The sequence below is a fragment of the Chironomus tepperi genome, unplaced genomic scaffold (assembly GCF_022539635.2).
Source record: "Chironomus tepperi strain 1889 unplaced genomic scaffold, CSIRO-AGI_Ctep_v1 contig_309, whole genome shotgun sequence".
Taxonomy (NCBI): domain Eukaryota; kingdom Metazoa; phylum Arthropoda; class Insecta; order Diptera; family Chironomidae; genus Chironomus; species Chironomus tepperi.
The window spans coordinates 3,647,279-3,777,923 of NW_027226431.1; the positions used below are offsets into that span (position 1 = coordinate 3,647,279).

Here is a 130,645-nt window from a genome sequence, read left to right on the forward strand (position 1 = left end):
TATTTTCTAGCACAAACTGTTGACCCAAACTTAATTACATTTCAAAATCATTTCTCTTTATTCTTGAATATTTCATGCCCATACACATTTTTTTATTTATTTCCACGTATTTTTCTTTCTCATTCTCCACTCTCTTCTTTTTGGAATATGTCCTAAGCAGCAGCCACATGTATCGTACATAAACTGTATACAGTTTCAAATCAGATACCACTCACTGAAAATGCAACACGTGAATAATGTTTATGAAGTAGGAGAAGAAAAAAAAGCTGATTCATTGAAATCGATTAAGAGGCACCAATAAATGCTGCGCGCAAGAACACACGAAAAAATGTGCCTGTTTTTCAGTGCAATTATTGGGATGCTTTGAATTTGTTGGTTCTGAATTGTCTGTTTGTCTGATTGTGTAGTAAACAGTTAGTTTAAAAAGCTGAATTTCTATTTGATCCGATTAAAAGAGTCACGTACTTGTCTCATTGGACTTGGAAATAGACAGTGGTAATTGAAGTCCCAAGTACCGCGCACCCGTACATAACCTCACGAGGTTCGTGGCAATCTCAAAAACACTTAGCGTCATCAAAAGACCAGTCCTCAAGGATTGCCATTGAAGTTTGATTCTTGGGATTAGATTAGACAGAATATGATTCGAACTGATTCTGAGAGATTTCCGATTCCAGTCGAATGAAAGTTTTTTGCTAGCACTTTCCAGGAAGGTATCCGTATCACCAGGAGTATGACTCCAAACTCGAGGTAGACCAAAAAGCTCATTGGATTGCTGTGTGAGAAACGATGCAAAAGTGCTGGGAATTAGAAACTGGCAGAAGTTATCTAAAGACAGATCCAGCTTTCGACGAATTCTAAATGCGACAGTGGGTCCCCGTGCGCCTTCGCCAAGCAAGTAAGTATGATTCCAAACTCATATCAGATTTCAGGAAATCCTGCCTCAGGTCTAAATCATACTGTCTGGTATCGGTTGTTCCCTATTTCTACATAATGTGCTCTCCGAAATCCAGGAGTCTCGCCAAATTCCATCTTAATATGCATCGAAAATCCATAGTATATACAAAACTTAAGGATATTTGTTCCCTAATCTCCTATCCAAACAATCTAACACAAGAGCATCAATAATGCGCCACAAACCCAAAACAAATAAAACTTTAAAAAAATCTCCTTGCTTATTTACTTTTATTTTCCACTAAAAAGTTATTTAGATGGAGTCTGTATGTTATGTTGTGTGTAGAGTGAGTAAGCGAGTAAGAGCGTAAACATAAAAGAAAGCAACAACATAAGAATGAATATAAAGTACTGTTAGACCGTATATAAAGAAAAATCATTAGGCATTATAATTTTTGTTGTTACACACAACCTTTCATTCTAATATTGTATGAAATTCTCTAGCCTGTTACCTGTGGCTGACTATTGATGCTGCTTACAACTTTTGCAATGGGTTTTTGAGACTATTTGTACACATATTTATTTCTTAAAATATTCCCTCATTTATTGATTTCTCACAGAAGATTCTTTTAGCCTTAAATTCTACTTAGTCTATGCTGTATGCTTGCCTTTATATATGCTGATGGTGAATAAAATAGATTACTATCACGAGTACATACTTATAACTGTAAGACTAGCTATGCTGATTAATTTTGTTAAAAAGCCACAATGAATATGAGAGATCTTTAAGAATCCATAGCTATATATGCAGTCAGTGGTTACATTAAGTCAGTTTATAGGCCATTTTTTATCAATTTTACCTCGTTTTTCTTAACTTGCTTTCTTGTCTGTTTGTTTGTTTGTTTGTTTGTCTTGTTCAAATCTTGCGATCGATTTTTCGACCACTTTTACTGCTCCAATCAGCTGAATTTTTTTATGGATGTGTATTCTCGATGACAATGAAATATTCAAGCATTTGTGAATTCCATTGCTTAGTTATGCTGTAATTGATTAATTTTTAAAACAAGCTTACGTATTACGTACATTTCACTTACGTAATTTTTACGTAGTCCTGAAAAATTTTATTTTTCTAAACTTCCAAGCCTGTCATGAGTTCAAGTCTCAAATTTTCCAACTTTTTTTGACGTACTTTTTCAATTCTTTTTCATACTGTTTTGATAATTTATAATGTTTTAACATAGAATTTTCCATTTTCACACTTTTCTAAGCTATTTTCCAAAACAATTTAATATTTTTCATCACGCATTTTCACATAAAATTTTACGTTTTTTTCCTCATGATGAAAAGTATCGAAAAAACTATCCCTTTATTATTAGAAATTAAATTTAAATTAAAGCTAATATATATATCTTGATAATAATATTATTTATAATAATAATATCAAATCAATACTTTTTATTAATATTACGAATTTAACCATATGGTTATTAATAGTAATATGTCGTAGTGGCGTAATGGTTAGAGTACAGGGTTTATTAAATTAGAGGTCATGAGTTCAAACCTAGGCATGAGTAGACTTTTTTTTTGCGTTTTCTTTTTTTTTGATAATTTTGTGTTCGTTCATAAAATTCAATGTGATGATTCTGTACAGGATTCCATGCGGCCTATCGGTCTAGCTTAGTTCTTCAAACGTATGCCAAGCGAAGCTTGGCTTTTCGGTCTAGCTTAGGTCTTCAAACTTATGCCAAGCGAAGCTTGGCCTATCGGTCTAGCTTAAGTCTTCAAACTTATAGCTTGGCCTATCGGTCTAGCTTAGGTCTTCAAACTTATGCCAAGCGAAGCTTGCCTATCGGTCTAAGGACTTCAAATTATGCCAAGCGAAGCTTATAATCGGTCTAGCTTAGTCTTCAAACTTATGCCAAGCGAAGCTTGGCCTATCGGTCTAGCTTAGTTCTTCAAACTTATGCCAAGCGAAGCTTGGCCTATCGGTCTAGCTTAAGTCTTCAAACTTATGCCAAGCGAAGCTTGGCCTATCGGTCTAGCTTAGTTCTTCAAACTTATGCCAAGCGAAGCTTGGCCTATCGGTCTAGCTTAAGTCTTCAAACTTATGCCAAGCGAAGCTTGGCCTATCGGTCTAGCTTAGTTCTTCAAACTTTTGCCTAAGCTTGGCCTATCGGTCTAGCTTAAGTCTTCAAACTTATGCCAAGCGAAGCTTGGCCTATCGGTCTAGCTTAGGTCTTCAAACTTATGCCAAGCGAAGCTTGGCCTATCGGTCTAGCTTAAGTCTTCAAACTTATGCCAAGCGAAGCTTGGCCTATCGGTCTAGCTTAGTTCTTAAACTTATGCCAAGCGAAGCTTGGCCTATCATTCTAGCTTAAGTTTCAAACTTATGCCAAGCGAATTGGCCTATCGGTCTAGCTTAGTTCTTCAAACTTATGCCAAGCGAAGCTTGGCTTTTCGGTCTAGCTTAGGTCTTAGTCTATCGGTCTAGCTAGTTCTTCAAACTTATGCCAAGCGAAGCTTGGCCTATCCTTTAATACTTATGCCAAGCGAAGCTTGGCCTATCGGTCTAGCTTAGGTCTTCAAACTTATGCCTATCGATATAGCTTAAACCTTCAAACATGTTCCAAGATTACCAAAATATTAACTTTAATAATCATTTGACTAAAAAGTTGAAAATAAAATACTTTATAAAAAAAAACTTTTTAAAAAATCCTCGTTTTTCGCGTGGACTAAAAAGTAAAAAATAAATGTTATTTTGTGTTGTAGAGAAATCGGTTTGAAAGTTGAGACGACAGATGAATCATAAACTAGTACCTTGATCTTATCGTATAGTTCTACAACTTAAAACGAGGGCGCTTGTTAACAGAAATTAATCAAAGCTTTGCGCTTGTTAACAGAAATTAATCAAAGCTTTGCGCCCTCGTTTTAAGTTGTAGAACTATACGATAAGATCAAGGTACTAGTTTATGATTCATCTGTCGTCTCAACTTTCAAACCGATTTCTCTACAACACAAAATAAAATTTATTTTTTACTTTTTAGTCCACGCGAAAAACGAGGATTTTTTAAAAAGTTTTTTTTTATAAAGTATTTTTCATATTAACTGATTAAAGACGTTCTTGTTTGGCTTAAAGGCAGTTATTATTATTGCTACTGCAATTTAAAAGGTGGGTAATTGACTAAATTACTGCATCGCAGACTTAACAGCAATGCCAGACATTGTGTTTTTTTTTCTGCTGTTGCCTTTTTGTTTTTGTGTCTTAAATGGAAACATTAAGGTGATAAATTATCATTCCGTCTTAATGTAATGGAACGCTATTAATAATGAAAATTTGCCAATGGATTGTTTATTAGGCATCAATTGTTGTTTGTCTTTATTTATTGTAATTTAATCGCGATTATGTGATTTTTTTTCTCTGTTTCTTTCTCTTTATCGTCGTTCTTTTGAGGAAAAGTATTGTAAATAATCGTGTGATTGCTTTCGTACTTTAATTTTTGCTTGCATTGTGGTTTTCTTTAGGGATTCTTGGGTTTGGATATGAGTATTTATTTAATTTTTGTCAAAAAATTCGAAAATTATCTCAGCTCGAAGTTGACTTGAATTGTGTATAGTGTCCAGTCGAATTTTCTATACTAAATTAGAATCAATATCGAGCTCTGAGATCAATTTTGAACTTTTTAATGTAATTTTTAAATTTTTTGAATGGATCGAGTCGACTTTTCCTTACAAAATCCTAGTCAATATCGAGCTCTTATTTCTATCTAATACTAGTATGCCATCCATTCAAGTATGACTGGCAGAAATTTATAAACCACGACAGTTGAGTTTCTATGGGTATTAAATGGGACTAGGGTTATGAAACTTCAAATTTACAAAAATACCTAAGCAAATAGGGGGCGGAGCTTAAACTGGAATGACAGACAGAATGACAAATGCTGATAATTATTTATATTACTAGAATAATCCCCCACCAAGCATGGTATGAAGAATTTAATTTAACAATTAGTCGGGCTTCTATGAAAAATGGGCGTAGCTTAGAGCGAAATGACAGACAGAAGGACAAATAAAAACCCAATTCCTTTGCTGATGCAAGAATGGAAGCCATGTGAAAATTTTGAAGATGGGGGCTACGGACGCTATCGAATAAATTAGTATCCAATACTAGTTTAGGTGTAAATTTTATGCATTAATTGATATGCAAGGATAAAAACGATTATTTGCACAAGGATAAATATCTGTGATAAGCCGGGCTAGCTCAGTCGGTAGAGCGTGAGACTCTTAATCTCAATGTCGTGGGTTCGAGCCCCACGTCTGGCGTTATATCTTTTACATTATTCAACTTTTTAAAAAAAATTTTTTGGCAGAAATAATAAAATTTTTAGCGCATTTTCTAATGTCGAAGGTTAATTGAATTAACTTTTTTCAACGAGATTATTTTTTCAAAATTTTTTGAGTCTCAAAATTTGCTAAAACGTTTAGAATTTTGATTAAAAATAGTTCAAAATTTTTGTTCAATAGTTCAAAAATAGTTCAAAAATAGTTCAAAATTCAAGACTTTCGTTAAAATGTTAAAAAATGTCGTTAAAAATTGAAGATTTTTCATGAAAAAGTTCAAATTTTTCGTTAAAAAGTTCAAAAAATTAAAATTTCTGTTCGTTAAAAATTTAAAATTGATGCTAAATTTTCGTTAAAAGGCTTAAAACTTTCGGTAAAAATTTGAAATTTCCGTTAAAAATTTCAAAAAGTCCGTTGAAAAAATGAAAATTTTATTGAATTTCTCCTAATCAATTACAATTAACAATTCAAAGATTGCATGCAATTGAAATAAATCTTCAAAATTTAAATGAAACATCATCACCTCCTCCTACCCTTATTCCTAAAGCAAGTCAACAGTCATTTCTACTAATTATCCAAAATCTCACGAGAATTATAAACCTTTAAAGTCTCTATTTTTCCTCTTTAAGCAGTCGTGAGTCAAGAGACAGACTCGTCTCGTTCCTTCTCTTTTCCCTTTTCTTATAAATTAATTTACAAAAATTACCTCTTCATTATCGTTGAATTTAATTGTAAAGAAGGCGATAAAAAAAGCTTCACGAAAGTTTAAAACTTCGCTAAAAAAGGAGGCTTAACAGTCCCAATTATGGCATAATTGCAGCGCATATTTTCTGTTGCTTAAATTGATCGATGAATATTCAATTTGCGAATATATATAAAAAAAAATTATTAGGTAGAAAATATGATAATGATGCTCTATTGTTAGCTTAAAGCAGCATAGGGGCGTATTTAACAGCATTTTTTTTCTACAATAATTTACTAGTGTTAAACATGCGATTAGATTCTCCTATGAATTACATACAGAGCTTATTGATTTTGAGTTGTTTATTAATATTTACAGTTTAGTCTTCAAGGTTCTATCCAATCCACATCAAATTGGTTAAATGCTCAAGGTTAAATATTAATTAAAGATGTTAATCCATATCAGGATCATTATGTGGATTATCTGATGAAGATTATCGGAATTGAACTTCTCATGAAGGAGATTTGCAAGATTATCTTAAACATTGAGAATCGGCAATGAATAATTGGATATTCATGGAACCGAGCAATACATTGTAGTCGTCATGGTAACGTGATGACGTTGTATTGACATGTTTAAAGACGTGGGAGCTACAGTGGGACGTTATCTTGATGATTGTTTGACTGGAAAAATTGAGATTTGATACAGTGGGCGGCAAGTAAATATATTCGAATGACACTAGATTGGAAATTGATTCTAAGAAACTTTAAACTGTTTAGATCATTGTTATTTAGAGTGGCGCAAGCGGGGGTGTATTCAGGGGGTGTTTTGAAGTCAATCGCGCCACCACCGTCCTAATTGGAAATATTGTTCATTTTTCTAGGATTTTTCAGTTCTGTCTCCAAGAATTCTGTCTACGTTCAGGCATTTCATGACTAACAATTGATTGACGTGACGGGGTGCGCCAGTAGACCTACAGTCTAAAGAGGGGTAGAAAATCTATTCATTATCATCCACAAATGCATCTAATTGTGAATTCTTTCTTAAACCATCTTGAGTAACGGTCTTAAATTCAGGGCAATACCATGGCTTCAAAGTGCCCCGGGGTAAAATGCTTGCCAAGCTCCTAAATCAATTGTAGGAAACCCTTTTATTCACCTTGGCAGACCTTGGTGTTAAGCCAAATCGAAATCGCTGATGACATTTCATGGCAGTTCCTATCACTTTTGGAGTTACACAGTTTGGCAACCATTGTCTTAATTGATCAGGAATTAGAAGGCAACCAAATCAAGGATTTGTCTTGATTTACTAGTGTTGCATAATAATCTGATTCTCATCAAAAGCCAAATTCCATCTTCTTGCGAAATACAAGTCATAATGAACTACTCGGATGCCTATACCCCATTGTTTTGCTTATTTCATCACATGTTTTGGTTATTTCTCTCCATAAGAAGAAACAAAACAATAAAAATAAAAAAAATCCAATAAAAAATTGCTCCAAAATAAATCAAAGAATTTAAAATGTCAGTTTAAATTAGACATTACTAATTCAACCTGAATAACCAAGAAATATCAATTTGAAATGCGAAAATTGTGAAGATTCAATCAGCCATAATGGCTTATAAATTTTTTGCAAAAAAAAAATCCATTTTCTAAGAGAAAAATTGCCGTTAATTAAATAAAATCAATTGAATTAACAAGATGAAAAGCGAAAGTATGGAAAATATTGCAAAAGTGCTTGTTTCTACAGAGTGATTCAGCAAATTCAGCGCATTCAGCACATTCAGCGTATTTACGCGTCTTCACCTTCCCTTCAGCCATCAGTAATTGACGAAATAAACTTGGATCGATTTGCATTTCCAACAAAACAGAATTTAACGATTTTTTAAAATTTGAAATTTCTAACGGTTACTAAAAATTCAAATTTATTTAAAGCAACGCTTTAAAAATGTTTTTCTCATGTTTATACAATGAAAAATCATTAATTAACGTGGATAGAGATGATTTTGTGCTTCCAGACCAATCAATAATCAAAAATATCGATGTTACTAAGCTAATGTTTTAAACAAGAGCTTTCTACGAGGTCTGGTTGCCGAAAACTCGATCCTTATGTAGTTAGTCAGCCAGCTAGCCAACCATCAAGCTAGCCAGTCAATCAGCAAATCAGCCAGTCAATCCAAGCTAGCCAGCCTGTCAGTAAGTCTGTCAGTCAACTAGCCAGCCTGTCAGTAAGTCTGTCAGTCAACTAGCCAAACAAAGTGTGTTGTTGAGCGCCCCTTTTTTCAAAAAATGCGCATAAAAACGAAGAATTGAAATTGAAATAAAAATTAAAAAGAGTTGAAACACTCTCGCCAAATTAGATGAGAAACGGGAAGTGATACAATTAAACTTTTACTTTGCCTTCGAATCGCGATGCTTCGCCAAATTATGTTATTATTGTATTATGTCATGTCTATTGTAATAATTATTAATTATACACCTATACACGGAACATTATCGCTCATTATTCTTGTAAATTAAATCACTTCATCAGTATGGAATAAAATTATAATGTTGCTGTTAATCATTGATGCTATTTAAGCTTAAAAAGGAACGAAGAAAGAGTTTTTATTTTTGGTCATCGATGACTGAATACAAGCCCCAAAAGAAAGTTGTGTTTATTTTTCATCACTTTTATCTCTTTCAATTACAGCTAATTAGCTTCTCTTTCAATGTTTAAAAAATTTATGGAGATAATGATGTTGTTAATACTTAGCTTCTAAAGCAGAATGGCATTAAAAAAAAATAAACAAACAAGAAAAAGTGTCAAAAATTTACTTTATCTTGAAAATCCACAGCATACTTGGGAAAACAAAATAAATAATAAGAAGTCACACAAAAAACATTGTTGTTCTTTGGCTGCTATTGATGCTTATGTAGCTGCTGCTTTGTAAACGATTATTTGGGGAATGGGGGCTATGATGTGTTCGTACTTTGGCGTGTAGTCAAGACATCTTTGTTAGTCAATACAATTTTGCTAGCACCAGAAGAGGCCGTCTCCAATTGGCATTCATAATGTTCTTCATTTGTCTAGTTCTGGTTAATTAATCAATAATCAGGATTTTCTTACTTAAATAAGGATAATCCTATAGATTTTTGGTGAGTCGAAGTGGCTCGGTGGTGGAATGGTTTAGTACTTCGGTACTAAATTATTGTACTACCGACCAAGCGGTCAGGGGTTCGAGACTCGCCGGGAGAAACTTTTTCACTCGTCCTTTTTCGAATCATATTCAGTGGAAAATCGCCTTATTTTAAGGCTAAAGGCAGGCAATAAGTTGATGATAGCGTCATCAAGGGAATGGTTCTGATCCCCCACTATACATTGTGTAGGTGGTCTAGTGATTGCAGTGGTCTGGCACACAATCACATTTTAAACAATCATTAGCATCGAAATGCCCTAGCACAGCTCTAAATTGCGATGACGCTTATCATTGAACGTAATATACCCACATGCGCCTTACTCCAATCCCATCCAATCAATCTCCTTACTTCCATTTATTCTCTTCTTCTGTTTAAAAATTGAATTATTCAGCGGAGAGAAATTCTTTCTCCCTCAATAACATTGTTAGTGACCTTAACAACAGCAGAGGTTGTTTAAATATTTTATCAACGCTTGACGGCATTCCAGAAAAATAAGAAAAATGCTTATGCTCTCTTCACAACTGCCTTTTTGCTGATCTTTGATAGTCAGTAGTACAATGCCAAAAAAAAAATAATAATAATTTGCTTCTATAATGCAGAAAAAGTTTGTGTAGGAAGGTTGATATGACGCATTTTGGAATGGAAAAGTAGTTTAATGGAAGCTGCATGACATGGAAATTGATGCACAGCATACCCGAATGACACAATTCGGGAATATTATTTTGTCATAGAAAAGTGTTGCTAAAGCTATGTGCTGACGCAATTTTTAAAAGATAGGACAACAATGTCAATAGAAATTGATCATGCCGTTAATACAAGTTTATCGATCGTAGTTCAATACCAAGATAGGACAACACTGTCATAGAAATTGATCAATATCCGATTAACACAAGTTTTTCATTGCAGTCACATAGCATTTAAATGGTGGCATCATGACATCCAAGTGGCAATTTTGACCAGTTAACATGAGAATACCACTTGGACGGCATAAAGTAGCCACTTAGACTCCATATAACAGCAACATGAACACCATGTGGCAACCACTTCGACGCCACATGACAGCTACATGGACGACGTATGGAAGCCACTTCGACAACATATGACAATCGCTTCGATGTCACATGACAGCTACTTCGACGACATGTGGCAGCCACTTTGACACCATATGACAATCGCTTCGATGTCACATGACAACTACTTCGACGACGTGTGGCAGCCACTTTGACACCATATGACAGTCGTTTGAATGTCATGAATAATTTGGATAATCGGAATATTAATCAATACTAGCCAACACAGTACAGTCGAAGGACTTTCACGTCTTGTCGTCACATGCGTCGACGAAATGGTTGCCCCTGTTAATCCACTGTGCTGACTCAGGTTAGAAGCTGTCAAAAGAATTATACTTAAATGTCTATTCAGCTGGATAAAGTGTCTCGCGATGCGAAAAACTCCCGTTTCATCCATGTTTAATTCGACCTCATTTTACAACAAATTCCACAGAATTATATCAACTAACTTTGATATTAATATTACATCCATGACACTTATCAACCAAAGTGAAAATAATAGCACTTTTGTTCTGTGGATGTTGTGCAATAAAAAATGCTTCGTAGAATATGAAAAAATATGTGCATGAATGTAATAAAAACAAAAAAAATTGTCAACTTGGAGAATGAGTTTATCTGGTCTATGCCTGACTATATATCTGAAATAAAAAAGAGTGGCTGGAATAAAATCTTCATCTCTCTTTTGAGACATAACAAGCACAATGAGAATTTATTTTTCCGATGGTTATGCCTGAGTTGCTGTGCAGGATATTTATCTTAATAAGCATTATCAGTGGAATTAAAGAGAAATTCATTTGGTGCTTCCTATTGAAACTTATTTTTTGTTTTTTTTTATTTCCATTTCTATTAAGACAATTAAATAACGTTTACAAAATACGCCTTAAAATTACTACAAATATTGTGTGATGACAAATATAATAAAATTTTTCATGAAAATATTTTTTTTTTTTTCAATTAAGAAGATTCATAGTGGAAAATTCCTTTTGTTGACTTTTTGTTTCATTTTTTGGGAAAACCTCTTATGTGAAGAGATTTATTTTTCCATAGTAAACATTAACGGAAATATCAATTCAGGGGTTGTGGATGAAAATTTTGATTTTTTTGAATTTAAATTCTTCATTTTTTGAGTTTTTAGAAAATATGAATTTTCAAATTTGAATTTCTTTTCAATTTGACTTTTAATTCAATTTGAATTTCTATTCAAATTTGAAATTCATATCTAAATCTTGAATCTCGAAATTCAGATTTTGAATTCTAAAATTTGAATATCAGTTGTATTTTCAAATTCAAAATAGAATTTTTAATCTCACATTTTTAACATTGAATTTTTAAATTCAAGTTTTTTTAAAAGTTTAAATTCAAAATTAAAACTTGAATTTCGTATTTTCAATTTTAAATTTGATTTTGTTTCTTGTTTAAATTTGAATTTTGGTGAAATTTCAAAAGTTTTTGGTCTTGAACATTTGGTTTTGAATTCTTAATTTTAGATTTTCAAATTTAACTTTTTGTTAAAATTGAAGATTTAAAATTTAAACATGAATCTTGAATTTTTGATTTTGAATTTTAAAAAATTTAAATATCTGTTATAATTTAAAATTCAAAGTTAATTGTTTTTTCTGTCGATTTTGAGTTTCAAATTTGAATTTCTGTCGTAAATTTGAATCTTGAATCACGATTTTTCAAAATCTAAATTTCAGACAAATTTTAATATAAAGCTTTTTTTACTTTTAATTTTTTCAAATTTTTAATTTCTTTAAGTTTTGTGTTTCAAGTTTGACTTCTGAGTTCGAATTTCTTATTTGAAATTTTATTCAATTTTATCAAAATTTTAGTTTGAAAAATTAATTTGAAGGTTTTAATTCAAATTCTAAACTCAATTTGATATTCTTTAAACTCTTTGAATGAATAGATATTGAATATTTTGAAGTTTATTGGAGGTGTTATTATTCTCTCAGAAAATCCTAGAAAATTAAGGAATTTTGTCCAAAAAGAACAAAACCTCTAACTTTTCCCCTTCTTGAATGCGATTCAGAAATCATTTAAAAATCGTCATTTTCCATAAAAAATTTGATTTTCAAATTTTTGAAAAACAACAATTTTATTTTTTTTGTCACCCCTGTGCAAAGCGTCAACTTGAGAAATTATTCACTATGAATGACTTTTTAAATGCACACCGACAAAATTTTATTTTTTCCATTTTGTTTACTTTCCATTTAACAAAAATTTCACTTTGTAAATTTTTGAATAATTCAATATAAAAAAAAAGATCAAAAAAGGTTTGCTTTTTTTTTGCAGAAAAAAATGAACATTGCGAAAATGTTTAAAATTGTAAAAATTGTGATTTTTGAGTATACATTTTGTTTTAATGTAAAAAGTTATACGAGTAAAGCGAAATATGATGATAATGATGATGATGATTTTATTAGGTTTGAAATGGGAGATGTAAATGCACTTTTTTCACATGTAAAGTAACGCCTCTTTCTAATTTTTTTGTGGAATGTCCAAAAAAAAGCGCCTTTCCATTCATTCAGTGTTATTATCCATTTATCAAAGTTCCGTACTCATTTCACCTAATGTTTTGATCTGTAAAAAGGGAGGGGGGAATTATGTATTCATTAAAATTTCATTAGTACTGTGTTAATTTCAAAAAGCGACATTAAATAAAATAAACACACATGAATATGTTTATTAAGTATATTAAAATAGGTATTTTTTTCTCTCTCAATTAGCTAAGTGAGTTAATCCACTCAGTTCACTTGATTGTGCGTATGAAATGATAATGGAAATAAATTAAAACTGGTAAAAAATATCTCCGAGTGACGGGAGATCAAAGCATATGTTTGCCGACAACCATCAGTAATAGATTAATATCTTGAAAGCCATTGAAATGTGATTTTTCAACAGCAGTGGCAATCTGATTTGTTTCGGTTAAAAATTTATGGAATTTTTTGATCTTGATTAATTTAACAGTCATTTCAAATTTGAATACATTTTTGAATGTTTTTTTAAATTTTAGAATTTTTAAATATTTTTTAAATTTGAATTTATTTAAATTTTTGAATATTTTTTACTGTTTTAGTCTTAATGATAATCAGTTCAAATTTGAATTTAATTAATTTTTTTTATCTTAATGAATTTAACGATGATTTTTAATTCAAACTTTAATTTTGATGAATTTCAAAATTGATTTTCTTTAGTTTAAATTTTTTAAGATTTTAAATTTGGCTTTAATCAATTTGAAATTGGGTTTTTAGTCAAAATAATGGATTTTTCGAATTTTGTAACGTCATTTTAAAATTTAAAATTGTATTATTTTGAAAAATTTGAAGGATTTGGAGAGTAAATTTTGTAAAAATCAAATCAATTTAAATTCAAATTTTAATTTAAACCAAATCTTAAGATTTTGAAGTTAAAATCGTAAATTTGAATTAAAATTAAATTTGATTTGAATTAATGTTCAAACAGTATCTTAAAAATTGAGGTTTTTGAACAAGTTTTACATTGTTTCAATTCAAAAATCATCATTTTTACAATTTTTGATGATAAATAAATTTTTTTGAAATTACAATTTTTTTTTGAAAAAGTGAAATTTTAATAAGAAAGTATTGAAAAATTTGTAAAATTTTAGAAATTTAAAAATATTTCAAAACTTTTGAATTTAAAAATAATTAAGACTTCAGTTTTTATTTGAAAAAAATTGAAATATTAAGGATTTTTAAGGTTTTAAAGTTCGTATCTGATCCTGAATTTCATCTACTTCTCTTTTAAACATTTAAACAAAAAATTCAAATTTTTGTCAAATACAAATTCTTTCAAATTTTAAAAATTTCAAATTTCCAGCCGTCATTCAATAAAAATCAAGTCAAAAAAATCCACGATTAAACCAGCATGATTGTCATTTATTTCCAAAACTCCCGCTAATTATGAATAATGAATGAATTTTGTACTTCTATATTTACACTATATAAAATGATAATTAAAAAATAATGGTGAAAAATAATACAAAAATTATGAAATAATGAAGGAACAAATCAAACATGAAATTAGCCTAATTAAAATGATATTAAAACTCATTAAAGTCTAATTTAAATTAGTCTAATGATCCTATGGGGTGCAAAATACAACAAAAAAATATATAAATTGTGATGAAAAAACTAGTAATGAAGCGGATCACGCTTCATTGGAATATTCACACCATACGTAGATCAGAAAACTGTATCTGTGCAAGAATTAAAAACACAACTTGAACAAAATAATTGATTTATGAAATAAATGTGATAAATAATTATTACTTATAGAGTAACTAAAATTATTTAAATGAATGAACTGTTTCCGAACCATTTCTCTACTCACGGCAACATATATTCATAGATATGCAGTTTCTAGTGCTTGGGAAAATTTTCACGCCTTCACTCGCTTCGCTCCGTTCAGGTCGCAAAAATTTGTGAGCTTCGCTCAACCAAGTCCGAACTGCGTTCGATCAATTAATGTTCGAGCTTCGCTCGAACCGTCTAACTACTCACGGCAACATATATTCATAGATATGCAGTTTCTAGTGCTTGGGAAAATTTTCACGCCTTCACTCGCTTCGCTCCGTTCAGGTCGCAAAAATTTGTGAGCTTCGCTCAACCAAGTCCGAACTGCGTTCGAACAATTAATGTTCGAGCTTCGCTCGAACCGTCTAACTACTCACGGCAACATATATTCATAGATATGCAGTTTCTAGTGCTTGGGAAAATTTTCACGCCTTCACTCGCTTCGCTCCGTTCAGGTCGCAAAAATTTGTGAGCTTCGCTCAACCAAGTCCGAACTGCGTTCGAACAATTAATGTTCGAGCTTCGCTCGAACCGTCTAACTACTCACGGCAACATATATTCATAGATATGCAGTTTCTAGTGCTTGGGAAAATTTTCACGCCTTCACTCGCTTCGCTCCGTTCAGGTCGCAAAAATTTGTGAGCTTCGCTCAACCAAGTCCGAACTGCGTTCGAACAATTAATGTTCGAGCTTCGCTCGAACCGTCTAACTACTCACGGCAACATATATTCATAGATATGCAGTTTCTAGTGCTTGGGAAAATTTTCACGCCTTCACTCGCTTCGCTCCGTTCAGGTCGCAAAATTTGTGAGCTTCGCTCAACCAAGTCCGAACTGCGTTCGAACAATTAATGTTCGAGCTTCGCTCGAACCGTCTAACTACTCACGGCAACATATATTCATAGATATGCAGTTTCTAATGCTTGGGAAAATTTTCACGCCTTCACTCGCTTCGCTCCGTTCAGGTCGCAAAAATTTGTGAGCTTCTCTCAACCAAGTCCGGACTGCGTCCGAACTAGGTTACAGTTAGGGTTTTCAATACCGGTCATAGTTTTGAGCTGAGCTTCGCTCGCCCGACTTGGGTAGATTGCAGTACATTTATAGATCACTATACGAGCCGGGCTGAGCTTTGCTCGCCCGACTTGGGCAGATTACAGTACTTTTATAGATCACTATACGAGCCGGGCTGAGCTTCGCTCGCCCGACTTGGGTAGATTACAGTACTTTTATAGATCACTATACGAGCCGGGCTGAGCTTCGCTCGCCCGACTTGGGCAGATTACAGTACTTTTATAGATCACTATACGAGCCGGGCTGAGCTTCGCTCGCCCGACTTGGGCAGATTACAGTACTTTTATAGATCACTATACGAGCCGGGCTGAGCTTCGCTCGCCCGACTTGGGCAGATTACAGTACTTTTATAGATCACTATACGAGCCGGGCTGAGCTTCGCTCGCCCGACTTGGGTAGATTACAGTACTTTTATAGATCACTATACGAGCCGGGCTGAGCTTCGCTCGCCCGACTTGCGTACATTGCAGTACATTTATAGATCACTATACGAGCCGGGCTGAGCTTCGCTCGCCCGACTTGGGTAGATTGCAGTACATTTATAGATCACTATACGAGCCGGGCTGAGCTTCGCTCGCCCGACTTGGGTAGATTGCAGTACATTTATAGATCACTATACGAGCCGGGCTGAGCTTCGCTCGCCCGACTTGGGTAGATTACTGTACTTTTATAGATCACTAAACCTTAAAGTCTAGTAGGATCCTTACAACTTCCAGACACATAAAATCAAGATCCATACAACTTCTAGACCCATAAAAATAAGATCCAGTAAGGTCCAGTTCACTTCCAGGCTATCAAAATGAGATCCAGTAGGATCCATATAACTTCCAGACCCATAAAAATAAGATCCAGTAAGATCCAGTTCATTTCCACACCATTAAAATGAGATCCAGGAGGATCCATACAACTTCCAAACCCAAAAAAACAAGATCCAGTAGGATCCAGTTCACTTCCAGACCATTGAAATGAGATCCAGTAGGATCCATACAACTTCCAGATACATAAAAACAAGATCCAGTAGGATCCAGTTCACTTCCAGACCATTAAAATGAGATCCAGTAGGATCCATACAACTTCCAGATACATAAAAACAAGATCCAGTAGGATCCAGTTCACTTCCAGACCATTAAAATGAGATCCAGTAGGATCCATACAACTTCCAGATACATAAAATCAAGATCCAGTAGGATACAGTTCACTTCCAGACCATTAAAATGAGATCCAGTAGGATCCATACAACTTCCAGATACATAAAAACAAGATCCAGTAGGATCCAGTTCACTTCCAGACCATTAAAATGAGATCCAGTAGGATCCATACAACTTCCAGATACATAAAATCAAGATCCAGTAGGATACAGTTCACTTCCAGACCATTAAAATGAGATCCAGTAGGATCCATACAACTTCCAGACACATAAAAACAAGATCCAGTAAGATCCAGTTCACTTCTACACCATTATAATAAGATCCAGTAGGATCCATACAACTTCCAGATGCATAAAAGCAAGATCCAGTTCACTTCCAGACCATTAAAATGAGATCCAGTAGGATCCATACAACTTCCAGATACATAAAAACAAGATCCAGTAGGATCCAGTTCATTCTACACCATTATAATAAGATCCAGTAGGATCCATACAACTTCCAGATACATAAAAACAAGATCCAGTAGGATCCAGTTCACTTCTAGACCATTAAAATGAGATCCAGTAGGATCCATATACCTTCCAGAACATTATAATGAGATCCAGTAGGATCCATATAACTTCCAGATACATAAAAACAAGATCCAGTAGGATCCAGTTCACTTCCAGACCATTAAAATGAGATCCAGGAGGATCCATACAACTTCCAGATACATAAAAACAAGATCCAGTAGGATCCAGTTCACTTCCAGACCATTAAAATGAGATCCAGTAGGATCCATACAACTTCCAGATACATAAAAACAAGATCCAGTAGGATCCAGTTCACTTCTAGACCATTAAAATGAGATCCAGTAGGATCCATACAACTTCCAGATACATAAAAACAAGATCCATTAGGATCCAGTTCACTTCCAGACCATTAAAATGAGATCCAGTAGGATCCATACAACTTCCAGATACATAAAAACAAGATCCAGTAGGATCCAGTTCACTTCTACACCATTATAATAAGATCCAGTAGGATTCATACAACTTCCAGATGCATAAAAGCAAGATCCAGTTCACTTCCAGACCATTAAAATGAGATCCAGTAGGATCCATACAACTTCCAGATACATAAAAACAAGATCCAGTAGGATCCAGTTCACTTCCAGACCATTAAAATGAGATCCAGTTGGATCCATACAACTTCCAGATACATAAAAACAAGATCCAGTAGGATCCAGTTCACTTCTACACCATTATAATAAGATCCAGTAGGATCCATACAATCTCCAAATACATAAAAACAAGATCCAGTAGGATCCAGTTCACTTCTAGACCATTAAAATGAGATCCAGTAGGATCCATATACCTTCCAGAACATTATAATGAGATCCAGTAGGATCCATATAACTTCCAGATACATAAAAACAAGATCCAGTAGGATCCAGTTCACTTCTACACCAGTATAATAAGATCCAGTAGGATCCATACAATCTCCAAATACATAAAAACAAGATCCAGTAGGATCCAGTTCACTTCTAGACCATTAAAATGAGATCCAGTAGGATCCATATACCTTCCAGAACATTATAATGAGATCCAGTAGGATCCATATAACTTCCACATACATAAAAACAAGATCCTGTAGGATCCAGTTCACTTCTAGACCATTATAATAAGATCCAGTAGGATCCATACAACTTCCAGATACATAAAAACAAGATCCAGTAGGATCCAGTTCACTTCTAGACCATTAAAATGAGATCCAGTAGGATCCATATACCTTCCAGACCATTAAAATGAGATCCAGTAAGATTTAGTTCACTTTATTTTTTTGTTTGTTTACAAAAATGTATTTTGCAATAATCGACTATAATTTGGACCAAAAAAAGACAGTTTTTTACATCTTGTGCCTCAATGGAAGCATCTTATGGCTCCAAAAACAATACAGTTCTTGCCATACCCATTCCCTACCAGAAGCAAAAAACCCGAAGTCTTAGTATTGAGTTTGAAGAGAGATATCGTGCTGATTAACTAACTAACTAACTAACTAACTAACTAACTAACTAACTAACTAAATAACAGAAAGTGTTTTTTTGCGATTTCTCGGCACAGGAAGCACCAATCAAGATGCGGTTTTCACTGTTGGATTGGTATTTTCAGGCACAGACTTTCCACTATTGGAAATATTTGTCAATTCTGTAAGCCTGATGCAGCAAATTAAAAAAACTGAAATTTCAAAATACCAAAAGCAATATATTCACCCAAATTGAAAATTTGGTGTGAATATGAAAAAGCTATAAAAATTAAGCCACTTATATGAGATATTAATTTACAAAAATATGTATTAATTTTTATGCAATAATTCGCTCAGTTCTTTTTCTCAACAATGTCTATTTAGTCTTGTTTAAATCTCAATTTTGTGCAATGTAATTTAAAAGTAATAAAAGCTTACAAGAGGCTTATTGCTTATTATTATCGAATTATTTGTTACATTCCGGGAGGAGGGAAGTGAATTAAAAAAAAGTGAGAAAGATCTTAGCATTAACTTACCGTCGACTTTGAATTATTGGTGTTAAAATTAATTCCAGACTTGATGATTTGCTAGAGTTAGGTAGTTTATTTCTATGATCGTTAGTGCTAGATGTATTAACAGCATTATTATTTAATTTCTCGATGCTAGACAATCCATCACTACTCTGCATATACAAAATATTGTACGTATGGATATGGCAAATATGAGATTTTTTTTAAAGAATTTTAAATTTATTTTTGATGATGTTCGAGGAAGGATTAATGAAAAGAATTTATGTACAAATAATGGAACCAACAGACGTAGCCAGGGGGTGGGACCTTTGGGGGCACAGATCCCCTTTCCGAAAACTAGAAAATGGTTTATTTTGTAACGGTTTTTCTGTTTTTAAATTTTTTCGAGCTCTCCCTAAGTAAAACTTTCTGGCTACGTCCTTAATGGGACAATTCACTTATTACGTTCCAAAATAACGAACTTTTTGTCATAATTGAACCCGAATAAAGTGTTGCCACCACCACGACGTGCAAAACAGACACCTGTCACGGGTCAAAACCTTACAATTTCTTAAAAATCATTCAAATTATCAAGAAATTGTACGGTTTTTGTCTGTCACAGGTGCCTGTTTGGAAACTCTGCTTAGGACTAAGTGGTACTCAATTAACAAATTTAAATGTTTTCGCCAAGGGGCGACTACTTGGTTCTAAGTTTACTGTCGCCTCGTCACCGCGATGGCAACATCTCAATGTGTGCTGATCGGGAAATAATCGAGTTTTTTCAGAGTTTCTATTGTTTAAATTAGATTTACGCTCCTGAGCGACACAAATGTAGAGAGCTATGCCACGGAGTTTTTAAGGCTCTGCAAATCCCAAATGGAAATTGCCTATTTTTGGCTCGTCCATAAGGCTTCTTCCATATGTTAATAGTAAAAGAGGTTAAGCGGAGCCTTAAAAGCTCCTTGGTGGAGCCTTCTTCATTTGTGTCACCCAGAGCTACCTCCTCTCTTGATCGCAATAAGTGAACGTCCCCTTTAAAAGGAATAAAGGAAAAGAAGACAGCAAAAACACATTTCATGATCTTATTAATTTGTTATTACTGAAGCACCAACAGCGCACGCTTTTCATGCTTTCTGATTACAAACATCACATGATGATTTCATTCCAAAATAAATAATAAGAAGCACTTAACTCATACGAAAATGTAGCAAGCAGCAAAGCTAAAGAAAAAGAAGCAAAAATTTGCTGTTTTTTTGTTTTACTCAATGTGAATGAAGTAAAGCATATAAAGGAATTAATATAAAATAATTATGGTTATCAGAAGCAATACAAGCGGTAAATACAACTTTATAATACATTTCAATACCTTTTCTTTTTCATTTCAGACCCAATAACTTATGCAGCATATCAGCACACTAATGAAAATATAATTTTTTGGTATTTTGGTCCGAAAACATGCAGAAAAGGTATTAAGGGATTGAATGCAATTTGAACTTTGGTTAATAATTACGTAATCTGAGGAATTGAAGCATGTGGAAAGTCTGGTCCAATGGATTTCAAATTATGTACTGTGGTGCACCAACCCGAACGGCATGAGATGGTAAATTTAATGACTGGTCATTAAAATTGACCAAAATCAGTCATCACGGTTCCAATAGTTGCTCTGTCAAGGATCAGACACTAACTTAAGGATTTTAATTGCTAGAAACATTAATTCTACTTAGCCATTACCTAAATGCATAGAACAACCTGGAATTAGTCGACTATCTTTCAAGTTATAGATTTGACCATAAGACAAGCTCCCAAATATCAAGTTTCACAAATGACAAGATCATAACAGGACATAAGATCAATTAATCCTAGCCTGTTTCGGGTTCGAAATTGAGTTCAAACTACGGATTCTCAAGCTAGAAACCAAGAATTCCTTGGTTTCAGTTTCGAGATTTGTTGAGACCGAGACTTCAAAGAATTCATTTGTAGCCTCAGTCTACGTCTCGGAAACTCGTCGAAAGCAAACTTCGGGTAACAGTCTGGTTGTAGTTTAATATTTCAAATTTAATAGGAATCGAACCCTTGTCTTGATCATTAAGTAAGGACCCGATCTAAAGATCCTGCGATTTAGGTGAACAGATCTGACAAATTGCTTTATGTGATGTGAATTCATGGCCGAGCCTTAAATAATAGAGAGCATACCCAAAACATTAAAACAATTCAAATCACACAAAAAAAAGTTCCACATTTTCATTAACATCTCATAAATTCCTATCAAATTACTCGTCCAAAGCACATAGATTGCCAAAAAATTTCATCCAATTCCGCCAAGAGATCACGATAAAAATTATTAATGAATGGAGATAGCAAATTCCACTGGACACGAAAATGAAATGAAAATTAAATTGTCTTAAATAAGATTTAATGACAGTTGTAATTTTTGGATGTAGTTCAATTTATTCATGCCGTAAAAGCTCTTTAAAGTACACACAATAAAACCATATAATTAAGGTATTCATGTTGGTGAGCATACAACAAGATATATGCAATGTGACATAGAAGAGACTTTCTGTTCATAATTAAGTTAATAAAATTGTGTATCTAATTGTGTCACTTTAATGAACGGCATTACATGGAAAATTTCCGGTTGTCATCAAAATATCATTGAAATAAATTTTTAGATCTTCTAGTTTTGGGGTTGTTCGCGTGTTACGTAACGCGATTTTTTGACCGAACTTCCCACTCTGTTGCAACACTGTTGCAAGGCCCAAGGGCAATAGACAGTTGCATGACCCAAGAGCAACACAGTTGCATGACTCAAGGGCAGCACACAGTTACATGGCCCAAAGGAAAACACAGTTGCATGACTTTAGGAACATACAGTTGCATGGACCAATGTCAACACAGTTGCATGGTCCTAGAGCAACACAGTTGCATGGTCCATGAGCAACACAGTTGCATGGTCCAAGAGCAACACAGTTGCATGACCCATGAGCAACACAGTTGCATGGCCCAAGGACAACACAGTTGCATGGCCCAAGAGCAACACAGTTGCATGACCCATGAGCAACACAGTTGCATGGTCCATGAGCAACACAGTTGCATGACCCAAGAGCAACACAGTTGCATGGCCCAAGGACAACACAGTTGCATGGCCCAAAATCATTTAATACTTAAAGGTACTTAATAAGTGCACGACCCCTTTGTGTCTGTCTGTATAATTTATGAGAAATAATTTTGTGCAAAGCTATAGACTCAAAATTAAATTTTTGATGCTGATTATGAAGTTTTGTAATGTTTTGATTTTAACCATAAAAGTATTTTATATTTTTGCATGACTATTTCAATTTATATTGGGCATTTTATAGGCATGAGTAAGCATGAAATTGCAAATACATTATATTTAACTCTCTCACTTCAAAATTTTATATCATAATTTATTGCAATCAATTTATCATTGTTTATTATTACGGTTTATATGGATACAGTTAAGGCTTTTTTTTTCTCATTTTAAAGATTGCGATCTGCTCTTTTTTTTCGTACTCGAAAGGTCAACATATTTGCGTGTCTCTATTTAAAAAAAGGCTTTTTTTAGCCGACTTTGAAAGGAAATCCATTTAAATAAGTTAGTGAATGGAATTTAAGATTTTGAAGATCCTCGGACCACCGAGTAAGTATGTGAAACGCTTTTTTTTGGCAAGGTAATTAAATTTGAATTTGTTTCATGTTAGACAAGCTGTATGCTGTATATGATCTCAGATTCTCATGCATCATATTCATGTGGGAAATACATCATTGTAAGCAAATTAAATATCGATCAAAAAATAATCATAAGGGGAAAAACAATAAGATTTATAACAAACTGACCTTCTTGTCTAATGCTATAAATGGTAAGGTTAGATCGGAATAGTTCAAACGATTTTTTTTTTGTTGTGGCAATTTTTTTTCAATATTAGAAATTATTTTGGGTCTAGTTTTCATAACTTTTTGTGATTTATGGTAGAATGGTGTGGATTGGAATGTATTAGGCAGTATTAGGGTAATTTAGGTTGATTATTATCATATTTTGCTGTAAAATTTAGGTTTGTTGATTTTTGATTAATTAGCTGAACATGCTGAATATGTGAATTTTGCTTAATAGTCTGAATTTGGCCGAATGAACTGAATTAGTTGAACTAATCGTATCTAGCTGAATCAGCTGAACTTAATCTAGCTGAATCAGCTGAGTTAACCTAATCTAGCTAAATCAGCTGAACTGACCTAATCTAGCTAAATCCGGTGAACTAACATGATCTAGCTGAATGAGCTGATCTAGCTGAATTTGGCAGAATAAACTGAATTTTGTAGAACTAGCTGAACTGGGATAAATAAGCTGATATCATTTGGACTAACCCAATTCGGATGAATGAGCTAAACTGTCTCAGTACAGCTGAATCAGCTGAATTAGCAAAGTTTAGCTTAATGAACTGAATTCACTTAAATTAGCTGAATTAAGATGTATAAACTAATATCTTCTGACCAAACTTAATCTGGCTGAATAAGCTGAATTATCTAAGTAAAGCTGAATAAGCTGAATTCAGCAACCTCAAGTAAGCGTTGAACTTCATTGAAATCATTCCACAAAAAGCTTTCCAATCTAGTCGTCCAATAAATTTCAATTGTCAAAAATTCAGGATTACAATATAAATCTTATTTACGATTATACCAATTATAAAATGAAAATTCCCAGGACATTTATTTAAATTACAAATTTGTTCATTTGTAAATTCCACATGTATGATGTAGTATCTGTATAAATTGGCATCTTTATTTGTTTTCGGAAAGGAATGTTAAGCACAAAAGCTCGATTATTTATTAGGGTTCAAAAATAAAAAAAAAAATTCTTTTTTTTATCACATACATTATAATGTGTGTATGGCAATGTACAGAGAAGAAATTATGTCAAAAAGGAGGCAAAGCGCAAATAAAAAATTATTTTCCTTATGTGTGTAATATGCTGTACAGATATAAAAATTTATATAAGGAAATTAAATTGAGATTATATGAAAATTTATTGCGTAAACTTTCGTGCCATCTCGTTTCATATGTTAACGATGGTTTTAAAGACCCACACTCTCACTTAAATTATCATGAATGTCTTAAGCATACGTACTTAAAGTTATGAAACAAAAAGGAAGTTAGTTCATTGTATGGTGCATGCCACACATATAATTTCATTTACATTGAATATATTCTTGGGGAATAATCTGGAGATTTTCATTTATTTATATGCCTTGTGTACCGTTTTTCTATTATTTCGACTTTTTTTGGCATTCAGGACAAACTTCTCTCTCTATCGTTGCCAGTTCAGTAAATGAAAATGAAAATGCCAAAAAGAAAAAGTTTTTCATTTTTATAATATAAATATGTAAAAAAATATAAAAAGTTTTTGCAGCAGCAGAGTGAAAGATTTTTTATGGTTTAGTACAACATTAATATTCAGCCCACAAACAACAACAACTAAGATCTACTTGTCTACTTTTCTTACATTCATGGATGGAGATGTTTTGTGGGTTTTTGGTATGAATATAACGCTTTTTATTGTGAATGAGATGAATTAAGCGCAATTTTGTTCTGATTCAGCGGAATTTGTTTAAATTTAGAACGATTAACTTTTGATTCAGCTAACTATGCTTTGAGTTTAGCACAATTTACGCGATTTTTTTCTTAGTCAGCAAAATTTGATTAATTTCAGGACGTTTATTTTAAATTCAGCACGTTTTACCTTTGAATTCAGCACAATCTACTTTAATTCAAAGAAATTTACTTTAAATTTAACAAAACTTCTAATTCAGAGTAATATATTTCAAATTCAAGATAAATAATTTCAATTTCTGCGTACTTTGTTTATAATTCAGCATAATTTATTTTCTTCTATTCAGCGTACTATATTTCTGATTCAGCGAAATTCACTTCTGATTCACAGAACTTTATTGACGATTCAGTAAAATTAACATTAAATAAATAAATTTATCTTAAAATCAGCATAGCTTCTAATTCACTGAAATTTACATCAAATTCATCAAATCTGAATGCTAATTTAGCAAAATGTGATTTGAACTCAGCACAATTTGATTCTAATTAATCTCAATTTCCTTTTTATTTAGCAAATTTTGATAATTTAGTAAAATTTGCATTAAATTCAGCGCAATTTATTTTATAGTCCTCGATCTTTACTTCGAATTCACCTCCAATTCATCGAAATTCAGCTCAAATTTTACAAAATTCAGCTCAAATTCATCCTAATTCAGCAATTATTTGAATTCAATTAAGCACATTCAGCGACAATTTAGTTCAAAACTAGTACTTTTTAGTTCAAAACTATTCAGCGTGGTTCAAAATTCAGCACACTTAAATGAGTTGTTTCAATACTTTTTAAGATGTATGTAAACATCTCAAATCGTTAAACATCAAACAAAACAAAATCTTTAACCGTCTCTCAATAGAAGCTTTTTACAATTTCAATTTACAATAAAAATAAAAAATCTTTTGTACATCATTCAATATTTACAATACTGTTCAATTCATGCAACTGTTCTAGTCAAAATGAGCACAAGAAGTAAGTTGTATTTTACAAGAACAAAAAAAAAAACACAAAATCATGCAATAATGAAAAACTAAAGCATCTCTATGTAAACTACATATATATACAGTACAGTAAAGTCAAGTAAAAGTGAAGAATAAGAATAGATGAACATTTGCCAAGCAAGTTTTATGGACAAAAACAGTAGATTGAAAGAACGTTAAAATATAAATCAGCCAGAATGTAGTGGCAATAAATAGTAAGAACTGCAGTTAAAATAATTTCTTATTCATGCCAACTAGCTTTCATGCTACATTGATGGACGGAGGAGTATGAGGTGTGGAGGGGACATTATCAAATGAAGTAGACGGGACTTACCGACATAATTGGATTATCAAAGACTGAATTATTCCAGTCACAACGCATTAATTCATCATCATTTTTGTAAATAAGAGGACCTTGTTGACTAATAGTATTCATGTCATTGTGTGAGTACGTGGATGTCAAAGGATTACAATTATTATTATTATAATGTTTAGTCATATCTAGTCTATGCTTATTTGTATATAAAAGTTTTGAGCCAGTCTTTGATAATGACATAATTGCACTAGAACTTGTCGTTTTTGTCATTGGTGTATTATCATCATTGTTTGTTGTCGGTGATGTTGTAGCATTACCATTATTATTTTTATTATTATTAAAATTATTATTTAAAATATCTCTATGAACATCAGGTATATTTGGATGAGATTCTTTGAATGTTGTCTCATAAATTGATAAGTCAGAATGTACGGATGGCAATAATGAAGGCTTACCATGTACAAAATAATTATTTTTTGTTAAATTATTATTATTTTTCATCACACCGGCACGAGATGATGATATTGGATATCCAATATCTGATTTTGTTCCACCGCAATTTCTCTCAATACCATTACCACTTGTAAATGCATATGGAGATGTTAATGTGCCATTGATGCAACCAACACCATAGTTTATGTGATTATGATTTTCTGTATGACGATTTAAGCTTAATGAGTAATGATTGTTATTGTTATTGTGATTACTATTACTGAATTGTGCGTTGTTATTATTAAAGAAGCGATTTATAAAATGATTACTGCTATCGCAATGATTTGATTTAGCAACAAACTTTTTATTATGTACCGGTGCCGTTGATGTAGACATTGATGTTGATATCGGTGTTTTGTGTTGTGCTTGCCTCTCATTCTCATGATGTCGTGCACCTTTATTGTAAAATTTTGTGTGGAATGTATTGGTATTGCCCGATAGAACTGATGTTCCCGATGATTTGTTTGTATATTTGGCACTGTCCGATGACCTGTGGGAATGTAATATTATTATTAGGGGTTGTTCAGTTATGACGTCGATGATTCAAAGGGAAGTGAGTAGGGTTGCGGTTGTGTTGTGGTAAGTAATCTGTACGTCACGGCACACTAGTGCCACGTCACACTATTTTGTCATGTCATGTCTCACTATTGTGTCATACTAGTGTGTCGTATGATATCACACTATTATGTCATATGGTGCCACACTAATGTGTCGTATGATGTCACACTCACACTATTGTGTCATGGTGTATGTTTGTCATGGTCTCACACTATGGTGTCACACTAATGTGTCGTATGATGTCACACTAAAGTCTTATGTTGTCAGCCTAGTGTGTCGTTTGATGTCACACTAGTGTGTCGTATGATGTCTCACAAGTGTTTCGAATGATGTCAGCCGAGTGTGTCGTATGATGTCACACTAGTGTGTCGTATGACATCATTCATAAACGACCCCAAACAGAAAATCTGTAAGTCATATTTACTTAAGAAATGCATACCTTTCCGATGAATATGCATAATCTTGATCACCAAGACCGGAGTCTGTGTGCTCATGTGAAACTCTTATGCCTGCATAATCAATACGGTTGAGATTCGATGAAATTGCAAATTCTCCAATACTTAAGCTTGACATCATACGATTTAATCCATTATTTCGATCAAAGTCCTGAGATGAGCTATTTGTGCTACCAGATCGTATTGAACCATCCATCATATTCTTATCTGATGGTACTTGAGGCCTGTATAGGAAAAGTAGATTTATATTATTATTGACCAAATCAATTTTTTTTTCCATCATTATTATAAAGCATTATATCCATTACCCTCTTATTCTATCAACTCTATCCTTTCCATATGAATTTTTGTGCACTTTAAGTGAATTCGTGCTACTATTACGCTTACGATTTTGTGTATTTTGTGTTGTCTCAACGACTGTATAAGGAATCTCTTTTAATTGATCTTCCGTCATACCAGATGTATCAACAAGATCAAATTGTAAATGTCTCGTGAGTTCCGAAGACCAAATTTTATTTCTAGAATCTGTGGGAGATCTGTGAAATTGGATGAGTTAAAAAACATTGAAATTGCTTCGTGTAGGAAGAAGATAATGTAATGTAAATATAGACTGCGGTGTGTTTAATGTGGAATAATAGGAATTCCCATTAATTATGATGATAGCAATAATTTCCCATAATCAATTTCACACAAAAGCAAAAAACACACACAATAAACCAGAAAGAAACTTAAAACCAGCCTTACCTGTGTTTCCTATGTTTCTTGTTACGGCTATAAGTATCAGTGGAATTGTTTGACTTTGGTGCTGTATTGCTTTTAATTACAGATGCTTGTTGCACGGTTCCCATATTCGACTTCTCTGCCTGCTTTCTTTGCACTTCCAACCATTGTTTATTGGAGTCAACTAACTCCGGCTGATCTGTAGATTTATCATTGTAATTATAGTCTCTAGTGCTACTTCCACGTTCCGATCCCGATTCACGATTACGAGATCTATGACGTCGATGCTTACGATGAGATCTTCCCGAGCGACCTGAGCCACGAGACAATTCACTTTCATTATCAGACATTTTCTTACTACGTGAACGATGTCGTCTTCCGGTACGTGAATCATTTGATGACTGACTCTCAACTGAACTTGAACGTTGTCGATGTCCATTCGATTGAGAATTTCCGTTACGCGACGATGCTGAACGTACCGACTTTGGACTCGAATTTATGCCAAACAAACCGCGCTGTTGACTTTTTATCCATCCAGCACTTCGTGTACTACGTGGTGAATCTGGCGCTGAATGATGGCTGTACCTGCTATTCATTGTGTTACTATGATTATTGTTGTTGTTGTTATTATTATTATTATTGTTGTTTAGAGCTGCTGGTATGCTACATGTCGATCTATATACATTGTCAATTCTAAACGGAATTGGTGTGTACGTCGTCATGTTTATCGTGTAATGTGATGTGATGTAGATTGAATAAAAAGGGAAGAAAAAAAGAGAAAAAAAAAATGTTTTTATTTGTTTGAAAATTTCAAAACCACAAAATTTTCGTGTTGTCGTTGTTTCTCGAGTTGAAAGGATGAAATTGAATTGTATATTGAATAGAATTGTTTGAAGGAAGTGGAAGTAATAGGAAACGTCGGCGACAATGCGGAACGTAAGAGCATTTTGTGTTGGTTTTGATTTTGATGAATTTAAAGGGTTTTTGCCAGATTTTTGCATAAATTGGATATATTGTCATGTTAAGTATATAAAGAGTTGTCTGAAACTGATGTTATGAGCGATTTCGACTTTTAAAATTGTCAAAAAACGAATTTTTTATTTTAACGGATTTTTGATATTCAAATTTTATTCGTCAAGTTTAACGAAAATCGTAGCTTTTCACCCCTTTTATTTACATTCAGTTTCTAAGTTGTTATTCAATTAAATCTACTAATTAATGTGATTTCATCAAGTATTTCAATCTAAATCTAACTCAGTAACTTCCAGTAGAAAGCTAATTAAAATAATTACTCAACATAAACGTCTGTCTGCAAGAATCAAACTTAATACAGCTTCTCAAAACAGAAAATCCCCAAAAACATCAACAAAGGACATTATACAGACAGGCAAAATACCGATGAAATCCCACATCACATAAAAAATTCAGTTAATCCTTTCACAAAAAAAGGAACCAACAACAAAACTGCATCAACGAGCAGGAATGAGAACAATAAAAAAAGAGCTGGTTGAATAGAAGGGAAAATTCATAAGGAACTATAGGAACAAAAAAATAACTTTTACATACGTGTAAGCTGGTTGAGGTACGGAAATTGATTTAGTTTCAAACTTTCTTTTATTATCTGTCTCGAAACTTTGTTCATGATGAGTCGAGTCAAAATTTCTTCTTATTTGTCTTCTCGACGGCTTTCTCGTAAAGCATGGCGGAGCTCTATTAATATTTGAAGCATCCTTTGATGCTTTCTGTTCTGTTTTTCCACTGCAAAAAGTAATTTTTTTTTTTTTTTTGTGTTTAAATAAGTAAAACGAGACGAGAATAAAAATAAAAGAGATGAGTAAAGTAAAGTAAGTCCAAAATAAATATTTAATTTTTACCTGTAGCGGAAACGTGAACCTAATGAGAAAAATTCGCCAGTGGCATGTGCCGGTGAGACACGAACTAATCGGAAGAAGGCGTGATGCTCAACACAGCATTTCCATAAATGCTTACAAGCTACTTTTTTGGGCGTTTCGAATCCATACGTGTTCACTTCATTCTATGTTACATATAAAAATATACAAAATATTGAATAAATATGGAACAAGATGTGTAAAGCGACAGAAGAGAAGTGACAATAATGAAAATTAAAGTAAATGCAAGGTTTTTAAATTAAATGTTTGTCTACACCCTCCAAAAAGTATACAGCATAGAAAGAAGACAAAAAATTGTTCAGACAAATTAAGTGAAAGTGTGGATGTGCTCATCATTTGATTCAGTTCCACTCATTTTGTCTCGTCGCTAAAAGATAAAAACTTAAAGCTACTTACATTTTTGTCGCATACTCGTAACATGAAGTAGCGTCCTTTAAAGTAAACTTTTGCTATACGAGGCCAATAATAATGAGCTACTGTTGTCTTATTACGTAGCACAATTATGCCACTTGGTGTCAATCCCAAAAAGTATTCTACGCTATCTTCACCCTGCAATTAAAATCATATGAAAACTGTTAGTTTCAGTGTTGGATTAATAGATGACATTAGCAACTGACATGAATATGTAGCTATTACTGTCAGTTGTAATGGTTTTTGGAAATGCCAACAGTCAGTGCTGTCATTCACTGTTTTAAGATTGACTAGCTATGTTGGAGTAAAAGGCCATCAATAAATTGTCAACTATCTAGGAAGTTCTTGCAAAAAAATATTATGATTGGATGTTTACTAGCTACTGTGATTGACAATACCAACTGCTAGGATGATCAGCAACAGTTTTTGAAATGTCTTTAGTTAATTATTGGCAGACTGGTTTGAGTGACTAGAGCAGTGTTGTCTAAACTGTGAGTTGCAGCACACTGCCAGTGTGACTAGTCACACAGTGTCACTACAGTGTGACACACTGTTGTCGTCATAAATAATCGCATGACGTATATCACGCATCAAGATGTGTCATGCAGCAAATAAGTTTAGACAACACTGATACTAGACCCAAACACACTTAAGCGAATGTAGAACCAGATTTGGCAGGACTTCAAGGTGAAGGCGTCTCCACTGGAATTCGGACTCGATTGGAAATGCCTTTTTGAACTTTTATCCTCAAAGTCCTGCCAGCTCTTTGTAAAACAAGTCGAGAGAACTTGGTGATCTCGACCAAGACTAGTAAATCTCGACTTGAGTCAAGCATTTGCATCTGATTGACTTCTATCCAAGTTCCTCCCTAAACAATTCTCCAAAACTGTTGCTGATATGTGTCAGCATTTTATCACTGCCAATTATACTGACTTTTGTATTTATCCAACCCTGATGTTATAAGTATCGAAAAAATTGAGGACAACAACAGTAATAGAATTGACGTTATTTAATCGTGTCCAATGATTAAGTATAAATGGACACAATGAGAGAAGAGAGAGAAAAAAAGACATAAAAATTAAAAAAAGTTGACTTAACGGCCGGACTATAAAGCTTTAATTAGTATTTAACTTACGAAAAAAAAAAGATATACTAATATTGTCTATGAAATGTATTATTATGTACACATATATACTGACCAAGACTGGATGAAGGTCAACGCCGTACATATCAAGCCATTTGACTTTATCCAAGTAATTAAATTCCGCTTGTGCTTGTCCGACGCCTTTCAATTGTTTGTGAAGCTCGCTAATACGATATTCGAGCTCTTTTGTTTGATTTGACACAAGACGAAATTCTGATACGTATCCGTATGTATGCTTCGTTGGATCATAATCCCCGACTTCGGCTGAGAATGAATTGTAGAAAAAGAAGAGAGAATACAATATACTTGGAAGGAACATGATGTATGTTAATAGACTTACATTGAACAACATAAGCTCCTAATTGTGATGCCAAATCATATGGAACCGGCAGTCTTCCTTGCAATACATCTTGCTTCAATTGTAAATAGAATTGATATCTTGTAATCTCCTCAATAAGCTTACATGGATCGACAGCATAAAATTTAACAGAGAAATAAAGCTCATAAATATCTTTATTCTCTTTTAGTTGACGTGATAGGCGTGAATTTGCATCGAGCCAGTGCTAAACAGGAACAGAAGTAAGAGTAAAAATATATAGATATGAACTAATTGAGTTATTGGAGTCTCTCTTCACACCATACCGTTTGTCCTTCAAAATCTAAATATCTCAGGCCAAAGTAAGCAGTCTCGAGCAGATTGAGGCGATTGAAAACAACCTCGAGAAGTGATTGTCCCAATAATTCTTTCTGCAAAACAAGAAAATAAAAGGAGAGAGATAGAGATATAAAAAAAATGGAAGATTGATAACTTTAGTCTCTTCGTTCTGTACACAATTTATATTTATATTAAAATTGCTTTAAGGTGTAACTGAAATGCTGTTATTATTCAAAGATTTACAACGTCAAGCATTTTTCTCATATTTCAAACAATTGTTGATGTAAGTGTCGCAATAACATTCTTTCCATCTCACTCGACACCGAGGCTCAACTTTTGTGCGAGCACAAATAACTGAATGTCTTTTTTATTCCTTTTTTCTTTTGTTTGCTCGTAAAAAAAAGACAATAAGTGTGAGGTTTTTAAATGATGGAAATGCAATGAGGGAAGGTATTGAAGTTGGATTGAATCGGAGCGCATTTTAATTGGATTTGCTTAATAACTCTGGATGAGTGTTATGAAGAGGTTGAGTTTCACAAGGATTCTTCAGAGAGTTATAGTCAAAAAAGAACTTAAATTTCTTTAGTAAGGATTAGAATATGAATCTCTTACACAGGGGCATATTCAGAGAAGGGGGGAATTTTTAATGTCTTCCTCTTTTTGGACAAAACTCTTCAATTTGTTGAAATTGCTGTTAAAATTGTATACTTGAAAAAGAATCCCAAACAAAACGCCTCCTGATCTCATCCTCATTCCTCCTAGGGAGATGGAGAATGAGGTGTTTTCTGGCTACACCTCTCTTCTGGCCTGAATGCAGTAACACAAATCACGAATCCCATGAATATTAATACGTATAGGATTGACAGGTATATGTCTTGATAATTTTGAGAGGAAAGGGAACACTCCTTTTTGGGCAGAAGAATCCAGAGCAACACAATAGTATTTAAGGGACTGATGCGTCATAGTGTTAACACTAAAACGCAAAAATGCGTAGGATGCTTGATGGCATCATGACGACCATTATCATCTCATTTGGCATCAAAAAATTAAATTGCTGCTCGAAAATGCTAGTTAAGGAATTTTTATATATTCACCCTTCTGGATCCAATTAAGGGTTCTCAAAGTCGAGTCTAAGTCTTCGAGTCTTAGTCTTGGTCTCGGTCTCGAAAATTCGTCGAAACTGAACAAAGTGGACCAAAATCTGTTATAAATAGTGAATGGCAAGTTAATTTCCAATTGATGATTAGCTCTAACGTATTTTTGTCCTCTCAGATGAGACTTCGGAAATCTTAAATCCGAAACTGACTTAAAACTTTTCTTACTTAATCATTCAAGCCTGGTTTCATAACTGAATCATCATTAATATTGGTCAATTATTAATAAAATATTAAGTAAGAAAGTGAAATTTCATCTTATACGGTCATTAAGAACCCTTAAATCTTCTCAAGGATCATCAATTACTCCTCAACTCTGTGATTGATTTCGAAACCTCTTTAATCAACTCAATAACAATTTTAACACGCAATATCTCTAAACACTTTAATTCGAAAGAAATTAACTGTTATTTATGCACTCAGCCTGATTCAACCTCAGTGAGTTTTTTGTTCGAAAACAAGCTAAAAGGAGGAAAAAGAGATTGAAATAAAAGTTCACATAACAATAAAGAGCATGAGCAAGCGACACATTTTACTCAAGTACACCCATATTAAAATTAACAGTTCAAAGAACAGCAAAGCATCGACATCGATGTGTGTGGCGTAAAAAATAAATAAATATTCAAAACGTCATTTCTTATTATATTTAAATGAAAATATATAAAGGCATAAAAAAATATAATTATTTTATGTATATGGCAGTGGTGGGCAACCTGTGTGCCGCGGCATATTGTTGTGCCCCCAAACATGAGCGTGCTTTTGTATGGCAAGTGTTCGGTTTTGATCGATGCTTACTAGCAGAAATGCAAAAAAAGCATCTATAACAGGCAAAAACCGCACAATTTCTTGATAGTTTGTATGGTTTTTCTTACAAAACCTTTCAAATGATCAAGAATTTGTGCGGTTTTTGTCTGTTTTCTTACAAAACCGTATAAATTATCAAGTATTTGTACGGTTTTGTCTAGTTGAAATTTTTTATAATTTTTTATTCAACAACACCAAAAACAAAATCGTATACAATTATCAGGAATTTGTATGGTTTTGTCTGTTTTCTTATAAAACCATATAAATTATCAAGAAATTGCAGTGGTATGGTTTTTGTCTGTCATAGGCCTGGATTGCAACTCAGCTTACAAGGCAAACCGAAGTGTGCCGAAACTATTAAAAGGTTGCTCACCACTGCCGTATGCAAAAGACGAAGGCGTAGGACTCACCTGAATCTCATGTATGAAATCGGTTTCATCAAGGAGTATAATTCGCACAGAAATTGTCTTCGACGATCGACAAAAGCAATACATTGCTTTAGCGTTTTAACGGCGCTTTCTTACTACTATGATGTTGACTTTAATTGCTGAGGCGTCTGCTGTGAAAGAAAAAAAGAGGAAGAATAAGAACATTAAAATGGAATAAGGAAAAAAATTATGAATTATCATAATAGAATATGAAGTATAAAATTTCTAAATGCTCACGAGACGGGAAGAAAACATGATAAAAAGTAGAATAAGAACTAAATACCGATTCTATCTTTTCTATTACAAATAGAATATCCATTCAGACGCTTTTGAAAGCGACGATTAATAAGAAAATGAAAAGAACATCTTTAAGACGGTTCTAGTGCTCTTATTCTCAAACATATAAAATCTGAGACAGTTCGTTCATTTATTTGCTATTGTTTGTATCAATTGAATGAATCTTAATGCTAATCATAGCTTAAGGCTACAAAATGAGGGATATAATTTTAATGAGTTTCTGTACTGTTTGTGTTTACTGATAAAATTCTTTAGCAATGTTTGCTTTGGTACTTGGGAAATGTGAATGCTAATTTTGCAAATTCATAAATTTTATATTTTACTTCTTCTGAGAATTTATTTTTGTGTGTGGATTGAAAGATTTGCAGAAAAATTTTATTTGTTTATTTTTTGAGAAGCTGTTGGCGTTTTTGAGGATTTTTCTCCAACTGGTACTGAGTTTCAAATACTTTTGCTGAGGTTGTTCATAAATAACGTCTTGAACAGTGTTGCGGAGACTTTTTTGCGTCATGAAACACCTTGGTGGAAAGCTTCGACTAAAATGCAGACAGCATTCAGTTCATGGCAGTTCCGCAAAAAAGGATCATTTAAAAATGTGGCTACATAACCATACTAATTATCGATTGTACGGTGCGAATCCTAATGTTTAGTGAATAATGAGTCTCTGCTAGGAATTGAACTTATGTCCTCACAAAAGAATGGTTTTTAGATTCCCAATCTGTTGCTTAGCCACTTGACCACGATGGCCTAACTCGCGTATTGACAATTTCGCCTACAAATGGCTCGATTCTTAAGATTCTAAGCTCCTCCGATACAACAACGTTCACTCTAGTCGGTCAAATCAAATTTAGAATCAAACCCAAAAATTTGGAGGAAATGAAGAATTTTCAAAAATTCTAGCAAATTGAAGAATTCGGAGGATATTGGTTCTGACTGGGTTCTGACCCAAAAAACCCCTCCTTGTTATGTTCCAGAACTTCACTTTAAGATATAAACCCCCTTCCCCTCACCCCCAATATTTCAATTACATTACTTCTGCATTATCCTTTAAATAACTTAAGGTTACATTTATAAGATTGAAGTAACTGAATATTTTGATTAAAATCATGATATTAATGTCATGATATTTGTAGCCAATAACAGCAGCATTATAATAGAATTGAAAAATCTGATAAAAAACTCAAGACCAAGAAATGCTTTTCGATTTGCTATACTTTACTTTTGGGAATTGAGTATTTAGTTTCAATCATTCGCCTTGGAATTTGTTGTCTTCTTACTAGCTGTATCATGGGAAATGTCATCGATAAGAATCAGCACGCTTTAAAATCTTAAAGTGTTTCTTAAAGTTATTTTTGTGTAACTTTATGCTTGAACCGGAATAAATTAAGAAATTTCCGGAAATGTTTGAAATATGGCAGGATATTAAATTCTTTTATATCAAATTTTTAATGATTTTGAGGATCTCGTTGCTGAGAAACATGAGTCAATAATTCTGAGTAAATTATTTTTTTTCGGAATGAGTCAATCCATTGAAATTTAAATTTTATAAAAATCGAATCCAAAATCCGATACATGTCAAATTATTTGAATTTGCTGTCTTATTTTGTCGTATTTGTGTCTCACTTCTGGCACGATTTAAGATTAATTTTATTTTCAACCTATTCGTTAGTTCAATGCCTTTTGATCTTATATTTTGCAATTTTAGTTGAGTCTAGTAGAATTTCATGCAAAATCTGATTCGGTTTTAGTCGCGCACCATGCCAGAGCCACGCAGGCTGGTTGCCTTTTAAATGTCATAGTTGGCCGGTGGCTGGATCAAATTTTTGACCAATTGTCCGAAGTTTGGTCTATTCAGGTCTATTCATGTCAGGTTTGGTCTGGTCATTTCTAGAGATGTCAATACAAATACCCAAATATTCTGGATAAACCCATGACTCATGTCTGATCTTCTCTAGTCTTGTCTTTGGTTTGGTCTAGTCTTTATGTCTGGTCTGGTCATGTATGCTTTGCTCAAGTCTCAAGTCAGTGTCTGACGCAATCAGCTTTACACCACACATTTAATTTTCAGATTTCCAAATTAAACCCCAAAAAGTTACAAAACTTTTCATTTCTCAAAAATCAACCATAAAATTTCCAAATCTTCATTCCTAAAGTCCTTGCTTAGTTCAATTGTCTCGATTATCTAGCATCAACCATCAAATTTTATCCCTCAAATAAATCAAAATCTATTCAAAATGCTCGACTTTTCATTATATTCACTCCACTTTTTGACCCCCAATCATACATTGGATTCAACAAGTCTGACGGTCAAGTGTGACCACACTTCAAATAGCTCATTTTATTGCTTCTGTTTTCTTTATTTACCTATAGAAAAATGCTGTCGGTTAATGCTTTCATTTCAAAATGTTTTGATTTTCTAAGAGCATTTTTCAAGGCTTTTATTTATGAATGAAAATTTACGAAATTAATTAAAAAAGACTCACAATAGGCAATAACACTTAAACTGAATTTCAAAATTAATTGCACTTCACATAACAGCATCTTATGCATACACGAGCATGAAAATGTTCCCACAAATCTCTAATTAACAAATTAATTAATCATTCTAAGACTCAAATTTTCTATATCGAAATGAATGATTCAATAAATCCGTTATGACTTTAAGTCCTTTAAGACTTTATTAATCTAACATAATAAATCAAAATGAGATACAAGCCAACCTTTGCATGTCTTACTATTGCCTTCTCATTTTCTACTCAATAATATAATATTATTTAGCGCAGTTTTGAAAGAAAAGTGATGCTTTCTGATATCCTTTTGATCGGCTGGCCCTAACAGGAATTTACATTCCTTTATGATACAGAAGGATCACTACGGTACCTTGCTTTGTCAGTAAGGATGGGTTGATGGCTGGATGAGACACGAGATATCAACAACCAGACATCGTTATAGGCTTGGATTTGAAGTACTATTGAAGTACTTTGAGTACTCTGATCTATTGAGTTACTGGCTTATCGCTTAGTCTAGTAGCTTAAAACTATCTCTAAATGCTTTAATTAATGATTTTTCTCTGAATTTTTCAATTTCGGTGATTCCACCATGAATTTTTCCACAAAAAATGATATTTCTCTTCATTTACTCACTTTTTCACTACTTTTAATTTTATATCATGTATTTAATTACTATCGTTATATGTCATCTAGTATTTCACTTTAATTATGGAAATATTTCCATTTTTATGGCTTTTTTTTTGGAATTTGTTGTTTTTGACATCATTCAAAACCCAAATTTAGACTATTTAAACACTTTTAAAGCTTCTTTGGTTCTAATCGTTGGTTCCTTATCTAATCATCTTAGCTTATTAGGGCTCAAAACCAAGCTAAGCTAATTATTAAAAATTCTCATTGTCGAAAAAAAGTATAAGTAACGAAATTCCCAATCCGCGTCTCAAAATTAAATAATTAACAGCAAATGCTTTGGTTAATGCTGTTTATGATATTAAGTGAGTAAATAAAGATGTTTTCTGGTATTCTCAAAATTAAATGTCAGTTTGATGATTGAATTTAGAACACGGATTATTGAAGTAAAAATTTTCAAAATTCAACCAATCGGTGGAACCACCGATTTATTTTCAAAATCTTCCATAGTTTACCCTCGTCAAAAGTTTGAACTTTATTTGACCGTTAATTTTCAAATAAAATTGAGCGTTAATTTTCCTAAAAAAAAATTTGATCCGTTTTATCATATTTTTGGATCATTGTCAAAAAAATATTTTAGATTTGAATTTTTTAAAGCCGTTAGTAGTTGGATAATTGGGGAAGCCAAAGCGACTCCAAAGTTTTGAATGTCAAGTGCACACATTCTCGTGGTATTCCCTGTTATCACTAAAAACTAGGATCAAATGATATTTCTTTAAAATCAAGACCTAAAAAAGCCTACCCAAGTTCTCTTAAGAGTGGCCGTCCAATCAGGATAGGAGTCGTAAGCTATACAACCATACCTATCATCTCCGAACCCAACATATACAAAGAAAGCAACAGAATGCAATAGTTTGAATGAAAATATTGATCACTGTACAAAAATGCGCTTAAGCCCGTCAATCAATGACACGAGAATTTTCAATACATTTTAATAAAATAAATTAAAAATAAAACTCATTCTGACGTTGCTTAAGCATTAGAATGAAATGAACGCCTTCATTGATACTTTATAAAATATATTATATTATTTCATAGTTTGAATCGTACAAGAAGTTAATCAAGTCAATTGTATATTCATCAATTGTGACAAAGTCAATTTCAATGGAATATATTATTATAATTTATTAAAAATATGAAAAACTCTTTGTAACATTGTTAAGTACGGGGTTAATGTCCTCATATATCTGAATAAGAATATTAACACACCTCTTTTTGTGGTTCTTATTCTTAAACTTCTTATCTTTCCATCTCTCTTTCTACTTCTTATGAATGTAATTATTCATCAACAGGTTCACGTTCCTTTTTCCTTTATTTATTATTATTATTAATATTGATTATTGTTATTGTAATTCATCAGAATTTATTTTTTTTTTTACTACATGTGCGATTACAACACAATCGACATTCAATTTAGCATTGATGACATGGGAGGTATGCAATAATTCCTATGTACAGGCTAAAAAGGAGGATTACGTGATGAATTAATCGCAAATTGATTTCAGTTAAATTTATGCAACACGACAATGGTTGAGAATTGGAAATACTTTTTTGTTTGATGTCTAATTGCAAATTTAAATTTATTCAGCATGTGTTTTTGGGTGGATGCGTTTGACATGCACAAAAAGATGGGTGCCTTGAGGTGAATTTTTATTGCATTTTTCCAGGTGTGAAGCTTGTTCTATGGAAAAAGTTTTTAAATTTATTCAATTCGTAATGGGTTGGATGATTGCTGAGTTGCATTAGAATGGAAAATTGATAATTCAAGATAGATAGTTCTGGCTTCTAAGATGTTATTGGTTCTTTTACAGTGCTGGATAACCATTTTTGTGCCAGAATTACGAAAAAGAAACCTTTGACAGGCAAAACCGTACAAATTCGTGATAATTTGTAAGATTTTTTATTACAAAACCCTACAAATTATCAAAAATTTGTAGGGTGCCTGTTTGCCAAATCTGTTTTGTATCATAAGACACCTTGCTGATAAGCCACGATCCAAACCTCACATGGTAGTCACTGAGGTGACACACTAGTGAGCCGCGATACACAGGCTGCTCACCACTGTTCCATAACATAACCTCAAATTTTTTTTTTTTTAGGTTTTTCAACCCAATAAACCAATGGTAGGCAACCTACATGGAAGGGTACACTAATGCGCCGTTAAATTATTTTGGAAATGTCAAGAACCATGTGCCGTGTGCGGTTTCAGATGAGGATTACAACTAAAATATGCCGCGGCACGTAGATTACCTACCACAGCTTTAAACCCTTTAGAATCTCCCCTGGTAACGCTTACTAGGCAAAAAAGTATCCTAACCTCAAAAAAATACTTGACTCAAAAACCTAACCTCAAAAAAAAATCAGACCAAAAATCCTAACCTCAAAAACAAAATTCTGACAAAATTTACTCATAAGGGAATTAATAATTTAGTCCTCAACGGATTAAAATTGAATATGTAAAGACCGGAAAGGTGCACATGCACATAAGAAGATTTACACGAAAAGAATTGAGACTTAATGCGTTGATAAGTTCCCCCATGGCTCCACCATTCTCAATATGCAATATGTATATCACAGCAGATAGCATGATTTACATGTACTAATTAAGATTTATATGCTTTCATGCCGGGACAAATGTTGATGAAATTAATTTCCAATAAATATTTTTATATCCAAAATTCCCTTCAATATTGACTTTATAATTTTCTGTTAATCTGCTTTTAGAGATGCCTAATTTATTAATCACTTAAGCTCGCTGCTAGAGATGATCGTGAGATATGGAATATGTCGTCTGCTTTCGTCAAGATTTTTTTTTTTATTAGCCGTTATTATTAATGACACAGATGTGAGATGATTGAGTTTTGTACATTATTTCGGTATTTTAATGATGTTGGATGGCGCGTTATGAAAAATTATCAGCTGGAATATGTCAATAAGGTCGTAAAAGAGAAATTTTTTTAAAAGGTCTCATGCAAAGTTAAATTTTTTATCACATTTTAATGTCTAAAAATGGGACTTATGGTATGGAGGTTAGATGTAACGAGGAGGATTGTGGGTGGAATGGTAATAATATAGCGCGGCTACGTGCCAGGTAATGAATAAGAGAATTTCTATCGATTTCTATTCTATTATTGTCGATACTATTGCATAGATTTCTACCATTGGCCAATTGGTCAGTGTATCATAGATTAGTGTTGTCCAAACTTTGTGCCGCGACACACTAGCCGTCGAAATTTTTTGGAAATGCCAAGTACGACATGCTGTATACCATTTCGGTCTTGAATTACCTTGATGATTGTGTCATGGGGTAAAGTTTGTATAACACTGCTGTATACCCCTTAAGTCATTTAGCTAAGCATTTTAAGATCTCTCCACTAGATACACCAAGGGGAGTATATGTATACAAAGGCATCGAATTAGCAGCATCAGCCGAGGTGCAGATTCAGCCTGCGACGTTAACGGTCCAGGTTTGATCCTAAGGAAGTCTTCGCTGTTTCCCAGAAAGATCATCAGACTAGTGTTACACTGGTCCCCCAAGATTCGTTTAATTCTGGCCTCAGGTCGAAGTCAAGTCGCTCAGAAACCATATTTTTGACAATTTCTACGCAGTATACTTTATGGGTTTCTAGATACACAAATTGTTTGGTAAAGTGCAATTATCCTGAATCATCCAATTATGCAGATTTGACCCTCTAGCTACGCTAATTCTCAAGCTCCAGAATGCTTTCTAATCAATTACTTCCCAACTAAGTATCACAAATTCAAACGTTTTCCTCCCAGTACCACATTATTCTATCATTCTATTAATATCAAATAAAAAGCAGATAAATTCATAATCGATAAATTAAATTATAGAAAATAAAGAGTATAAAGTAGAATGTTGTTATTTATCTCCAACAACATATCATAAGTATGATGTATAATATAGATTTTAAAATTTACAACACTGTATTTTCCATAACTTGATTAACTTATAGCGGTAGATAGATGCATATATTAAGATGCAGATAGACATATGTGTGTTATAAAGAATATATATATTGTTTCTATTATCTAAGTATGCATGCTTCATTTAACTTCTTCACAATCTTCACTTCCTCCATGGCTATCGTTAAAAAAAAAAGTTTATTATAAATTAGATCATCAATATCTGTACAATCATACAGTTATGTTTTCCCATAAAAAATCTGTTTGATGCTTATAAATATTATTCGATATCATTAGCATAATTTGCGACAGGAAACAAAGATCTCATTCTGGAATTTACATAATCAGAATAAATTTCCATTACTACTGTTAAACGGATCGCACATTTGGAAAGATTTATGCTTTTTGTGTGTTTTTTAAGAATTTTTCTAATAGGAAAAGGAGCTAGTGCCCGCAGTTTGTCTGTCTGTCTGTAGGCCTATCTCCTCCTCAGGTCAAAGCTATTTTTATTTGATTTTCGAAATATAATCTGGTTAGAGGTGGTATTTGATTTTGTACAGGGAAAATGCGCTTCCGTCGGTCACGAGTGACCACGTCGATACCAGTTTGATTTGGTCTTCGGCTTAAAATCTGTGTACTATGTCTGACTAGATGTAACTTTTGATTCTGTAGAGGAATAATGCGCTTCCGTGGGTCACGAGTGACCACGTCCATACTAGATTTTTGCTCATCTGATTTCGTTTCTTATTCTTATTCTGTTTTTCGCCTTTTTTTGTTCTTCTTTAGTGACCGATATTTTATACTACGGAAAAAATCATTATTGATCTTCTTCTTTTTATTATACATGTTAAATTTTTATGTCTGTTTTGCATTTAACATCTCTTTTTTCCATTCTTTCATCTCCCCTTTTCCCAGTTTTGTTCTTTGCTGATTCCGAACAAAAAAAAAAAAAACTAATGTAAAAGTCGCCAATACTAATTTTTTATCAGATGAATGTAGCGCAGTTTGTGAATAGTGATTAATTGACATTTTTAAGTTTTGACTTTTTATGATGTTAAGTACATTTTTATGGCTTAAAATGTGAATGGACTGTTTCTTTTTACAAATCACCGACTTAGCTTTATGAATGTTAATTTCTCATTGGAATCATCTCATAAATCTTTAACTAATTTAATTAGCGTAGATTGATAGTGACCGTTATTTTAAGATATTTAAATTTTTCCCGCCAAATTTTCACGCTTGTTTGTAAACAAATTTATGAGTTGAAATAGATAAATTATTCTTTTGAATGCTTTTTAGATTGAATTGCTGTAAAATTTTGATTTAACTCTGCTTGCTCATAAATATTTTACTATTTATAGTCGTACAAATTGAGATTTGATGAAGAATTGAGTAGAAATTCACAATTAAAATCGTGAAGTGAAGAATTTTTCGCATTAATAATTAATGAAGATTTTCGATAATTGGGCTTTATATCTTGATCATAGTAAGCTGTATCAACCCAAACATGTTATTCTATGGCCAAAACGACCATCCAGACGACAATATTCTCAAAAAGAAAAATCGTGTTAAATAATTTTTATTAGCAATTCCGACTGAACGTATGTATATAGCACATATCGTGTGTATATACATAAATATCTGTTTTTCAAATCGGTATATTGGTCACGAAGGAATAAATAGTAAGCACAGCAAATCTGTCGTTCATTCAATTTTTTAAGCCTTTCTTAACTCTTTTCTCAGTCTCTTTTCATTCTGTCTTTCCCGAGAAGAAATTTATTCATTTCTATCCAAGCTTGTTCACATGTTCTTTTTTGATGACGGTTTTATATGATAGAGATGGAAAGACATTATTCAATATTGCGTTCATTATTTAATAAAGAAAAAAAAAAAGAATTTAAAGCCTATAACAGCAAATGACCACGATGAAATGAGAGATGTGAGTCAGAGAAGAGACAGAAGGCAAGTCAGGGTACATAAAAAATGTAACACAAAGAATTATATGAGTTGAATGAACTTCAAATAGCAAAATGCTCTAGGCTCTCTCGTCGACTTCACTTTTCTTTATGCTGTACGTTCATTTCATTTACAGTTCTCATCATAATTCCTTCATCTTTATTGTATCGATGTTGATTTATTTTTGAATGAGCTTAAACAATATAATATGATATGAATGGAATTATAGGGATCGATAAATATCCTATACATCGAGAATCATTGTCTTAAAGCAATTTTATATCACTCATATCCCATTCAAACTCAAATTCTAAACAAAAATTTACATCATAAAAACCGCAAATCAGTAATTTTCTCATCTCATTGTATTTAAATCCAATGTGTGCAGATAATAAACATTAATAATAAGTTATACATATCAAATCAAACATTTTTTACTGTCTGCCTTTTACTAAGCACAATTATAGCAAGAAGAAGAGCGAAAATAAGATGTTTGAGCGGCATAGGTACAAGAATTTACAAAGAAAATTATTCAATTCTTCGTCTACTGTCTTCTACGTCTATATTTGTTCATTAATAAACCTCATATTCTAGTTTCCAACACTCTCGTCTTCATTTGACGTCGTTCGTCATTTTCAATTGAATAGATGGATTATGTTCAAAGTCATGTGAAATGATGTACTCATCAGTGTTATTATAATTTCGTTAACACTCATTTTCATGGTCTCATGACTTCTTCTTTTTCATATGTATATATATAACAATGGGTGGACAACTGATATTTTTACTTAATCTAATTCAATGTAACTACATTCATCATTTCTTCTTACTTGACTGTAATCTATTTTATGACAATGTCGTGTATAGAGTGTGAAAAAAAGTAATTTTGTGAATTTTTTTTTGTCCGTAATTTCCTCTAATATCATTAAGAAGAAAATGTAAGTCAAGAGCATTAAACACGGCGCATTCCCATTAATAACATAAAGTAATTAATTATTTCATTAATGAAAAGAAAGCAAAAATCCCTCCTAATTCCCATATATATTAAGACTTTTACGACTGTTAGTTATGATAACGCAAAAAAAAGGTCAAAAAATCGCAATTTTCTGCCAACTCATTCATATGATTTAAATGTAGTTCTGACATTCATCCTTAACACATTCATTCTAGTGAAATAAATTACAGAACGAGGGTTTGTGGAACAGAAAATAGTCTTAAAAGCTTTAAATGTATGTTTTTCATGAAATGTTAACAAGTTTGTGCAGCTTACTTATCAATCAAGTTTTAAGTAAATGAATTTTGAATAGAAGAATTCAAAAACTTTCTCAATGTTCTTTTATTGCCAATAAAATTATTTTTTTTACTCAACTTTCAATCCGACAAGATTATGAAGATTTCTGTATTAAATTTGAGTTAGTTTAATAAAGTTTGAAGCTTACTTGATGTTTGAACTTAGTTTTTCCAGCTTTTTGATGAGACTTTTCAATTACTTAATTGAGATTGTGTAACTTTTGAACTTTTTAATTTTAGATTGAAATTAAAACTAAAGTTGAGCAACTGATTTGAGCAATGTTGCTGTAGACTGAGCAACAAATTGAGCAAATGATTTTTAAATGCTAAAAAGTCGTTACAAAGTAATTTTTGCAAAGATTGCTTAAATTAAGATCAAACAAAACAAAACTTAAACTAAACTTTCAAAGCCAATTGTCATTTAGTACTTCTGACTAATTTCCATTGGGATACACTCTACTTTTTTCGGAGAAATCGATCAAACAAAGAAGATACGAACAATTTCTCAATGACTCTAGGCAAAAAACTGTTGAACTAGAAAAGCTCTTAAAATAAAAGAAAAAATAGTGTTGGCAGTCAAACGTACATAAATCTACTAATCTTCCATTGTTCATTAACAACACAAGACCTCTTAAAAACAATTTTGTGAGACAAAAATTTATAACATTGTAAAACAATCACCTCATTTTTTACTACAAGTTGAGTGAAAAGAAAATATAAAGAAATCGGTCACAAATTATCTCATCACCTCATCATCACAAATGAGAGCTTCGAAATTAGAATGATTTGTAAAAACAGATATTTATGTGCTTAACAATTTTCTTCTAATGAGTGCTTTTAAGACAGTCACTTTTTTGTTTTTATTTCTTTCTAGTTGACTGTGAATTGGACGCGATGTGCAAATAGTAAAGTGTTGAAGTGGGTTAACTATGACATCAAAGAATTAAGAACAGCCTCTTTCCGAAGACTTGAGAATGAAGAAAAAACAGATGCCTGTACTTGAAGACAAAAGAGCTTATTTGATGGTAGAAGACAAGGAATTCTTTATACTTCGAATGTCATAATTTGTAATAACATTAAGACTCGTTAAGACATATTTTTTTTCTTTTTGAATTTTTATGACCCTTCAGAGAATTCAGTAAGCTAGTAAATATGATCAAGAACGTAAAGAAAGACAGCCGACTGTTTTATATTTTACAGCATAAATCTGTTGATGATAATGAGAATTTTAATGCCCTAAAGATACTCTTGTTTTATAAACGATGCTGAATACCTCAACATACATACATAAAAACAACAGAAAGTTGGTTGAAGAAAATTTTAACAAACTAAATGGATTTTCCGCATGAATTCAATTCCAACCATCATCATTATTCAAATCTGAAATTCAATCAAGCATTTTGTTGTTTTTTCCTTTCTTTCTAATCAAGCAGTGAGCAGACGAATAAACATGCAATTGGTTATTGATGATTGCCTTGTTGAGTCGGTCAATTTAATCAAATGTATATACATACTGTAATGTATACTGTGTACATGTTAATGCTATAAAAATATCCGCTGTTTAATAAAAATACTCGATAATTAATCTGCAATCAATTGAAAACAAATTGTAATTGTTTCATATAGCAGTGAAAGTTAAGCAATCTATACTGGATACAGCCTTTTACAATGTGTACATTAAATTACTTAATCACAAAAAAAAACTCGATATAGAGTATTTGCATGTTTATTAAAATGATAAAAAGAAATAAATCAGTCGAAAAATCAACACATTGCCAAAAGCATTTTTTATTGCTGTTTTATTGCAAGGTTTTATTTTTCTGGTTATAATGGTTGTTGTTAATTATTATTGTGAATTGTCCAATTGTCTATAAGCTATGAATATTGTTTTTTATATTTCGTGGAAGGACGGATTAGATTGGGTAATGGCTTAATATTAATCTCATGTGATTGAGTGCATTTGGTGTATTTTCTAGGTCAGATAACAATTTTTTTGGATTGATTGTGTTTTATAGGATAATATTAGGTTTGACTACTTACTAATGCTGAGTATATAGTCTTTTAAAGTTGATTTATACATTTTGTCTAATTAATAACTGTAAGTTCTATTCATCAAAATATGAAATCTAACTCCATAATGTGCAATCTAACCTCAAAATTGTATGACATAACCACAAAAATCTGGCAAAACCCTTAACTTCAAAATGAGCAATGTAAGTTCGCAAACTGACCTCAAAAAAAATAAACCTAAAAATAAACTATTTGGCAAATGTTTAACCTAACATTAAAATGTTAATCCTTACCTCAAAAATGGACAACATAAACTCAAAATTATAAACCTAACCTCAAAATGCACAACATAATCTCAAAATATTGAACCTAACATCAAAATAGACAACATAACCTCAAGATATTGAACCTAGCATCAAAATGGAAAACAAAACCTTAAAATATTGAACTTGACCTCAAAATGAACAACATAACCTCAAAATGTGAAACATCACTTCATAATGGGTGTTCTAATCTCAAAGGACAAAGTACACAACCTAACTCAAAGAATACACAAAATAATCTCAAAAGTATTATCCTAACCTCAAAAGTATTATCCTAACCTCAAAATTTCAATCCAATAAACATTATAATAATCCATTCAGTCTGTATATTCCATAAAAGCTACAATCCATTGTCAAGCTTGTTCAACACCTTTCACACAATCCCATTAACATGACTCGAAACAAAAAAAGTGCGTCCACAAGTCCACTTCACGAAAAGCCATTTCGCACTTGTTAATTTATTATTTACACAAAAAATATTGTTTATAAGTGTCTATGAATTGGCACTGGAGCATAGGAAAACTTGTAAGTTGTCTGAAAGGTTTTTTTATTTTTTTTTTCATTATCTGACGCCCCCGGACAACTCTCCATAACAATTCCGAATGTTATTGCATATGTCTCACTCGATGATATATTTAGCCTAGCCGTCAAAGTTGTCTTGAAATTTTTGAACAACATTTCGCTCAAATAGCGCGGCTACTGGCATGCTTCGATTTATATTAAGTCACAAAACTATCAATATCGACTTCGTTTTCTTTCACTCAACACTGTTTGATTTACACTACAAAAGGTATTTGGCGGCTTAATAAACTGTATCACGGGCGTATCCAGATCCGTAATATTTGAAAATAAAAATTACGTTACATAATTAACGGTTTTCCAACTCTCGGAGGAGGGGGGTGTCCTCAATAGACCCCAATGCCCCTCACCCGTCCCCTGGCTACGCTCCTGTACTGTATCGGCATAATTTTAGTAGCTTTTAAAGCTTTTATTTTAGAAAAACAACAAAAAATAAGCATAAAAAAGTTGAAAAATTTCTTTTGATTCATAAAAGTCACCCACGCCTCCTTTACATTTAAATATCTGTTGAAGTGTCTTATTGACTGTTGTTGGAACTGAATTGCGATGTGAGAAAAAAGTCTCTCTTTTGAATAATGGCATATAATAAAAGGCATATCAAATCACAAATGACAAAGAATCAAATTGAAATGTGAAAAGAAAAAAACAATTTTTGAATAATAATGGCATGCAGCATAGAATTTGTGTAATGAGACCCACTGACAGACTTTATTTTGAGAAATTTCTAAAGACTTCAACAACAATGAGCCATGAAGTGACAATTAAATCTGTCTTTTATGTGCAAAATACAGCATTAAAACAAGAGACATAAATCCACAGAGACTATCTCGTAAAGATCGAATGGAAGTAACCAGTTTTATGAAAATGATTGATCGACTTTTTTTATAAACTGCAAAAAAATAACAATCAGAAAACCTTCAACCTTGCATCAAGTCTATAGCTGCAAGCAATGATTCAGTTCCTAAGACAAAAAGTCAAATTTGTTCAATAGAAATTGAGGATCGTCATCGCAATTGTCATCAGATATTGTGGTCGACATTGTTGCCATTAAATGGAAACATCTTTTCATATTTAAGTATAAAAATCATCTCATAAGTACATGAAGGCACAAAATGAAAAATAAAGCATAAAATGTACATGAAATGTCTTGGGGCAATTGCTTGATCAGATCGATTGCGGCTTGTGCATGTCGAAAGAGAGAAGCGCAAAAGAATGAAAATGAAAAGAATTTGCATAATAAAAGTTCAAGATCTTTAATCTTGCCTCCCTTGTGCCTTCATCTCATTCCATCTCACTCACTCATCAGTGTATATCCGCGAATAACTAATATATCATCGAATATGTTGTTCCTATAAAGCACAATATTGCATGTGTAATGTGATGTGAGGGAAGTTAAGGCTTATTTTTATCATCTGAATACGACAACAGAGACAAGAACTGATGATAAACAAGAACGAGACATTAAAATAAGAAACTTACATGCTAAATATCCTCTTTCCCTTCCATCCTTCCTTTATTGCTTTCCCTTCAATTTACTTTAAAGAATTCTTTACAAAATAAGATAAGGAATAAGTAAGAAGCATATTGAACTGCTATGATCCGATGATGCTGATACTGTTATGATACAAACGAATCAAAGGAAAACTTTCAAGTAGTATGGGAAAGACATGAAAAGGATGGCAGGATTAAATACAAAGTAATGAAAAATCCAAAACAGAAAAATTGCATGCGAGGAACTGAATGGAATTAATTTAATGAAAAAGGGAATTAATGGAATGTATAAAGGAACAAGGAATGTCCAAAAATACTACAGAGAATTCGATTCTTCCTTGACATTTAGGTGTGAAACATGTCAGCATGTCAAGCCTGAATTATTGTTAATGACATGCAAAATACATTGTATAAAGGAACATCCGCATGTAAGTACAGCAAGTAGAAGAAGAAGAAGTTTTGTTGGAATTGCGGTTTGACCATCAATAGCTATAATAATACACGTAACATATTACATATGAGAAAGTGTAAAGAGAGAATTTAAGATTTGATTACAGACATCCAGTTCCTCGAGTTCGTGCTTTCTGTAATTATTCATAAAATGCACTCATCATCTTATTCTCTTAAAGTTGATTCTCATCTCGAGCACTAAAACAGATTACTCAATTTCCTCCACAATTATCAATGAAAACCGCATCAATTTCCGTTCCATTCTGTCGATTCTGATACTCAATGAATGCCAATTGCACAATAAATAAATAATTGAGTGAATGACTCGAGATTTTAAGTGAATCTTCACATTTTCAATCGGTTCTTTCGCTGTTAGTTAAACAAACTTGTTTTGCATGACTGCAAAACATCATGATTGTCATGAGCGGAACTGCGTTGCATTTGAAATACGTGTGTGTATGCGTTTGGACGAGAGTGAATAAAATGCCATTGGGCGATTCATGTCCAATATAAAAGCAACATTAAGGAATAAAATCGATGTCATTTAAATAATAAATTTTATGATGAGATAGTTCCTTGAATCGATCGCAGAAGTGCCTGGTTATTGACACTAAAGTACGCAAATTATTGAAAACTCAACCGACAAGAATCTGTTCTAATTTCCTTTCAACAGAAGCAATTGAACTCGCAACTCACTCTCGTTTGACAAGAATCTCACTATCAGTGCTAGTTCTTTTGCTTCTTCTACATCTTCTACGACTAAGACTGAAAATGATTGTGTTAATGACATATCATTAAATTATTTTACATCGTTCAAAGTCCGCTAGATACGCTACGGACGCAGCTATCGTCTATCCATACAATTTGCATACACACATTTCATCTTATTATTTAATCAATTTACATCATCAATATAATCTTTATAGATCTAGAGCGATTATTCATGGAAGAAGAGTGGATGTGGATGGAAGTAATTTCAGTCGGTATGTAAATGCTTCATAATTATCATCCAGCACTCAGCTCTATCTCATAATTTGAATAACGTTTTTGAAGGTTAAACAACAATTTCACTACAATTTGTGGCGATAATTAATTGAATGAATCAGTCAGTTGGAATCAAAAACTTTTATAATCACATCCAACTGTTTTTACCCCATTCACTTCCATTTATTTATTCTCGTGCCGATTATGTTTATTTATGGGTTGTATTGTTCTAATGAAAAACAGCGCGAATGGAGATGAAAATAAAGTTAACAAAAAGTACGAAGAAGTCGAGAATTTTTGTGTATTTTTTTCTTATTCCTCAATTGTTCTTGAGCTCTACTTTCGTAAAAATAATTCACAAAATATACTTTTTTTCCACTTGGTATTTCAATATATACTCAATTCAATTTATTATGCTGTTCATTCCCGCTCTTTCTACTCCATTCTTTAGTTTTTGTTAAGTACTTCAAGTATAACTTGATAAAGATAGTCATCTAGCTGGGGAAATAAGCCAGAAGATGATGTCTTAGATAAAGTCTTATGACAGCGCATTTTTTGTTGCTGCTTGCTGCCCAAAAAATTTCACCCATATTTGGTAAAGAATGAATTTTACACCCGAAAAGTGCCAAACTTCCAACTCTAAATTTGGTAAAGTAGCAAACAGCAGTAAATCTTGATCCAATTGGATTCGAACGATTGATTCCGATTGACATATTCGAATGGAAGTGAAACTTCTTTGTTGAAAAATGCACCATTTTTGGATATTCTACAGTCTTGGATTATTTTTTTAATGGGGCTGTATCAATTATTTTGACAGAATCTAAAGTGATTAATTAGATTAATGGTTAAGGTTGCCAATTTCGATTCCTTTAAAGTACGGGATGTGGGTTTTTTTGACGTTTTGGGTGCTGTTGAGTCACGGCTTTGTAATTCTATACTCAATTATCCGAACAGTACGACATAGTTTGTAAGGCAACAGTTCTTCGCTGTATTAACATCGAAATTCGGTCTAAGGATCTTGACGACCACGTGATAGCTGGTTTAGGTCACCTTTAATGGAATATTAGTTCCCGTTTAGCTGTTTGGGTAGGTAGTTAGGCAATTCTTTGTTAATCTGATGAGAATTGATTTCTCCGGTGATTATAAGGTGGTACATGGTGGGAATCAGGTACGCCACGATGTAGGCACACCATTAGTACAGCATAATGCTACACCTGATATGGCAAAGTATCATACCTGACCCGTGGCACGAAAAAATCGAACTCTTGATTAAGAATTTGTGATACAATCAACCAAACAGAAGCCAGTCTCATCTACAATCAGACAAAACTCATCCACATCCACTAATGTCCTCAAAAAACCAACTAACTAGAAGATATCGAAGCATCAAGCTAAAGATAAAGACAACGACTTCTCACTAGGAGACTTAAGAGTGAAAGAAAATGAAATCACAGTTGAATCTTTTCAGACACTTCAATTCATTTCATTTTTACCTTTGGTTATTTTACCAGTGATTGTGACTGACAGCTGAGAATAGTGAAAAAGAATTGAAATTCTATATAGTAAAGAAGTATGTCAATCATTTGTAATTTTTTTATTTTTTTTTTTTACTTCTTTCTCTCTCTACTTAATAAACTGCGGCACTTAAATCATTCGCAGTATGCTGTCAGGGCTTATCACGTTTACATCTATCCAATTTATGCACACACAGATAGACAAATAAATATGAACATGCCATCAGATGATATGAAATCATCTTATTATTATGTTTATAGGTACATAAATGTTTGCGTTTTTATGCCTCTTTTTTTTTGTTGCCTTTTCTTGTGGGAAAAATTGTGTGATTTACTACATGCATTTTCTTCCATTCTCTCTCTCCGTGTACATTAATTATATCACATGAAATCACGTAGATAGTTGATCATAAAATTATTTATGTACACAGTCGTTTCTTGTCTCATTCAAAATCAATTTTGGTAATTCAACAATTTTTATTTTTATTTTTTATTCGCAAGAGCAACGAAAAGTTACATTGGAATTGACTTTTTATGGTTGGATAAATGGTCTTAAGCGCATATTTGGGAGGTTCAAAAATTTGAATTTTAACGGTCCAACGATTTTCAAAAATTTGAATTTTAACATTTTTCAACAATTTTCAAAAATTTTAAAAAATTTAAATTTGAACAACTTTTAAAAATCTAAATTCCAACATTTTTTAAAATTTGAATTTTAACAATTTTCAAAAATTTCAATTTGAAATTTCAACAAAGAATTTTTAAAAATTTAAATTTCAATCATTTTAAAATTTAAATTTGAACAAGTTTTAAAAATCTAAATTTCAGCTATTTTAAAAAATCTAAATTTCAACAATTTTCAAAATTTAAATTTCAACCATTTTCAAAATTTAAATTTCAACAAATTTTAAAAATTCAAATTTCATCAGTTTTCAAAATTTAAATTTCAGGAATTTCTAATTTTAAATTTAAATTTGAACAATTTTTAAAAATTAAATTTTAAATTTTTAAAAATTTAAATTTTAACAATTTCTAAATATTTCAAGTTTAAACAAATTTCAAAATTTCAAATTTCAACGCTTTTGGAAATTTCAAAATTTATCTCTTGACACTCAGAATAAACTCTTAAAAGAACATATTTTGTATCTCATTGGATTTTAAAACCTTGCACTTAAAATGCATCAACATGATTACGAAATGTTTCTTCACGAAAAAAAGAAAACAACAAGCATGTACCAAAAGAGGTGAACGAAAAAGACGACAAGAATGAAGAAGAAAATTCTCCCCATTCATATGTAGCAAGATGGAGAAGTGACAAAAAAATAAAATAAATAAGCAGTAATAGAATTCGATGGGAGAATTGAAGTAAATGTGTGATTCACTGTTACATGCCACAATTCTTGCAATTCCTTATCAAGATACAGAACATAACTGAACAACACTTCTTCCCAGCTGAAAAACTCTTATTTTTTTTTCGACTCTTTTTCTTTAAAACTCCATCGTTCTTAATACGAAAACGCGCTGAGAAGAAAAGAAAAGAATTTGAAAATCAGCAAGAGGTATTTGGGAATTTCATCATGGAAAAAAATAATACAAGTCCATTTGTATCTTTGTAATCAGTGGGAATATATTCACTTGTTGGGGAATTCAAGCATTTAATTCATTGTCAAAAATCCATCAGATAAAAATGTTAACGAGAGTGCGAATAGCAATTATCAGCATAAGAAGAAGACTTTTTGGCATTTTGAATTTTTTTTTTTTGTTGAAAGTTAAATCGATATTTCTTATTTTGATTATTGGCAGTGTCTATGCTTACACCTAGGCTAACTGTTAAGGGATATGTGCTAAATTTTGACAGGTGCTCAGGTGATTTTTACACGTTTTATTGGCCTAAAGGTCATTGATATAATGAATTTTGAAGCAGATTGTGGATTTGAATTAATTTTATTGGCAGAGTCAAAGAGTTGCTGATGGCAAAAGAGCGCGAAGAAGGCCCAAGATACTCATGGAAAGAAACTATCGATAGAGCATTTAATGGCAGCGAAAGCCAACAATAGAACCAGTTTTAGCAGACTTCTAAGGGAAATTTTGGATCACAATTGATATGTACAAAATAAGTTTGCGAACCGAAAAAAACTTAAATTTTTCATTTTGTTATATTAACGAACTTTTGGAATTCAAATTTTATTCGTTAAATTTATCGACGATATTTTTTCTCCCCTTTTGTTCACAGAGGAACCAAAAATATTCAATTTATCAAATTAACGAACTTTTGAAATTCAAATTTAATTCGTTAAGTTTATCGACAATACTTTCACTCCCCTTTTGTTTACAGTTTTGTAATTTCAGCTCAAATTTGTTTCAAATAATGTATTTAATTAAATTTACTGGTTGTTGTTAACCAAAATTGGCTAAAAATGGTACAAATCCATAGATTTCCTCACAGTCAGCACTACGAATTTAAATTCAAAGAAATGAAGTGAGTTTTAATACTCCAAAGAACCGATATCTCACATTTTCACATAACTATTTGCAATATTTACAGATTAACCCCATTAGTCCACCTTTCAATACCCAATAATCGTCAATATTATACAGCATGAAGTCGCAATTATTTGTTTATCTTTAATTCCACAAAAATTATCTAATAAATCTCATGCTGATACATCTAATATATGCTACTATTTACCTATATTTGAAAAAGGTTTTCTTCTTTGAATCACTTAAGATGTTATTGGCACTTTTATTAGGTGTTGGGTAATGTCTAGGTTGGTGTAAAAACATTTGCAACAATGTCGACGACAGCTTCATTGCATTTTCAATGACAATTATTCATTCGATCAGTTAATGAAAAAGCTAATTCCAATTACCTTTCATCTATAATAAAATATTGTGCAAGTAATGCTATTAATAAGCAGATTATTAATTCCAAAAGTCAATTTTTTTTTGCAAAAAAAAAAATTATAAGCTTATATTACAAATTGAACGACATGCGCTATGATTCATGTTATTTCTAATTCAGGTATTACGAGTATTATCTAATAAAGATTTTACCCGATAAGTAGCAGCAAAAATGTCAACATCTTTTATGTCAAAATATAGAAAGGTGAACTTGCTGTGCTTTCTAATATTTATTTTGAGTCCAATGAATTTTTATTGAAGGTTCTTTTCTTACCTGACCAAATGAATTTGGACATAAAAAAAATTTCTTTTTGGAACAAGTGCTTTGAATTTGATTGCTGTCATGAGTTCTGCATTAAATGAATATTTTTATAGACTGAACGTGTCGAAAAACTTCTTTTGGAGGATTCGGTGCGTGGGATGCATCAAAAAATTGAATTTATTGAGCCCACTGGCAGACTTCATCATTTTTTGTGTAATGAAATTTAGTCAAGAAGAAATTCAGGATGTCGAGCAGCCAAATTAGATTTTTTTTTTGTTTGAGATTTATTTATATTTTATGAGAAAATATTGTTTTAAAATTTAATTAATTTTGAAGGGTTTTTGTTGTTTTATTAAAAAGTTGAATTTTAATAAATTGATGGAAAGCATCATTAATAGAGCTTCTTGATAAAGTATTGCACTGAGAGAAAAAATTTTAAAATTTATGAAAAAACTCAAAAATTTATAAAAAAAAATTAAAAAATTGAAAGATTTGAAAATTCTTTAAAAATTGAATAATTTGAAAAATTTGAAAAAAACTTAAAAGTTTAAGAAAACCTAAAAACTTTTAAATTTATAAAAAAGTTCAATTAAATTTTTTAAAAATTAAAAAAATTTAAGTTCTAAAAAAATATAAAAATTTTAATTAAATTAAAAAATTTCAAACTTTTGAAAAAAAAATTTAAAAAATTAAATTTTTTAAAAAATTAAAAATTCTGAAAATTTAGTTTTTTACAAAAAAACTAAATTTTTTGATCGTTAAAAATTTTAACATTTTAATCTGAGAAATTCATCTGGGTTCAACTCTTCATTTTATATAGAGTTTTCCTCTCTCTGGTTTATCACTGTATCGACACACAAAATCAAAAACCAGCGATAAGGTCAGTTTCAGACGACATCTGATGGAGACTACAATGAATTTGTATGAACAGCGAAGTAAGCAACTAAGCAATTGTAATCAGAAACCCATAAGTTCACATTCCTTTAATCAATTCTGTTCTACTTTTCCTAAACAATCTCAAAATAATGTTAAATATTCACTCCATTTAGTGCCAATTTACCCACCAAAAAATACTCGAAAATCTCTAAAATTGCCTCGATTTAACGAAAGCATAAAGCAATTTAGTTCCTCTATCTCAATTACAAAAAGTTCCCATCAGAACATTCACAAAATTGATACTCATTGAGTCTTTAAATATAGAAAAAAAAAAACTGAACACAAAATTACGGTTAACAATTCGCGGCTAAAGGTTTGCACAAATTTCTCCCATCAAGCATGAATAAAACTAAAAGAAAAAAAAGTTCTAGCAAACTGTACTTGAACAATTATTCTCAACAATCACCAGCGCACATATTCTTTAAACATGCATTTTCGCAAGTTCTATTATTTCTAATAGTTTCCTCATATTTCATTTCCTCCTTCGTTCTTCTCGCGCGCGCTTTCATATCGCATAATTTTTTCATTTTTCAAATATACTTGTTAAAAACACTCAACAACTTGAAATAAAAGAACAAAACATAGCAGTTGGAAAAATTATTCTATTATTAAGCCATTTCTACAGCATTAAAAATTCAGAAGTTGAATATATAAAAAAAAATTTCATTTGTTTTTCAGGTTTTTTATTCTGTATTTTTCATTTCATCTCTCAACTGTTTGTTTTAACTCCCATGCCAGGCTATAGATGATGATCATGATTTTTTGTTAAACAAAAATTTATATTCATTAATGAAAAATTATGCATTACGCTTCGGTGAATAATTTTCATAGAATCAGAATTTTTTTTTTCGCCGGTGAAAATTTCTCACAAATATTCAAAAAAAAATTTTTTTGTTTTTAATTCAAGAGATGGAAACATTCATAGGCATGGCTGGATTTTAGTCAAAGAGAATTGTTCTTTAATGGTTATTGAAGCTTGATGCAATGGAGCAGAGGTGGGCAACCTAGAGCTCGAAGTCGACTCAATTCGACTCGACTCCTTATAAAATTCGAGTCAACTTTGGACAAACTTTGGACAAGACTTACAATAAGTCAACTTGAATTTTATAAGAAGTCAATTCGAATTAAGTCGACTTCGAGCTCTTAGGCAACCTGTGTGCCGCGGCACAAAAGTATGTAGACAAAATCTTTTGGAAATGCCATGAACCGTATGTCGTGTGCAGATTCAAACTAGGGTAACCATCTAAGGGTCAGACACTCCAAAGGTACAAGACTGTACTAACTGTACTGACCCTTTCTTCCCACCAAGGGATGCCATGTAAAAAAGGTTGCCCAAAACTGCATTAGAGAATTTTTGAATTTTTTCAAATGCATTTTTGTGCACTCGGGCAAGCATTAGAACATTGTAATATTTGAAAAAAAAAAAAAAAACTTTTGATGTTGCATTTTTGAGCATTTTAAAAGCTTTACATTTTAAATAATAGAATATTCCTAAAATGTTTGAATTGAAAATTTTTTAACAAGCAAACTTTCGGAAAATGAAAATTTTACAAATTCAATAGAACTGGTAAAAAAATTGTTCAGTGCAGAGTTACACAGTTTGCATCATTAATTAACAGTTGAGTGAGAATTTGTTTTCAAAGCATAGAAATTTCTAACGAGAATAATTCGGTTTTAAAAACTTTCGGAATAATTTGGCTTGTTACGTAACGCAGTGTTATGCAACATTTTTTATGTCATGGTACACTTTCGAGATAAGCTATGATTGAAACCGCACTCGGCATACGGTTCATAAGATTTTCAAGAAATTTCGACACTAAATTTTGGCTGCACTATCGTAACGCAAATGAATTTTGACACTTTTTTCTCACCCTACAATCTTTTAGATCTATGCTGAAAATCTGAGGAATTATCAATCTCAGATTTTTGTGGATTACCGTCTAAAACTTTACACAAACTTCGTATTCAGAAAAAATTTTCTTATGTTTCAATTGCAAGAAAATCTCAAAATTATTGCATTCAAATTGAAATTTTGAATATTTTTTCGAAATTCAAATTTGAGAGCCTTTAAAAAATTGTCTATTTTTGGGTTTTTTGACACTATCGTGCTGCACAAGGTTGCATAACCATTGCTCTAAAACAAAGGTTTCAGATAAAATCAAATTTGTTCAACTGAATTGTTAAGAAGATTGACTACAGAAGATTATCAAAATTCAAAACATGATTAAATGCATCAAAATCAACTCAGAAAGTTCAAACAACTCTAAATTGAAAACTGATGAATTTTGAGATGCATATCATTTCATAAATATCCATAAAACGTCAAACTCAGAAACTCACTATCCCTTGAACTCACAAATGTTGATTAAAATATGTTATGAAATAAGCTGTTTCAGCAGTCAGAATATAAAAAATTTATTAATATTTTTTTTGGTAAAAAATCACACAAAATTCACACACAAAAATCCATCCAGCAGTTCATGATGAAAGACTGACAACATATTTTATAAACACAATAGCACGTTTATTATCAGAAATAGGTATTAATAATATTTTTTTTTTTGCGTACCATAATAATCCGAACAATAGGTTGAGTTTCTTTTCTCCTTAAGCTTTTGTAGTGTAATCCATTAATTTATTTTTCCTTATCAAATCACCATAAATAATTTATTGAACTAATTGCTTTTTGTGTTAATTCTTTTTTTTTCTCCTTTTACTGATTCACAAAAATCCCAACAATTGATTCACTTTCTTTATTTATTTCTGATGATTTTCACAAGATTTTTAATTTTTTTTTTAATTTTTTTTAATCTTCTCTCTTTTTTTCTAATATTTTCGATTGAATAGCTTTTTTATATAAATTTCTTCCTCATGCATTTATATAAATTTTTTCTTTTTATTCTTGATTGTATGCTAATTGTGGATGTGAAATGTTAGAAAATAATCTTCACTTTGTGAGTTGTGAGAGAAACTTCTTCAAATTAATTCCACGAATTTTTTATATTTTTTTTTTATTTTTATTTTTCCTTTATTACTCTATTGAATATCCAGCACTTAAAGACACACAATCTGCTCTATTTTTCTTTTAAACTTCAACTTTAATAATCAAATAAAATTGATGAAAGGTAAGAGCGAACTTGAAAAATCGACTTATCCGCGGTGATTTCAAAACACGAATGATTTTTTTTTCTTTTGACTAAAGTCGTGCTTTGATCTACAGAATGTTTCATTGGAAGAAATGTTGAATGTTTTGTTGTGCAACAATAGGAATGTTTTTGATCAACATTCGGTCTATTTTGATTGTAATAATTTCCAAAAAAGATTTACAATAAAACATTAAAACACTAACAAGTGGCAAATAACAAAGCATTACGCAATATGAGTTTATGAATGAAAATGAATGTTTTTTAATGTTTTCATACCGGCAGGTGCTTGTTGCACTGGAAGTATGATAAAATAAATAAAAGAAACATATAGAAGAACTGCTGTTAATGTTGATGATATCATGTGGATTAAATAAGTAGTATTAATAAAGTTAAATACCAGTCCGACAATATCCATCAATTATTATGTGGATCGACATAATATAATGTAAAGTAGCGAATTCAAATTCATTTAAATTTATAATTTATATTGCCAACTTCAAGACCATTCTTCTTTCTATTTTTGACAATAAACTTAATTTTTTATGGACATCATTTAATGTGAGTCAATTAATAATCCTCGACGACGTTGGAACGAGGTGGAAGAAGAGAAGACGACTATTTAATTTTTATTAAAGCATCTCAATTCAACAATAAAATATAATATTTTTTTTTCTGTGAATGGAATCTTCCCAATTTTGTAACTTGATTCCCAGCAACTTGTTGTTCTCTTTCATACACATTTCGGGATAGCAAATGAGGTATTAATTTCGGTTTATCTGATTAAGTACCTAGTTGACTGGATATTTTTTTATTATTACTGTTTAGAATCTCAAATTTCGTCGTCGTTCAGAACTTTAAACCTGTTGCGAGGTGTTTATTACTGTAAATCTAATGGATTTTATCTAATTTTATGCTTTAAACCTAGTTAATTGATGTAAAGTTATTCTAATCACTTTAATCTTAAGAAAATCAGCAAACAAAATTCACGAAGTTCAAAGTTTTGAACTTCAATTTTTAAACATTAAAAATCCGTTAAATTTTGAATCTCAAAAGAAATGTTGAAATGTAGATTTTACAAAACTGCGTCGAAGTCACTCTCAAGTATTAGTTACGCAATTAAAGTAATTTAAATTATATTCACATGGAAGTGACTGTGAAAGAGAACTAAATAAAGGAGAAGGCACCTACGCGATTGTCTGGCAGAAATCGAAAACGATATCAAAAGAAATTAATAAATGTTAGTCATAATAGCTAGTAGGTAGTGATCTTAACCTTATACTTTTAATATTTCATTTGTTTCTTTTTTTAATTCTGTTAATACATAAACAGCAGCTTCCAGCAGCGGACGAGAGAAACAAGAATTATTTTTTTGTGCTCTGTCTTTTTATGTTTTGTGTACAAGAACAAGATAATTTTCAGAATTAACCCTCGAGTAGAATGAAATATATGTGTATACGTAAAGTAATTATGATAATTCGCAACTTTTTTTTTATTATTTTCATTCTAAATACTTTTTCCCACGAAACATATCAGAAAACAATGCAAATGAATACAGAAGATGCTGTATTCACATGAATATATGATTGGTGTTATTTCTTATTTGCTTCTTTTTGAATGAAAAGGACGAGATGAGTGTATAAGGTATAAGGCACTTAATGCAGCCGCAGCCTTAAGCAACATAATAATATCTTCAAATTACAAAATCGTGCTTTAAATAAATCCCAAACAACCGCACATACAAACATATATGAGTCGATGATTTATTCCTTTAATTCTTTGCAGTTTTCAATCATTAAAGGTTTTCGTTTGTTGTTTTTGTTTTCTGTTTTTGGCTGTTTGGACTTCAACAAAAAAAGAGAATTCATAAGTCATGACTCATTCAACCAAAGTCGAATACGTGAAGTAAGTTTGGAAAGTTTGAGGTTTTGATATTAAAGCGCATTTTGTGATAATCATGGTAAAGTCTGTAGACTTGATGACATATTTGCTATATCCTAGGCTCATAGAGGTTCGGCAGTGTTTGACTTGGTTAATAAAGAATAGAAAGTTAACATTGCTTAGATTTTTGTACATGGTTTAATGATTTTTCAAACCTAGAGCTGTGTATCAACTGGACATTAGAATGCCATTAACTAGTTATAGCGTTTCCAATGGATCATTTCTTGGATTAATATTTAGTAGAGTTCATCCGAAAAATGCAAGCTTACAGCCTTGGACAAACTATAAGATACAGCCAGAAATTGCATGCCTGTGGTTCTTGGCCACTAATATTTATATACTTAGGAATGGACTGTAGATCTAGGAAAGCGGTCAAACCTAGTGGGCTTGAGCTTGGAATACAGTTCAAAGCTCGTTCGGTATCCCATTTTCCAAATATCTTTGAAATGTGGCTGCAACATTGTCCAATCAGACAATATATCAAAGAAGTATTTGTCTTCTTGGCAATGACTCCCAAATGGCTACTAAGTGGCTGCAGCTGCCAAGCCTTTATACTTAGCAGCCGTATGGATAATACTTCAATGTGTATTAATCCCGTATTTAACATTCTGTTCTAACTTCTTTGTCGTTAAAATCTCATTTAATATCAATTAATGAACATGTTCGTAAATTTATCTCAATTACAAATAACTCGATCATTTGCAGTAGTCATTAGAATACAACAATAAGCACCAAGACAAATTAACATCCGCAAACCCATCATAAGCATTTAAATGCTTGAGATATGCACTAAAAAAAATGTTTTCAGAAAAAAATAAAAAAATTTATTCCAAAATTGGGAATATGAATGATTTTAAAATTATTCTATAATAATAATATGCATGCATACCTACACAGACATGAGGTGAAAGAGAGTGCTGTATGAATATAATATGTATCCATAAAATGATTGCATAAAATTCAATTTCGTGAATATTTCACATATTCAAATGAGTGAGTGATGTTGTTATTACTGCCACTGCCGCTGCTGCTGTTATTTATATGATTGCTTATGCATTAATAAAAGTTTCACTGACTGATTTATACTGGAAGTCAATTTCAATGCTAATAACTATTAATTGCTGTATATTATTATTGTTTTAATATTTTAAACAACACAAAATTTAAATTAGAATTGATTTTTAAATTTTTTTGTCATATTTTCGGTACGGTGGGTAGAAGGAAGCCTAGCGGTAAATCTTATTTACATATTATGGGATTTTTATATGGGATATTCATGCATAAACGATTTATTCTAATGTGAGACTTAGTCTACTTGTCAAAACCGACCTAAATGAAAAGCATCAATCAAGTCAACCGGTCAGTAGTAGTTCACCTACTATTAAACTATCAATTTCCGATCACGCAATTCAGCAATATTATCAAATAAATAATAATTAATTATAAATCACGTCAGCTGAGACTTTAAACGCATTTTCTTTAACGCTCGAGAAACAATCTTTGTGGTAAAAAAATTGAAATTGCACTTTCTATGTGTGTAACTGACTGAGCAGACTTAATTGCATTTTTATGTAAATTAAAACCTACTAAACTGTTTCTGCTGTTCATATTGTAATTAAAAGTGAATCAAGTTATAATTTTTATTAATTAAGCCAAGCATATTCAAGATAAACACCATGCTGTGCATATGGTCATAGTTTCTGTAGAAATTATCAACTTCATCTTCTTTTCTATTCTTGGTGAGCTCATTATGAGATTTAGAACTGCAATATAGACTTGGGTATTTCTTGTTTATCTATTAATTAGTGCGGTTCTTTGGGATTATCTTATGGTTAATTAGTTTTGTTATCTGATTAAGCATAGCTGAATCAAATGAACTTAGCTGAATTAGCTGAATTTAGCGGAATTGATAGAACTTCTTTTTAACAGCTGAACTTAGCTGAATTGGTTGAATTTAACTGAATTGGATGAACTTAGCTGACTTTCTGAACAAACTTAATTTGACAGATTTTGCTAAACTGATTTAAAACAGTTAAGTTTACTGAGGTAACCTGCATAGGCTGAACTTAGCTTAATTAATTGAACAAAGTTGAATTTTCTAAACTTAGGTTTGATGGCTGGTTATAGATGAATTTGCTGAATTTAGTTTAATTGACTAAACTTAACCGAATTGACTAAATTTTGCTGAACTGTTTGAATTTTTCTGGATTGACTGAACTCAGTTGAATTGATAGAACTTTGTAAAATTGTCTGAATTTAGCTGAAATGGATGGCTTTAGTTAATTTTTCTGAATTAGCTGAACTTAGCTAAATAGATTGACCAAAGCTGAATAATATTTAATTAGGATAGTTTGAGTCAGTCTGACTGAACTTTGCAGAGTTACCAAATTTTGCCTATTAGGCTGAATTGGTTAAATATAGCTGAATTAGATGAATCTAGCTGAATTAGTTCAATTTTTAGTTGAACTTTTCTGCTGAATGTTTTAAATTTGACATAATTGTCTAAACTTCTTAGCTGTTATTAAATTGGCCTTAGCTGAATTGGTTGAAAATAATAATTTAAGCTGAATTGACATAACTTCGTTTATTTAGCTGACTTCAGCTGAATTATCTGAATGATTGAGCACATCAAAATCATCATCAAATTCTAAATTAAATTTCTGAAATAATTCATCTAAATAAACTGAATTCAATTAAATTTCTAAACTCAACTAATCTACACTAATATGTATAAATTCAATAAACTCAACCTAATTTTCTATTGATACTGTATATTATTGCTGATGTTATGTGCATATCAAATTGCATTTATAAAAGCATTTAGACCATAGCTCATAAAAAACATTATAAATTTCATGATATCGATAACTTCTTCACGTTAAAAACGTAATAAATTAAAAAAAAAAAATCAAATAAATACTGTTAGAAAAAGAAAATAGCTTAGAGTAATTTGCACAAAACTAAACTGAGTCACACATGGAATGTTATTATTAATGCTCTCCCATCATATTTAGTAGATAAAAAAAAAGTAGAAAAGGAGATCATTAAAAATACTTGTAGTGCAAAATACGATTATGATTTATCAGCCCATTAATATAACGTTCTTACCAATTAACGCTAAATGTATTCGAAGCAACTTTGCATTGATAAAAAAGAATCAGCTACAAAAAGCTATACGCTTCAGCAAGAAGAAATAGATGATGCACAAATGCAAAAAAAAAATCCATTTTGAATCATCATCAACTAGTCATTAAATAAAAATTAACATCGCACTTTAGTTGCCTTACTTTTATTGCTCATATTTATATGATGATTATGGTGCCGTATATGAGTTCTCTTTATTGTAACTTGAACACAATTTTAATCCCATCACATTTTTAATGCAATTATGTGAATTTATTGAACTCGATTAAATGACTACAATCACAATATTTAATATTTCAATATTTTTATTCTCCTATTCATTGAATTCATTTGGTTGTGTTTAACGACAAAGGGAATAACTAGGAACGTTCGTAAATTCCGTAACGCTTAAAATGACATTTTTAGACCTTTTTCCCCTAATTCATCCCATAATCATTCTATAAGGGAATAATGAACCAAGCATCCACCCCCTAAGCTTTACCTAATTCCCGAACAATCCTTCTTCGATACCCAAACTGCAGATTTGTAGGAATTAGGATAAAATTGAACTTTGAGCATGTTTTGTCAGAAAAACGTATAATATTTCAAAAATTCTAATAAGATCAGTAATGGGCAATATTTTACTTTCGCGACACTTCAGTTTGTTACATATTGATGCTCGAAGCCGTCTCCTCATATTCCGTAATGCTCTATATGAAGAGAAATAAATTGCATAAATACTCGATCGAAACCGCACACGGCGTGAGAAAGAGTTTTTATGAAAAACGATTAATGGCATTTTCAAAATTTTTTGATGGTACACTAAAGTTCCACGATACTCAGGTTGCATATATTTTTTACCATTGCTCTAGATTCGGGGAGTGTTGCATCTTTTAATGACTTCAGTCAGTATGTAAGTTAAATAAATTGTTGAATAATTGAGATTTCTTTCTTTCATATCTATAAATATGTATGTGAGGAATCCAACAAGAAAACTCAAGAATTATTACGAAATGAAAATTAAGCATTAAATCAAGAATCCTTACTTACTTGCTGCGTTGGTCGTACAGATTAATTGTGATCCATGACCTTCTATAGATGTCCCCTGAAGCTAACTCTATCACTGACTTCCATGTACCAATTAACAATTTCAAGTACAACACTGTACTCTATCAACAGCCTCCTTCAAGGAGTTTTTAAGGTCCTGCTCTTTTTTCATCTTGATAGTCAGATTTGAATAATTTATTTAATAAAGTTCTTACAGGTATCTTAATAACGTACCCAGTCGATTGAAACCTACTCACTTTAATTCCCTTTACAATATAAGCATCTTAAGAGCCCGAAGTAAAATGTTTAGTTATAAAAAAAGCTCATTATTCACATTATTCACATCTTTGTTATAAGCAGAGTGTTGTAGTTTCAAATTCGAGCTTTTCGACATTGAGCCACACTCTGGTTAAAAGTTCAATTAATCCAATTTGCCATTTAACGAACATTTTAAATTCAAATTATTGAACTTTAAGAAAATCATGTATTTAAATTTCAGAAAAACGTTATAATAATCTAAAAATTAACGATATAATAAAATTCAGATTCCCAAACACTTCATCATTGCCTCCAAAAAAATCAAATAAAAACCCACATAAGTCACTCACCTCAGATCTCAGATCATTTCAGTTTGTTATGCATATAAGTGATTCTTAGCTCGAAGCCGTCTCCTCATCATTCCGTAATGCTCTATATGAAGAGAAATAAATTGCATAAATACTACAAAAAATTCCAGGAAAATTAACCGCACAAAAGCGGATTGAAAATCGTGAGAAAGAGTTTTTATGAAAAATCCTCAGAAAATGTTTAAAAAGTGGTACATTTGGAAGTTTAATTATATTACTAAACCGATATGTATTTAATAATATTATTTTTTTTTTTCAGAGCATTATCGAATGTGCGTGCATATATTTTTTATTATTGTAAAAATTAATGAATGCCTTCGGGGAGTGTTGCATCTTTTAATGACTTCAGTCAGTATGTAAGTTAAATAAATTGTTGAATAATTGAGATTTCTTTCTTTCATATCTATAAATATGTATGTGAGGAATCCAACAAGAAAACATTCAATTTATTCATCTCATTTAAAATACCACAAGTGAAAATTAATTTGCATTAAATCAAAAAAAAAAATCTCTTTCATTTTCATTTCAATTTTTTAGAGCTTTATTGTTGAATGAAATGATGCTTTGGTTTGCTATTTCTCTGACTGTCCAATTTTGAACTTCACTTTTTAAACATTTTTTGACCGTTATTTTTTAAATATTTTTTAACCGTTATTCTTCAAATATTTTTGAACTTCATTTTTTCAAATGTTTTTTGACCGTTATTTTTCAAATATTTTTTAGCCGTTATTTTTCAAATATTTTTTAACTTAATTTTTCAATTACTTACTGTCAGTTATTTTTTAAATATTTTTTGGCCGTTATTTTTCAAATTTTCCAATTTTTTCTTCAACTGGAAAAATGCGCCTTTAGTCGATCACTCTTGATCAAACCTTTGTTATTCCTTCTTCTTCATCATCTGCATTGAGTAGAAAAAAATAACTAAATAAACAAATAAATCTCATCTAACACTATAAATGGAGTATTTCAATTTTTATTTATTTTTTTCACTGAGAATGTAAGCATGATTGAATGTAATGAAAGAAGTTTTTCAATTATAAAATTTATAGCCACATCATGAACATAAATTTGTATTATGTCTCTATTAGAAATTGAAAAGCTTGTTAGTGCTGAACGGACCTTTCTCTCTTTATCGTAACTCCCTTCTTGATTATCCAAACTGAAGACTTTTTTTATTTTCATTAAATTGTGAATTAAATTTTCTCTGACAGATTTTTTTAAGTGAAATTTTGTTTTCTGGGGATGGACACTGCTTGAGGGATATAAAGGAAAGTGTAGGAGTTGTTTAGGAGGATGCAAGATTCTTGCTTTCAAGATCGCATGTAGGATCATTTGTGTCAAAAGACCTCCTAAGCCTGAATAGCACAATATAGTCATTAGGCACCTTACCGTCGCCCTATTAATGATAAGACGTGAACTTGTCTTGACTGCACGGTGACGACTGATTTCGACACATTTTGCCGCTCGGAATAGATATCACTTGAAATAGGTTCCATCAGTAGCTACCAAGTTTATCAAGTGCTAGGGACGTAGCCAAGGAGGGTGACCAATGGGATCACGGGATCACGACCCCCCTCGGTCTATTTTCTGGCTACGCCCCTGTCAAGTGCAATGCTACGCCTATCAACAGATCCTCTTTCCATGAGTTCTTCGGCTCAGATTCCAGTTCAAATAATTTGATAAAGTCAAATGCCCTCCTAAGATTCGAACCCAAGACTCCAATGTCAGTAAAAGCAGTAAAGCTCCCTGTGTTCAAGCATGTACTACATAACCTCACTTAACCAACAGTACAACTTGCTTGCCTCTGATCCAATAAATAAAATGAATCATTTTTAAAGATCAAAGTACTCAACTCTAGCATTTTATATCCAAAACATTTTTTTTTGCAATGTCTCCTGTGTCTATCGTCAGACAATTTTTATATATCCTTTGTCAAAACATAAAAGCACTTAACATTTATTTTTTGTTTTTATAAATTATATACATTTTTTCACTACAAGTGAACTAGAACTCGACTCATGTTCCTCAATACAGTAAGCATCATGGCCAGACATTTAAGCAACCCAACTGTGTGTGTTTATTTTTAGCAACTTGGTTAAAATAATGTCCATGACGTGATTATTATATTGTCTACATGTCTTGTTATTAAATTAATCATTATGTCATTATGAATAAGTGGAAAAAAGTAAGCAGAATTGTAAACCACCGTTAAAATAAAATAAAACTTTGATAAAACTTGATTAATCCACGTGCGGGTAAAATGAAAATTATTATTATTATTTTGGCGTTTTAGTCATTAAAGTTTGTTTAGTGGGAGCTAGTATAGAAGTTCTGTAAAGTATGATTGAGGGAATTTTATTATGATTTGCTGTATATGGTTATTTTTTACTAGATTGAAGTTTATGGAAATGAAATATGAATTTTAAGTTTTAAGTTGAGGTTGAAGAAAGTTCATTTTGTGGTTGCTTTAAGCTTATTATCTCTTTTTCTTGTTATTTTTTTATTGTTGGTTACGATTAAATTAGTTTATTAGTTGTAGAAAGGAAATAAATTTTTTAATTTAAACAAAACTTAATTTTTTTGAATTTTAAAATTTTTAAATTTTAAACTTGAGTTTTTGAATTCCAAATTTTGTATGGAAAATTTTAAATTTTGACATTTTAAACTTAATGTTTTGAACAATTTCGAATTTTTAACATTTTAACAAATTTTGAATTTTCAACAATTTATGAAATTTTAACAATTTTTGAAATTTTAACAATTTTTAAAAATTTTAACAATTTCATAATTTTTGATTTCAAAATTTTAAATTTGAATTGTTTTAAATTTTGAAATCTTAATTTTTAACAATTTTTTTTTCAAAAATTTCTGTTTCCAAAAATTTATATTTTTATGTTCAAAACTGCAATTCAAAAGATTTCAAAATTTTGATCGTTTTTTTTTACAGTTAACATTTAAACTTTCATCTCAAATTCATAATTTTACTATTCAAAATATTAAAAACTTAAAATTTTAAATTTTTTTCAGATTTCAAAATTCAAAATTTGAATGATTTCAAATTTAAATCTTTAATTTTGGCTTGTTGACTTCAAAACTTGAAATTTTAACAAATTTTAAACTTTTTATCTTTCAAATTTCAAATTTTTTTTGTTTTGAGTTTCAAAATCAAAAGATTTTAAATATTTCACATTTTATTAAATTTTAAAATTTTAAATTCCAAAAACCCTTTAAGATTTCGAACTTGACTATTTTCAAAATTAGAAATTTTAACGAATTTAAAAATGTTCAAAACATTTTCAAAAGAAACAAAAACTACTTGAAAAAGTAAAAATTTCATACTTGTGAATTAATTTAAGATAAAAATTGATTTCAAATAATTTAACCTTTTGTTGATAAAAATCCCAGGAGACAAAAAATAGAAAAAAAAAACTTTTATTTTTCATCCATTAAACCTTCATAGTTTGTATTGTTGCGGTTTTTGTTGTTTTTTTATCGAACAAGGAAGGGAAGAAATTTCATGTTCATGACAGTTTTTATCTGGTTTTTGTCATTACGATAACAACGGGGAGGTTCAAAAAAAAGAATTCCATTGTCTCACATTTATTCGATGGATAAATTAAAATTTTGATTGAAGTTCGACACTATTGTTTTCGATCAAACGATATTATTTTTTTCCCTTGAACACTCTTGCTGTTAATATTATTGATATTGCATCATTCAGTGATGTGGTATGTATGTAGCATATCTCCCCCCTCCTCCATCTCATCCACACTGTTTGATATTTTCATCAAAATCCTTTTTTGTTTGACGCTGATGCCACATAGCATTGCATTCACACATTTATATAAAAAAAAAAAATATATATAAAAATTGATATACTGCTGATATTTTTATATTATCATTCACATTCATTCACTCATATTCATATTCATATCAATGCTATGTCAGCAATTTACTATCGATGAAGTTCTGTTTAAAATAAATAAAATTCATATTTTCAATATTATTATTATTTCTTCCCTGTATGGGATACCTCAGTATATATTTTAAAAATTTTACGTGAATTACACAATATTTCATCACGAATTTTGTTTGGTGGTTTTTATTTATAATGTAATATAACTGTTGCTGTCTGAACTTTTATTTAACATATACGACCGAATTGAGTGAAGAAGAGTTGAACTAGTAAAGAATGCCTGAGGTACATTGGTGCATTTTTTTGGTTGTTTGTAGAATACCGCGGTATTTAAATTATGGAAGAGATTTTAGGGCTAGGACGTATCTAGAGGAAGGGAGATTTCGAAGTCAACGCAAATCCTCTCTTTTTTGGAAGTTGTTTCAATATGATCGGAATTTCCCAGACAAAATACAAACTAGCATCCTAAATTTTGATTACAACCCTCACCTAGGCCTTGTTCACTTATTGGTTGTTTGGTCGTATAAATCAATTGTAATCTACGGTCTCTCTTAGTTGGCGTCTGAAGATGGGTCTATCACTAGGACTCTTTTAATAATTACCGATACCAAATGCTACACTGTCTCTATCAACAGCCTTTTGCCAAGATCTTTGACTATCCTCGTGATCTTTTGTCATCTACTATAAAGAGCTGACCCTTAAGCTCGAAACCGATTCGAATATTTGAAGTCGAGTTGACTTGAGTCGACTTTTTCCAAACTTTTTCTTATAAAATCCGAATTAACTCCGAGCTTTGCCTTTTGTCTCTACCCAAATGGAACAAGCATCAATTATTCGACCGTTTGTCTAGTTATAACTTGATATTATCGGAGCCTGCTCTAGTCAACCGTGATTTGGAATCCTAGTTGAAAACTGGACATGGTTTCTAGTTTACTAAGATTGACTAATGAATTCGGAGCGTTCGATAAAATTTGTCATCAGTCAACCGTAGGTCTAGTTATTAGCTAGATCTTTTGTCAAGTTGTGCACTCTTCGAAGCTCCAATCTGCTTAATTAAAAGTCGATTCGCTTCCTGGGTCAGTGAAAATGCATTGACCAGAACAGAGAGTATGGAAACATTTCAGACAAACTGATGACAACAGCACCATCCGAACCAAAAATCCAAAAAATTCGCTAAAAGCAGTTGGCGAGAATATATATATAAAATTGACTAAAAAATTGCCCAAATTATAAAGAAACGAGCTTCCATATAATAATATTTTACACGCATGGTAATGGCTTTGAACGATCGAGAGTTAAGCACAAATATGTTGAGTCAGCACAGCATACTAAAGGTCAACAACATTCGTGTGCATAAAAATAATAAAAAATCTTTATCGTTTGCTATTCCCTGAGAGAAACTGACCAACAATCAATCAATCAGCAGTGACGAAAAAAAAAAGCATAAAAACTGGGTCGATTTTAATGAGCATCTTCAAATTTAAGCCCATTGAACTAATAGGATGAAGATGTTTTTAGTCACACATTGGCATTAAAATGGTTGAATACAAAAGAGGAATTTGGCAATAAAAGAAATAAAAAAAAATTTGAATTGTGCTTTTTTTGAATTACAATAAAAATTTTAAATTAGCACGTTTGAATGAATCTGATGTTACGTACTAATCTAATTGCTAAAATTGGTGATCGGTATTTGAGGATGTGACATAATCTTTAATTGAATTTAAGACGATCGATGTCAAAATGACTTTATTTATTATTTATAGTTCATGCAATCCACATTAACTAAATTGTAAACTATTATTTGTATGTCTCATTGGATTGCGAAAAAAAATTTCAGCTAATTTTAATGGATATGAATTGTATTGTGTCTAATTCATTGTATATTTGTTTCATTCAATTATGAGTAATTTACTGTAATTTTAGTGATCGATAATTGAGTTATAGAAAAAAAATTATTTCCATAAATTAATGAACAAATGTTCATATTTCATTTACATATCTTATCATGCCTGTCTTGTATAACGTCTAGATCTGTTCAAAAGTTGTTTCCAATTGTAGGTTTTATGATTTAATTGATCAATATTTTATTAGTTAACGCGGGATTAAGAAATAATTCTATTATAAAGCCATAATGGTTAAGATTTGCGGAAATTTATGCATTTACGGATATTTATATAACTGCCCTATGCAGGAAAGCAAGCTGAAATATTCTATTGTCTAGCTGAATGCCTTGAAAATTGAAAAACAATAACAAACTTTTTAACGGCTATTTAGTTTTTGAATTTTACTATCAATAACTTTAGGTCAAGGAAAGTTTCAAACTTTCAACGGTCGTTTCATAGCAAAATTTTTAACGACTTTTTAGATTTCAAATTTCTTCTTCTCGTCAACGAAAATTTCAAATTTTCAGCAACCGTTACATAACAACTTCAATTAAGTTCCTTATTATCTCGCAAATCTTAATCCATTTGAGCAGGAAATTCGATAAAACCACAAACCCAATCAATAACCTTAACTCTATAATCCTTATTAATGACTAAGTGCATACAAAATTAATTCAAAGCAAATTGAAAGTCTAGTTTGCAAAAAAAAAAAATCTTCTTCTTTGCCATGTCTGACGCTCAAAGCTATAAAGAAAAAGATCCAATTCAGTTTGCCGAATTAATAAACTTTCGATTTTCAAAAAAATCATAATTCATTTTGACGTACAACAATACAACAAAAAAAAATAGTAGATTTCCGTGATATTCAATAAAGCTTAATATAAACATTTCGCGAGTATTGTCGAGACGGTGTAATATCATGGTAATGGCCTAGGCAGCAGCTGAACGAAATTAGTACATGAGAAAGTCTATTATGCGAAGACATTAATGAGAATAATGAAGGAAGTTAGTTGAAAAAAATGTGTTGATAAACAATTTATTATATTAATTTTTGCAAGAAAGGGAACGTTCGGAAATAACGTCAATCATGAAATGAATTATGAATAGACATGAAAAGGATTAATTAGCTCAGGTCAAGTACTATAGACTACAATAATATTCTATGGACTTGAATCAAGCTATTGACCAGGTCAGTTATAATTACAAGAAGATTCTGACTAATTCTAACCTAGAACCGAATCTACAACTGTTAGCACGTTAGGTCTACGTTCTACTCAAGAGTATATTTAGGAAAGTGGTATTAGGTTGACCTTTCCCTATGAATAACAGCTATGTGATGACCACTGTAATGAAAAAAAATGGTTTAAGTGTGCTTTGTGTCACGCTGCCTAAGAACCCTCGGTAGCTCAGTGATAGGAACACGAGTCTGGAAATTGAAGAATGCGGGTTCGAGTCCCACTCGTGCTATGTTGTAAAGAAGTGAGCCTTTCCTTCTAGAACCTTAGAAGTAGTGAGGTTCCGAACAAAATAATTCACTTTAGAATTTCTTGACACGTTCGTGATTCAACCATTTACCTAGGTCCCCTTTACATCCTTCAAATGTCAAACATCATTTGACAACAATCCCAAAACTATTTTGCACATTTTTTCCCCCTTTGCCGTAAGCCATTTCAGTAGATTAATCAATTATTTATCACACTATTGGTCATTTATCAAAAAAAAAATTATGTTTCAATAGCAACAGCAGCACTAGCAAAAGTGCAAGGAATTCGCTTTAAGCACAAAAAAATTCGCGTCTTTGTATAAATTCAAAAAAGTGCAGCAACAATATTTACTATGTATTGTAGAGCTATTAGACAGTCTAGATATAAATAAATTAAAAAAATAAAGTCGAGTCCGTAGAGTAAGGCAAGTAGGCAGCGAGATAATTGTAAGTGTGCACAAATTAAAATCCAGTTGAACATGGAAGCAAACAAATTATTAACATAATGACTGCCTTCAAGTCATATTATTGATATTAATCAAGAAGGTCTACACTGATTTACCGCATGGACATACAATATTCTTTAAGTAATTTATCAGTCATCCTCACATTTCTGTTACACGTTTAAATAAAGTAGATATAAAAGTAGTAAAGTCTTCTCTCATTTTCTGATATCGTTGCATTCACAAGAATTGTGCCACACAGCAGCATCATCGCATGACATAAGTAGACCAAATCCATGATCGTAAGCATTTGACTTCAATTCAACTCATTCTAAACATTAACAGAATCTGATTCCACTTTATTATAATAATGACATAAAATGTGAGTTATATAAACAGATCTCAATGAAAGTGGATTGCAATGGGCATGTGGTGATTGAGGCGCATTTAGTTAAGCGGATTATATTGATTTGAAATTAAAAGGAATGTTTTAAACATTTCAATAATGTCATATCCAAATGGCAAGCTATAAAACTGCTAAATGTTTGCTATTAAACTGCTAAGTGGTCGTGTTAATAGCACAACTGCCCAGTGTTCTGTCTAAGTATGGTGTAGAGCATAGAGTGGAATATGGGGTATCGAACGATATATTGGCTAATTTACCAGAGCGAGAATATAGCCTCTATGGTCAAGTGGTTAGGCAACAGAACAGAAATCTGTATCACTCTGTTGTGAGTGCGCGGGTTCGATTCCCACTAGAGATGGATGGTTCAATCATTATATAAAGAGCTGTCGATGTGACAAGGATTAGCTCTACGTTCATGACATTACAATGAGCTATCGGAGGTATATGGTCGATTGTTCGGTTAACGTATACCTATGCAATCAGCTACAAAGTCTTTCCATGTATGTGGATCATTTTAAGAAGGATAGAAGTTATTTGAAGGACGCGGAATGAGATGCCGGCCAAGGTTCACTTGTTCCGTGAAATATGCATGACTTCAAGACATACCGCATTCATCATCCAATCCAGTCAACCATCCAAATCAGCTCAATAATCACATCAAACTCTTAACATCAAATCAATTCAATCTACAGCTAAATCGGTAAGTAAAACAGGCTAAATAAGAATGAAATCAATGTTATTTGTTTGTTGTCATGACGAGAACTGTTATGCAATAAATTGATTCTTTATAACGAAACTGTTATGAGCTACTTTCTTACTCACGTTCTCATTTTTATCACTTCTTGATTTCTATCTAATTGATGATATCAATAATATATTATCTGAAATTGTTTTTTTAATGAGAACGTTATGTGACTGTTGAGATGAGTGCGACTTTTTATGAATGCTTAAATAAAAATAAAATCAATCTTGTCTTATTTCAACAGAATTTCTTGTGTGATTCAATCTGTTCGATAAAAATGAATATTTAAGTGACAAACCGTTATTAAAAAAAATTCTTTTCCTTCCTTTTTTGTGGCACTTTTTAAGCGACGTGATGCTTTTGTCTCCACATTGTCTGCCTGTTCAGAAGTTAAAATCGTAAATTTTTACGAATTTCTTCGCTATTTTATTAAATCAAATAATTTTTGACCGTTAATTTTCAAATATTTTTAAACCGTTATTTTCAAAAAAAATTTTTTTTCGACCGTTTCAAATATTCAAATGCCAATAACCTTGATGACAGCTTTTTCATTAAGGAAGTATCCAGGTAGATCAGAGATTTAATTTATTGTCAGTTTTAATTTGCCACAGAAAGGTATATTTACTGTTATGTTCCTGTTCGTTAAACATCATGTCCAATTAATATGATGTTTTGATTAAATTTTAACTAATTGAATATGATTGTCTGTTTGCTATGTTTATGTTCGGTTAGAGAAACACAACGGACTGTGATTGCTTAATTAATATGCAAAATTTCGTTCTTTACTTTGTTTGATCTCCGACTTATGGGATATTGGCAATTAATTGGTCGAAATGTCCGTTAATTAAGATTCCAAAATTTTATTAAATCACAACTTTTAGGAATGAAGATATCCGTTCTAGTTCTTTGATTTTCTCATAAATAGAGCTGAATTCGCATAAAATTAGACCTTGTTTTCTCCAACTAGCATTAAATTTTATTGAGATAATAAAGTTAACCTGCTTCCTAATTCTACAAACTTTGTGAAAATTTATGGAAGATATTAAATATAATTAAATGATTTTTTAGCATAATTTTGATTCAACCCGTTACGTTTTCTGGTGAATAACAGGGAAAAATAGTATTTGAGTTGTATGTTCTAGTCGTAGGAATAAGATATTGTTCGATTATTGCGTAACCTTATGAAAGAATCGAGGACGTCCGCATAAATAAGGTAAGTGTGTCAATGATACTCATTTTTGCGTTACATAACAAGCGAACGACCCCTAGGAAAACTACTTGAGAGATTTATTACAGGGAAATCCAACTTTGACACCTACATCAAACCTTCAGTCATTTACCAATCATTTCCTAGCCTTATGTAAACTGCTAACTTAATCTACAAATTTACACCACTGTAATGTAACTATAATGGAATTAATAAATTAAATTTAATCCTCTGGAAGTTCTCTTAAAATTAAATGCGCCAATAAAAGCATTCAAAACATCGAATAATTATGGAGAACTTCTCAATAATCTTTAAAAATTATTGAACATTATGTGATTTAAAGTATAATTAATGATGCGCAAGAATATGTTAAAGTGATTATAGTTATTATGCCGAACTGATATGGAATACAGGTTAATTAATGTAAAAGTTAAGGAATCAAATCAATCAACGAAGCAAGGCGCCGAACCGCCAAATCTGCATTAATGTCCCTCAGCACAAATTCGTGTCTTAACGTTAATACGTCAACTTAACATTGCCCTAGCAAACACACTGTAGTAAACGGGAATAAGTTGCAACTCTTCAAATCCACTGATTCAAATCCTACATTATCATATTTGTATCTCTTTATATCTATGAGCATTCCAAAAATAGTGTATGCATCCAAAAAATCAAAGTAAAAATGACCTAGAAGGTCACTGTAATCAGGTTTCTCAAATTAACCTACATTAACCGACACTAAAGTTAACCCAATAGCGACATTGCCACCTCTACCAACTTTCCTACTTGCCACTTGTTTTCATTCATTTTAATGCAACCCCGAACGATATCCATACTAACTATGAGTGAATTTTAAAGTTCCCCCTTTTTTCAGAAAGCGATTGAACAAAAAAAGAAGAAAAGAAAAACTTTTTCAATCATTTCAAATAAAAATAAAGAGAAGAAAAAGCAAAAATTGATATGCACTTTTCTTTCCTTAATATTTTCACAATTTTTTTTTTATAAAGTGTTGTAGCACTTACGTTGAGTTTTCAATTGATATGTAATGAGTTTCGCATTCATGTATGAAATCGTTTGAGCGATGAATTCATTTAGCATTTCTATAAACGAGCAAAATTTGCAGTTCGTCGGTGTGGGTTGGAAAAATGAAAATCGTTTTTCCACATCAACATTAAATTGAAAAGGGAGACAGAAAATTTCTTGATATTGAGGTAAGAAATATGATAATGGATATGTGCATAAATTACGTCAGAATTATAAGATGAGCTTTATGATAATTTTTAAAAACAGTATTCTAAAAGTTGCTGTGATGCTGCCTCGATAGTGCCTCGATAGTGATGCACTTAAGTCTGCATCGTGTGTCGTCGTTGGTAAGTCCGGCCTGTGATTCGTTATGTTTCGTATCTATTGATTGTTTAACGAGGATGAGCTCGGTAGGCCTCACATGTTAGTACCGCAACGCTTAAGCGGTTTAGCATAGCCAAGAATACACAGTGACGTGGAAGAAGTAGGTACTTGGGAAGCAGAGGTTGAAGGGCGTTAAACACATAAATTGCACATCATCGCCCAGTTACTGACAATTTGCAAACCATGACCTTAGCCAAGAAAGTATTGAGGAAGTAGAAGAAGTAAGTAATTTAAAAGTTCAGTGTTTAATGACGTCACTTGCGAACGACTCCATATGCAGAAGCATATAACGATGATGAAGACATCAAAAGTTACAATTCCAACGATTTTTATGTGTTATAACTTGTAATATCAATTAACAAGAAAAAGCTGTATTTCCATGTTCAAATGTGCATGCAAAAGAAGAAGATTTTAGTGCTGTTTCTATTGATTCTTCAATAAACAAAGAAAAACTGAATGAGAATTGCTATAAAAACTTAAGAACAATAAAAAAAACGTGAACAATAACCAACTCCTCACCATCGGAATATGACTTTCAGTTCGTTCATCTTATTTTTTGTATAAATGAATTTATGGTAAATACAAAATGGATATGAAAAAAAAGTTTTTGAGATTATATCATGCAGGTCAATTAATATCTGACAAATTGATTACCTTTTTGGTGCCTGCCGTCTTTTTGGCATAAAAACAAATATTTTGTCTTCGTCTTCTTCAACTTCTTATTTTGTTTCATCTTCCTCTTCCTTGCCTCGCTTTTTTATTTGGTATGCTTGACTAAAAATAGTTAAATGTTTTTTTGAATACGGAAAGCTTCCTAAAACGCATTTTCCAGAATGTTTATTTTCAGTATATTAATTTAATATATTTGATACCTTGATTTATTGATTTGCTTGTATGCAGTATGTTATAAAGTTTACATTTTCCATTATTAGAGTATAAAAGCAATAATAATAATATTTGCATCAATTTATTGATGTTTACTGTTTGAATTATGAATCGAGACTTAAAAACACAAAAATGTTAAAAAGGGTTTGAAACTACGATTTTTATTTTGAAGGGGCGTGAAGGTATTAAATTCAAATTTTATTTAACCGTTAAAATGTCCAAAACTGTTTAAAATCACTAATAATTTTATTTTTCATCAAAACCAATTACTTAAATCCACTTACTACTGTTGCATCATTATAATGACTAGTAGTAACCCAAACTGAACAATATTAATAACGAAAATTGCTCTTGAACATACCAAAAGTGTTGCTAACATCAGGGTTCAATAAGTCACGCTCATGTCGTCAATCTTCAACGAGGAATTGATTATATAGACATTAAATTATAGACATTGCCCCGTAATGTAGATGTCTAAATAAGAAATTATAAACACATTTCAGTACATGAAATTTATTATATTATTTAAATTAAATTGTTAAGTGCGGCTAGCAAAATGTCTTCATCGTAATTTAATTTCATTGCATCATACGAGTGTGAGTGTATAATTTTTTAGTGATGTGATGAGAACAAGCCATAATATGAGAAAATAAGTTAATTAACAGTGAAAGGAGAGAAGATTTGTAATGCAATTATAAGAAAAATAATTGAGAATAGTGGTAGCAAAGTAAAATTGCATTTTCAGATTTTATACCATTCCCTCACCCATAATAATAGCATCATCATCACCATTACAATTACTTACTCTCCTTTTGTATATCTCTTTCTCATTTTCCTCCTCACTTCATTAAATTTACGGAATAACTAACTCGTTCTGAAGATCATTAATAATAGTTTTTTGATGGGATTTTTGACGTCGCTGACCCAAAGACCCATAAGAATTTCTGGAGATGAAATTCATCAACGTCATTATAAGGTGTTATATGTCTCATTCTTAAAAGGCCATTCACAATCTCATTTTAACAATGAAAGATATTAACTGTACTTCATCACTTCATATTTTATATATTTTTTTGAAGCATGTTTTTATGACAGTTGTGGCTTAAATCTCATTCTGACTGGATTATGCACTTTGGATGAGCAAAACAATGAACACTTTTATGTCATTTTATTGGTTTTAAATTTTATGAGACGAATAATACATGTGAAAATTGACACATCAGCTTTATTTTAGCATTGCTTAGTTTGTTAAATGGATTGTCAAGGAATGTCATTTGAAGCTTGTTAGATGGATAACAGGTGGGGACTCTAATGGGTATAGTTATTGGTGTTGTCAGATATGTGGGTGTGGAATGATGTGTACCCGGAGGGCATGGCTGAAAGTTCGACCAAGACCAGCGTAAATCTGGTTCCAGGACTAATTCGATGAATTCTGGACTCAGACAAGAGACAAGTCGGTCTGAAGTCGGATTTCTGATCATTTCTACACCATGTGCTTTCTGGAATAGCTTAATCATATTAGTTTCCACCCAAAATTCAACTATCTAATTATCTTTACGTATCTTCAAGACCAAAGCATGCATTGACAAAGACAAAACTTGATGCGTATCCAAAGTACATTGTACTTAGTAAATGTGCATGTTTTCGGATACTCCGAAGTCATTCTTTCTAACATAGTAAAACTATACCCAAGCTACAAATGTCATTAACCCATTTATATGTTCCAAAATATTATAATTTCCACATTATGACCACATTAAATACAGTTTATAATATTTTTTTTAATCGACTAAAATGAATCAGCAAAATTAGCTCTGATTTAGTAATGAATAGGAACAAATTTTGTAATTTAAGTAACAATGCACATAGCTATGCATTTTTACAGCACGTTGTTATTACACTATAAATATTATAGTTTTTTTTACTATGCATGATTCATAGACGGTTTGTTATTAATTGGGTGACTTGTTGAAATAGTCCAATTATTTAATTTTTCTTAAAGCACCAATTATCATTGAGACTAAGTTTGTCCTTTAAATTTTAAATAATTTCTGCTTTAGTGACCGCAGACAAATCTTTAATCTGACCTTTTCTTTTGTGCAGTTCCAGCCACTTATTGCATTAAATAAACAGAATTGCTAATTTATTTATGTTATTGAGTTTGGAAATCTTTGAGATTCGTCGTGATTTATTAATGGTATTGATTTTTTGGGGGGAAGGGGGTGCATCTAGATCTATGTGAATTATATGAGTTAGAATAAGAACTCATGGAAAGAAACTGTCGAAAGAGATAGCATCACACTTGGAATAGGTAATTGGTAAGCGGTAGCCAGCGATAGAGCTAGCTTCATGCGCCGACTGAGAGAGGCAACGTATCACACTTAATCTGTACGGTCAGTCAAGTAAGTAAGCATATGAGTTAGCTTGAACAGAATAGCACAACTCGATGTCGACGTATTAATGATAAGATTCTGAATTGTCATGTCGGTATTATGACGGTTGTTTACGTTATGTGAATCCGTATCATATCAACCGCTTCAAACCTACAATGTGGCAAATTAAGTTTCTCGCTGTCAATGTAGTAACGTAGCCTCGCCTTAGCAAGTGCATTGTGCTGCTTGAGAATATTCTATATGTATCTATAGATTGATAGATTATCTTTTATTGAAAATCATATCAAGTTCTAACAAAGTAGCTGGTCTACCCACTCGGCATCATAAGCTTAAATCTCACATTTCCTGATTCGCCTTATGTATCCCGAACATGACCAGGAGCCGCCATGACGACATCATGATTACTATTTTTGGCTCATTTTTACATCGAAAATTGTAATTTTTCTCAGTTTGTCGAGTATATGATTCAATATTCCCAAATTCCTTAACTCCACTCTGCTTCCTTAGCTCAAATATATTCAAATATGTGAAGCAGACAAGAAACAAGAAGTGGACGTTGAGATTCATTTTTATGGATTTTTTTTCATAAATGGAAATTCTTCCATTTCAATTTTAAAAATTTGCAAGATTGAATAATTTTTTTTAATGAAAAAAAAAAACACACAGCGTATCCAAATATCCTTTGAAAATAATCAAGAGAAAAATATTTTTCTCATTTTCATATTCACAGCAGCTAACTATGCTACTTAAGTATTCGTCTTCTATAAAGAGTCCTTATGAATGTCAAGAGTTGCTTACATTGAATCTCATTTCATTAGCGTCATAAAGCAGCACAGCAGTTAAAACTGTGATATTTTTCTTGTGAAATTTTCATGCATCAAATCATTTCAAATGAGCAGCATTCCTTCGTAGTTTGAAGTTTGTTTTTCAATGCTATATTCGCGCTGGCTGCTTCATAAGGATATTTCACTTCCTTTTCATAATTTAATTATATTTGTGAATTAGCCTGCAAATATTTTTCAGATTCCTTTTTAATGTCAGACTTGTGCACTTTTGGAGTAAAGAAAACTTTTTATTTATTTTTTAACGTTACTTGCCAAACTCGTTGTGGAAATCTTTTAATGGACATTGTGTAAGTCATTATACATTCCCGGTAGTTTTTCATATGCATGTATGCTCAATATTTTATTTTTATATCCATGCAAACATGAAATTTCTATTCATTTTCATCATCATAGTAATTATGTATAATTGATATAAAGTTTTTCCTTCCTGCTTATTCATATGCTACCTTTACACAATGTTGTTGAATGCTTTTTTTTATATTCAGGGAAAATCTCTTCTTCAGAATGTTTTTTAGCTCAGCATGGTATGAGCATTACTATTTTTTTGTGTGTGATATTAAGGACAAAGTATGGAGAAATCTTAAAAATAAATGCAGCTTAATGAACATTTTTTTTACTGTGCTAAATAATGAAAGAAAATATGAAAAGTTTTTAATTGAAATCTCAAATGTTCTATACATTAAAATTATTAATAAAAGCTAGTTGGCATGTATGGTATTTATTTTTATTATAATGGGAATTTGTAGAAAAAAAAATTAAATTTGAAGCTGAGATTTATTAATAAAATATTTAAATTGTCACACTTTGTCACGTATTAAGGCACATAGCTTCCTTTTGCAGTTCAAAATAGACTAAGATGAACGCTAAACACAATTTTTGGGCCATTCTAGCAGTTAACATAGAATTTTAGTCGAACATGCTCTTATAACGTTCATTTGAGATTTGAATAATATTTATTGTACATAGTTGAAACTCCCTTTTCGTAGAAAAGTTCAGTTCGTTTTTGAACTTCGTAGAATAAACATCATTTTGAATAATTTAATCCATTTAGAGTTCTTAATTACAATTACATTTAGCCACAATTACAAAGCAAGCTGTACACCATTGTAAAACTGCTAATTCAATTATCAAAAAAATTTGAATTTATTGTAAACACTAACACTATGATAGAAAATGGTTTTAATTTCAATTTGCAAAATTTTATACTTTTAGTTGAAGTATGCTAATATAGAAGCATTATAAATGCTGTATAATTCACTAATCTAACTAACTAAATGTTTACAATGTTATTCAAAATTACATTAATATAAAGAATTTCAATAAAATTACTCTCAAAAACCTTCGCATCTATAAACACAAACAAAAGTCACTTATCCTCCAAAAAATGAACATCAAATACTTCTTCATTGCAATCTTTTCCATTTAAATTAAATGAAAATCCAAAGAATGATGAAAAAAGTAAATGAGCGTGTACACACATAAGCTTTTCATGCATCTATTATATTCTACCTTTTTATCCCTACCGTCAATGTCTGTTTGATAAATTTATAGAACAGGAATGAAAAATTCTTGAAATGTTTGCCTGCATTATTCATGTTTTATGGTTTGGAGAGACATATACTCTTTAATAATAACAATAAAGGTGAGTAAGAAGGAAAATATAGTCAAGAAAATTGTATGTGCTGTTAATGGATACCAACTTATTAATGTTCCGTTTTCTTTTGTTTCATAAATCTTCCCTCAAAAACTAATATAAATGGATGGAAAAAAGCACATAAAAGCAATGACAGTATAAAAAAAAAAATATGTTTTCTGTCTGTCGCTCTATCTGCTGTGTGTCTCTTAATTGAGATAGCAATAAAATGCTATGACAACATAAAATAAAATTCTTATATATTCAGCAGTAGTAACATCACCACAAGGAGGATCCTTTGAAGCGAAATTCTTGGTTAAAGTTACAGCACAGTAAAGCGTAAATAATGAAATGTAAATTTAATTTTCATCTCAAGCTCTTCTTCACATTGTCAGTTATAGAGAAAGAATAATAAAACGAGATGGTCACTAATTAAAACAATTTTCATTTGTTCATTTAATAAATGCGTTGATGTAATTTTAACCGATGTGATATCATGCATGAAAATAATCACTTTGCTACTCTTTCATTTACATCCGTCAATTTTTTCTCTTTTTTTTTTGCTACTGCTGCTGCCTCTCAATTCATTATTGTTTGCCATCGTCATCCTCATGACAATTATTCATCTACTATGGGAGTAATTACGAAATTGGAGCAATTTTTAAGGTTTAATTTCACTTTTACCTTGAATATTTCGTTCTTTTGTCATTACAATTTTTTATGCTTTACATAAAATCCTATACACATGTCTGTCTCGTATGGCTGTTTGCAGCTCATAATTAAATTCATTTTGATTTTTTTGGAGCTTTTTCTTTTAATTGCTTCTGTTTTTAATTGCATTTTGTCTGGGTTTTGAATTTATAACGGTTTATTTGAATTTGAATTTTAATTTTATTTTGGCTTAGTTGATTGCCCTTCTTTGAATTTGTCAATAATCAAATTAAAATTTAAATTTATTGATGCTCTTTAAATATAAGCACTCGAATAACATCCAGTTATTAGCTCTTCAAACTACAAATTAGTCATCATGCCTTAATTTGGCTGATATAAATATAAACCTCATAATACTTAATGAAATTCGCCAAAAAATTCAAAATTAAAGGAGTAAATAACTTAAGTTTTACATCCACGCCTATTAAAATTTACACAATACCTGTCACTTCTATGACATAATTGAAAATTTCACCAAAACACTCAAATTAAGCTAATTGATGTAAACTTTTGCGATTATTAATTAGTAACAATAATTATGGTACAAATGGATTTTTTTACTTGATTTCCTCTCACCAAATGAGATCAAAGTAGCAAAAAAAAGCAGATTTTTTTTTTCGGATACCGACAATCCCCAAATGAGAAGACCATCATGTTAATCCATTACAATCAAGTCATCTCTATTTTATGTACACGTATATATATTTAACATCAGCACCGAAGCCAATAATAATAATAGCAGTAACATGAAAGGATGAATAACCCAAACATAAACCAAAGAGCCCATCAGTTACACCTGAGATAATCCGATGGCATTTCCATTTGATAGTGAAATTGTTTTACAACTCCTTTTTTTACGTAGGTGAACTGTGTGAGGGGCAAAAAAAAAAAGAAATCCATATTGCCATTAAGGAGGTTAAACAAATGTGATAGTCGAGACCGTATTGTGGCATAGTGTAAGCATATAAATCACAAAAGGTTTTTTTTTCATCGTATGCTCCTATTATAAAGCAAGCAACAACTGTTACATTTCAATAGAATGTATTCATCTAGTTTCATTGCCATTCTTATTTCTTCGTAATGGCTGACGGAATAGAAGAGGATTTTTTGGGAAAAATAGAAGGTTAAGTATGTAGGATGTTGTGTTATATGATGAATGTGACGCTTTTAGCTCGTATGATGGATGTTTCATTCTAATTTGGCTCAATTTTGATCAAATTATAAATTTTGTCAGAAATTTTTAATTTGCTTGCTTATTGACAACTGGATTCAATATAATGCAATCTGAGGATATGCAAAATAAGAATCTTTTGGATATTGGACTTACTTTTAGTCCTTTAACTTTAAATTCAGTCTTCTTTGTTCTAATTATTCACTGTTATTCACTTTGAAAATTGCACAATTGTTTTCACTGACTTTTATGATTACATGCTGACTATGATTATTAATTGTTGTTGAGCTTAAATCTAATCAAGAACACCTTACGGCCTTTAATTATTCACAATTATTTTAATTCTTTGTTGTTCAAAAACAGACTGAATTTTTGCATGAAAAAGGGGTATTCAACTATGCACAATACATATTATTCAAATTTCAAATAACCGTTATAACAATCATTACATTCAGTCAATTAACCAAAGTGCCTACAAGCCAACTAAACAAGCTTTTACCCCCAAATAATGTCCATAATAAAGTCAAATGTAATGATTGGAAATGTAACAAAAAGCAACATAGAACATAGATAGAAATGAACAATTTGATTATTGATTTTCGACTTAAAATACACTCTATTCTGGTTTATTGTCTTTTCCCCTTTTAATCTTTGACAAAATTAAGCTGGATGTAACATTTTGCATGTATCTAAGAATATTATAGTAGAGAAGTAGTCACAGATGTAAGCAATCATTATTTATTGAACAACAATGTAAGTACCAATATGAGATAAAAATCTTTAAATATTAAAAATCATTAAATATCGCTACGGGATAAGAATTCTTAATGACTCTCTCTCCCTACATCCAACAACTCTTATTTTATGGAACAACAATTAATAATCAATTAAGATGACTATCTTAGGAAACTTTGAGGGACATTTTGAATTGACATTTTGAGTTTAATCTGAGATTTTAATAATGAGTCATTAAAAAGATAACACCAACGCAATTGAGCGACAAACAGTGAATAAAGAATGGAATTAAATGGTTGATGTATAGTGACAGTTTCGACGAAGTCATAAATTCGTTACACTTTCCTTTTAAAAACATTTGAAGTGTTTTCGAAAACCTTTGAAGGTTTTTCAAATTTTCTCGTAACGGACTTTTGCAATTTAAACTTGTGGATATCCGATTTCGAATTATTTTTTCAAAATATTTCCCAACTATCAGCGCGATCAAAGAAATTTAGCAAAATCTTAATTTATTAATTTATTACACTATTTACAATGAGCAGAGTCGAAGAAAATAAAGTATATCAATTAGAGGATCTAAGTTCGTTAGCTGATAATGTTCCTGAACACTTACAAGATGCTGTAACACAAATTAATTATAAAATTATTTCTCATGATGCATACAATAACAACAGATATGTTTGGTCCAAAGACGATTTCGAGCTAGGAACGCCGTTGGGAAAAGGTATGTAAAAGGATTTATCATTGAATTGTGTAAAATATAAACAAAAAATTTATTCTGGATCTTTTAGGTAAATTCGGTCGTGTTTATATTGCGAGAGAAAGACAGTCCAAATTTCTCGTGGCAATGAAGATCCTCTTCAAATCAGAACTAGTTAAAGGTCGAGTTGAAAAGCAAGTACTTCGAGAACTCGAGATCCAATCAAGACTTAAGTATGTCTTCATAATTTAAATATTAAGCACTTCCTTCATTAAAAAGTATCCAATTTCAGACATCCAAACATTCTCAGATTGTTCACTTGGTTCTATGATGATCGTAAAATTTATATAGCTCTTGAATTAGCAAGTGAAGGTGAACTGTACAGGCATTTAAAAGCCTCTCCTTATGGAAGATTTGATGAGCATCGATCGGCTAAATATACATATCAAGTTGCGGATGCGCTTAATTATTGCCATTTGAACAGTGTGATGCATCGTGATTTGAAGCCAGAGAACTTACTACTTACCGCAGAAGACAATGTTAAACTTGGTAAGTGAATAAATTTTTATGGCTTCTGGATCTTATTAGATTCTGAGGTCTATTCCTTTAAATGATACTAATTTATGTATTTACAGCTGATTTTGGCTGGTCTGCTCATACTTTATCAAATAAACGCAAGACAATGTGCGGAACTCTGGACTATTTACCGCCGGAAATGATCGAAGGAAAATCCTACAATAACTCAGTCGATCAATGGTGCTTAGGTGTATTGTGCTATGAATTTTTAGTTGGAAATCCTCCTTTTGAATCAGATGATTCAGAAAAAACGTACGCTAAAATTAGAAGAATTGACTTAAACTTTCCAAAATTCATTACTCAAGGTGCTAAAGATTTGATCTCAAAACTCCTGCAGCGTAATGACTTGCGAATCTCTCTAAAGGAAGTAATGATGCATCCGTGGATAAAGGAAAATAAGAAGAAGCCATCACGAGAGACCTTTGCAAGACGCAAACCATAAAATTTTATGCTTTAATAGACTTTATAGATAGTAAGGTCAAGAATTTAAAAAAAAAGTATTATAATAAGATTTTTATCGTTTTACAAAGGAATCAACTTAAGTTATATAGGAATAAAAAGTACAATAATAATGTTAGCCTTTTTAACACTTTTCACTCTTTCTACGAATACAAGACGGTATGGGTAAATCTGCGGATGAATTTTGCACAGATAATATTGGTTATTCTGTATATTACGTACTTTTCAGCTTTATAAGTAAATTTAGACCTATTCAGTCATTCAAGTTCAATCAGTTAATCTAGTTCAATTCAGCTTAATCAGTAAATCTAGTTCAATTCAGCTTGTTCAGTCAATCTAGTCCAATTCAGCTTATTCAGTCAATCTAGTCCAATACAGCGTGTTCAGTTCATCTAGTTCAATTCAGCTTGTTCAGTCAATCTAGTCCAATTCGGCTTGTTCAGTTAATCTAGTCCAATTCAGTTTGATCAGTTAATCTAGTTCAATTCAGCTTAATCAGTAAATCTAGTTCAATTCAGCTTGTTCAGTCAATCTAGTCAGCTTGTTCAGTAAATCTAATCCAATTCAGCTTGTTCAGTATGATAAGTCTTATTCAGCAACAATCTGGTTCTAATTCAGTAACAGCTTAGCTCATTTTCAATGCATCAATCTAATCTGTAGATCAACCCAGCCTGTAAATAAGATGTCATTGTATAGTTTCGCTTATAAAAAATCTGCTAAACAAGTGAAAGCTATTAATAATTTTCAGGGTTTCAGCTAGACACAAGTCATACATAAGAGAAACTTTAACACATAAGAGATACATGCAGTATAGACATTACAAACGAATTAAACCCGATGCTACAATATTGATTTAAATTAAAAACACAACAACAAACAAAAGAAATGAAATACCATGAAGAAGTCTGCCTCAATACTGTGAAATACATAGGCTTTTAGTTTCATTCAGTCATTTGAGCTCAACTCAATTCTGCTTCTTTTATTTTCTTTTTTATTATTAACCAAGAGAATAATTGTTAATTCAGCTATGAAAGTGCATTTCATTAGTAAGTATTAATTAAATTAAGTGTTTTATTGAAAATTTTACAATTTTTTTCAATAATATCTAAAAAAGTTTCACTTCCTCGTCGAAATAACTAGTTCGTGTCATATTCGCTTATTGAAATTATTCGCTTCTAAACTTCCTTTTTCTGTGAATCTATCCGTCTATTTTTAGATGCTGTGTGCATTGCATCATTTTTAGTCTCGGTAACATTTGCCGCTGATGAGGCCAAGGCATCCAACAATGGCACAATTATCGATCCTTTTGAAGCCGATGGGGATTTGAGATATGCAGCTGATACATTTTGTCGTGAATATACTCTAGCTAATCCATTGGCACAAAAGATTGTTTTGCCCTACAAGCCTGATTGTCATTATTGGTGGCAATGTGCAACATATCAATTCGAAAAGAAGGAATGTCAAGGAGCTAATAATAGAATTAAATTACATTATGATCTCTATTCTGATCGCTGTGAGATGCCTGACTCAGTCAAGTGTTTATATCAATTTGATGAGGAGGAAATCATCATGGAAGCAATAATGGAGCATTATAAGAAGAATGAAGAGAAGTGACGAGTTGTGTTCTAAAAAACAAAAATTGATGACTGTATTATATACCTTAGGTGATGATTCTGTAGACCAATAAAAAACTGACTTATGATGACGATGTAGGAACGACTTTTTCTCTCTTCTTCATTTCTAGCAACCTGTTTTGAATTTTATACAGAAAAAATAATAAACAAAATTACATACCGGTATCTCGTGCGCATTAAATCTTTTATAATCGTTTAATGCGCGACTTGTGCCAATAACGAGTCAATTTACCTGTCAAATAGTCATGACTAATTTGATTCAACCTCTAAATTTGAAAAATAATTTAATTTTTTTTTTTCATGTTGATTTTAAAATTAAATAAAGTCTTTTTTGCATTTTTGGTACCACAAAGAGTCAATTCCGACGCTTATGAGATCATAAAATATTCATACAATGTTTGTTATGGAGGTTGAGTGATTTTATTTGAAAATTATGGTAAACTTTGACTTAATGTTTTTGGACTTGATTGTTACTTGAAAATGAACGAATTTTGAAGATTCTTTCGTCAAAAAAATTTAACAAACAAAATTCAAATTTTGATTGACCGTTAAATTTCAAATTTTCCTTAACCGTTAAAAATCGTAACTTTTATTACATGCTGTGATACATTTTCTGGAACTTACGCCTTTCTAATCCTTCACAAGTCAATAATAATATTCAAATAACTTCCTTTCCTCCACATTCCTCAATTCGCATTTCGTTAATTTCGCAAGTCATTTTGTTTACAACATATAATTAGGCTATTAATGTGTTCATGCGTTAAATCCATGTAACTTTATAGCTTACATTCGGATCAATTTTCGAGGAGAACTTGAAAAATGTAAAATGCGTATCAAGGATTATCATTTTATTTAGCATTAAATAAAATGCAGTTAATGACTTTACAGCGAATAAAAAATTCAGATTATTTTGTGCATGTTTGTCGATTCAACACCTTCACATGTGTACACGAGAGAATAATTGTATGCACACATTATATGCTGAACATTAAGCATACATAAGTATGAAAAATAGTATGAAACTGCAAAATTGTATCAATAAGAAAAAATATACACGAAAACATTTATATGGCCACAGGTAGTAGGTGCCTTTTTTTTATTATTGTTAAACACATGTGTATTGAGTCTATATACTTACTCATATTTTTTTTTTCCTAGAGATGAATGAAATGAAAAATAAAACAACAGCCGTGCAAACGCAGTTCGGTATTAAACCAGAGCAGACCTAAAAATGAAGTTGATGGTGCAAATAATTTGTGCAATTGGTAAGTCAGTGGAATTTTTTGAGAAAAAAGTAAGAGATAGTTGTGCTTATACATGATTTTGTGAATTGTTTATAGCACTCTTGGTGCTATTGGTTAATGGCCAGCGACCAAATTGCTGGAGGTATTATCAAGAAGATCCCGAAACAATTGATCAGGTGTATTTCCCTCATGAGAAAAATTGTCAGTATTTCTATCAGTGTACAGCACATGGTGCTATGAGGTAAGTGTCAATATCTAGAGCTTCAGGTCGACTTCCAGTCCAGACACTTCCCAGAGCTCCAAAGTCGACTTGAAGCTCTGGACTAAATCCATCATCCAGGATCTGGATGTTTCTAGAGCACAGTTCATTAACATCCCTTTCTAACTTTCCTTTTCCAAAAAATAAACAGAATGAAGTGCCCACCAGGCATGCATTTCGACAAAGAGAATCATCAGTGCGGTAGACCAGACGATGTTGTATGTTAATTAAATCACGTACATAAAATTTCATTTTATGCCAGTTAGAATTAATGTGTATTTTTATATTGTTGCCATTTTAATGACAAGAACCCATGACATCATGAATTATACTCAGTAAATTTTAAGAATAAAACTTTCGATTTTCCTTAAATAATTGATAGTGCTTTATTTAATGACTTTTAAGTCACTCCAATTTCTCTTTTTTTCCTTAATTTTTATCATAAAACCCATTAAAATTGATTGATTGGACATCATTATCATGTAATAATATTGTGAAGGTTGGGAGAACATATGCCAGCCGTTAAGTGACATTCTTCAGGTTTTTTAAAAATTTCATTCAATGTAAATTTTCGAATTGTTTAATCATCCAATCAATTACATAAAAAAACATCGAGTTACAATTATGCATAGACACATTACCTTGTTTAACTCGCTCTCAAAAAAAGGCATGCGTACCCTCGTAACACAGTGTATGACAAAAATGTCTCTGTTTTATCGGTTCCATGACTTGTTATCGATATGGTCAGAACTTGTTTTTCCTGATGCTATTGCGTTTTTTTGTCTTCTGTTTTTTAATTTAATTTTCTTTACCCGTCTTCACGAAATTCTCATAAAATTTAATTTTTTCTTAATTTATCTCTTCCTCTCATTATGATTATCTGAGATGATATTCATCGCATCTGTAAACAATGGGATTAGGGGCGTTTTATTTGATCATTTACGCGCGTGTGATTTTTATTTTGACGGATTTTCTTGAGGAAATAGCCGTTAAAAGTCGTTATTTATTTAAATTTTAATTATTCAGCGGAATTCAGCAAAATTCTGCAAAATTCTTTTGTTTTAAAATTCTTTTATGTTGAATTGAATTCTTAGAAAATTAAGTTAATTTAATCAGTTAGACTATATAATTCTCACATGCAACATTGGTAAGCATTATAAATCATGGGAAACATCATCAATCTGATCAGAACTGAACATTCAGCCAAATTTATCAAGAATTATTTTTCTGAATTTCTTCACGTCTTGAAAAAAGATGCTGCAAATTTATCAAAAAACGCAGCTATTGGAATATAAACTAGACCAAAAACCATGAAAAAGTAAGTATAAAGCCTTGCTAATTAGTTCAAGTGACGTGAAAACTAGAAAAATCGTCGAAAATTTGATAAATTGAAAAAAGTCACAAAATGCTTCGAACAAAACCTAGATAATTATGGAATCTTCACAAATTAAAAGAAAGCAGCAACTTATTGAAGTCACATAAATATAATCGGAATTGAAGAAAATGATATTAAAAGTAATAAAACATGTGATCGACATGAACATTTTTGGAATTGTAAATGGTTTTATAATAGCTTGAATTGATTTATTATGATACAGTTATTCAACTGTTGAAAGGTTTCCAAACACGTAAACATTCAATTTTCATAAGAAGTTGTAAATCCATACAATTCCTTTCAAAGCCTTACAAATCCTCATAAATAAACAACAATTGAATAATCTTCAAACTTTCGAAAAAATTTTTGCAATAACTCTTAAAGTACAATGAGACATCAAATTATTTCCTCATTACACGTTTCATCAGAAGCGTTGACAGTATGCAATGACATTTAAACTCGAATTTTTTGTTTGTATATGATCATCAATATCATCTTCTTTTAACAAACCAAAATATAAATATATTGAGATATTATAAATTGAAAGCATCGCGTCGAGAGAGTCAGAGAGAGGTTTTGGATAAATAAACATCACAGAATTCATCTTCATTGAGTTTCTTTCTTGTGAATCAAGCAGTTTTGCTAATTAATATGAAGCATTTATTATTATTTTCCGTATTATTAGGTGAGAAATTTTTACTTAAATTCCTTACATTTCATGTCATAATTGGAATGTTGATTTCAGTTTCTTTGGCTGTGAGTATTTCCGCCATAACAGACGAAGATTGCGTGAGATTAGCTGAAGAAAATCCATTAAAGATTAATCGTTACTATGAACCACACGGATCTGACTGTAACAAGTACTTCCAGTGTTCGAGATATGGACTTGTGGAATTCAATTGTCCAGAAGGATTGAACTTTGATCGTGAGCATCACATCTGTGGACGACCACGCGAAGTAACATGTTAAAAAAAAACATTCGACTTCTTTGTAAAAGCTATCTATGATGCAAACAAAACAAATAAATAGAAATTCTTATATTTTTGCACAAAAATAAAGTCTAAACCTGTCGAACCAGATATTATTTTTGCATTTGTACTGTGTTATGCATTTGTCTCATCTTTACTCGTGTCTACATATATCTCATTTCTCGTACAATCGACGAGATTGTATTCAAAGGAGACATAACGAAAGCGAAAGTGATCTCACTGTTCCTCCAGTCACGAAGTAAGATTCAGACGTGTAAGGTGTACAAACATGAAGCTTATTACCATTGTCTTCGGTATGTCTTTTCAACAATATTGATATTCAAGGTTTCATTTTAAATATTTTGCTTTTATTTCTTGTCATTCGTAAAAAAAAAAAAAAAATAAAAACAGTTTTTGCAGCAGTAATTGCTGTTGTGACATCACAACAACCACCAGATTGTGTATCAATCGCAAAGAGCACACCTGAAGACATTTCAAAATATTATTATCATCATGAAAATGACTGCAATAAATATTATCAATGTGCTGAATATGGATTAGTTCTCAAGAAATGTCCCGAAGATTTACATTTTGATCGTAACTTATACATTTGTGGTTATCCCGAGGACATTCAATGTTAAGCATTTATCGCATTATATTTTGAGATTAACTATTGTCTGAAAAGAAATGTTAATTTTGTAATAAAATTTGTGATTTAACCTCACACGATTTTTAAATTCCCCAGCACACGCGGAATTTTTGCCTTTATATTCGCTAATAGCGGTTGGTCGGCAATATACGCTTAAAAATATCATTTATTTGCTAGAGGATATCATTTTATATTTCAGAGAAAGATAATTAATCATTTATTATAAGCGGCATAAAACCCAGCAGCAACTGACGTGTGACATTGTCATGCTTAATTTTCTAAGCAACTGAACTTAGTGAACTTGAAGCACGTAATGCTGAAAAGTTTAAAATTCATAACGACTGAATTATTTTTGAATGAGCTTTTTTATGTCGCTCTTGATGTGGCTCATGAGTAACAATAATGTGGCTTAAAAGCTTATGAACAATATTAAGTCTCTCATACAAAGTCATGATACAAACGTTTTAAAAGTATGTTTACGATCATATATATTTTAAGTTGTACAAATGCAGTTTGCTGGAAAAATAAAGAACTCAATGTTTTCATAATTTAGGACCTACCGGGGACAATGACTGACATTAAGCACTAATCAACGAGGATAGAAGATGCTGATGGACAACCGTTTTCCAACTCTGTTCTTAAGATCGAAAATCTACTTTCTCAAACTGAAGAAGCAAGAATGTCATGAGAAATCTATTATTAAGGTGTAGTTCAAGAAATTTTTGTGTTGAGTTCAAACTTCAAGGTTCGAATCCCACCATCAACTTTGTTATTTTTCGGAGGTTTAGATATGATCTTCATGTATTGTTTAAAGTTACCGAAAGAGGATAAAGCTTATCCTGGATGCGTTGTAACTGACTGAAATTGGATCAGACACCACATTGATATACAGAACTTGATATTAAAAAAAGAGTTAAAAGTCTCTAGATTTAAGAGATATAAATTTAAGGAAGTGTCTTTTAAGGAAGACGGTTTTAGGAAGATTGAAGTGTTGAGGACAGTCTTAATGATGTTGTCCTGGACATTGTATAAGTTAAAGAATAGTAAACTATGCTTAAAATTGTTTATTTATTCAATAAATCTTAATGTAAAAACATACAAAAGATAAAATTGTAAAGCAAATGACTTAATAACTACTTGTCTAAATGACAATATCATTTTGGATTTAGGATACGTTTGATGCAAAGTATATTTAATGTTTCTACAAAAGGAATGTGAAATGAGCTTCTGTACACATTATTTAAATTGGGGTTTTTAAATCGTATAGACCAAAATTTTTAGTTTATTTTAGATTTTATGTCCAAAAGCCAAAGCATATTGATCAACTTTGGGTCATTCACAATGCTTTTTTATTCTGCATGGAAGTGTCATATAAATTTAGTGACAGACAACACCCATTCTCTCCTGGAAGTTTGATATTTTTCATGATCAACCTATTTGGAGGTTATGACCCTTCAATATTGTACTTAAATGCACATAAAAAGAATTCTGATGTATGCCTAATTGGAAATTTAAATTGATGCATTCGAATATTTTGCACATACACAAAAACTGGCTCAACAAAATCTCAATACTCAAACTACCATTACATCTAATTCCTTACATCTCTAAAATTGTTCATCGTGTTTCGTTCAACTTAATACTTTGTTATAAAAATGGACGGAATTTACATCACAATTTGCTGACTAATGTCCTAAATTCTGAGAATTTCGAAAATTCCCAGTATGTATCATTCCAATTCATCTTTTTAATGATGAGATTGCAAGAATGAATGAGAGAGTAATAAAGGCTAATGAGATTTTATGGCAATTAGCAGACGAGAATGCTGTGCCGCATGCTGGCGGACAAACAGGATTTTTTGCCTCTTCAAGATACACTGTTGCTTCAGCTCGTCCTAGTTTGTTGATCGCTTCACACTTATATTCACCGAATTGCCTTCTATCCAATGTAGTGATTCTTAAAGTTGAGTCCGTAAATTCATCAGCTGTATTAAAGTTCGATATTTTATACTTTTTACTATTAGACAAGATACTTTGATCTTTCGTCCATGTAATTTGTGGCGGTGGATATGCTTCAATGTGACATTCCAAGTCCATATCAAAATTAACTGCTTGACTGACTTTCTCTCGAGGTGCGGTAATCACTGGAGAAAATTCTATTTCTAAATTTACATTTCGTCGATCGCCTTTCCCAACTCCATTATCGGCAAAACAGTAGTACGTGCCTCTATCCTCCTTATGGGCACTATGAATTTTTATTGTATTTCCATTGTATGAACTTCCACCTAAAAAAATATAATTCAATTATTAGTGCTGGATGATTATTTATTAACATATGTTTTCTAAAAGAACAATTGGGAAGTTTGAAATGGTCTGTTGATGTTAAGGAATGAGCGATGTTGACAATAATTGATTAACCGGCGTTAAAAATTCAAATTCACCTAAAACCCTACAATTCCTTTGAAATTGTAAACAAAAAACATTTGTAAAGTTCTCAGTAAACATTGAAAAAGGTAAGAATTATTTAAGAATTAATCAGTTAAATAGTCAAAACGTAAGCACATTGATGCATCCATCCGTTAACAAGCAGCACTAGCCTATATAAATACGCATTCCGTGCGTTTGATTCATTCACAATTATGTAAATTTGTTTAAATAATAATTCTTCAGAAAGAATTCACAAAATCAGCATTTATTGTTCTCATGTACTTTAATTGAACGTTTATTATTAAGCTAGACATGCAATATGAATCATAGTTATCATTTAGATATGCATTGACTGATTCTGTCCATATTTCTTTAACAATTTATAATAATTGTCCCATTAATTTGAGGTTTTTGTACACATTACGAATGACGTGCAGTAGTTCAACCTACAAAATGACATCTTGTAATTTGCGTTTTGTTGCGACAAAAGAGGAAAGAAGAAGACTTTCCATTTTCTTGTTCTTCTATCACGAACATGCAAGAATTTTTTTACGATTAAAAACTTTTAATTAAATATTATTAGCATTAAATTAGCTCTATTCGGTATACTGGATAAATACCATACGTATAAAAATGTGTAGATGATTGATGTATAAACATATGTTTTAAATATTGACATAAAACCAAGTGTTTTACTGAATTAAAGTAAAATATCAAATTTGTTATTCAATTATTAAAAAATTCACTTGTTCCACACTCAAAAAGACAAATAAGCAGTATTGTCATGTCCGTACACTATTATTTACTATTAGAATTTAGATCAAATGTGCTTTATATTCAGTAACAATTATTATTCGTGTTTTAAATCAAATAAAATCACTAAACAACATATTCAATAAACTTATTGTTTATGCTATGCATGAAGTTGTTACATGATTTATGGCGATTCAAAAAGCACCGCAACTACTTTACATGTTATACATTTGTGATTGTTTACTTGATATTTGATAATCTATTGAATATATTGAATTGATGGTTAGGTAACATGGTTATTTGTTGTAGTAATGCATAGGCTGAAAATCCAGCTAATAGATTCCGTCCGGTCCTTCATAACAATTACTCTTAATTGCTGGATTTAAAATCTCCAGATCCAACCCTGCAATGCTCATTAATCAACGCAAAATTCATATTTATAACTTTTGGGAAAGGCCCTAATCCTCCCATAATTTAAACTTCAGAAAATGAGTGATGATTCTACACATTCTTGACGTATTCCGTATTATGGCAATAACTAGTAAAGCTACATAATGTATTTGCCTTTTCAAAATAAATGTTCTTTCAGGGGATTCCCACTCTCGAGTTCCCATTCTTCATTTGGTTACTCAAAATTATGTAATTCTTTTCATAAATTCGAGTTTGGTCGGAATTCCACATCGCGTTTTTTGACAACCTCTATCACGCAACGGAATAATTGCGTAAAAAACAGGTCATCTATCCCAAAAACTTTATTTATGTTCTATAATTAGAAAAAAATGAGGAATTAGAACATAAATTAGGCAATTTTTGGGGTTGATTTTGTATTCTGTGAAGTATAGAGCAGTGTTGTCCAAAGGGTTGACACGACACAGCTTGGTGGAAAGCCTCGACCGAAACCGGACTGACATACAATTCGTGGCATTTCCAACACTGGTCTAGACTTTTGTATCAGCTCAAAAAATCGGTAAATTGTCAGTTTTAGCTAAACAGAGCTTCTTGTTGATTTTGCAGAGGAACTTCTAAGTTGAATTACGTAAACTGAAGTACAAGCTTTTCATATTAAAACAGCTGAATCCTACACATTAGTAGCAATAGAATATTAAGTTCCAGTAAACAATCCACAAAACAACAAATTAAACCGCCAATATTCCCACCAAGGCTGTATTTACTTTATGGATACACAAGCACATCTCCCTTAAAGATGAATTCAGTTTCCAATTTTATGACACAACACTGTCATTTCTTCAGAAAAAGGCATATCCATAAAGAAAGATTTTGTGCCATATAATTCATAAAATTTGCATTGCCTACCTCGCAAATTACTTGTAAATACCATTTGTGTCTCGAAGAATTCACAAGATGTGATTTGTCCTTACCAATTGAACAATAATAAAGCATCCATTCCAAGACTTAATAAGGCATAAGCCAATTACAGTAGCATGTTAATTTAAAAGGAGACAAATAACTTTGTAAGATTGCATCGTTTTCACATTCTTATCACGTATGCACTTGAAATGTGTAATTTGTTCTTCCATTCATGTGACACGTTCTGTAACAACGGAACTAAGAGCATGAAATTTAATGATCTTCTTTTTAGAATATCAAATTACACGAATTTTGTTATCAGAATTGCATGTTACCATGATCAAATATAATAATCAAGATTATTACCGTAACTACGATAGTAAATCAGATGAGTAACTTTTTGTTTAACTGTCATCATGTAATGATGACATATGAATATGTAATTAAGCAGACTTAATTATTCATAATCAATGTAAGCATTGCAATTAAAAAAAAAATTGAATTCATCATTGAGCTTTTGTTTGCAGGAATTCACAGAGTGAACAAAGAAACGTGAAATTTGCATCATGTGCAGCTTTACCCCTTTTTTATGTATATGTAAATTTTTATTGACATTAAGGAGCCAAGGAAACAATAAACACGATTACTGTTTGAAGATTTATATAAGGTTTGGGTGACTTGAGCGCATGTAACCTTAATTTAATTATTTGAATTCAAATAAGGTTCCGATTGAAAGACAGTACCTTAATTTAATTATTAGAAGATATATTAGGTTCCGATTGAAAGACAGTACCTTAATTTAATTATTAGTCTATGGAATTCTATTAGTTCCAGTTGTATTTTATTCTGGATGATGACTATTCAGAGTATTATCTGGATTATTCACCAGAGTATACTATTGAGTATGATTTACTCGACTGTGTGACTGATTACACTGGTGTACCATGTCACACAGGTTGCCCACCACTGACCTAGAGTACACAATTTAAACCTAGACTTCAAGACAAAACTCAATTAAAATTTTTGACTATAAATGAGTAATTCAGTATGATTAATATCATAAAACTTGTGTTATTTAAGTGAGTAAGCTGAAAATCATTGAATGAATTAAATACTTTACTGCCTCCGCATAAAATTAGCTGAATGTGAAATTTTCAGTAATAATTTACAATTTATTAACAACAGAGACATATCAAGTGCACAATATTCTCGATTTTCAACGAATCGCGTTTGTAAATTAGCAATATTAAATCAATAATTCTCAATTTACTCTGATAGTGACCCATGGCAACGGCGATACATGTTTGGCATGCTTAATTTTAGAAATAAAAAACATTGGGAACTTGAACTAGTTGTTGTTTAGAATTTGAGTCTAGGGAGGAATTGATTGAGTCATTGACATTTGCCGGCAAAAACAACTAAATTTATTGGATGTGTGTATTGAACTTGTGGGTTGACTATAGTCGTAGTTAGACAAGGTTTTTGGTTTTATGGCTTAATTCAATGAACTTTGAGAATTTTATTGCAGACCTTCAACCGATAAGAATTATATCCAACCAAGTACAATCTGATTCAGACATCGCTTACAACATCATAGAAAATTTACGAGATGTCCATTCTCTTGAGTCATTTACATGATTTATATCATGCCTATATATCAGTACCATCAATGCTTAATAGTCTTTGATACTTTGTCTTCGCATATCTTTCTTTATTTCCCTTTCATCTCTATTTTGTTTTTTATATTCATCATATAAATGTGTCGATTGGTTAATTTACTGTTAAATTTGTAAGAAAAAAGACAAGTTTTTTGCCAACCTAATGCGCGAAATCTTAATAATCCGAAATGTGTTAAATAAGTATGAATGATCATTAATTTTTACGCTAGCGTATTTAAAGAAACTTAGTATTACAACTTTTCTGCGTTTATTGCTTCTTTTTATATTTTTTCTAGATTCCATTAAGCTTGCATAGAAGATAATGATTGCTTTAATGGCATCTTTCACGAAATATCAAGGAGTGGACTTTAGATATTTAATATCCAAAATTTTATAGTCATTCACACGCGCGTGTCGCGTGATTTTCTTCCTGATTTATTGGGGTTGTCTTTTTATAGCTGCTTTCTCTTTTTGCTTCCTTCTTTTTAAACTTTAAATTTGGTTAATGTCCGATAAAAACGTGTATCTGCGAGTATTTGTGCGAATAATATTCATAAATCAAATTGCAAATTTTAACGGTTTTATAACCGGTTAACATTCAAAGGATTTTTTTACAATTTTTGGAAAAATTCAAATTTTTTCAAAAAATTCAAAATGTTAAATTTTGATCGTTCAAAAGACTCAAATTTTCAAAAACGTTAAATTTTATAACCAAAAAAAGTTCAAATTTTTGAAAACCTTTAAATCAATTTTAAAGAATTCAATTTGGAATCATAAATTAGTTTTTGAATCTTAACAAAAAACCGTTAAAACTTTATAATTTGCTTTATGAAAATAAATGAGTATTTAATAATGAAATCTATCAAACTATCAAAGAATCTTAAAGAACAAGTGAATAATAATCCAATTAAGTTACTTAATACGCCTTTAACAGCCATCAATTAGCATACCTAGTGGGCAGTCTATATTTCAATTTGCACATATCTCAATAAATTAGTTTAATGTCCGTAATCTAGGCATTAAATTAACAAGTGTCAAAACCTAATATATATTATCTACATGTGTTTAAAAATATCTCGTACTATTAAAATATATATAAAGAAATATTGCAATAAGACGTGCAATTGCCTCTCGAATGCTGCAATCAGACTTTATTCAAAACATAAAAATATTTTCGCTATACGCAGAGTGAGAAAAAAAAGGAATAAAAAGATGTGGCATGGACGATCGTAAAAAAATCAAAGATCGTAAACAGATAAATGAGTAGTTTGATAGGAAGACAGCAGACAAAGACTTTCTAGATTGATTTGAAGTATTTGGGGAATTTTATTTTATTATAGTATTATAGTCGTGGACTAAAAATATCTTATTAATAGTTAATTTTAGTGATTTTTACCGGTATATTGAGTAGAAGAAACAGATGTGTGTAATTTTGAGTCAAAAATTTAATATTTCAACACCTGTAAGCACGGTATTCTCTGTTTATCAACTTATTTACATTATGATGACATTTAATAAGCGATTTAAAGTTAAAAGAGGTCTGATGTCAGCAAGTTCCACAATAAATTGGTGGATTTATTGCTTAAAAACAACTTTTATGGAACTATTTAGAAATCTTTTGCCTTGAGAAGAATGCTTTTAGATTGTCATTTTGATCGGAAAGTGCTGAGCACTTGATAGGGAACTCTCAGGGATTGGTACTTGACTGGTGCTCAATACTTGCTTAGTACTCATCGCTCGAAATAATTACATTGCGTCATACTTCAGCACTTTTCAATTATTGTTGTAAAATTGTGCCATAAATGGCTGTCATGACCGTCAGGAGACCTTCAAGGCTTCCAGTAGTACGAAGAAGTATCGATCCCCTAACGACCACGCGGTACTGCTTGGTTAATCGATCCAAAATCCAGCAACAGACCAAAAATACTCTGTTATTGTTCCGGATTTCGAAACCAGCAATTATTGCCCGTCATTACCATAGCCACTCATTATTATTCGAGAAATTTACTCAACTGTCAATACTCAAGTACTGATCAAGTATCAATCCCTCGAATTTCTACATCCACTGTCTCTCATTTCCAGTACACAGTTTAAATCCTCAAGTAAATCGACAACATTAAATTTAATTAGTAATTGAACTACAGAAATTTACTGAATCCGCTTCTTTTTATTGATATAGCATCATGTGACTGGATATTTCATTACATATACCTGGGAATCACCGAAAGAGATCGACATTTAAAAAGACGCCACAAAGTCACCTTCAAATTACTTGTACTTCTATTTGAAGTATTTGCAGAACTGAATGTACGGGAGTGTACATTAGTCAAATTATTTGACTTAAATATCGTCTACTCAGCATAATTTAAAAATCGTTAAGGCACTAGATAATATTTATATTTGTTTAGGGATTGTTTGGAAGTGATGTCTATGATAAAATGGATTTTTAGCCAGAGTTGCTTTCTCCTACAAAACCATACAAACTATCAAGAATTTACACGGTTTTTGCCTGTCACAGGCACCTGTTTTGCAACTCTATTTGTAGCCTTTCCTACTGTGTTATTTAAAACAACAAAAAAGCGGCAATTGCCAAGTTGGTTAGGAACTCGGGCAATCAATTGAAAGGTCCGGGTTCGATCACAGGAAAAATATAGTTGAGTTCGGGTGGTTTTTCACTGTTCTAGTAAGATCAACTTGGTTTGTGTGATTCGCGACACACAAATTGTAACTAGGTATGTTGTATTGATATACCCTGGGTCATACGGGACCGCGGAGTGGACAGAGTTGGAGGAAAGCAAAACGTCCATTAGGACAAAAGAACAGGAACCACGACAAATCATTGTATTCAATAAGGCAACAAATTCAATGTCATAAAGTGCTCATCAGCGTCGTGGGATTCGACCCACGTCCTCTATCCGGTGTGTCTAACTGTTCGGCCACAGAGACCTCACTGTCACACCGGCAGTTTCAACTACATGTGGTTCGATACTTCAGATTTTAATATCATTCAACAGCACAATCATAGACATCATAAGCAAACAATCCGTAAATACTATGGAATATTCCATAAAAATGGATTGTCTTGTTAAAAAGTTCCACGAACTCTTTAAGAGCAAATATTCTTCTTCTTATATCAATGATCCGATTTTACATCCATAATTAATTATCTCTTCGAAATCCCCTAATGATTCATTATCACATGACTAAAAGAAACAAGAGTCTTGTTTTTAAAACATGTCAATAAAATATTTCCATTCGTGCCAAGATACTCAAATTCTTCACCGGAGCTACATGATTAATTTATGAATTCCAAATAAAAATGCCAAGCTGATTGCACAAAAACTATGACAAAAGTAATGAGTTATTACCCAAAATATTAAGACACAGAAACAAATTTTTGTGTGACACATGACCCAATGGCCAAAAATGTTAAAATTCATAAATTAGACACAAAAAGCTTCTAAGCTTTCATCATAATTGAAGATTCGCGTGATGAACAATATTAATTTTAATTGATTTAAACGAAGATATATTGTGTATATTTGTGGATATACGTGAGATTAAGAATAAAAGAATTGCCGAAAAATAATTTATACAAGATATAGAACATAAACAAAAATTGAACAAGTCAGCGAACAATGAAGAAAAATTTTTGTTTAAAAAAAGTAGGAAAAGATTAAGTTTAGGTGATTAAAGCGCATTCTTAGGTTAGTTTTAGACTAGTGGTGGACAACCTGTGGACCGCGGCACACCAATGTCGCACAACATTTATTAGGAAATGCCATTGACCCTATGCCGTGTGCAATTTCGGTCGAGGCTTTCCACCAAGGTGTACCGAGAAATAAAAGGTTGCGCACTGCTGTTTTATATGAAATGTATGTTATAAAGCCTAGATTTCCTTAATTACAGAAACTGTGATAAAAGAGCTGACAGTTAGTAAGGCAATGATTAGAGACATGTTGCCGATTAAATCAGTCAATGACTACGATCACAAAGATATGACTAGAAATAGTACGACTACAGACAATGACTAGTACGAAAGGTACGACTAAGCACTGACAATGACTAGGCATAGGTACAACTAAGAACAGACATGACTTGGCAAAGGTACGATTAAGCACAGATAATGACTAGACATAGGTTCGACTAGGCACAGGCAATGACTAGACGTAGGGACGATTAAGCGCAGACAATGACTTGGCATAGGTACAAATATAAGCACAGACAATGTCTATGAATCTACTTCGTACCTTAGATAAGTAGATTAATAGAGAGCATACGTAAATTAATCCATGTTATGAGATGTGCGCTTAACCTTAACCTTACAACTCTACACTAGATTTACATATAGTTAGCTTGTCCACTTAAGATTTGTTTAAACCGGTCTACTTCTAAGTCACAGAGTAATACATTTGTTTAAGTTTTTATATTCGTAATTTGAAACACTGAAGTCACTTACAGAAACAAATTTTACTGTCCATTATTCCTCAAAATATTCAAAAAACTAGATATGCTTGAAACTGGTTAAAATTTTAATTAGAATCGATTTGTCACTTTAAAAATTCATTACCAATAGTTCCGATTTCCATGAGAACTTCATACATAATATGCACTAAACTAGAACTTAAATAACAGAATACGACAAACAAACAATCAATATCACATTTCTAGCCAAAACAAAATGTCAATCATCACTCATAACTCCTTGTGGAAAATGTGGCGAAAATTGTGTCTCATTGACCTCAAACTTGAACTAAAACTATATAAAATTTGACGTCTTACCCGTTGGCAATAAAGCATTATTTTCTCGTCTCCATACGATAATCGGTTGTGGATTACCAGTTGCGTAGCATTCCATATGAACAGAACCACCTTCTGTCGCAACGATTGATTGTGTTGAATTGTCAGTAATTGCTGGTGGACGTCGTACGAATAGATTTGTTGTTGCTGTTATTTTATTATTCACAGATAGAACTACGGTACATTGATATGTGCCTGAATCACTTTCTTGTACATCTTTTATAAGCACTATATATGTGGCACTAGCACCGTCATAAAGCAACGCAAATCGAGACTCTTTAAGCACTAAAGACGTTCCAGTCGATATAAATACATTATCATTATTTTTTCCTATTTTTGACCAAATTACTGGATATTCCGAACCAGCATATTGTACCGAACATCCTATTTCAACCGTACTACCTTGATCAATCCATTGATCATCCGCAATATATGTTATGACGGGAGCTCGCTGACTATTACAGAGCGAGATTGTCGCGATGAATAAAACACAACCTGCACGCAGGTTTTTCATTTTTATACTGAACAGCTTAAACATACAAATGAAAAATGTATAGCGACTCGCTGCGGGAATATTCGCAGGTAATGTTTTGTATATTTCTTCTCTTCGTATGTACATGAAGGCGCACGAAGGAATTGTGCTATACACAGCCTAATATCATCTACAATTACATTTATTGTGAATCGGCAATAACAATAACAAACTTTTTTTTTTGGTTCCTAAGTCATAAAGAGGAACGACTGAATATTCCTTTAATAGCCATGACCTCTCTCGGTCTCTCCACACATGCACCATCATAAATATGAAGCTATAAATGTACATTAGAATTGACCTTGTGAATGCGATGTAAATCATTTAATATTTATGTCTTTAATAATTACTCATTTTTTGGTCGTGTATTGGGCTTATTTTAATTGGAAAGAGCACACAATTTTTGTGAATACGATGAACAATTTGAATGGATTTGAATGTGTATTGGGCTATTCATCATGAAAATTTTTGATATATTGAAATTTATTAGTATTTTGGGGCAATGAACAATTGAATTAACTATGATATTTGAAATTAAAATTATCGAGATATTTATGGATGGAAAGACTAAAGCGCTTAATTTTCAGTTTGGAGAAAGTGAATTTTAACGGAATTTAGAAATTTGAAATATTAACGGTTTTCAAAAATTTGAATTTTGAATGGTTTTCAGTTTAGTTTCTAACGATTTTTACAAATTTTGAATTTTAGAAACATTTTGTGACAAAAACCAAAAATTCAAATTTTTATGGATGTCAAAAATTTAAATTTTGAATGATTTTTAATTTAAAATTCTAACGAGTTTTACGAATTTAAATTTTTAACGTTTTTCAAAAATTCAAACTTGTTTATTCGATAATTTTCAAAAATTCTATTTTTTAACGATTTTTACGAGTTTAAATTTTAGAAATACAATTTGACAGCATCAAAAAAATCAAAATTTTAACGGTTTTCAAAAATTTAAATTTTTTCAAAATCAAGTTTTCAAAAAAATTTTTTAAGTTTTTTAAATTTAGAATGTAGCCTGACAACATACTTAAACATACAATATCACCGCAATTAAATTCAATAAGAGCAACATACATCAATCCATCATCCGTGACAGAATAATTTTACAATATTGACCAAATATTTGTTTACTATGATGCGTAGCGGTATCGTTTGACAATTCGAAACAAAAGTCAATTAGTCAGTAGCGATTGACATTATCTATGATACACATCTGTTTCATATGCGCTTCTCCCCCATCATGTGCAACAGATCGGAAAATGTTTTTTAATTGATTTCAATCTTTTTATATAATTTTTTTGGAATAATTTGACATTTAGCTACGCTTTCAACTAGATTTTGATCTATTCAATGAATTTTTTCGTATCATGATATGGAAATGATTGTGCATTTATCATAGACAATAGCTTTTTCATTACTATTCTGTCTGTAATTCTTTCGTCTCAAAAGAATTATTTCGTGTAAATTTTTTTTTAATTACGGAATGTCAAAAGACGTGCAGTAACATGCAGTTAGATTAATATTATTCATTTTCTCACCATTATGAACTGAACATGTAAAGTTAAAATGCTGCATTTAATAAATTTATTAATCAGTTGATGAAAAATCTCATCACACACATGATATATCTTCAATCATGATCATGTTATTTCTCTCAGATAATGCGCTTTAAATAAAGTCATTAAATATGATACTTTTATGCATTTCTATGACATACAAAGCTTTCTATGATAGAAATCATATAAATTGAGCTTTTGGATGCTTTTGTAAATTTGAATAATTTTTGACCGTTACAAAGAAAACACTGTTGTTGAATCTAACAGGTTGCTGAGCAGGTTGATACTACGTTTGAGAATCATCATTTAGGCAGTATATCCAACAAAAATTAAGGAATACAAAAGAGATTTGATTTTGGACAATTTTTCAATTTAAAATTTATTGCTTTAATTCAATATATTTCAAAAATTACTACACTTATGCTTACTATCCAGAATAACTAAGTTAAAAGACATGAAATAAAAATTAAGGCATTTGATTTTTAAGTCACTTATTTACGATAAAAATGAGTACAACAAAAATATATAGAATTGATTTTTGATTGGAATGTCTTTGAGTCGAGAATGCAGGATGTGGATGAATGATAAATTTTCCAGAAATAAAGTACGATTGCAATTTTATGAACGGATACAGTTTTTGATAAAAATTTACTGACCACGATTTGGAAGTAAACAAATTTCTGGATGTTTTGAATTGTCTTGTTTCTTGTTACTGGATCTTGATTAAGAATGATTAAGAATTGTAACCCGAGTGGACACAGCTAGTTAATGTCTACTATTAGACACCATTCAACTAGCCATTTATTTCGCCAAAAATATACACGACAACGTAACAAGACATTAACGAGACTTTAACTTGACACATGGAAAGTTGATTTCTAAAGAAATTTGTGTGAAACCATATACTTCACAAGTGCAAGCAGAAATTACAAATAGAAATTTGTTGAAACCATATACTTCACAAGAGCAATCAGAAATCACTTTTATAAGACCAATTTTTTTCTGAAAACTTTTAATACATTTATGTACAATGAATGGCGTGCACTTAATGACTTTTGCCAAAGTGCAGAAGTTAGTTAATATGTGACTTGCTAAAATGTTTTTATGTCAGCTACGAACGTGGAATTCTGATTTTCCAAATTAATTAAAATAACAAATGTCTTCATATCCACATATAAAATTATTAAGCAAATTTTGATTTTTTCATGTACGTTAAATGGTTATGGTTAACTAGAAATTAACTATACATAAGTACTGTACATATGTCTAGTTAAATGGAACGTTCCAAAAATGTCATTAGTCTCAGATACGGTTAGTTACATAGGCTAGTTTATTGGAAAGTAACCAGCCATTGATAGGCAAGTAAATGGCAAGTTTTTAACTAGATGCCTGTCCACGGGTAAGACTCTTGATCAAGAGTGTTAAGGCACACGATCTAATACTGTATTTCTGTTTTTAAACAGCAAATTAATTGCTCTTAATCACTAAACTTCATCATCAGCTAATTGATTCAATATTCACATCTTATTCAATACTATAGTTTCCAATTCACATCATAGTTGCCTGATCACGTTCATCACACACGCCACCCTTGACATCCTCGACTTTTGTACAAATTAGTAAAGTCAGAGAAACTTTGAATATAAAACTTATCAGATCTAAAACAGAGATTCACTAATTTTAAAAACAATTCTTTGTGCGACAGATATGAATCATCAAATTACAAAAAGGCACTTGCACGTTGATTCTTTTTACGTCTAACTAATTGCTTAATTACATTTGGAATGATTTGTATCGTTTCCTAGCGGATGTAAAACTTCTATCAAAAGACTTTCTTATACTTATGGACGGATTGTTTAATAACTGCTTAAAGGAATTTATTTGAAGAATAAGGCAATGACTGCAGCTATCAAAACGGTAGCTGTCGATGCAGTGATATATAATGTTCCACCATAATGAGCTTGTCCTGAAAATAAAGGAATTATGTATCTACTAATATTCAACATTTTTAATGTCCAACTTACCACAAGCAGGTGGACACACAGGAATGACAGTCTCAAACAAATGAATTTTGGCCTCATCTTGTCCCAACTTGTTGACAGCTTGACATTTATAGTCTCCATATTGACGTTTTTCGATCGTAATAACACGGAGTGTAGAGTCAGTGAATTCATCAGCAGTTGCAAAATGGGATATACTGTAATGCTGATTATTGGACAAGATAATGTCATCTTTAAGCCAAATTATAGCTGGTGGTGGATATGCCTCAATATGACACTCCAAATCCATGTCATATTGTAGAGCTTGACCTAGACGAGGTCTTGGTGCTGTTATGACTGGAGAGAACTCAACTTCAAGATTGATATTACGTCTGTCACCACGAGACACTCCATTATCAGCAACACAATAATATGTACCACGATCTTCTTTACGAACTGCTGTGATTTTCATGACATTTCCGTTGTATGTACTTCCACCTAAAAGATTCATTCATCTGTTAAGCTGATTTATGTAAATTGTCATGTGCTTTGAAGTATTAATGCAAAATGCATCAACAAATGACTTATAGTAATTAAGTATTCACGTACCTGTTGGCAATAGAGCATTATTTTCACGTCTCCATATGATTGTTGGTGTAGGATATCCAGATGCATAACATTCCATTTGAACAGACTGTCCTTCTGAAGCAACAATTGACTGTGTTGAATTATCAGAAATAATTGGAGGGCGACGAACAGAAAGCTCAACTTCCGCTGTAATTTTGTTATTGACTGATAAGACAACTTCACATTGATATATTCCAGCATCGGTTTCTTGGATATCCTTAACTTGTAATGTATATGTTGAACTTGCACCATCATAACGAAGTGAGAAACGTGAATCCTTAATGACTAGTGAAGATCCAGTCGATAAGAAAACATAATCAGCCTTATTTCTTCCAGTTTTAATCCATACAACTGTATATTCGCGAGCATATTGTACTGAGCTATATTTAAAAATATGTTAATTAAATAATTCACTTGCTAAATTGATTAACTGGATAATGATCATTGTGATTCATAAACTTACCAATCTAATTCTACTGTTCCTCCTATATCTTTGATCTGTTCTTGTGAAATATAACTGATTGATGGTGTTCGTTGTGCATTGCAAATATTTATTAATATAAAAGCAATAAAAATACCAATTATTTGAAGAATATTCATTTTAATTCACTCTGCTTGCTACTTAGGTGTGTCTAAAATATAACGATCGGTGACATACCACATGATCGACATTCCATACATGGATTTTTTTCGGTGTTCGATGAAATTTGATGGAACTTGAAATAATTGTCGTTAAATTGATTTTTGAATTTTGAATCGAACATTTGAAACCTTACAACAGATTTTATTTGGAATTGTAATGTTTTCAATAATTTAACTGGACTTTGTAGGGTTTCGACTAGAAAAAATAAATTTTATGTTAATTTACCTAATTACAACTTTCAATTCATGAATCTTACTATAACTAGAATTGTTACTTGTGAATTTGACACTACTATAAAACAAATCCAACAATATTCGATGAAATGGTCGAGCACCAAAAGTCGGATAATCGAAAACAATAATAATTTCGATTAATCGTCAAACAAAGAGTTCTGTTTTTTTAACGCAAAAAATTAGATTGTAATACAAAAGTAAATTAAATTAAGTTTTTAACCAGTTTGATATCATAAAAACGTCGAATAAATGTGTTAAGTATCAAATATCTCACAAACAATATCAATTAAATGAAGAAATGGCTTTGGAACGACTAATCAATGTCTCAGACAATGAAAGCGAGGAACAAACAAATAATGTAAAATTTATCTACAAAGTAATTAAACTTATCTCGTAAATGACGATCAGTTTACTTACAATTCTAGGCTCAAGCATCACCATTGGCACCAGATGATGTGATTCCGATATTCAGAGCTCGAGCAATCCAACCAACATCTAAATACGAAGTAAGTAAATCCAATTGGAAGATTTACTCCGCCGTTGCACATTAGTCATCTGTTTTTGGCCACTGTCTGGCCTTGAAATTGAGATTTTTGATGACTCCTTGACATCATTTTGATAAAATTGTTTTTTATTTTCTTTAAAATGCTTCCAATGACTATAAAATCAATGACTAATCCACAACTATTTTTCTTTATTCTTTTTTATCATGCTAGGGACTCGATTACGATATATGCGAGAATCAATTGTGGGAAAAAGAGCAATTAACAAAAGATCCACACTTAAAGATTAAAAAAGATTTTGCAAGATGGATCGTATCATTATTTATTGGTATATTGACTGCATTAGTTGGATGTGCTATAGCAATTTCGATTGAAGAAATAAGTAAAATTAAGTATGGTTGGTTGCAGCAAGGTTTGTACAAAAATTTTCTTATCAGCTTATTCACATTGTATTTAAAATTATTCTAATTTTCAACAGCTGTGCATACGAACATAGTTCGTGGAGACTTAGTCATGCCTTATATTTATTATGTCATTATGAATGCAGTCCCTGTGATGATTGGAAGTTTATTAGTCACGTACGTTGAACCGGTTGCAACCGGCTCAGGAATTCCACTCGTAAAGTGCTACTTGAATGGAATTAAAATCCCCAAAGTTGTAAGATTAAAGACATTAGTCGTTAAATCCATCGGTGTGGTCACATCTGTTTGCGGCGGATTGGCAGGTGGTAAGGAGGGACCAATGGTCCATTGTGGTGCTGTGATTGCGGCTGGAATTTCGCAGGGAAAAAGTTCGTCCTTCAATAAAGATTTTAAGATGTTCCGATACTTCCGTGATGATCATGAAAAGAGAGACTTTGTAGTATGTGGTGCAAGTGCTGGAGTTGCTGCTGCATTCGGAGCACCAATCGGTGGCTTATTATTTGCATTGGAAGAAGCTGCAAGCTTTTGGAATCAAAGTCTAATTTGGAGAACATTATTCTCAGCAATTGTTAGTTCCTTTACATTAAATCTTGTTCTATCAGCTTATCATGGATTAGAAAACTTCACATATCACGGATTATTCAATTTAGGTGAATTTGAAGCACTTCCATTTGAATATTTTGAACTACCAATTTTCATGATGATGGGAGTTTTTGGTGGCTTATCAGGAGCTTTTTGGATTAAAATCAATAAAACATTAAATATATTTCGTGATAAATGCATTAAACAGAAATGGATACGCATAATTGAAGCAATTATGGTTGCTGCTGTCAGTGCCTCATTTGCATGTTTAATGATGTATCTCATTAATGATTGTCGTCCATTGGGAAATGACCCAACTATATCACCTGTTCAATTATTTTGTGAAGATAATGAATATAATGCAGCAGCTGCTTTGTGGTTCCAAACACCGGAACAGAGTGTACGAAGCTTATTCCATGATCCTCCAGGTGAGAATTAATTAAATTAAGCTTTTTGTTAATTTTTTTGACATTAATTCAATTAATTTAACTGTCAACAGGCTCACATAAAATTACAACATTATTGGTATTTGTTCCAATTTACTTCTTCCTCTCAAACATTACATATGGCTTAATGGTCAGCTTGGGAATATTTATACCATGTTTATTGGTCGGTGCAGCATGGGGACGATTAGCAGCATCATTTTTAGCATTGGGATTTCCAGGTGCAACATTTATTAATCCAGGCAAATATGCATTAATTGGAGCTGCCTCACAACTCGGTGGAACTGTTCGTATGAATATATCGTTGGCAGTGATCTTAGTTGAGACAACTGGAAACATTTGGTTCTCATTGCCAATCATTTTGGCTTTGACGAGTGCTAAATGGATGGGAGATTATTTCAACGAAGGAATTTACGATACTCAAATTAAAGGTGAGTTCTTATTGAAGCGTATTTGCAATTTTAACGGTCGTAAAAATTTCAAATTATGTAAAAATCAAATTTGAATTTGAAAATTAACGGTCAAAAATTAAAACAATATCTAATTAAATTTTCAAATCATTCATTTACTATATAGTATCAAAAGTACCGTTCCTTCATTGGCATTCACCAAATAAATTTTTGGTGACAAAGGCAAATAAAATTATGAGCGAAACAGTCGTTTGCGTACGAATGAAAGAAAGCGTCGAATATATCGTAAACATCTTAAAGAATACAAGTTATCACGGCTTTCCGGTTGTTGATCAAGTTGATGACATTAATCGTAACAGCGGAAGACTAAGAGGATTTATATTAAGATCTCAATTAATTGTGATATTGAAACGATCATTTTTTGAGGAAACAAAGAGATTTTGGGAACAATTGATTTCCATTGAAGCATTCCGCGACGAATATCCACGATTTCCATGCATTGATGATATTAAATTAAATAATGATAAACTTGCTCATAAATATACAATAAATATGGAGATATTTATGAATCCGTCACCATATAAGGTTAATCAAGCCACGTCAGTTCCTAGAATATTTATGCTGTTTCGTGCTCTCGGTCTTCGGCATTTAGTCGTCGTTGACGATGATAATCATGTGACTGGAATCATCACACGTAAGGATTTTCTAAAATAAGCGTATTTATTTGTTTTGTCATTTTGTTTACTGTTTTTAAAGGAATGAACTTTTATTTTAAAAATATTCAATATTTTACGGAAATGCCATTTGAGTGGTAGAAAGCTTGAAAAGAGGCTCAATATTTTAATAGGAAATTTCTATTTTAACGGTTTTTACAATTTTAAATTAACGGATTTTTCAAACTTGAAAACAGTTGAACTGAACTGAAATGAACACAGGATTACTGAATAGTATTTATTTAAAATTTCATAGAATTTTAACGGTTTTTTGACGTTTAAATTTCTAAACTCAACCGAAATGAACCAAAGTTTACTAAACAACTTAAAAGCTTTTCAAATTCAAATTTTCCGTTAAAAAATTGAATGTTTTTAAAATAAAGTGATGTCCTCATTAATTCAAAGAAGAAAAAAATCTCATAATTTTAATATAATTTAAAACCAATAATGACAAAAAAAGTTATAAAAAGCATCCATTGTGCCAAGCCACAAAAAACAAAAAAGAATTCTTCATTTAAATATTTAATTCCAACTTATTATGTTGACTATTTTATTATTAATAAAAGCAGAATGTTTATTTTAAAGAAAAAAAAAGGAATTTTTTTATTTAACTTTCGTTCAAAATACAAAAAAAAAATAGTTTTTCGATAACACATATAAAATAACTTTTTTTTAATAATATTAGTCAGCGACTACCTAAATTCAGTTTTTAATCCGTTTATAAACTACCAGAGTCCATTTGAATGTGATTTGCACCATAAATTTCATTTGTTATTCTTCTAATTAAAATTTCCGATGAGAAATAGTTTGAGCTATTGAATTTCTCTAAGGCAGAGTCCTCAGGCATGATGAAATCGATTCTTTCTTGTGCTGTCAAGTTCTCGGCTGATTCTGGTGGTAATTTTGAATATTCTGGTATAAGTAATGGTTCAATTCTCTGTGCTATATCGTCAGCTGGATGAATAAAGTTGAATAATTTTTTGCATCTTGTCAATTCAAAGCCGTGCTTTAATCTGTCACCATTTCTAATCATTAGTAAGCTTGCTGGCATACCACATGCGAAGAATTTTGAAATGTCAAAGTTTAATTGCCAAAATTCTGATGTATTATCATTCGCAAGCATATCAAATAAGAACAGCGCCTCATACGATGAACTCATTACTGATATTTCACCACTAAAGTCCGAATTTCGTTGATTGAATTTTGATACGATTTCATTTAAACTAAATGCCAAATGATTCATTATTTTCTATGGAAATGAAAGTGTCCAAAAATTGAATTAAGTCATAATTATAGTTTTGTGGGAAACATATGTGTGAAATGAACATTACCTGATAAAAATTCTCATTTGAATAAAGCATAGCTCGCATAACATGCTCATTAATTTCCCTCGATGGACTTTTTGATGGCAATGCATTTAAAATATTATTGTTGATTTCGAACATTTTTAGTACATCAATTGAATTTAAAATTATCGGAAGGACTTCTATTCGCTTAATTTGGCCACAATCAAACGCTTCGGAATAATATTGTTGAATTGTTTCCAAACATTTTGTTCTGACTTCGTCAGCTGTGTGGAGAAAAAAAATAAATTGTTGTAAATTTTCTTTAAAAAAGTTAAATTAGTGTTAATTTAGTTAGTGCGCATCTTATTGGCTAGCTACAAAATAACGAAATTTTAAAATTTTAGCTTTGAAAATTTAACGAACTTTTCAGATTTAAATTTTAACGATTTTCAAAATTTGAAATTTTAATGTAAAAAAAATTCAAATTTAAAAAAGTCGTTAAACAAAGAATACCAGTTCCTGAGTATTTTATTACCGTAATTAAAACTTCCAGTCTCTGGAGACCAATAAATATCAAGAAATTAACACAATTAAGCATTCAGATAGTAGTATTTCTGGATTTTTAAACAGCATTTATCTCGTTAAATCCAGAACCAACAAGGAACCTCGAGTGGAAAATTTATTACCCAAAATTTGCATTAAATTATAGCCAGTTTCTGTACAGTAAGCCAGTATGTCACAAATTACGACGCATTTATGGAAAAAAACTCGATGCAATTTTTCGAGTGATTATTAATGGCTTCATTATATGTCCGTAGCCGTCCATAGAATAATAATCAACTTACCATTCTCATCAATTTTATCGCCAAATCCACTAACACATATAATTAAGTGATCGGCAATTCCTTCTTCACCGTCATCAATATCAAACTCATCGATGCCACGTTTTACAACCAAAATTTGTTCCAATTTATGAAGTTCAATATTATTTGGATCTTTCATGACAATCACATCATGTGAATTAGGCAAATGTATTTTATGATTCCACGTTGCCGATGTCATTGCCTTCTCATATTCCTTCTCTAAAAATTCACCAGTATGCTCATCATAAGGAATTAAATTTTGATTTCCATTTTTCTCGTCCATAAAAAACCATGAGCACTTCCTAATCGCATTTGATCCGCTCATCCAATAAATTGATGACCGTCTACGATCTTTTATGTTGACTTCATATCGTCCGCCACTCGTATAGACAAACTCATCGCCATTCAAAATCGCTTGATCAATTGCCATTGAGTCGGTCATCGAGAATGGATGCCAATAAAGATTTTGATAAAACCAGTGGCAATAAATTGGACGATATTTTTCAATGTGATGACTTCCGTTGACTAGTGATTCCGATTGCTTTAAATTTGCACCCATTTGTGGCTGTTGCTCAAGGTATTTTGGTATGAGTGATTCAACAGGCGCTGATGACATTAATTTTTGACCCATTGTTGAATCTAATTCCGATGTTGCAAATAGACTTAATGTGCTACGACTACATGCACTTAAACTCTCCATTTTATCAGTTATATCATTGACTAAATCACTACCTTGCATTGTTGAACTCGTGATTGGAGAATTAAATTCCTCCTGATTTTCTTCTTTCCTGTTTATATCCTCATCATATTCATTCTCATTCTCATTCTCAATACATTGTTGCATTTCGTCGCTTTTAGGCACCGACGTGGTATTAGTTACTGTTGTATCCATTGCAAAGAAGTTTATAGCATTCAAAGAATCGTTATGTGATGCCAATTTATCTTGCTTCTGGCCACCAAAACTATCTATAACTGGTTGTGAATTAACTTCCGGATTGACATGGAAAAAGTTTAATGCCGAGACTTGTTCATTGACCTTGTTATTGTCATATGCAAAGAAATTTGAGACATTTGAAACAGAAGTCGATTCTGGCTGGATCTTTTGTTCATGTGTTGTTAACGGAATCGTTTCGTTTTCACTATCAGGAACATTCAAGTCTGACTTTTTCTGTACTGGATGTACATCTACTGGTGTTAATTGTGGCTGTGAAAATGCAACTTGTGTTGGAATATTAAAATTCATCACTTGAGGCTCAAAACTCTGTATTGGAGTAGCTCTTGGTGTTGTATTATTTGAAGAGCTACTTAATGGAATCGATGGTGGTCGAGATGATTCCTTTGAGTGATCAACAGCGTCACTAAAGTTTTGTGTTGGCGTAAATAATTGAGATGAAGGAGAAGATGCCGCTGGTGGAATAAACATTTGTTGCACATTCGATGAGTCAGACGATGATGATGTACGTGCTCGATAAAGTCCAACGCCACGCATACGAGTATTACTGTATGGATTTTTAGGCTTTCCATCATCATTTTGGCGTGACTTAAACAATTCAGATGCCTGAACTGGATTATAGAATATTGGTGGTGCTGTCAAGTCAGCACTCTGTGTCTCAACTTGCTGATAATTATTATTGTCAGTACTTGGTGTCATTACCGGCGGTGGAGACGAAAACGATTGTGGCATAAACTGATTCTGTGACATCATCATCACCGGTGCAGGCGATGAATTATTATCATCATTTTTCGTTTGACTTTCAGTCGACTCAATTCCTTGTTGTTGTTTTTGCATTGGAGGTTGTTGAACTTTCGAAAATGGAGTCGTATTGAATTGTTGTGGATTAAAGAAATTTACTGTTTGTGGAATATTCTCTTTTATTTGTGTCACGTCAGATTTTTGAATATTTATTGAATCAGTAGCGATTGTTAAATTTTCAGACTCGAAATTCTGCTGTGAATTGAAATAGTTGTTCATTAATGGTACTTGTTGTTCCTGTTGTACAGAATTAATGATTTGTGGTTCAGGCATTTGCGGTGCAAAATAGTTTTGTTGTTGGTAGACGGACGCTTGTGGTTGATTTTGATAATTATAACTTGTCTCATTACTATTCTGTTCAGAACTACCAAATAGACTCAATGGAACTGGTATTTTATCAAGTAATGAACTAAATGAAAATTTATTTGATGACTTTTCCAAATTTGGCATTTGTGCTGGCTTTTGAGGCTGCTGCTGCTGCTGGACATTATTATTATCATAGTAACTTTGTTGTGGCAATGGAGGTGGCGGTTGAAAATTAGGCATCGAATCAACATGAGTTACTGTTTGTGGCGGTAATGGAGGCATAACTGGATTAAGATTGAAATTTTGTGGAACATTTTGTGATTGGGATGTGGAACTGAATCCTGGAATGGGTGCATAAGTCTTCTTTTTATGTCCACCCAATCTAAATGTATTACTTGGAACTTCCGTTTGTGGACGTTTATTAAATAACATTTCATCGCCAGGCGTAAAGAATGATGGTGGTGGTGCACTTGTATCTTGTTGGATATTATATGGAGCATATGGATTTGGTGGAATCATTTGATTATCTTGATATGTCTCGCTTGTAAAAGACGATTGTTCCTGAATTTGTGGAGGCTGATTATGATGATATTGTTGATCTTCAATTCTCGTCTGTGACGTTGATCCCTTAATAATATTTGAGAACGTAGAGAAGACTGTCGATGCGGCAGTTCCAAAAGCGGAAATTGGATTTATGTTCGCATCATTAATCGTCTGTTGATTGTTGCTATTTATGTCAAGTGTCGGTGGCGGTTGATTTTGTAAATCGTGAAGTGTTTGCAAATTATTATAAGAATCAAGATCCGATAATGGACTTGGATAAAATGGATTAGCCAAATCTGTTTGTAGATCGGATTGTCCAACTTCTGATGAATTCCCATCACGATCCAAGCTCACCTCACTAAAATTATCCGTATCACTTATTACTGGCGCATTTCCGATAGTAAAAACTGGTTTGTCTGTAAAGAAAAAGAGATAAAAACATAATAAATATTTAATTTTTTGTTTACAGCAAGTGCAATAGTGATTTATGTCGTTTATACTCTCTACCATCTTTAAGTAATAAGAAGCAGAAAAAACATCGTAAATTATGCAATAAAAAAGCAAATGAAGATTTTGTTTACAAGTGATGATGAAAATTATTATTTTTTAAGTCCATATCAGTAAAAAGTCATAATTGGCGGTCATAACTATAAAAAGAAAGCACATGATGATAATGAAGTTGATGATTTGTGAACAATTATGACACACAATGTCAATGTTGACGTAAATTCCTTTTTATTGGTTGAGGATTATTGTTAAGGATCTCATTTGGGCTTAATTGTCTGGAGTCTTAATGAATATTAATGATGACAAGTTGTTAAAGCATTTAAGGATGACTAAGTCTCAGAATTCACTTGGTGTGCAACTGCAGATCAACAACTCAAGAAACCAGAGAAGTAGTCGTTTTTGTCAGGAACAGAAGCCTGTTGATGATTCTCAGTGGATCAATAGGAACTAATCATCAAGTCTCAGAATTACGATTGTCAACGATTTTTTCAAATTCAAAAATTAACGGTTTTCAAAATTTCAAATGAACTGAACTGAGATAAACTACTGAACTACTGAACGACATTTCAAATTTAAAATGGCCGTTAAATAAATAATAAAAATGACCATGACTCATAAATTAGGTTTATGATCTTTGAATAACGAAACTGCCCTCAATACAGTGTATAATAGACGTGATAATGAAATACTCATCTGGGCAAAATAAACTTATTAGCACATTTTATTTATTTAAAATACAAATTTACGAGTGTTACACAATAAATTCGATATATATTTTTTTGTTTCGGTTATTAACTTAGCATTTTTATTATAAATAAGCAATTTGCCCAAAAGGAGTATAACCTTGAAGAGAAAATCTATGTACAAAATCTATTATTAAATATATTCCACTATGGGCCAGAAATGGATTTTTTTTCTAAAAATTATTTTCTTGGCTTTTTTGATAGTCCCTATTATGCTCTATATAACTGTAGTCAAAAAAGTTTTCAAGTCGATACCTTTTTGGAGATATGGCATTTTGAAGTTAGTAAGTCGACCATTTTCATGTATCATTAAAATTGATCTCACCGATTACTGTATTGATGAATCTTTTTGAAATTTTTTTTAATTATTAGCTTAATATAGGTCCTTAATTTTGAGATATAAAAAATTTTCCCAGGCATCGGAAAATTATGTGAAAAACTTGATTTTCCTTGAAAACCACGTGGTCACAATGCTTCCGTTTGTCTAGCTCATTCCTAGTGGAATTTTTTATTCTTAATTGTTCTTTATATTAAAGATAATATAATAATCAACAACTTTTGTGAACATATTGTATAGTTTTGTCCACGTTCTGATAGTGAAAAAATAGCTTTTTCCCAAAAAAACTTCAATTTTTTGACAAAAATCGCTCTAGCGCTTCAGGGCTATAGATGGTAGTGGAATTTTATTTCAGATTTTGAAAGCTAACTGTTACTACTATCAAATAAAGCAATAAAATAAGAGTGCGTTCTCTTGGCAAAAGGCACTTTTTTGGCTCTGAAAGTCACATGTCACGCACTCCTCATATAGAAAAAAATTCATAAAAATTTTGGATTCAAATTAAATTTATTAATTATAGTCTAGATTGATAGATCTATTCAAGGCGCATATTTTGAGTATGAATATGTTATGGTTTGGTCCAGTTTTGTGGGCAAAATTTCAAAATTTCGATTTTTACTAAAATTTTTGAGAAAAAAATAACTTTTTTCTCGAACTCAATGAAACTTGTTCAAATTTTTTTAAAAGTTGTATTTTTATGTGTATAACAACTTTTGTTCAACAACTTCTCATAAATATTTGATTTTTGGCCTGAAATTTTGAAAAACTAAAAAAAATCCTAATTTTTGGGTATTTTTTGAACAAATCTTACGAAATCTTATCAAATATCAATTTTTAACATGACATTATTGACTAACTTTATGTTTTCGAGGATGATCTTTCGTTATCCGATGAGAAACTTATAGGTTTTCATATAAAAATGTTCTAAAAAATGACTTTAAGTAGTTCGAGCAAGGAGATCAAAATATTCCAATTCACTTTTCCATAGCTAAAACTATTCAGATGACTTTAAAACTTTCTGAATTCATTTTTTATTGTAATATTAACTAATTTATGGCTAGTTTTGGTAGTAATAACAGTTATATGATCGGATTTTTTGATTTTTGCATTTAAATCTTAACAAATAATTTTTTTAATATTGCAATCATAAATATACTGAATTTCTCAAATTTCATTTTTAAAAATCATTTTTGACTAAATTTGGACTCAGTTCGATAAAAGTTCTACTCCGAAAATGCGTCAAAAAGCATTAAAAAACATGGTTATCAATTGATTCATTTTTAGTTTTTTATGATCAATAAATTTGATTTGAAATTTGGTGACTAAAGAAACGAAAATTTCCAAAAAAATTTAGGATATTGTAAATCACGATTAAAATTGGTTTTAATTATTTTTTTTTATATTTAGTACTTGTAATTTATCTGGTTGTGACAGAAATTATTGAAAAGTAAAAATGGTAAAACAAAACCAAAATTTATTGATCATAAAAAACTAAAAATGAATCAATTGATAACCATGTTTTTTAATGCTTTTTGACGCATTTTCGGAGTAGAACTTTTATCGAACTGAGTCCAAATTTAGTCAAAAATGATTTTTAAAAATGAAATTTGAGAAATTCAGTATATTTATGATTGCAATATTAAAAAAATTATTTGTTAAGATTTAAATGCAAAAATCAAAAAAAAATCCGATCATATAACTGTTATTACTACCAAAACTAGCAATAAATTAGTTAATATTATTACAATAATAAATGAATTCAGAAAGTTTTAAAGTCATCTTGAATAGTTTTAGCTATGGAAAAGTGAATTTGAAAATTTTTGATCTCCTTGCTCGAACTACTTGAAGTCATTTTTTGGAACATTTTTATATGAAAACCTATAAGATTCACATCGGAAAATGAAAGATCATCCTCGAAAACATAAAGTTAGTCAATAATCTCATGTTAAAAATTGATATTTGTTAAGATTTCGTAACATTTGTTCAAAAAAAATACCCAAAAATTAGGATTTTTTTAAGTTTTTTCAAAAAATTTCAGGCCAAAAATCAAATATTTATGAGAAGTTGCTGAACAAAAGTTGTTATACACATAAAAATACATCTTTTTAAAAAAAAATTTGAACAAGTTTCATTGAGTTCGAGAAAAAAAGTATTTTTTTTTTCTTAAAAATTTTAGTGAAAATCGAAATTTTGAAATTTTGCCCATAAAACTGGTTACCAAACCATAACATATTCATACTCAAAATATGCGTATTGAATAGATCTATCAATCTAGACTATAATTAATAAATTTTAATAAGATGTAAAATTTTTATGAATTTTTTTCTATATGAGAAGTGCGTGACATGTGACTTTCAGTTAAGCCAAAAAAGTGCCTTTTGCCAAGAGAACGCACTCTTATTTTATTCTTGTTTTATAGTAGTAACAGTGAGATTTCTAAATCTGAAATAAAATTCCACTACCATCTATAGCCCTGAAGCGCTAGAGCGATTTTTGTCAAAAAATTGAAGTTTTTTTGGGAAAAAGCTATTTTTTCACTATCAGATCTTGTACAAAACTATACAATATGTTCACAAAAGTTGTAGATTATTATAATATCTTTAATATAAAGAACAATTAAGAATATAAAATTCCACTAGGAATGAGCTAGACAAACGGAAGTATGCGTGACCACGTTTTTCAAGGAAAATCAAGTTTTTCACATAATTTTCCGATGCCTGGGAAAATTTTTATATCTCAAAAATTAAGGACCTATATTAAGCTAATAACAAAAAATTTCAAAAAGATTTACATCAATAATACAGTAATCGTGAGATCAATTTTAATGATACATGAAAATGGTCGACTTACTAACTTCAAAATGCCGTATCCTCCACAGAATATCGACTTGAAAAAATTTTTTCTAGTTATATAGAGCATAATAGGGACTATCAAAAAAGCCAGAAATAATTTTTAGAAAAAAATCCATTTCACAACTTATAGTAAGGATGTAAGTTTAATTCATGGCAAGAGCAGGAGCTGCTGAAAAGATAGAGAGAATTTATAATTATTCAAATATGCAATGGGGAATCTTTGAAGATTTTTCTTTCTTCATTCATCCATGTGACACCCACACCAGATAACTTTTAAATAATATTATTATTCAGTATGTCAAGTGAAACTGTCATGGCATGTTTGAGATTAAAAATACGCATAAATTAAAATGAAAATTGCATAATTATTATTCCTCATTATCGCAATATCATTTTCGCTTCTGTGTTTGCTTTTCCATAAATTAAACTTTACGCGATTTCAGGAATTATTCCGATCTCTAGTTGATGCTATTGCTGTAGTATAATTATACATACATAATTTTGATAGAGATTATCAATTTAATTAATCTAATTATAAATTAATTTTATTGTAATACCCAAATATGCATATTTTAATCACAATGGAGTTCTTTCGATGATTTTTCTAGATTTGTTGGCGTTTAAGGAATAAAAACTTTTTAACTACAACTCGTGTTTCTTATACTCTTTTTAAAGTTGTCGAAAAATCTGTTAAAAATTTTTTTTTTTCTTGAGAAGAAATAAAATAAAAACAAGAAAATATCGCAACATATGTTGCTAAAAGTGCTTACATTCATACAGATTTTTTTTTTATGTACACAAAAGAAATTTCATTTAATTTCCCATTTTCTTTACTACACATTGCTCTTTCCTGATGTTAAAGTTAAAGTGTCGTACATAAAAAAACAAGCACATTTGTCATAATTTTAGCAAGGATCGTTTACTCCCCTGAATCGATATTTATGTAACTCTAGAAATGATTTTGTGTGAAATTTATGAAACTATGAAGACTTTTCCTAGTAATATCTTATCTTTTACAATTTCGATACGAGATGAAAGTTAAGGATTTCTGAGTATAAAATATTTATTTGGTGACAAAGCTTTAAATATCCATTATTTTTTTCTTTGAAATCTTCTTGACATATGTCAATAAAAAATTTACACAATTGTGCGAAAAATACCCCTTTACTTTCAACTTGTTAAGTTGTTTCTGTTGTACTTTTCCTTTTCCAGACAAATAGCATGCATCTTATGGCAATGTATAATTTTCCTGCCGCTTAAATTTTCAACAATTCCGATATCCAAACATATAGTACCAAAAACAACCGCCTATAAATATATTTTTGGACTTTGGCACTTGAGCCATAAAACGAATGAATAACAACATGAATGAAAGTGGTGCTAATGACGCTAAATATAAATAAATAGCTTACAAGTGTTCTTGTTTCTTTTTTCGAACATAACAGATGGATAATTTGGTGACTAGACACGTCAAATGCTTTCATCATTAAAACATGGAGCGAAAAACGGAAAGATCTCATAAATTCATTAAAAATAGTGGAATAGGAATAAAAAATCCACTTTACATTTTAAAGTTTAATTTAATTATATTTCTTTTAAAGTCACCCCATCGAAATTTCATTTTTTCTTCCCTCAAATAGCAAATCTCGGATCTTTGAATTTTTGTATGTCAAGTGCGTACAACTGTTATCGTTATTTGTTTTGTATGAAAATTATGAAAAGGAAATGAAGAACAACAAAGCGGAATATCTTTTTGAAGGAAATTTATGGCGCATTTTTTGTTTTTTAATATTTTAAAATAAAAACCTTGTTATATAAATTATAAATCTTGCAACTGTTGTAGAAAGCCACCTTCTTCAATACAAATTTTAATCGTCAGTCAGCAACACATACTGAATTTAATAGCTCATTTAATTTATCGTGTGAAATCTACCAAAACCAGGATCTATCGTTTTCACTTTTCTTTTTAAAATATTTTAAATTCAGTGCAGGAGAATTTTTACAGTCGCACACTTGACTCTATATTACATTAATAAATAAATCATAAAAATTATACAAAAAAGTGAAACAACCTAAGAAGAATACTTTATTTCTTTATTTTTGCGTTAGGAAATATAAATCTTAGCTCTATTGCTCATTCACTCACTGACTATGCTTTTGTATGTTAAAATAAATTTATGAGCGCCCAAACAAATCCCCTCCATAATTCATTCATCAAATTAGATTAAGGCCCCCATGATTTGCCTTCACTTTACTTTTTTTACTTAATATTCTTTTCCTCTTTCTTTTTTTAAAATAAGAATACACTAATCCATTCGACGCTCAATTTGTCGACTATGTGCGGCACTCGATTTTATTGAAATTAATATTATTATTTTATTGTGGATGATCATAGAAGAAGAGAAAGAATATTAAGTAAAAAAAGTAAAGTGAAGGCAAATCATAGGGGCCTTAACCAGACTGATGAGATGAATGAAGTTGTTTGGGTATAAATTTATTTTTATTTTTCCATGCAATTAGTGAGCAATAGAAACTAAGATTTATATTTCCTAACACTATAAGTATTCTTCTTAGGTTGTTTCACTTTTGTATAATTTTTATGATTTATTTATTATTGTAATATAGAGTCAAGTGTGCATTATGTAAAATTCTCCTGCATAATTTTAAACTATTTTAAAGAAAAGTGAAAATCCTGAGTTTTGGCAGATTTCACACGATGCGACAAATAATTCGAGTGTGTGCATATTTATTTGATTAAAATTTGTATTGAAAATTAACTCTAACAGTTGCAAGATTTATAATTTATATAACAAGGTTTTTTATTTTAAAATATTAAAAACAAAAAAATGCGTATAAATTTCCTTCAAATATTCCGCTGTATTCTTCATTTCCTTTCGCCTCGCCACAAAACAAAATAGCGGTAACCTTGCGCGCCGCAAAACAAGATCCAGATTTCCATATTTGAAGGAAGAAAAAAAATGAAATTTCGATAAGGATGACTTTTAAAAGTATAATTAAATTTAAAAATGCTCTAAAATTAGTTTTTATTCCTTATTCCATAGCGCAATAGATTTTTATGAGATCTTTCCGTTTTACTTCCCGTATTTTAGCGATGAAGCATTTGACGTGTCTAGTCGCAAATTATCCGGCAGTATGTTCGAAAAAAAGGCAAGAACACTTGTAAGCTATTTTATTTATATTTAGCGTCATTAACACCACTTTTCATTCATGTTGTTATTCATTCTATGGCTCAATTCAAAGTCAAAATATTTATAGGCGGTTGTTTTAATTTCTGGATATCAGGGTGATTGAAATTTAAGCGTAGCAAAGCATTATACTGCCATAAAATGCATATTTATCTGGAAAAGGAAAGTACAACAGAAACAACTTAACAAGTTGAAAGTAAAGAGTATTTTTCGCACAATTCATGTAAATTTTTATTGATATGTCAGAAGATTTCAAAGAAAAATAATGGATATTTAAAGCTGTCACCAAATAAATATTTTATACTCAAGAAATCCTTAACTTTTCATCTCGTATCAGAAATTGTAAAAGATAAGATATTACTAGAAAAGTATTTCGCCAGACTCATAAATTTCACGCAAAATCGACAGAGTTGCAAATATCGATTCGAAATACTGATCCTTGCTAAAACCTTGTTTCTGCTGTTTGCATAGCCGCGACACTTTGCACGCAACATCGGGAAAGAGCATTATTGTAGTAAAAGAAAATGGGAAATTAAATGAAATTTCTTTTTTATTATTGCATAAAAAAAATCTGTATGAATGTAATTTTCAAGCACTTTAACAACATATGTTGCGATATTTTTCTTGTTTTTATTTTATTTCTTCTCAAAAAAAAAAAATTTTTAACAGGCAACTTTAAAAAATTATAAAAGAGACACGGGGTGGATTTTTTATTCTAAAACCAACAAATTCAGGAAAAATTGTGTATTAAAATATGCATATTTAGTATTTAATGCATTAATTTATAATTAGATTAATTGATAATCTCTATCAAAATTATGTATGTATAATTATACTACAGCAATAGCATAACTTAGAATCGGAATAATTCTGAAATCGCGTAAGTTGTTATGGAAAAGCAAACACGAGCGAAAATGATATTGCGATAATGAGGAATTAATAATTATGCAATTTTCATTTTTAATTTGTATTTTCAAAATTTTCATGACAGTTTCACTTGACATACTGAGATAATATTTAAAAAGTTATGCGTATTAGTGTCACATGAATGAATAAAAAAAGAAAAATCTTCAAAGATTCCCCGTTATATTTGAGATGTTAAATTCCCTTCTGCTCAGCAGCTTCCTACTCTTGCCATGAATTAAACTTACACATCCCCTTATGGGCCAGAAATGGATTTTTTTCTAAAAATTATTTTCTTGGCTTTTTTGATAGTCCCTATTATGCTCTATATAACTGTAGTCAAAAATTTTTCCAAGTCGATACCTTGTGGAAATTATGGCATTTTGAAGTTAGTAAGTCGACCATTTTCATGTATCAATAAAATTGATCTCACCGATTACTATATTGATAAATCTTTTTGAAATTTTTTTTTGGTTATTAGCTTAATATAGGTCCTTTAATTTTTGAGATGTAAAAATTTTCCCAGGCATCGGAAAATTATGTGAAAAACTTGATTTCCTTGAAAACCACGTGGTCACAATGCTTCCGTTTTGTCTAGCTCATTCCTAGTGGAAATTTTTATTCTTAATTGTTCTTTATATTAAAGATAATAACATAATTAACAACTTTTGTGAACATATTGTATAGTTTTGTCCACGTTCTGATAGTGAAAAAATGGCTTTTTCCTAAAACTGCAATTTTTGACAAAAATCGCTCTAGCGCTTCAGGGCTATAGATGGTAGTGGAATTTTATTTCAGATTTTGAAAGCTCTCTGTTACCACTATAAAACAAAGCAATAAAATAAGAGTGCGTTCTCTTGGCAAAAGGCACTTTTTGGCTCCGAAAGTCACATCGCATCCTCATATAGAAAAAAATTCATAAAAATTTTACATCTTATTAAAATTTTCTATTTATAGTCTAGATTGATAGATCTATTCAATACGCATATTTTGAGTGTAAATATGTTATGGTTTGAGGTCCAGTTTTATGGGCAAAATTTCAAAATTTCGATTTTCACTAAAATTTTTAAGAAAAAATACTTTTTTTTCTCCGAACTCAATGAAACTTGTTCAAATTTTTTTAAAAGTTGTATTTTTATGTGTTTAACAACTTTTGTTCAGCAACTTCTCATAAATATTTGATTTTGGCCTGAAATTTTTGAAAAGCTAAAAAAAATCCTAATTTTTGGGTATTTTTTGAACAAATGTTACAAAATCTTATCAAATATCAATTTTTAACATGAGATTATTGACTAACTTTATGTTTTCGAGGATGATCTTTCATTATCCGATGAGAAACTTATAGGTTTTCATATAAAAATGTTCTAAAAAATGACTTTAAGTAGTTCGAGCAAGGAGACCAAAATTTTTTAAATTCACTTTTTCATAAGCTAAAACTATTCAAATGACTTTAAAACTTTCTGAATTCATTTATTATTGTAATATTGACTAATTTATTGCTAGTTTTGGTAGTAACAACAGTTATATGATCGGATTTTTTTGATTTTTGCATTTAAATCTTAACAAATAATTTTTTTAATATTGCAATCATAAATATACTGAATTTCTCAAATTTCATTTTTAAAAATCATTTTTGACTAAATTTGGACCAAGTTCGATAAAAGTTCTACTCGAAAATGCGTCAAAGAGCATTAAACAGCATGGTTATCAATTGATTAATTTTGGTTTTTTTATGATCAATAAATTTTGGTTTTGTTTACCATTTTTTACTTTTCAATAATTTCTGTCACAACCAAATAAATTACAGGCATAAATATAAACAAAATAATAATTAAAACCAATTTTAATCGTAATTTACAATATCCTAAATTTTTTTGGAAATTTTCGTTTCTTTAGTCACCAAAATCCGATCGCTATAACTGTTGTTACTACCAAAACTAGCAATAAATTAGTCAATATTAAAATAATAAATAAATTCAAGAAAGTTTTAAAGTCATTTGAATAGTTTTAGCTATGAAAAAGTGAATTTAAAAATTTTGGTCTCCTTGCTCGAACTGCTTAAAGTCATTTTTTTTTAGAGACATTTTTATATGAAAACCTATAAGTTTCTCATCGGATAATGAAAGATCATCCTCGAAAACTAAAGTTAGTCAATAATCTCATGTTAAAAATTGATATTTGATAAGATTTTGTAACATTTGTTCAAAAAATGCCCAAAAATTAGGATTTTTTTTTAGCTTTTCAAAAATTTCAGGCCAAAAATCAAATATTTATGAGAAGTTGCTGAACAAAAGTTGTTAAACACATAAAAATACAACTTTTTAAAAAAAATTTGAACAAGTTTCATTGAGTTCGAGAAAAAAAGTATTTTTTTTCTTAAAAATTTTAGTGAAAATCGAAATTTTGAAATTTTGCCCATAAAACTGGACCAAACCATAACATATTTACACTCAAAATATGCGTATTGAATAGATCTATCAATCTAGACTATAAATAGAAAATTTTAATAAGATGTAAAATTTTTATGAATTTTTTTCTATATGAGGAGTGCGTGACATGTGACTTTCGGAGCAAAAAAAAGTGCCTTTTGCCAAGAGAACGCACTCTTATTTTATTGCTTTGTTTTTATAGTGGTAACGAAGGCTTTCAAAATCTGAAATAAAATTCCACTACCATCTATGGCCCTGAAGCGCTAGAGCGATTTTTGTCAAATTGCAATTTTTAGGAAAAGCTATTTTCACTATCAGAACGTGGACAAAACTATACAATATGTTCACAAAAGTTGTTAATTATGTTATTATCTTTAATATAAAGAACAATTAAGAATAAAAATTTCCACTAGAATGAGCTAGACAAACGGAAGCATTGTGACCACGTGGTTTTCAAGAAAATCAAGTTTTTCACATAATTTTCCGATGCCTGGGAAAATTTTTATATCTCAAAATTAAGGACCTATATTAAGCTAATAATCAAAAAAATTTCAAAAAGATTTATCAATATAGTAATCGGTGAGATCAATTTTATTGATACATGAAAATGGTCGACTTACTAACTTCAAAATGCCATATCTCCCACAAGGTATCGACTTGAAAAAATTTTGACTACAGTTATATAGAGCATAATAGGGACTATCAAAAAAGCCAAAGAAAATAATTTTTAAATAATTTCTGGCCCATAGA

General features: G+C 31.3%; 8 protein-coding genes, 1 long non-coding RNA gene and 1 other non-coding gene across 12 annotated transcripts; 6 read left to right on the forward strand and 4 right to left on the reverse strand.

The window, feature by feature from the left end:
- The first annotated feature begins 5,138 nt into the window (after nt 1-5,138).
- TRNAK-CUU (transfer RNA lysine (anticodon CUU)) lies at nt 5,139-5,211 on the forward strand. The gene has a single exon. It is a non-coding gene; the product is annotated as a tRNA-Lys (tRNA).
- Nucleotides 5,212-11,942: 6,731 nt separating this feature from the next.
- LOC139092848 (band 4.1-like protein 4) lies at nt 11,943-60,124 on the reverse strand. Of its 3 annotated transcripts, none has more exons than XM_070643396.1 (14): nt 59,539-60,124; nt 34,835-34,980; nt 32,454-32,558; nt 32,152-32,374; nt 31,867-32,075; nt 30,653-30,805; nt 30,221-30,381; nt 29,913-30,104; nt 28,371-29,039; nt 27,935-28,162; nt 27,611-27,850; nt 26,140-27,103; nt 19,236-19,381; nt 11,943-12,744 (listed from the first exon to the last, which is right to left on the reverse strand). In XM_070643396.1, exons 2-14 carry the CDS (start codon nt 34,916-34,918, stop codon nt 12,732-12,734), a joined length of 3,387 nt encoding a protein of 1,128 aa, XP_070499497.1. In that variant the 5' UTR covers nt 34,919-34,980; nt 59,539-60,124; the 3' UTR covers nt 11,943-12,731. The 3 variants fall into 3 exon arrangements, with proteins under 3 accessions (XP_070499497.1, XP_070499496.1, XP_070499498.1); XM_070643395.1 differs by having other exon boundaries at nt 11,944-12,744; nt 34,835-34,983; XM_070643397.1 differs by having other exon boundaries at nt 11,945-12,744; nt 26,929-27,103; nt 34,835-34,983.
- A 27,073-nt stretch (nt 60,125-87,197) lies between these two features.
- Nucleotides 87,198-88,543, forward strand: LOC139092816 (aurora kinase B-like). The gene is made up of 4 exons (XM_070643349.1): nt 87,198-87,433; nt 87,501-87,642; nt 87,702-87,958; nt 88,045-88,543. Exons 1-4 carry the CDS (start codon nt 87,244-87,246, stop codon nt 88,425-88,427), a joined length of 972 nt encoding a protein of 323 aa, XP_070499450.1. The 5' UTR covers nt 87,198-87,243; the 3' UTR covers nt 88,428-88,543.
- Nucleotides 88,544-89,336: 793 nt separating this feature from the next.
- LOC139092856 (uncharacterized) lies at nt 89,337-90,156 on the forward strand. Its single transcript, XM_070643410.1, has 2 exons — nt 89,337-89,490; nt 89,661-90,156. Exons 1-2 carry the CDS (start codon nt 89,472-89,474, stop codon nt 90,056-90,058), a joined length of 417 nt encoding a protein of 138 aa, XP_070499511.1. The 5' UTR covers nt 89,337-89,471; the 3' UTR covers nt 90,059-90,156.
- A 1,066-nt stretch (nt 90,157-91,222) lies between these two features.
- On the forward strand, nt 91,223-91,956 carry LOC139092857 (peritrophin-1-like). Its single transcript, XM_070643411.1, has 3 exons — nt 91,223-91,343; nt 91,419-91,563; nt 91,733-91,956. Exons 1-3 carry the CDS (start codon nt 91,310-91,312, stop codon nt 91,806-91,808), a joined length of 255 nt encoding a protein of 84 aa, XP_070499512.1. The 5' UTR covers nt 91,223-91,309; the 3' UTR covers nt 91,809-91,956.
- A 1,526-nt stretch (nt 91,957-93,482) lies between these two features.
- Nucleotides 93,483-94,648, forward strand: LOC139092664 (uncharacterized). The gene is made up of 3 exons (XR_011544617.1): nt 93,483-93,641; nt 93,702-94,238; nt 94,336-94,648. It is a non-coding gene; the product is annotated as an uncharacterized lncRNA (long non-coding RNA).
- A 973-nt stretch (nt 94,649-95,621) lies between these two features.
- Nucleotides 95,622-106,047, reverse strand: LOC139092827 (lachesin-like). Its single transcript, XM_070643361.1, has 2 exons — nt 105,501-106,047; nt 95,622-96,857 (listed from the first exon to the last, which is right to left on the reverse strand). The coding sequence occupies exons 1-2, from the start codon at nt 106,030-106,032 to the stop codon at nt 96,313-96,315; spliced, it is 1,077 nt and encodes a 358-aa protein (XP_070499462.1). The 5' UTR covers nt 106,033-106,047; the 3' UTR covers nt 95,622-96,312.
- A 3,109-nt stretch (nt 106,048-109,156) lies between these two features.
- Nucleotides 109,157-110,863, reverse strand: LOC139092832 (lachesin-like). Its single transcript, XM_070643377.1, has 4 exons — nt 110,682-110,863; nt 110,201-110,598; nt 109,637-110,089; nt 109,157-109,578 (listed from the first exon to the last, which is right to left on the reverse strand). The coding sequence occupies exons 1-4, from the start codon at nt 110,816-110,818 to the stop codon at nt 109,490-109,492; spliced, it is 1,077 nt and encodes a 358-aa protein (XP_070499478.1). The 5' UTR covers nt 110,819-110,863; the 3' UTR covers nt 109,157-109,489.
- Nucleotides 110,864-111,245: 382 nt separating this feature from the next.
- ClC-b (chloride channel protein 7) lies at nt 111,246-114,672 on the forward strand. The gene is made up of 6 exons (XM_070643383.1): nt 111,246-111,452; nt 111,520-111,600; nt 111,811-112,009; nt 112,076-113,029; nt 113,101-113,475; nt 113,621-114,672. The coding sequence occupies exons 1-6, from the start codon at nt 111,393-111,395 to the stop codon at nt 114,166-114,168; spliced, it is 2,217 nt and encodes a 738-aa protein (XP_070499484.1). The 5' UTR covers nt 111,246-111,392; the 3' UTR covers nt 114,169-114,672.
- A 112-nt stretch (nt 114,673-114,784) lies between these two features.
- On the reverse strand, nt 114,785-119,428 carry LOC139092801 (uncharacterized). The gene is made up of 4 exons (XM_070643334.1): nt 119,419-119,428; nt 116,299-119,334; nt 115,499-115,737; nt 114,785-115,416 (listed from the first exon to the last, which is right to left on the reverse strand). Exons 1-4 carry the CDS (start codon nt 119,426-119,428, stop codon nt 114,886-114,888), a joined length of 3,816 nt encoding a protein of 1,271 aa, XP_070499435.1. The 3' UTR covers nt 114,785-114,885.
- Nucleotides 119,429-130,645: the final 11,217 nt, after the last annotated feature.

What these genes read in the sequence shown, in the direction of transcription:
- LOC139092848 (XM_070643396.1), bottom strand. Translation starts at nt 34,918, where the DNA reads ATGTATTGCTTTTGTCGATCGTCGAAGACAATTTCTGTGCGAATTATA. An exon ending in GGTTCACGTTTCCGCTACAG is followed by an intron (nt 30,105 to 30,220) that starts GTAAAAATTAAA and finishes TACTTTTTGCAG; the next exon opens with TGGAAAAACAGAACAGAAAG. An exon ending in TTGATAATCCAATTATGTCG is followed by an intron (nt 19,382 to 26,139) that starts GTAAGTCCCGTC and finishes TTGTATATGCAG; the next exon opens with AGTAGTGATGGATTGTCTAG.
- LOC139092816 (XM_070643349.1), top strand. Translation starts at nt 87,244, where the DNA reads ATGAGCAGAGTCGAAGAAAATAAAGTATATCAATTAGAGGATCTAAGT. An exon ending in AGGAACGCCGTTGGGAAAAG is followed by an intron (nt 87,434 to 87,500) that starts GTATGTAAAAGG and finishes TGGATCTTTTAG; the next exon opens with GTAAATTCGGTCGTGTTTAT. An exon ending in GAGATCCAATCAAGACTTAA is followed by an intron (nt 87,643 to 87,701) that starts GTATGTCTTCAT and finishes ATCCAATTTCAG; the next exon opens with ACATCCAAACATTCTCAGAT.
- LOC139092857 (XM_070643411.1), top strand. Translation starts at nt 91,310, where the DNA reads ATGAAGTTGATGGTGCAAATAATTTGTGCAATTG. An exon ending in GCAAATAATTTGTGCAATTG is followed by an intron (nt 91,344 to 91,418) that starts GTAAGTCAGTGG and finishes AATTGTTTATAG; the next exon opens with CACTCTTGGTGCTATTGGTT. An exon ending in ACAGCACATGGTGCTATGAG is followed by an intron (nt 91,564 to 91,732) that starts GTAAGTGTCAAT and finishes AAAAATAAACAG; the next exon opens with AATGAAGTGCCCACCAGGCA.
- LOC139092827 (XM_070643361.1), bottom strand. Translation starts at nt 106,032, where the DNA reads ATGAAAAACCTGCGTGCAGGTTGTGTTTTATTCATCGCGACAATCTCG. An exon ending in TAATGCTTTATTGCCAACGG is followed by an intron (nt 96,858 to 105,500) that starts GTAAGACGTCAA and finishes ATATTTTTTTAG; the next exon opens with GTGGAAGTTCATACAATGGA.
- LOC139092832 (XM_070643377.1), bottom strand. Translation starts at nt 110,818, where the DNA reads ATGAATATTCTTCAAATAATTGGTATTTTTATTGCTTTTATATTAATA. An exon ending in GGAACAGTAGAATTAGATTG is followed by an intron (nt 110,599 to 110,681) that starts GTAAGTTTATGA and finishes TTTTAAATATAG; the next exon opens with CTCAGTACAATATGCTCGCG. An exon ending in TGTGTGTCCACCTGCTTGTG is followed by an intron (nt 109,579 to 109,636) that starts GTAAGTTGGACA and finishes CTTTATTTTCAG; the next exon opens with GACAAGCTCATTATGGTGGA.
- ClC-b (XM_070643383.1), top strand. Translation starts at nt 111,393, where the DNA reads ATGGCTTTGGAACGACTAATCAATGTCTCAGACAATGAAAGCGAGGAA. An exon ending in GTATGGTTGGTTGCAGCAAG is followed by an intron (nt 112,010 to 112,075) that starts GTTTGTACAAAA and finishes AATTTTCAACAG; the next exon opens with CTGTGCATACGAACATAGTT. An exon ending in TTACGATACTCAAATTAAAG is followed by an intron (nt 113,476 to 113,620) that starts GTGAGTTCTTAT and finishes TTTACTATATAG; the next exon opens with TATCAAAAGTACCGTTCCTT.
- LOC139092801 (XM_070643334.1), bottom strand. An exon ending in CGATAAAATTGATGAGAATG is followed by an intron (nt 115,738 to 116,298) that starts GTAAGTTGATTA and finishes TTCTCCACACAG; the next exon opens with CTGACGAAGTCAGAACAAAA. An exon ending in CAAATGAGAATTTTTATCAG is followed by an intron (nt 115,417 to 115,498) that starts GTAATGTTCATT and finishes TCATTTCCATAG; the next exon opens with AAAATAATGAATCATTTGGC.